The following is a 143,567-nucleotide window of genomic DNA, read 5'->3' as shown; positions in this document are numbered from 1 at the left end:
GAGGTCGGCACAAGATACAGGTCACAAAGAGCTTGCTGATAAAATAAGATGTAAAGAAACCAGCCAAACCCCACAAAAACCAAGATGGTGGCCAGGCGTAGTGGCTCATGCCTGTAATCCTAGCACTTTGGGAGGCTGAAGCAGGTGGACTGCTTGAGCCCAGGAGTTTGAGACCAGCCTGGGCAACATAGCAAAACCCCATCTCTACAAGAAATTTATATATAACATATATAACATGTTATATATAACATATATAACATGTTATATATAACATATATAACATGTTATATATAACATATATAACATGTTATATATATAACATATATAACATGTTATATATAACATATATAACATGTTATATATAACATATATAACATGTTATATATAACATATATAACATGTTATATATAACATATATAACATGTTATATATAACATGTTATATATAACATATATAACATGTTATATATAACATATATATAACATGTTATATATAACATATATAACATGTTATATATAACATATATATAACATGTTATATATAACATATATATAACATGTTATATATAACATATATTTTATATATATATGTATATTATATATGTTTGAGACCAGCCAGGCTGGTCTCAAACTCCTGACATCATGATCTGCCTGCCTCAGCCTCCCAAAGTGTTGGGATTACAGGAGTGAGCCACCACGCCAGGCCTATTGTCGTTTTTTGGAGACAGAGTCTTGCTCTGTTGCCCAGACTGGAGTGCAGTAGCACGATCTTGGCTCACTGCAACCTCTGACTCCTGGGTTCAAGTGATTCTCCTGCTTCAGCCTCCCCAGTACCCACCATGACACCCATCTAATTTTTGTATTTTTTGTAAGGATGGCATTTCACCCTGTTGGCCAGGCTGGTCTCGAACTGCTGACCTCAACTAATCCGCCTGACTCAGTCTCCCAAAGTGCTAGAATTACAGGCGTAAGCCACCATGCCCGGCCTAAAGAACATTTATTGATCACACTACTGGTTAAGTGGTGCAAAAGAAACACACAACTTTTTATCTACACAGTTCTATAATTTGTATGAAAATCAGGGACCTTGGACATACATCATGTTTAATAAGGAATCAAAGCAATTGCTAACAAATTCAGAGCATTCCTCTGGACTCCTTCAACCGGTTCTAACAGTTGCTCTCCAAGGTAGAGATGGCAAAATGTTGTGATTACCAAGGAGCCACCTTTGAGAAAGATTAAGAGGGCAGTGTGGCCAGATAGGCCATCAGCAATACATTTCATCAGAATAAGGGAAGAGAATGCATCTGTTTAACCATATTCCCAAAAAAGTAGAGACTGGAAAGAAAAACAGAGAGAAAGCCAATAGTGGTAGCAGCTCTTTCAGGGGGAACAAAAAGAGAAGATGAAGTGTGACCAAGTGTACAAAGCTGGAAGGATGCAAGAAAAATTGCCATCGAGTAGTTGCTTCAGCTCTTTTTTTTTTTTTTTTTTTTTTTTTTTTTACATATTTCAACTGTTTTATTTGCTTTCTGGGGTGTCAAATGTGAGCGCTCTCAGGGTCCAGCCCCAAGCAGTGTCCAGCAGATTCTTCTCCGCCCAAGGGTCCTGGACATGGAGGTTTCAGACAAAAGGCACTGGCTGGAGCTCTGGAAGTCAGGCAGAAGCCACCCTGAAGCTGGGGGTCTCAAGTCTGCCTTTGGGGAGAGAAAATACATTCACTTTGGCAGGATTGGTTTTTCACTTTTGGATGAGGTCAGGGTCTGAGTCCTCCCAGCTCTCCTTGTCTTGCAATGTGTTCTGCAGATCCTGGTGGCATTTCTGCAACTCCTGGAACCTGGAGACATATGGATCAGAGTGCTCATCCAAGGCAGGAACCCCAGAAGGTTCTCCCCGGGCAAAGGCAGGGCGCTCCACCCTCCAGGGTACCTCTGACAACATCAGTAATATCAGCAGCCTCTGAGAGCAACACCATGGCACAGGTCCTGGCCTGCGCGTGATGGTCCTGGTGCTGGTTGCTATCTAGTTGCTTCAACTTTAATGTGAATATATCCACTGTCTCTATAGAAGGACCAGTAACCTAAAACTAAAGGAGAAACTAAATAAAAAGAATAATACAAGTTTACCAAAGACTAAATCACAAAGTGGATTTCCTTTTTTCCTAAATTAGCACTAGTGAGAAATGGCCGGGCGCAGTGGCTCACGCCTGGAATCCCAGCACTTTGGGAGGCCGAGGCGGGCGGATAACGAGGTCAGGAGATCGAGACCATCCTGGCCAACACGGTGAAACCCTGTCTCTACTAAAAATACAAAAAATTAGCCGGGCGTGGTGGCAGGCGCCTGTAGTCCCAGCTACTCGGGAGGCTGAGGCAGGAGAATGGCATGAAACTGGGAGGCGGAGCTTGCAGTGAGCCAGGATCGCAGTGAGCCACTGCACTCCAGCCTGGGCGACAGAGCAAGACTCCGTCTCAACAACAACAACAAAAAAGCAATAGTGAGAAACTTCCAGTGTTCCAAAAGTACTAATTTAAACCATTTCTTTAATCCTTTGAAAGGCTTCTTTTTCACTAGTTGCTGCCGTTATCTCCCAGAAACATTAGTGACAACCCATGTGACTTTAATATAATTTCTCAAGGTCTGCATGGGAATTTTCAGTGTATTGTGTTCAAGAAACTCACCTGCTCCAACGCAATATTTGTAGCAAACTATAGAAATGATCCCTGAGGCCAGGTGTGGTGGCTCACATCTGTAATCCCAGCAGTTTGGGAGGCTGAGGTGGGCAGATCACTTGAGGTCAGGAGTTCAAGACCAGCCTGGCCAACATGGTAAAACCCCATCTCTACTAAAAATACAAAAATGAGCTGGGCATGGTGGTGGGCACCTGTAATCTCAGCTACTCAGGAGGCTGAGGCCTGAGAATCACTTGAACCTGGGAGGCGGAGGTGGTTGCAGTGAGCCAAGGTTGTGCCACTGCACTCCAGCCTGGGCGATAGAGCAAGACTCAGTCTCGAAAACAAAGAAGAAATGATCCCTGAAAGTATAGTCTTCAAACCAATATTTGTATTTTTGTACACAGAAAAAAAGTTTTGAAGCTTGGGGGTGGGCTAAAGAAAAGTGAAAATAGACAATACACTTTTTTTTTTTTTTCTGAGACAGGGTCTTGCTCTGTCACCCAGGTTGAAGTGCAGCGGTGTGATCATAGCTCACTGCAGCCTCAACTTCCTGGGCTCAAGCAATCTGTTCACCTCCGATTTCTGAGTAGCTGGGACTACAGGCACACACCACCACACCCAGCTAATTTTTGTAGTTTTTGTACAGACAGGGTCTCATTATGTTATCCAAGCTGTAATACTTTTTTTTTTTTTTTGAGCTTGCTCTGTCACCCAGGCTGGAGTACACTGGCGCGATCTCGGCTCACTGCAACCTCCACCTCCCTGGTTCAAGCAATTCCCCTGCCTCAGCCTCCGGAGTAGCTGGGATTACAGGTGCACGCCACCATGCCCGGCTAATTTTTTTTGTATTTTTTTTTTTTTTTTGAAACGGAGTTTTGCTCTCGTTGCCTCGTTGCCTAGGCTAGTGGCGCAATCTCGGCTCACTGCAACCTCCACCTTCCGGTTTCAAGAGATTCTCCTGCCTCAGCCTCCCAAGTAGCTGGGATTACAGGTGCCCACCACCACGCCCAGCTAATTTTTTTGTATTTTTAGTAGAGACGGGGTTTCACCATGTTGGTCAGGCTGGTCTCGAACTGCTGACCTCGTGATCCGCCCGTCTCGGCCTCCCAAAGTGCTGGGATTACAGGTGTGAGCCACCGCACCTGGCCCTTTTTTTTGTATTTTTAATACAGACAGGGTTTCACCATGTTGGCCAGACTAGTCTTGAACTCCTGACCTCAGGCAATCTACCCGCCTTGGCCTCCTAAAGTGCTAGGATTACAGGCATGAGCCACCACACCCGGCCTGTAATAAATTTTTAAAGGGCTCTTTGGCAAATGTTTGGTAGATGAACAAACGGCTAGCAGTGAAGAATTGGGAGGGATATCAGGGACAGAGCAAGTGGCTGATTACCCTTTGAGCACACTCTTTTTTTTTTTTTTTTTTTTTTTTTTTGAGACAGGGTCTTACATTGTCACCCAGGATGGAGTGCAGTGGCACAATCTCGGCTCACTGTAGTCTTGATCTCCCAAGTTCAGGTGATCCCCTGCCTCAGCCTGCCCCCTAGTAGCTGGGACTACTGGTGTGAGCCACCACACCCGGTTAATTTTTGTAATTTTTTCTTTCTTTTTTTGAGACAGAGTCTTGCTCTGTCCCCCAGGCTGGAGTGCAATGGCATGATCTCAGCTCACTGCAACCTCTGCCCCCCAGGTTCAAGGGATTCTCGTGCCTCAGCCTCCCAAGTAGCTGGGTCTACAGTCATGTGCCACCACACCCAGATCATTTTTGTATTTTTAGTAGAGACGGGGTTTTGTCATGTTGGCCAGGCTGGTCTCGAACTTCTGGCCTCAAATGATCTGCCCGCCTCGGCCTCCCAAAGTGCTGGGATTACCCTACCAGCCAAATTTTTATACTTTTTGTAGAGATGAGATTTCACTATGTTCCCCAGGCTGGTCTTGAACTCCAGAGCTCAAGCATCCCAAAGTGCTAGGGTTACAGGTGTGAATCACTGAGCCTGGCCTGAGCACATTCTTTATTGAACAAGTGGCCACTTATATAGTATTTTTGCCAAAAATATTTACCTTTAATTATAAAGAAATAATCAGATCATTTTGTAGTTCATAAGCATGATGATTGGGCATTCACATGGATGTGTGAAATGTGCCATCCACAAACATTGTTATGATGTTGGCACATTACCTGTCTGACATGAAAAAGAGGAAAAAGGGCTGGGCGCAGTGGCTCACGCCTGTAATCCCAGCACTTTGGGAGGCTGAGGCGGGCAGATCACGAGGTCAGGAGTTCGAGACCAGCCTGGCCAAGATGGTGAAACCCCGTCTCTACCAAAAATACAAAAATTAGCCAGGTGTGGTAGCAGGCGCCTGTAATCCCAGCTGCTTGGGAGGTTGAGGCAGGAGAATCGCTTGAACCCGGGAGGCGGAGGTTGCAGTGAGCTCAGGCAGTGCCATTGCACTCCAGCCTGGGCAACAGAGTGAGACTCTGTCTCAAAAAAACAAAAACAAAAAACAAGGTAATAGTGTTTTTAAAACAATGTAAATATTATAAGCAGTAATCAGACAAAACTAATTCAAAGCTGTAGTTGAACTCTTTGCTTTCAAAGTTGAAAAGGAAATGAAAGCAATTTTTCGCAAGTAAATCAGTAAAATAAATACTATGGAAATGAGGAAAACATGCACTAATCAGTTCAATTCTGTAATGATATGTGACCAAATGGCATCTATGCAAGTGACAAATCACAAAATAAACCAACTAAAGAATAATCTTCAAATATACTTTTGGTTCTTAGCTGCAAAGATGCTGGTCTGCATTCATGTGCATTGCTAATTTGAGAAAGAGGGCCTGGGCCGGGCGCAGTGGCTCACACCTGTAATCCCAGCGCTTTGGGAGCCCAGGGCTGGCATATCACCTGAGGTTGGGACTTTGAGACCAGCCTGACCAACGTGGAGAAACCCCGTCTCTACTACAAATACAAAAACAATTATCCAGGCATGGTGGCGCATGCCTGTAATCCCAGCTACTTGTGAGGCTGAGGCAGGAGAGTGGCTTGAACCTGGGAGGCAGAGGTTGCGGTAAGCCAAGATTGCACCATTGCACCCCAACCTGGGCAACAAGAGCGAAACTCTGTCTCAAAAAAAAAAAAAAAAAAAAAAAAGAGGGCCAGTCACAGTGGCTCACGCCTGTAAACCCACCACTTTGGGAGGTTGAGGCAGACCACTCGAGGCCACGAGTTTGAGACCAGCTTGACCAACGTGGCAAAATCCTGTCTCTACTAAAAATGCAAAAATTCGCCGGACGTGGTGGCACATGCCTGTAATCCCAGCTACTTGGGAGGCTGAGGCACGAGAATCACTTGAACCCAGGAGGCAGAGGTTGCAGTGAGCCAATAGCACGCCACTGTACTCCAGCCTGGGCAACTCACTGGGACTCTGTCTCAAAAATAAATAAATAAAATAAAGTGCACAATCCAGTGGTTTTGAGTATATTCACACCACTATCTAATTCCAGCACATTCTTTCACCCCCAAAGAAAACCCTCTACTCATTAGCAGTCATGCCCTAAACCCTATTCCTTTAGCCTCTGGTGATCACTAATCTACTTTGTACATATTTTATATAAAATAAATCACACAATTTGTGGCCTGGTATGACTGGCTTCTTTCACTTAGCATAGTGTTTTCAGTTCCATGCATGTTATAGCAGGTATCAGTATTTCACTCGTTTTTATTGCTGAATAATATTCCATTTTGTGGCTATGTCACATTTTGTTTATCCATCAGCTGATGGACACTAGAATTGTTTCCACTTTTTGGCTATTATGAATTCAATGCTATGGAGAGCTGAGCGACCAAGGCTGAGAGCGAGATGCCAGTGGTTGTGGGTCCCTAGGGACAGTCTCAGCCAGGCTGCTTTGACTGCATGGAGATGGGCTTTGATAATGGGTTGAACAGTGGCCATGGTGGCCACGGTGCTCCTCAGCACCCTCTGTCTCAGGATTGGGATGCAGGATCAGGAGGTGATGGGCGGCATTGGGAAAACCATGATGCAGAGTAGAGGCACCTTTGATACATTCGTGACGATGGGGATGGGCTAACGATGCTAACCATGGTTGCCCACGACATCTACATCTTCCCATCGACCCCAGTCTATGTACTGTAATAAAACAAAGTCTTTGAGTTAAAAAATGGACACACAAACAAACAATACTGATGCCATGAACGTTCATGTACAAGTTTTTGTGTGAACATTAATTTATACAGAAATTTTCATTAGTGTACTAATCAAGGTATTAATACAGAAGTAGTTGAATGTGGTCAGCATCATGCAGTGGATTTTTGTTGGTTTTGACTGCCCAACAGTCTTTCTCTTTCCTCTTAGTAACAGGATGCATATTCTCTTATGTGTAACCACATAAGGAAGCTGACTCCACTCTTACATCCAGGGTTAACTTGGCTTAAGCCCGGCACACGGTTGTCCCCATAGACATTGACTAGATCAGTGATGAACAGGTGACCTTAATTCAGGCCAGTGAGATATAAAAAGACCTTTGCTGGGGCTTCTGGAAAGGATACTTTCTTGTTATTCTGAAGGAGTTTCCTTGAGAGATATTATCTTCCTATTTGAGGTGAAGAAAACACAGATAGCCCTTCTAGAAGCTGCTGTAACCATACTGACGTCACAAAAGAACAAATTTAGGCACCGGGCGTGGTGGCTCACGCCTGTAATCCCAGCACTTTGGGAGGCCGAGACAGGTGGATCACCTGAAGTCAAGAGTTTGAAACCAGCCTGGCCAACATGGTGAAACCTTGTCTCTACTAAAAATACAGAAATTAGCTGGGTGCGGTGGTGGGCGCCTGTAATCCCAGCTACTCAGGAGGCTGAGGCAGAAGAATTGCTTGAACACCGAAGGCGGATGTTGCAGTGAGCTGAGATTGCGCCATTGCACTCCAGCCTGGGCGACAGCGGGAGACTCTGTCTCCAAAACACACACACACACACACACACACACACACACACACATACACACACACAAATTTAGGGATATCAAATATTTCAGAAGGAGAAATTGAAAGAAACCAGGTCTTTGGTAACATCATTGAGCCTTAACACTGAGGACAAAGCTTTGCCTGAATTTTCAGCTGATGACTAAATTCCCTTAATTGTTTAAGATATTTCGAGGCCGGGCGCAGTGGCTCACGCCTGTAATCCCAGCACTTTGGGAGGCCGAGGCGGGTGGATCACGAGGTCAGGAGATCGAGACCATCCTGGCTAACACGGTGAAACCCCGTCTCTACTAAAAATACAAAAAATCAGCCGGGCAAGGTGGTGGGCGCCTGTAGTCCCAGCTACTCCGGAGGCTGAGGCAGGAGAATGGCGTGAACCCCGGGGGGCGGAGCCTGCAGAGAGCCGAGATCGCGCCACTGCACTCCAACCTGGGCGACAGAGAAACTGTGTCTCAAAAAAAAAAAAAAAAAAAAAGAGAGATTTCGAGATGATTTTTCTGTTGCTTGCTATAAAAATATTACACCACAATATTAACGAAAACTAATTTTTTTTTCTTTGAGACAGACTCTCATTCTGTTACACAGGCTAGAGTACAGTGGCGTGATCATGGCTCACTGCAGCCTCAACCTCCCGGGCTCAAGCAGTCCTCCCACCTCAGCCTCCCCAGTAGGTGGGACTACAGGTGCACGCCACTACGCTTAGCTAATTTTTTAATTAAATTTTTTTTCTTTTGTAGAGACAAGGTTGCCCAAGCTGGTCTCAAACTCCTCCCAGAGTGCTGGGATTTCAGGTGTGAGCCATCATGCCTGATCAGAAACCATTATTTTTATAGCACTTTATAATGTAACTCTGAGCTATGTGAATTCAGTGGTAGATACGTTGAATTCTGCCTCTGGGAGTCATGAAAGGATTCATTCCGGGCACGGTGGCTCACGCCTGTAATCCTAGCACTTTGGGAGGCCGAGGTAGGCAAGTCACCTAAGGTCAGCCTGGCCAACATGGTGAAACTCTGTCTCTACTAAAAATACAAAAAAACTAGCCAAGCATGGTGGTGGGTGTCTATAATCCTAGCTACTCAGGAGGCTGAAGCAAGAGAATCGCGTGAACCTGGGAGGCCGGGGTTGCAGTGAGCCGAGATGGCGCCACGGCACTCCAGCCTGGGCGACAGCAAGACTCTGTCTCAAAAAAAAAAAAAAAAAAAAATTCATGTAAAAAGTGACATTTGAATTGCAACTTGCCACTTAGAAAGTATTTACTAAGTATAGGCCAGGCACGGTGGCTCACGCCTGTAATCCCAGCACTTTGGGAGGCCGAGATGGGCAGATCACGAGGTCAGGAGTTCAAGACCAGCCTGACCAACATGGTAAAACCCTGCCTCTACTAAAAATACAAAAATTAGCCGGGCATAGTGGTGCGCACCTGTAATCCCAGCTACACAGGAGGCTGAGGCAGGAGAATCACTTGATCCTGGGAGGCAGAGGTTGCAGTGAGCCAAGATCGCACCACTGCACTACAGCCTGAGCAACACAGCCAGACTCCATCTCAGAAAAAAAAAAAGGTATTTACTAAGTACAATAAGCTAAACAAAATTAAGCAGATTTCTTTCACTGTAGACCTTCTGAGGGCCTTTATTATACTAATATGAATTATGACTATATCCAAGAGAGGGATATAATATGCAGTATTTACTAAATTTACTTCACCCTGAACACCTAGCATTATTTCAAGGAATATGGTTGGCTCAGGAAACACTGGTAGTAGAATGTTAACAGATGGCTAGAAGAGAAGAACAAGATCATACTGGCCAATTTATTAAGAAGTTTTTATGGCGGGGGGTGCGGTGGCTCACGCTTGTAATCATAGCACTTTGGGAGGCCAAAGCAGGTGGATCACGAGGTCAGGAATTCAAGACTAACCTGGCCAACACAGTGAAACCCCATCTCTACTAAAAATACAAAAACTAGCTGGGTGTGGAGGCAGGTGCCTGTAATCCCAGCTACTTGGGAGGCTGAGGCAGGAGAATCGCTTGAGCCCAAGAGGCGGAGATTGCAGTGAGCTGAGATCACACCATCGCACTCCAGCCTGGGGGACAAGAGGAAGAGTTCGTCTAAAAAGAAAATAATAATAATAATAAATGTTATTTGTATGGAAGAAAATATAGAAAGTTAGAAGGGAAGGCCGGGCCCGGTGGCTCATGCCTGTAATCCCAGCACTTTGTGATGCCGAGGCGGGCAGATCACCTGAGGTCAGGAGTTCAAGACCAGCAGGGCCAACATGGTGAAATCCCGTCTCTATTAAATATACAAAACTTAGCCGGGAGTGGTGGCACATACCTGTAGTCCCAGCTACTCAAAAAGCTGAGGCAGGAGAATCGCTTGAGCCCGGTGACGGAAGTTGCAGTGAGCCGAGATCGCACCACTGCACTCCAGCCTGGGTAACAGAGCAAGACCCTGTCTAAAAAAAATAAATAAATAAAATAAAGAAAGAAAGAAAAAAAAGAGAGAGAAAAGAAAATTAAAAGGGATGAAAATGTGAGAAGAAAAAAAAAGGGAATTTGTAGGGATGGAGAGGGAGATGGGAAAGTGTGAAGTAGCCATAAAGCTAACTAATGTGTTTGATGACTTGTTCAGAATCTGAGAGTGCCAAGTCTAGTAGAGTAAAAGACATTAGGAAATTGCCTCTAAATTATATCATTGTCAGTTCTTTCTCAAAACATACCTGTTAATTTAATTTAATTTAATTTAATTATTTATTTATTGTTGAGATGGAGTCTTGCTCTGTCGCCCAGGCAGGAGTGCAATGGTGCAATCTCGGCTCACCGCAACCTCTGACTCCTGGGTTCAAGCAATTCTCCTGCCTCAGCCTCCCCAGTAGCTGGGATTACAGGCAGCTGCCACCATGCCTGACTAATTTTTGTATTTTTAGTAGGGACGAGGTTTCACCATGTTGGCCAGGCTGGTCTCGAACTCCTGACCTCAGGTCATCCACCTGCCTCAGCCTCCCAAAGTGCTGGAATTACAGGAGTGAGCCACCGCGTCAAGCCTACACACCTGTTTATTTATTCTTAGAAGGAAGAGGAAACATTTTTTATGAGTATTAAGGTCCAGTGAATGACAAACCAGTGAATTAAGTTATTTTTTGAGCTTGAATTTCATAGAATCATGGAACATAAGATCTGAAGAAACTTGGAAATTGTCTCATAAAACTAATCTAGTGTTCTTCCCTCTCATTCATTCATTTATTAATTCACCAAGTATTTGTTGAGTGTGCCTGGCAAAATCTCAGGTCACATAGGTGAAAAAATAATTCCGATCCTGAAGGATAAAATAACCGCTATGAAAAGCTTTATGCAAGTTTCAAAGGGCATACAGATGAAGAGTTGTCTGGTTTTTTGTTGTTGTTGTTGTTGTTGTTTTGCAATGATGTCTCGCTCTGTTACCTAGACTGGAGTGCAGTGGCACATTCTTGGCTTACTGCAACCTCCGCCTCCTGGGTTCAAGCGATTCTCCTGCCTCAGCCTCCCCAGTAGCTGGGATTATAGGCACTTGCCACCATGCCCAGCTAATTTTTGCATTTTTAATAGAGACGAGGTTTCACCACGTTGCTCAGGCTGGTCTTGAACTCCTGACCTCAAGTGTTCCGCCTGCTTCAGTCTCCCAAAGTGCTGGGATTACAGGTGTGAGCCACTGTGCCCAGCCTATTTGTTTTTGAGATAAAGTTGCAATACTTGAGCTAAGTCTTCAAAAAGGAACAGGCGTTTACCCGGTGAACAGGATGGGAAAAAATTCTGGCTGAGGGGATAGCATATGAAAAAGCACTGGAATATGATATAGGAGGGTATATTTAGAGAAGAGAATGTAATTTGGTATATTAGAGATGCCAGTCATTTCTCCTATACTTGCATCCCCTTCTTAGCAACCTGCCCTTCCCAAAGTCAATACATAGTGGATACCCTATATATTGAATGGCTCTGTAGTCCTGGCCACAAAATCAGGAATGGGCCCTTGACTAGAGCTAATGAGATTTTTATCATTCAGGAATAAAGTAAACTGTATAGACTTTCATTGTTGTTTATGGCATACAATGTAATTTCAGCCAGGCCTCCTACTGAATACAGCTAATCAGCTGGATGAAAAATAAAATGCATCCTCTAAAAGTATATCATAACTAACGAAATAGTGAGGAATTAACTGGGCCAAGATTTTGGATTGGTAAGGAATTTGAAGTGAGGAGCTAGCACTCGATGCTTTGTCTGAGGCATTTGCTGATGCAGAACAAGTAATTAGAAAGCTAAGATGTATGTTTGGCAGCTTTAAGAGCCTATGGGGACAAAAGTTGGAGTCCAGGACTAATAAAGGGTGGCAGCCCTTCTATATCACCCTCGGATTTGGCCTAGGACTTTAAAACCCTGCATTGTAGGTATAAGGGAGTACAAGTAAAGTAACTCTCATGTAGACTGCAGACTGACTTCAAATCATCTAAGTGGCCCAGAAAAATCTCAAGGCCTGAACTTACATTAAGTTGCCCCTAATTGCTAGTGGCAAGAGTAAAACCAAATCCACTTTGGAGAAAAAATAACATCATCCCAGGCCTCAATTGTTTCTGTAATTTTCTTTCTTTCCCTTCCTTCCTATTTCTCCTTCCTTCCTTCCTTCCTTCTTTTTTGTTTGTTTTTGAGACACAGTCATTCAGGCTGGAGCACAGTGGCACGATCTCAGCTCACTGCAACCTTCGCCTCCTGGGTTCAAATGATTCTCCTGCCTCAGCCTCCTGAGTAGCTGGGATTACAGGTGTGTGCACCACGCCCGACTAGTTTTTGTATTTTTAGTAGAGTCAAGGTTTCACTATGTTGGCCAGGCTGGTCTCAAACTCCTGGCCTCAAGTGATCCGCCCGCCTTGGCTTCCCAAAGTGCTGAGATTACAGGCACAAGCCACCGCACCCAGCCTATAATTTTCTTTCAAATACAATGTTCAGTACAAGAATAACCAGGTTTCTAGGAACAAGAATCAAAATAGCTTAAACAAAAAGACAACCAGGCACACAAGGAGACAAAATACCAGAAATAAGGAGGACAAATAACAGATAATAGAAACAGACCCACAGGGATTCTATATTCTGCAATGACTAGATATGGACTATAAACAACTCTGTGTACTATGTTTAAGGAGATCAAAGCCAAACTTGAAAGATTTGGCAGAGAACTGGAATTATAAAAACTGAAATTAAAAAGGAATATATTGGCTGAGCGCAGTGGCTCATGCCTGTAATCCCAGCACTTGGGGAAGCCAAGGCAGGTGGATCATCTGAGGTCAGGAGTTCAAGACCAGCTTGGCCAACATGGTGAAACCCCATCTCTACTAAAAATACAAAAAATTAGCCGGGTGTGGTGGCAGGTGCCTGTAATCCCAGCTACTTGTGAGGCTGAGGCAGGAGAATCACTTGAACCTGGGAGGCAGAGGTTGCAGTGAGCCGAGATCACGCCATTGCACTCCAGCCTGGGCAACAAGAGTGAAACTCCTTCTCTAAAAATAAAAATAAATATAAATATATTAATAGTAGATTTATAAGTGAACAAAATAGAAACTCTAGCTTGAGACAGTAGTGAGCACTGAAATACGTAAAGATCAAAGAGAATCAGCCTACTGATATTGTTGGTCCATCTACAGATTCAGGAAGAAATACAAAAAGAAACAGATTAAAATGCATGTGACTCCAGGGAAAGAAAGATGGAGAGAGAGTAGGTACTTGACTGTTTTCCGGTTCAGCCTCTTCCCACTACAAAGGATGCCACAAGAAGCTGGGCACAGTGGCTCACACCTGTAATCTTAGCACTTTGGGAGTCTGAGGCAGGAGGAATTGCTTGAGGCCAGAAGATCGAGACCAGCCTGGGCAACAGAGCAAGACCCTGTCTCTAAAAAAAAGTGGGCTACAATGCCACTGCCCTCCAGCTTAAGCAACAGAGTGAGACCCTGTCTCAGAAAATAAAAAAAAAGGATGCCACAATAAATATATTTGTATGCATATTCTTACGTATTGATGTTTAATTTTTTTTGCCTCCCCTCCCTCCCTTGGTGTTTTTACATCTATAGAAAAGATTCCCAAAAGTGAAATTGCTGCATTAAAATTATGTGTCACATTTTTAAAGATATTACCACAGTACTTTCCAGAAGGAGATAGCAATTTTTATTTCCCCCAGCAATGTGTGAGAATTCTCATCTCCCCACATTTTTTCTAGTACTGAATGATTTGATAACCCAAATAGTTTAAAATGGCATCTTTAAAAATCTATTCTGCATAAAGACAGATGTGACCAGTGGAATAGAATAGAGAGCCCAGGAATAAACTCTCAAGTATATGATTAAATGATTTTCAACAAGGGTATCAAGATCATTTAATGGGGTTGGGCTCAGTGGCTCATGCCTATAATCCCAGCACTTTGGGAAGCTGAGCCTAGGAGTTCAAGATCAAACATGATGAGACCTCATCTCTACAAATAATACAAAAATTAACTGGGCATGGTGGCACATATCTGTGGTCTCAGCTATTCAAGAGGTTGAGATGGGAGGATCTCTTGAGCCTGGGAGGTCCAGGCTGCAGTGAGCCATAATCGTGCCACTGCACTCTAGCCTGGGCAACAGAGGGAGACCCTTGTCTCAAAAAAAAAAAAATCATTTAATAGGGGAAAGAACAGTCTTTTTAACAAATGGTATTGGGAAAATTGGATATCCATATGCAAAAGACTCTTACTTTACATTGAATACAAAATGAACTCAAAATGGGTCAAAGATCTAATATCATAGTTAAAATTAGAAAATTCTCAGAAGAAAACATAGGAGAAAAGCTTCACGACATTGGATTTGGCAATGATTCTTGAATATGACACCAAAAGCATAGGCAACAAAAGAAAAAAATAGATAAATTGAGGATTGGGGCATGGGGCTCATGCCTGTAATCTCAGCGCTTTGGGAGGCCAAGGCAGAAGTATCACTTGAGGACAGGAGTTTGAGACCACTTGGACAAGTTAGCCAGATCCCATCTCTGAGTGTGCCTGCAGTTCTAGCTACTCGAGAGGCTGAGGAGGGAGGATCGCTTGTATGCAGGAGTTCGAGGTTACAGTTAGCTATGATTGCACCACTGACCACTCCAGCCTGGGCAACAGAACGAGACCCTGTATATAAACAAATTTTTAAAAAAGGAAAAGAAAAAAATAAATAAATTGAACTATATCAAAATTTAAAACTTGTGTGCATCAAAGAACACTGTCAACAAAGTAAAAAGGCCACACACAGAATGGGAGAAAATATTTGAATATCATATATATGATAAAAGATTGATATCCAGAACACATGATGAACTCCTAGAACTCACTGACTGAAAAACAAACCCAACTAAAAAAATGGACAGGCCAGGCATGGTGGCTCACGCCTGTAATCCTAGCACTTTGGGAGGCCGAGGCGGGCAGATTGCCTGAGTTCAGGTGTTCGAGAACAGCCTGGGCAACATGGTGAAACCCCGTCTCTAATAAAATACAAAAAATTAGCTGGGTGTGGCGGCGTGCGCCTGTAGTCCCAGCTACTCAGGAGGCTGAGGCAGGAGAATTGCTTGAACCTGGGAGGCGGAGGTTGCGGTGAGCCAAGATTGTGCCACTGCACTCCAGCCTGGGCGACAGAGTGAGACTCTGTCTCAAAAAAAAAAAAAAAAAAAAAAGGACGAAGGATTTGAATAGATGTTTCTCCAAAGAAGCTATACAGATGGCCAATAATTTACATGAATGATGCTAAACATCAGTAAATGTTAGGGAAATACAGATCAAAACCACAATGAGATATCACTTCACATCCACTAGAATGATGCTAATCAAAAAAACAGGTAATAATAAGTATTGGTAAGGATATGGAGAAATTGGAACCTTCATACATTACTAATGGGAATGTAAGATGGTGCAGCATTCTAGAAAACAGCTTGGTGATTCCTCAAACATTAAACATACTAAGGTTGGTGCAAAAGTGATTGCAGTTTTTGCCATTGAAAGGAATGGCAAAAACTGCAATTATTTTTGCACCAACCTAATATAATTATCATATGATCCAGTACTTCCACTTTGGGGTATATTATATCCCAAAGAATTGACAGCAGGGCCCTGAACGGATATTTGTATAACAATTTCATAGCCATTTTTTTTTCTTTTTTCTTTTTTTTTTTTTGAGACAGAATCTCGCTCTGTTGCCAGGCTGGAGTGCAGTGACATGATCTCCGCTCACTGCAACCTCTGCTTCCCGGGTTCCAGCGATCCTCTTGCCTCAGCTTCCCGAGTAGATGGGACTACAGGCAGTCACCACCACAACCACACATGGCTAATTTTTGTATTTTTAGTAGAGATGGGGTTTCACCACATTGCCCGGGCTGGTCTAGAACTCCTGGCCTCAAGCGATCCATCCACCTCAGCCTCTCAAAGTGCTGGAATTATAGGCATGAACCACCACACCTGGCCCCAATTTCATAACAATATTATTCACAATAGCCAAAAGGTGGAAGCAACCCAAGTGTCCATCAACAGATGAATGGATAAACAACATATAGTATATACATACATATAAGGGAATATTATTCAGCCTTAAAAGGGAATGAATAAGGCCGGGCATGATGGCTTACACCTGTAATCCCAGCACTTTGGAAGGCCGAGGCAGGCAGATCACTTGAGGTCAGGAGTTTGAGACCAGCGTGACCAACATGGTGAAACCCCATCTCTTCTAAAAATACAAAAATTAGGCCAGGCACGGTGGCTCACACCTGTAATCCTAGCACTTTGGGAGGCCAAGGCATGTGGATCACTTGAGGTCAGGAGTTCGAGACCAGCCTGGCCAACATCTACTAAAAATACAAAAATTAGCTGGGCATGGTGGCACATGCCTGTAGCCTCAGCTATTTAGGAGGCTGAGGCAGGAGAATGGCTTGAACCTGGGAGATGGAGGTTGCAGTGAGCTGAGATTGTGCCATTGTACTCCAGCCTGGGCAACAGAGAAAGACTCCCTCTCAGGAAAAAAAAAAATTAGCCTGGTGTGGTGGCACATGCCTGTAATCCCAGCTATTCTGGAGGCTGAGGCCTGCGAATCGCTTGAACCTAGAGGGGGAGGCTGCAGTGAGCCAAGATTGCACCACTGCACTCCAGCCTGGGCAACAGAGTGAGACTCAATCTTAAAAATAAATAAATATGTGGTGGATCATGCCTGTAATCCCAGCACTTTGGGAGGCTAAGGTGGGTGGATCACCTGAGGTCATGAATTCGAGACTAGCCTGGCCAACATGGTGAAACCCCGTCTCTACTAAAAATACAAAAATTAGCCAGGTGTGGTGGCACACGTGCATGTGCACCCGTAGTCCCAGCTACTTGGGAGGCTGAGGCAGAAGAATTACTTGAACCTGGGAGACAGCAGTTGCGGTGAGCCAAGATCACACCATTGCACTCCAGCTTCGTGACAGAGCAAGACTCTATCTCAAAAATAAAAATAAAAATAAAAATAAATAAAAAAGGAATGAAAATTTGATACATGTTACAATATGATGAACCTTGAAAACATTATACTAAGTGAAATAAGCCAGATGCAAAAGGAAAAACACATGATTCCACTTATGTGAGGTACCTAGAATTGTCAGATTCACAGAGACAAAAGACAGAATAGTAGTTACCAGGGGCTGGGGGTAAGGGAATTAGTAGTTTTATTTTTTATTTTTTTCTGAGACAAGGTCTCACTCTGTTGCCCAGGCTGGACTGCAGTGACGTGATCACAGCTCACTGCAGCCTCAACCTCCTAGGTTCAGGTGATCCTCCCACCTCAGCCTCCCAGGTAGCTGGGACTATAAGCATGCACCACCATGCCCAATTAATTTTTTTTGTGTGTGTGTGTTTTTAGTAGAGATGAGATTTTGCCAAGTTTCCCAGGCTGATCTCAAACTCCTGGTTTCAAACAATCCTTCTGCCTCAACCTCTCAAAGTGCTGGGAATACAGGCATGAGCCACCACACCCAGCCAGAAGAATTATTGTTTAATGGGTATAGAGTTTAAGTTTTGGTGACAAAAATGTTCTGGAGATGGGTAATGGTGATGGTTGCCACTGAATTGTACAATCAAAAAGGGTTAAAACTGGCCAGGCGTGATGGCTCACGCCTGTAATCCCAGCACTTTGGGAGGCCGGGGCACGGGCTGGATCACTTGAGGTCAGGAGTTCGAGACCAGCCTGACCAATGTGGTGAAACCCCATCTCTACTAAAAATACAAAAAATTAGCCAGGCGTGGTGGCGCATGCCTGTAATCCCAGCTACTTGGGAGGCTGAGGCAGGAGAATCTCTTGAACCCAGGAGGCAGAGGTTGCAGTGAGCCAAGATCGAGCCATTGCATTCCAGCCTGGGCAACAAGAGTGAAACTCCATTTCAAAAAAAAAAAAAAATGGGGGCAGGGGGAAGCTGAGGCAGGGGAATCGCATTAACCTCGGAGGCAGAGGTTGCGGTGAGCCGAGATGGCGCCACTGCACTCCAGCCTGGCGACAGAGCGAGACTCCATCTCAAAAAAAAGGGGGGGAGGTTAAAATGATAAATTTAAAATGTTATGTTATAAATGTTTTTGGTTTTTGTTTTTGAGACAGAGTCTCGCTCTGTCGCCCAGGGGGCAGTGGAACGGCATGATCTCAGCTCACTGCAACCTCTGCCTCCCGGGTTCAAGCGATTCTCCCTGCCTCAGCCTCCCAAGTAGCTGGGATTACAGGCGCCTGTCACTACACCCAGCTAATTTTTGTATTTTTAGTAGAGATGGGGTTTTGCCATGTTGGTCAGGCTGGTCTCAAACTCCTGATCTCAGGTGATGCACCTACCTCGGCCTCCCAAAGTGTTGGGATTACAGGCGTGAGCCACCGTGCCCAGCCCTTTATTTTATTTTTGAGATGGAGTCTCGCTCTGTCACCCAGGCTGGAGTGCAGTGGCACGATCTCAGGTCACTTCCACCTCTGCCTCCTGGGTTCAAGTGATTCTCCCGCCTCAGCCTCCCCAGTAGCTGGGACTACAGGCATGCGCCACCACGCCCAGCTGATTTTTGTATTTGCAGTACAGACGGGGTTTCACCATGTTGGCCTGGCTGGTTTTGAACTCCTGATCTCAAGTGATCTGCCTGCCTCAGCCTCCCAAAGTGCTGGGATTACAGGCGTGAACCACCACATCCGACTTTTATTTTATTTTTGAGATAGGGTCTTGCTCTGTCTTTCAGGCTGGAGTGCAGTGGCATGATCTCAGCTCCCTGCAACCTCTGCCTCCTGGACTCAGGCCATCCTCCCACCTCAGCCTCCAAAGTAGCTGGGACGACAGGTGTCCACCATCATATCCAGCTAATTTTTAAGTTTTTTGTAGAGACAGGCTTTCCACCATGTTGCCCAGGCTGGTTTCGAACTCCTGCGCTGAAGCGATTTGCCCACCTTGGCCTCCCAAAGTGCTGAGATTACAGGTGTGAACTACCATGCCTAGCCAAAAGTATTTTGTATTTTCATGATTACTAGTGAAGTTGCGCATCTGATTTTTGACATTTTCTATTTCATCTTTTATAAATTGCTTGCTGTTATTCATTGTCCATTTTTCTCTGCTGGATTGTTTATCTTTTTGTTATTAATTTATAGGAGTTCCTTTTACATTCATAGTATTTGTCTTTTGTCTACAAATATTGCCTTTCATTTGATTTAGTTTACGTTGTCTTTTGATACGCACAAATTTCACAGAATGGCTGCCAGAGTCCTACTGCTGCTACCAGGTGAATTTAGTATGGTGGTAGGTGGAAGGAGTTTCCAGAAAACAGGATGCTGGACAGAAAACCTAATGGGTGCCTACTATATAAACTTTAGTAAAGATGTTACCTTTCTAGCGATGAACTGCAAGGAAATGTCAGAGACACCAGTTATGGGTGCTGTTAGCTATCTGAGTCATGGTGTTCTTGTCACCATTCACTCATTTATTCCTCCAATCATGTATTTATTTATTCAGCAAATATTTATTAAATATTTATTATTATGTAGGGCATAACATACTAAGCACTGTATTATAACTAGATAACTGAGACATGGGCTCTCCTTTTGACAGGTTCAGTGTCTATTTAGGGAGGTAGAAATATTAAATTATCAATAATAGCAAAAAGATGAGTACCACACTAGAAAGATAATGGTGCTTCAGGCTAGAAAGCTGTAGACATAACAAGTGAATCACCAGGCGCAGTGCCTCAGGCCTGTAATCCCAACATTTTGGGAGGCCGAGGAGGGCAGATCACTTGAGGCCAGAAGTTCGAGACCAGCCTGGCCAACATGGTGAAACCCCATCTCTACCAAAAAATGCAAAAATTAGCTGGGCGTGGTGGCGCATGCCTGTAATCCCAGCTACTTGGGAGGCTGAGGCAGGAGAATCACTTGAACCCAGGAGGGGGGTTGCAGTGAGCTGAGATCACACCACTGCACTCTAGCCTAGCCAACAGAGCGAGACTCCCATCCCCCCCCCCACCAAAAAAAAAAAGTGAATGGATTTAAGCTATATTTTTAAAGTAAAACTGAACAAACTTGCTGATGATTTGATATAGGTATCAAAGAAGCATTGAAGGTGATTCCTAGGATCTTGACTCAAGCAACTTTGAATATTCAGAAGAGCCTTTTACTGAGCTAGAGAAGACTGAGATTAAGATAGAGGTTCCAGGAAGAAAAATCAAAAGTTCTGTTTTAGATATATTAAGTAGTTTGAGATGCCTACTAGATATGTCAGTGATTCGTCATGTGTATTTAATATATGAGACTAGGAGCTCAAGGAAAAGAGGTAAGGCTGGATTATAAATTAGGTAGTCAGTGGAAGATAGATGGTATTTAAAGTATGGGGCTGGATGGAATCACCTAGGGCAAACTATGGATAGAGCAGAAAAGAGCGAAAGGTAGAGTGAATGTTTAGAAGTTAGTTCAAGGAAGAAGAGGATCCAACCAAGATGACTGAGAGTGGCCAAGGAGGCAAGAAGAACACCAGAAGAATGGTGCCCTAGAAGGTGAGAACGAAATTATTTTGGCTGGGCGCAGTGGCTCATGCCTGTAATCCCAGCACTTTGGGAGGCTGAGGAGGGAGGATTGCTTGAGCTCAGGAGTTAGAGACCAGCCTAGGCAACATGGCAAAACTCCATCTCTCCAAAAATTAAAAATAAAAAATAGCCGGGGATGATGGCCTGCACCTGTAGTCCCAGCTACTCGGGAGGCTGAGGTGGGAGGATCGGTTGAGCCCAGAGCCTGACGTTGCAGTGAATTGCACCACTGCCCTCCAGCCTGGGTGACAGAGTGAGACATTGTATCTAAAAAATACCAGAAAGAAAGAAATTATTTCAAGGGGAGAGTAGTCAACAGGGTTGAATACTGTTTTTGTTTTGTTATTTATTTATTTAGACACAGGGCCTCCCTCTGTTGCCCAGGTTGGAGTGCAGTGGCACTGTCACAGTTCACTGGAACCTCGACTTCTGAAGCTCAAGCAATCCTCCCACCTCAGCCTCCCAAGTAGCTGGGACTACAGGTGCACACCACTATGACCGGCTAATTGTTAAATTTTTTGTAGAGACCAGGGGGTTTCGCCATGTTGCCCATGCTGGTCTCCAGCTCCTGGACTCAAATGATCTGCCTGCCTTGGCCTCCCAAAGTGTTGGGATTATAGGCGTAAGCCACCATGCCCAGCCAAAAACAAGTTTTTGAATAGATTATATCACATGGTACAAAATTTTAAAGATACCAAAGGATATACAGTGAAAAGTCTCACTGACACACCTTTCCTTCAGCCACAGTGTTTTTCTCCCTGAATTCAATATTTCTAGGCTCTTATGAATCCTTCTGGAAATATTCTCTGTATATACAAGCAATTGTGTGTGTGTTCTTCTACCTTTCTTCTTTCTAAACAAATACACAAATGGCAACTCATTGTACACACTGTTTCTGTCCCTTGCTTTTCTACTTATCTATCTATCTTGGAGATTGTTCCATATATTTATATAGAAAGGTCTTTCACTTTCTTTTTTTTTTTTTTTGAAGTTTTTTTCTTTTTTTTTTTCTGCTTCGCTGATTCTCTGAATTGCTTTATTTATGGCTCCATTGTATTGTTACACCTTAATTTATTTATTCAATCCCTTAGTGACTCCTATTGATGAATATTTAGGTTGTTTCCAATCTTTTGCTATTACAAGTAAAGGTGCAATGAATAATTTTTTACATAGAGTATTTCATATGTGTGGCAATGTATTTGTAGGATAAAATTACTTAGAAGAACTGCTGAGTCAAAGGGTAAGTACATTTGCGACTTTGATAGATAAGGTGCCAAAATGCTTCTATGGGGCCGGGTGCGGTGGCTCATGCCTGTAATCCCAGCATTTTGGGAGGCCAAAGCGGGTGAGTCACCTGGGGTCGGGAGTTTGAGAAGAGCCTGGCCAAAATGGTGAAACCCTGTCTGCACCAAAAAATACAAAAATTAGTTGGGCATGGTGGCATGCACCTGTAGTGCCAGCTACTAGGGAGGCTGAGGTGGGCAGAATCTCTTAAACCTGAGTGATGGAGGTTGCAGTGAGCCAAGATCGTGTCACTGCACTTCAGCCTGGGTGACAGGGCAAGATTCCATCTCAAAAAAAAAAAAAAGCTTCTGTGGAATTTGTACCAATGTCTCTCCCACCAGCAATGATGATAAGGCCTGCTTCCCTATATAGTGTGTTATCAATTTTTTATCTTTTTTTTGAGATGAGTCTCGCACTCTCGCCCAGGCTGGAGTGCAGTGGCGCCATCTCTGCTCACTGCAAGCTCTGCCACCAGGGTTCACACCATTCTCCTGCCCTCAGCCTCCCGAGTAGCTGGGACTGCAGGCACCCGCCACCACGCCCGGCTAATTTTTTGTATTTTTAGTAGAGATGGGGTTTCACCGTGTTAGACAGGATGGTCTCAATCTCCTGACCTAGTGATCCGCCCATCTCGGCCTCCCAAAGTGCTGGGGTTACAGGCATGATCCACTGCGTATTTATTTATTTTTAAGATGGAGTCTCACTCTGTCGCCCAGGCTGGAGTGCAGTGGTGCAATCTTGGCTCACTGCAACCTCCGCCTCCTAGGTTCAAGCGATTCTCAGGCCTCAGTTTTTTATCTTTGCCAATCTGATAAGTGAAAAATGGTCTTTTGGTGTACTTATTTAATTTTAATTTCTTTTGAGTGAAGTTGAACATATTTCCAAAACTTTAAAAGCTATTTGTATTCCTTTTTCTTTGAATTGTCTCTTCCTACCCTTTGCTAATTTTTCTTTTCTTTTTCTTTTTCCTTTTTTTTTTTTTTTTTTGACAGAGTCTCACTCTGTTGCCAAGGCTGGAGTACAGTGGCATGATCTCGGTTCACTGCAACCTCTGCCTCCTGGGTTCAAGCAATTGTCCTGCCTCAGCCTCTCGAGTAGATGGGATTAATAGGTGTGCGCCACCACGCCCAGCTAATTTTTGTATTTTTAGTAGAGATGGGGTTCACCACGTTGGCCAGGCTGGTCTCGAACTCCTGGCCTCAAGTAATCCGCCCTCCTCGGCCTCCCGAAGTGCTAGGATTATAGGCATGAGCCACCGCGCCTGGCCCCTTTGCTCATTTTTCTAATGAATTGTTGGTCTTTTTCTTATTGATTTGTAGCTCTTTGGCCAGGGTGTAGTGCAGTGGTGTGATCTCAGCTCACTGCAACCTCTGCCTGCTGGGCTCAAGCAATCCTCCCACCTCAGCTTCCAGAGTAGCTGCGACTACAAGGGCGTGCCACTGTGCCCAGCTAATTTGTGTGTGTGTGTGTGTGTGTGTGTGTGTGTTTTGTAGAGACAGGGGGGTTTCACCATGTTGCCCAGGCTGGTCTCCAGCTCCTGGGCTCAAGCGATCCGCCCACCTCGGCCTCTCAAAGTGCTGGGATTGCAGGCGTGAGCCACTGAGCCCAGCCTATAGGAGCTCTTAATATATTAGGCACATTATCCCTCTGTCATGTGAGATGTGAGTGTCTTTTCATTTTGTTAATGGTGATTGTTTTTTCCTGCAGAAATTTTTTATTCTTGTATAGTTGAATTTATCCAAGTTTTGTGTCAAACTTTAAAAACCACCTCCACTCGAAAGTTGCTTTTCTTCCCTTAATTTCCCAGAAGAGTTTTTTAAGTATTGGGAAACAGAAACTAGAACATGCTTGTATATTTTCAATAGAAAGGAAGAAATTGATGAATCAGGAGAGATTTGGGAAATTTTCAGCTGCAAAGTCCATGACTAGGCTAGAGGGGATGGGAAACAGAGCCCAGATGGAATGATTGGCTTTGGAACAGCCTCACTTCTCCCCTTGTCACAGGAGGGAAGACAGGATATGGGTTCTGATGCAGGTAGGTTGGGGGATTTAGTGGTGAGAGGATGACAAAGTTCCTATCTGCTTGCCTATGTTTTCCCAATGACGTAAAAGGCAAATTCGTTAGCTGAGAGAGCAGAGCAGGAAAAAGCTGTTAAGGTTTGAGGAGAGATGGAGTTTAGAGGTTTAGAGGCCAGGTTGATTAGCAATTCTAACTTCATTTTCCCCCCTTGAAACAAAAGAAAATTTATTTAAAGTTTTTATCAGTATAATGATTTGATCTGATGGAATGACTCTGTTTCCCTTTGAAAACTTCTTTCTTCTTAAGGAATGGTTCATATGGTTATATTTTTCTTTTCTTTTTTTTTCGAGATGGAGTCTTGCTCTATCGCCCAGGTTGGAATGCAATGGCATGATCTCAGCTCACTGCAACCTCCGCCTCCCGGGTTCAAGTGATTCTTGTGCCTCAGCCTCCTGAGTAGCTGGGATTACAGGTGTGCCCCACAACACCTGGCTAATTTTTTGTTGTTGTTGTTTTGTTTTTGAGACGCAGTCTCATTCTGTTTCCCAGGCTAGAGTGCAGTGGCACGATTTCAGCTCACTAAAACCTCTGCCTCCTGGGTTCAAGCGATCGTCCTGCCTTAGCCTCCTGAGTAGCTGGGATTACAGGCTCGTGCCACCACACCCAGCTAATATTTGTATTTTTAGTAGAGACAGGGTTTCTCCATGTTGGTCAGACTGGTCTCAAACTCCCGATCTCAGGTGTTCTGCCTGCCTCAGCCTCCCAAAGTACTGGGATTACAGGTGTGAGCCACTGTGCCCAACCATCATATGGTTATATTTTTCTGACAGTATAAATGACTTGGCCTCAATGTGCTATACCTGGGCTCCTAGCAGGTTGAGCTTGTTTTCAAGAAGTGTTTGGGTTCATTCTTTTTTTTTTTTTTGAGATGGAGTCTCGCTCTGTTGCCCAGGCTGGAGTGTAATGGCATGATCTCGGCTCACTGCAACTTCTGACCCCCAGGGTTCAAGTGATTCTTGTGCCTCAGCCTCCCAAGTAGGTGAAATTAACAGCACCCACCACCATGCCCAGCAAATTTTTTTGTATTTTCAGTTGAGACAGGGTTTCACCATGTTGGCCAGGCTGGTTTCGAACTCCTGACCCAAAGTGATACACCCACCTTGGCCTCCCAAAGTGCTAGGATTACAGATGTGAGCCACCGCGCCTGGCCTGGGTTCACTCTTTGGATGACAATTGAAAGCTTCTCCATAAATAATTCATTTTCTTTTTTTCCTTTTTTTTTTTTTAATGGAGTCTCACTTTGTCACCCAGGCTGGAGTGCAGTGGCGCGATCTCAGCTCACTGCAACCTCCGCATCCCGGGTTCAAGCAATTCTCCTGCCTCAGCCTCCCGAGTAGCTGGGATTACAGGCGTGTGCCACCACGCCCAGCTAATTTTTGTATTTTTAATAGAGACAGGGTTTAGCCATGATGGCCAGGATGGTCTCAATCTCTTGACCTTGTGTTCCGCCCACCTCCACCTCCCAAAGTGCTGGGATTACAGTCGTGAGCCACGGTGCCCAGCCAAATAATTCATTTTCTACACTTACCACACAGATGCTAAAAGCTCAACAACTTGAGTTTGAGTTATTTGCCTTCTCTTTGTTCACTTCGCATTTATATTATATGTCCCTAAAGAGAGAATTTGATTGGATTCATTTGCCATTACTTGACATTGAGTGCTGCTTTTGAACAGCTATTTTTTGAAGTTCAAAAAATCCTATTGCCTCAATGGCAGTAGGTAGCTTGCATATAGTGGCCTTTGACTTATGTTTAAGCTACTGGTTAATCAGCTGTGATAGCTGGGTTTGTTTCATTCAAAACAGGTCATATGAGTCATCGCACTTGAGCAAGAACAGTATCTCACTTTACCTAGAAGGGGGCCATGTACATGGCAAGCCCAGTTGGCTGCATGGACTTCATTCAGCTGTTCTGGAAAAGTGTTCATATCCTTTGTCTCAGTAATTCTACATCTGGCAATCTAACCTAAGGAAGTAATCTTTAGGAGACAGTATAGTAGAGTGGTTAAGAACATACATGTTTGGACTGGGTACGTCCCCACCCCCCCCCCAAAAAAAAGAAAAAAAGAACATACATCCTTTGGAGTCAGACGTATTTAGAATCGAATCCCAAATGGAAATGTAAAATAAGTCACTTCTAGAGTTTTATTTCTCTGCTCCTCAAGTCATTGCTATGCAATTTTTTTTTTTTTTGAGACTCAAAGTGAGTCTCACTTTGTCCCCCAGGCTGGAGTGCAGTGGTGTGATCTCAGCTCACTGCAACCTCCGCCTCCCAGGTTCAAGTGATTCTCCTGCCTCAGCCTCCCGAGTAGCTGGGATTAGAGGCGTCCTCTACCACACCCACCTAATTTTTGTATTTTTAGTAGAGACAGGGCTTCACCATGTTGGCCAGGCTGGTCTTGAACTCCTTACCTCAGGTGATCCGCCCACCTCGGCCTCCCAAAATTCTGGGATTATAGGCGTGAGCCACCGCTCCCGGCCTGTTTTGTTTTTTAAATTTTTATTTATTTATTTATTTTTGAGACAGAGTCTCCTCTGTCGCCCCGGCCGAAGCTCAGTGGCACAATCTCATCTCACTGCAACGTCTACCTCCCAGGTTCAAGCGATTCTCCTGCATCAGTCTCCAGAGTAGCTGGGATTACAGGTGTGCACCACCATGCCAGACTAATTTTTTGTATTTTTAGGAGAGACAGAGTTTCGCCATGTTGCCCAGGCTGGTCTCAAACTCCTGAGCTCAGACAATCCACCCGCCTTGGCCTCCTAAAATGCTAGGATTACAGGCGTGTGCCACCACGCTGGACTTAAATATATTTTTAATGTTTTAATGTTTAATTTTTATGGATACGTAGTAAATGTACATATTTATGGGGTACATGAGATATTTTGATACAGGCAAACAATGTGTAATGATCACATCACAGTAAATGGGGTATCTATAACCTTAGGCACTCATCATTTATTTGTGTTATGAACATTCCAATTGTATTCCCTCAGTTATTCTTTTTGTTTGGGGTTTTTTTTTGAGATGGAGTTTTGCTCTTGTTGCCCAGGCTGGAATGCAATGGTGTGATCTCGCCTCTATGCAATCTCCACTTCCCGGGATCAAGCGATTCTCCTGCCTCAGCCCCCTGTGTAGCTGGGATTATAGGCACCCGCCACCACACCCGGCTAATTTTTGTAATTTTATTAGAGACAGGGTTTCACCATGTTGGCCAGGCTAGTCTCAAACTCCTGACCTCAGGTGATCCACCTGCCTCAGCCTCCCAAAGTGCTGGGATTAGAGGCGTGAGCCACCATGCCTGGCTTCCCTCAGTTATTCTAAAATGGACAACAAATTATTGCTGACTATAGTTATCCTGTTGTGCTGTCAAATACTAGATCTTATTCATTGTATCTGACTATATTTTTGTACATGTCTTGTTTTTTAAATGTTTCTTCCTTGGGAAATAATTCACATACCACAAAATTCACTCATTTAAAGTGTATGGTTTTATTTTTTGAGACAGAGTCTTGCCCTGTTGACCAGGCTGGAGTGCAGTGGCACAATCTCAACTCACTGCAACCTCCTCCTTCCAGGCTCAAGCCATCTTCCCACCTCAGCCTCCTGAGTAGCTGGGACGACAGGCACACACCACCACACCTGGCTAATTTTTTAATTTTTTGTCAAAACGAGGGTTTTGCCACATTGCCCAGGCTGGTTTCAAACCCCTGAGCTCAAGTGATCTGCCTGCCTCAGCCTCCCAAAGTGCTGGGATTACAGGTGTGACCCACCGCACCTGGCCTACAGTTTTCTTTTAAAGAGACAGGCTCTTACTCAGTTACCCAGGCTGGTCTTGAATTCCTGGCCCCAAGTGATTCTCTCACCTCAGCCTTCTGAGTAACTGGGATTACAGGTGAGAGCCACCACACCTGGCTAATGGGTACAATGTAATAATTTTAATATATTCACAGAGTTGTGCAACCGTCACCACATTTTAGAACATTTTAATCATCCCCAAAAGAAACACCCTGCCCATTAGTCACTCCCCATCCTGTAGAACCAAATTCACTTTGTCTCTATGGATCTATTCTGGATTTTTCATGTAATGGAATCTTACAATATGTGGTCTTTTGTGACTAGATCCTTTCATTTAGCATAATGTTTCCAGGTTCATCCATGTTATAGCATATACCAATATTTGATTTCTTTTCTGTTCTTTTTTTTTTTTTTCTTGAGACAGGGTCTCATTCTATCGCCCAGGCTGGATGGAGTGCAGTGGCACAATCATGGCTTACAGAAGCCTCCACCTCCCTGGGCTCAAGCAATTTTCCTACCTCAGCCTACCGAGTAGCTGAGACTACAGGCGCACAGCACCATGCCTGACTTATATATATATTATATATTATATATATATAATTAATATTATATATATATAAATATATTATATATATAAATATATTATATATATAATTAATATTATATATATATAAATATATTATATATATAATTATATATTATATATAATTATATATATATGTGTGTGTGTGTATATATATATATATATATTATTTCTGGTAGAGATGGGGTTTCACCATGTTGCCCAGGCTGCCCAGCTAATTTTTAAAATTTTTGTAGAAATGGGTTTTCACCACATTGCCCAGGCTGGTCTTGAGCTCCTGGGCTCAAGTAATTCTGTTGCCTCGGCCTCCCAAAGTTCTGGGATTGGAGGCATGAGACACATTGCCCAGGCTTGGTTCTGTTTTACTGCTGAATAATACTCTATTGAATGAATATACCACTTTCTTTTTCTTTTTCTTTTCTTTTTTTTTTTTTTTTTGAGATGGAGTCTCACTCTGTTGCTGAAGCTGCAGTGCAGTGGCGCGATCTCGACTCACTGCAACCTCCGTGATTCTCCTGCCTCAGTCTCCCAAGTAGCTGGGATTACAGGCGTGCAACACCATGCCCAGCTAATTTTTGTATTTTTAGTAGAGACTGGGTTTTGCCATGTTGACCAGGCTGGTCTTGAACTCCTGACCTCAGGTGATCCGCCCGCCTCGGCCTCCCAAAGTGCTGGGATTACAGGCATGAGCCACTATGTGTGGCCTACTTTCAATGATCTATTTGATAGTTGATGAACATTTAGATTGCTTATAAATAACACTGTTGTGAACATTTATGTACAACTTTTTGCATACACATTTTTCTGTGGATACATGTTTTTATTTTTGTAGAAATACCTCGAAGTGGAATTGCTGGGTCATAGTGTAACTCTGCTTTTAACTTTTCGGGGTATTGCCAAACTGTTTTCCAAAATGCCGCACCATGTTACATTACTACCAACAATGTATAAGGGTTCCAAATTCTCCACATCTTCATCAACACGTCTTTCTTGATTGTTGGTGGGGTTTCTTTGTTTTGTTTTTGTTTTTGAGACAGGCTGGAGTGCAGTGGTGTGATCACAGCTCCCTGTAGCCTAGAACTTCCTGGCTGAAATGATCCTCCCACCTGAGCCTCTTGAGTAGCTGGGACCACAGGTGTGCGCCACCACATCTGACTTTTTTAAAACTTGTTTTTGTAGAGATGGGGTCTCCCTATGTTGTCCAGGCTGGTCTCAAACTCCTGAGTTCAAGTGATCCTCCCGCTTCAGCCTCCCAAAGTACTGGGATTACAGTGCGAGCCACCATGCCCAGCCAACACTTTTTATTAAAGGTTCAACATCCCTAATCTGAAATTCCGAAATCCGAAATTATCCAAAATGTGAAACTTTTTGAGCACTGACATGACACCACAAGTGGAAAATTTCATACCTGACCTTATATGATGGGCCACTGTCAAAATGCAGGTACACAACATACAGCATCCCCAAGGGAAAAATAAAATTCGCTTCAGGCTATGTTTATAAGGTGTATATGAAACATAAGTGAATTTCATGTTTAAAAATTCCAAAACATTTCTGGTCCCAAGCATTTCCAATAGGAAATTTTCAACATGTTTCTGCTGTCTTTTTTTTTTTTTTTTTTTTTTTTTTTTTTGAGACAGGGTCTTACTCTATCATCCAGGCTGGAGTGCACTCTCACCACTCTTGGCCTGTAAAGCCTAAAGCCTAAAATATTTACTATCTGCTTTTTTTTTTTTTTTTAACTCACATGTATGTTTACACACACACATACATTTACACACACACAGTCTTTCTCTGTCGCCCAGGCTGGGGTGCAGTGGTGTGATCTTGGCTCACTATAACCTCTGCTTCCCAGGTTCAAGTGATTCTCCTGCCTCAGCCTCCCAAATAGCTGGCATTACAGGCACCTGCCACCATGCCTGGCTAATTTTTGTATTTTCAGTAGAGACACGGTTTCACTATGTTAGCCAGGCTGGTCTCGAACTCCTGACCTCAGATGATCCATCTGCCTCGCCTCCCAAAGTGCTGGGATTACAGGCGTGAGCCACCCTGCCTGGCCACTATCTTATTCTCTTTTTTTTGAGTAGTCTTGCTCTGTTGCCCAGGCTGGAGTGAGTGGTGCAATCTCGGCTCACTGTAACCTCTGTCTCCCGGGTTCAAGCAATTGTCCTGCCTCAGCCTCCCTAGTAGCTGGGATTACAGGTGCACACCACCATACTCAGCTAATTTTTGTATTTTTTGTAGAGACAGGGTTTTGCCAGGCTGGTCTCGAACTCCTGACCTCAGGTGATCTGCCTGCCTCAGCCTCCCAAAGTGCTGGGATTACATATCTGCTTCTTTATTTAAAAAATGTGCTGACCCCAGGTTTAGAGGAGTTAGAAATTGCTTCCTAAAGGGGTGATATTTAAGATGAGACATGGGGACACCATAGGAGCACTTCTGAAAAAGGTGCAGCATGAGAAAAGGTATGAAGAGATATGTTAGTAACATCCTAGAGAGGAATCATTTATTGAAGTAAAAACTGCACTGGGTTAACCCCACTCTCCATCACTGCAGCTTACAACTACAGGACCTGAAGCAACAAGACACTGACAGGAAAACACGAGACACAGCATCAAGATGGTAGCATAGCTCACGGCCCACATCTCCACTCCCCTCCTCCTCACACAAAGGCCCAAAGCAAATCTTTGCATGATCACTTATTACCGTTTGTAAACGTTTAGTTAACTGAGTTTTGACCACAACTGAGTTTTGGTTCCAACTTTGACGGGGCGGAGGGCCTGAAGAAAGGATGAGCTGGCCACGCGCAGTGGCTCATGCCTGTAATCCCAACACTTTTGGAGGCCGACGCAGGCGGATCACCTGAGTTTGGGAGTTTGAGACCAGCCTGACCAACATGGAGAAACCCCGTCTCTACTAAAAATACAAAATTAGCCAGGTGTGGTGGCACATGCCTATGATCCCAGCTACTCGGGAGGCTGAGACAGGAGAATCACTTGAACCAGGGAGGCAGAGGTTGCAGTAAGCCGAGATCGCTCCATTGCACTTCAGCCTGGACAACAAGAGCGAAACTCTGTCTCAAAAAAATATACATATTTTTAGTAGAGACGGGGTCTCACCATGTTGGCCAGGCTGGTTTCAAACTCCTGACCTCAAGTGATCCGCCTGCCTCGGCCTCCCAAAGTGCTAGGGTTATAGGTGTGAGCCACCACACCCGGCTGGACACTCAATTTTAAATGATGTTACATTTTAAAAATTGGGTACATCGGTTTTGGGGGTTTGCTTGAGACAGGGTCTCTCTGTCGCCCAGACAGGAGTGCAGCATCAAGATCTCAGCTCACTGCAACCTCTGACTCCTGGGCTCAAGCAATCCTCCCACTGGCTGACGCCACCACACCGGGCTAATTTTTTAAGTTCCTTTTTTTTTTGTAGAGACAGGGTCTCACTATATTGCCCAGGCGGTTCCTAAACTCCCTGGCTCAAGTGATCCTCCCACCTTCTCCCTTCAAAGTGCTAGGATTACAGGTATGAGCCACCACACCCCACCGGGTATGTTGGTTTTAGTTTTGTTGGTTTTATTTATTTATTTAATTTATTTGTATTATTATTATTTTTTGAGATGGAGTCTCGCTCTGTTGCCCAGGCTGGAGTGCAGTGGCTCGATTTTGGCTCACCACAACCTCCGCCTCCTGGGTTCAGGCCATTCTCCTGCCTCAGCCTCCTGAGTAGCTGGGACTACAGGCATGTGTCACCATGCCTGGGTAATTTTTGTGTTTTTAGTAGAGACGGGGTTTCTACATGTTGGTTGGGCTGGTCTCAAACTCCCGACCTCAGGTGATCTGCCCACCTTGGCCTCTTAAAGTGCTGGGATTACAGGCGTGAGCCACCACACCTGGCCTATGTTGTTATTAACTTAAAGCTGAAATAACTTAAAACTACAAATTGGGTCTTTTTTATATCAGAAAAACAAACAAAAACCCACTGTGTTTGGAAGGCTCCCGGTAATCTATAAGAAGATCTTTAAATCTTACCAGGTTTCTAAATTATTTTCTCTTCTTTCTTTCTTTTTCTTTCTTTCTTTCTTTCTTTCCTTCCTTCTTTTTTGTTGTTGTTGTTGTTGACAGATTCTCGTTCTTGTTGCCCAGGCTGCAGTGCCGTGGTGCAATCTTGGCTCACTGCAACCTCCGCCTCCTGGGTTCAAGTGATTCTCCTGCCTCAGCCTCCTGAGTAGCTGGGATTACAGGCGCCCGCCACCATGCCCAGCTAATTTTTGTATTTTTAGTAGAGAGGGGGTTTCACTATGTTGACAGGGCTGGTCTCGAATTCCTGACCTCAAGTGATCTGCCTGCCTCGGCCTCCCAAAGTGTTGGGATTACAGGTGTGAGCCACTGCGCCACACCTTTTCCTGGTTTTAAATGATCCTCTCACCTTGGTCTCCCAAAGTGCTGGGATTACAGGGTTGAGCCACCCTGTCCAGCTATTTAGATTTAGGATTGAAAGGACTAATGGTCTGAAATCAGAAATTAGGAGGACCTAAAAAGAATAGAACCAATGGAGAACTTTTTTTTGGGACAGAGTCACTCTGTTGCCAATGCTGGAGTGCAGTGGCACGATCTCAGCTCACTGCAACCTGCACCTCCCAAGCTCAAGTGATTCTTATGCATCAGCCTCCCAAGTAGCTGGGACTACAGGTGCACACCACCACACCCATTATGCCCAGCTTATTTTTGTATTTTTGTAGAGACGAGGTTTTGTCATGTTGCCCAGGCTGGTTTGGAACTCCTGGGCTCAAGGTAATCACCCTGCTTGGCCTCCCAAAGTGCTGGGATTACAGCCATGAGCCACCACACCCAGCCAATCAAAGGAGAAGGTTGGTAGAAAAAGTTGTATCTAGCTAAATTATATCAGCAAAAAAGTACTATGTTGGCCAGGCGCAGTGGCTCTCGCCTGTAATCCCAGCACTTTGGGAGGCCGAGGTGGCTGGATCGCTTGAGGCCAGGTGTTGGAGACCAGCCTGGGCAACATGGCAAAACCTCGTCTCTACAAAAAATAGAAAAAATTAGCCTGGTGTAGTGGTGCACAACTGTAGTCCCAGCTACTTGGGAGGCTGAGGCAGGAGGATCGCCTGTGTCCAGGAGGCGGAGATGGCAGCGAGTTGAGATTGTGCCATTGCACTCCAGCCTGGGTGACAGAAATAAAACCCTGTGTCAAAAAAGACAACAATGACAAAAAGAAAAGGACTATGTTAATATCTCAATTTTCTATAGAAGGTAATTTATCCAACAATCTAGGGTATCAGTAGGGGAATTGAGAATACTAGAGCAATTTTAAAAGACCATTGAACTGCTTGAAAAGCTAATACTATTCACTTCCTGGAAAGACTGTCAGATTCAAAGCCTGTTTGCTCTTACTTTACACACAATGCTAATAAATTCTGTTACCTAGTTTCCTAGGACACAGATTAGGAAGAGAATTGCTAAAGCCAGGCACCCAGGAAGTAGCAAGTGGTATTATCTAATATCTTAACAAAGGATGGGATAAAACAGAAAGAAAATTATTGGAAGGACATAAAAGAACTCAAAATCACACTAGCCTCGGATCATTTTGGGTAGGGCAAAAAGCATAGCATATTTTAATATTTCTCAGAGATGCATTACTTTGGAGTTTCATTCTGAATGCTAATAATGACCAAGAAAATAAGAAGAGTTTAAATTATATTTGCTATACATTTCAAGAAGGCAGGGATCTATTTTATTTAAAATAAATTTTCATTAAAGTCATATTTTAAAGCATTTTATACTGAAAGGGATTAGTTTTAATTATTTAGAAAATGAATTCAGGCTTTTCACATTATCCAAAGGTGTCAGATAAATGAAGCCTTACTAAATTATAATAGCAAAGTCAGAGTAAATACACACCTGTTTACATTGACATATCTTCTAAATGTGTCTTTAGATCTGGTTGGCTGCTTTGACCCCCAAGGAAGAGAGAATAAATAATGCATTTCCCTACAAGCTGATTAACAGTAAAAGTTTAACAAGATCCCATTGATATGCTCAGCCCCTCGGAAGACAAAATGAGTAGAAAATAGGAAAGGCATGTCATACTTTGTTCTGAGTTCTCAAGGACTAAGGAATGGTCATACAAACCAACCCACAATGTAATGTTTATACTGTTAAATAATACAAAACTATATAAATTAACAAAGATTATATATGAAAACAATTCTGTGGCTTATGCATTATATATATATATATATGACATTGCTTAGAAATTGTTTAGAACTACAGCACACATATATGGCATTGCTTAGAACTATAGCATACATATATGCTAGAGTTTAAGCGTTTAAAAGGCTGGGCGCAGTGGCTCACGCCTGAAATCCCAGCACTTTGGGAGGCCGAGGCGGGCGGATCACGAGGTCAGGAAATCGAGATCATCCTGGCTAACATGGTGAAACCCTGTCTCTACTAAAAATACAAAAAATTAGCTGGGTGTGGTGGTGGGTGCCTGTAGTCCCAGCTACTCGGGAGGCTGAGGCAGAAGAATGGCGTGAACCCAGGAAGGCAGAGCTTGCAGTGAGCCGAGATCGCGCCACTGCACTCCAGCCTGGGTGACAGAGCGAGACTCTGTCTCAAAAAAAAAAAAAAGTTTAAGAACTTAATAAGGTCATGAAATCCATTAATGGTATGGTTACCACTTTGGGATGCTTCTGAGGCTCTCAGGGAGTTATTGGAAGGTCAAAGTAAGATGAAGGCAGAAGATTCTGTGAGGCTATCAGCCAAGACCACCTGAGCCCATCTGCTTTTCTTCTGTTTTTTGTTTTGTTTTGTTTTTTGTTTTGTTTTGTATTTTTGAGACTGAGTCTCACTCTGTCGCCCAGGCTTGAGTGGAGTGGCACGATCTCGGCTCACTGAAACCTCCACCTCCCAGGTTCAAGTGATTCTCCTGCCTCAGCCTTCCCAGTAGCTGGGATTACAGGCGCCCGCCACCACCTCCAGTTAACATTTGTATTTTTAATTGAGACGGGGTTTCACCATTTCAACCAGGCTGGTCTCAAACTCCTGATCTCAAATGATCAGCCTGCCTCAGCCTCCCAAAGTGCTGGGATTACAGGTGTGAGCCACTACACCCAGTCCATCTGCTTTTCTTCTTTGCTGTCTAAGACAGCAAGGTGTTTCTTGCCTGTTTTACTTAGGGGTAACAGGACTCATCAAGACACACTGAGGGACTCAGCCAAGCACACCACAGGTCTTAGGGCTGCAGTCTACTGTTACATTTCCCTACCTAGAAGCTAAACCCCATGGGAGCTGGAACCTTGTCTGTCTTGTGTATAGCACAAGGCTAGCATGTGGTAGTATACAAACATTTCTTGAATAAATATCATAGAGTGGCAATGAGAGTCTGAGGTAGATAAGTGCCTGCAGCCTTAATTTGGAAAGATTTTCCCAGGAATAAGAGCTTGAAGTGGAGATATACGGTCTACTCAGGGAGTTCAGGGTAGTGCATGATAATCTGTAATGGAACTATGCACCCCAGAATGAACTTTGACAAGGTCCCAGATTCAGGCATGAACATTTAGGGAAAGTATTTTAATTACTATGCTAGTTTTTCTTTGGGACTGATAATTTAAGTGTGTTTCTTAAAAATTTGTGTTTGGGTAGCTTTATTTATTCAGGAAGAACATCTTTATTTTTTTGGAAAACAGAAAACCTTTTCCTTGTTTTGCCATTCAGCAGGGCAGAATGTTTAGACTGATTCTTTTTTATAGAAGTAACTTAAGCATACCCAAATGTCTAAGTATACAGTTGTACCCCTCAACGTGACAAGAGAAAACAATCCAGGTGGAAATGAACAGTGAGAGACGTGTAGGTTCCCTATTCTTTGAGGAGTAACATAGGGAAATGAAAGTGAACTGAAGAGAGGAAGCTGAAGAAACAGCCAAGATAATCAGGAAGAGAGATTTAAAATCACACTCCTCTTGAGCTCCATGTGCATTTGCGCTTGCTTCTTTCTCTGCCTCTTGGTTGTTTGAAGGTACCAGGCATGAGTTCCCACACAGCACACCCTCGACCTCTCCTGGTCACACTCTGTCATGAGTCACAACCTTGATTGTGAACACAGCAAAGAGCAGGGCTCTCAGGGAGGAAGACAGTGCCTGATCCAGTGTCCACTACTTCAAGAAATGGGCATAAGGTGGCAGCACTGGTAGCACCTGCAGGTGTCTTGGAGAGGAAGCTTGGCCAAGGGCCAGCTGCACTTGAGCTGCTAAGTCCCAGGGAGAAAATGGAAAGAAAGAACTCTGCTAAAGTCCTCCTTACTAGAGTAGTCAGTAACGGGAGGAGAAAGGCTTCTCGTAGGGGAACGGCGGTAGTCAGGAACTCCACTGGGAGGAGTGGGTGAGAGGGTCACATTGCTGTCTGGCACCCACACATCTGTTGGAAGAATGTTACCACTTATGAGAAAGGATTGAGACAGGTGAACAACATGGATGAAACTTGAAAACAGTATGCTAAATGAAAGAAACCAGTCACAAAAGACTGCATATTATATGACTCCATTTTTAAAAAATGTCCATGAATACACAAATCTGTAGAAATGGAAAGTAGATATTTTTCTTTCTTTTCTTTTTTTTTTTTTTTTTTTGAGATGGAATCTTACTCTGTTACCCACGCTGGAGTGCAGTCTTGCGATCTCTGCCCATTGCAACCTCTACCTCTTGGGTTCGTGCAATTCTCCTGCCTCAACGTCCCAAGTAATCGAGATTACAGGTGCCTGCCACTAGACCTGCCTAATTTTTGTATTTTCAGTAGAGATGGGGTTTCACCATGTTGGCCGGGCTAGTCTCAAACTCCTGACTTCAGGTGATCTGCCCACCTCGGCCTCCCAAAGTGCTGGGATTACAGGTGTAAGCCATCACCCCTGGCGTACAGAAAGTAGATTAATGGTTGCCTAGGGCTTGAAGCTGGGGAGAATGGGGAGAGGAGGCTAAAGGGTATGGAGTTTCTTTTCAGGATGATGATATGTTCTAAAATTGATTGTGGTGATGGTTGCATAACTCTGAATATGCTGAAACCATTGAATTGTACAATTTGATGGGTGAATTGTAATTATATTTCAAAGCTGTCATAAAAAATGACTGATGAACATTTATTTAAAAATCAGACAATAAAGGTTATAATGTGAGTGCATTCTTACCATCTTTCCCCTCCCTGGTCCTATGAATGTGGATGGCCACAATGGGAGTAAGAGGCATCCCTCTTCGTGGAACCACCCATCTTTTTTTTTTTTTTTTTTGAGACAGGGTCTCGCTTTTTTATTCTAGGCTTACTATAGCTTTTACCTCCTGGAATCAAGGGATCTCCCACCTTAGCCTCCTTAGTAACTGGGAGGGAACCACCCATCCTTGAGACAGTGCCTCTCAGCCGGGCGCCATGGCCCACGCCTGTAATCCCAGCACTTTGGGAGGCCGAGGTGGGCAGATCACGAGGTCAGGAGATTGAGACCATCCTGGCTAATACGGTGAAACCCCGTCTCTACTAAAAATACAAAAAATTAGTTGGGCGTGGTGGCGGGCACCTGTGATCCCAGCTACTTGGAAGGCTGAGGCAGGAGAATGGCGTGAACCCGGGAGGCAGAGGTTGCAGTGAACAGAGATCACACAATTGCACTCCAGCCTGGTGACAGAGTGAGACTCTGTCTCAAAAAAAAAAAAAAAAAAAAAAAAAAAGACCGTGCCTCTCAAACTATTTTATTTTAGAGACCAGGTCTCTATATAACTGTTGGCCAAAGTAGTCTTAAACTCCTGGCCTCAAGCAATCCTTCTGCCTTGACCCCCAAAAGCACTGGAATTACAAGCATGAGCCATCACACCTGGCCAGGCTTCAAACTTTAATTTGCAGAAAAATAACCTGGAATATTGTCAAAATGCAGATTCTGTTTCAGAAGGTCTGAAGTGGGGCCTGAGATTGTGCATTTCTAAGATGCTCCAAGGTGAGGTTTAAACTGCTAATCCTAGGATCACACTCAGAAATGAGAAGCTCTAAGAGACCCAAAGAAATTATATTCTTTGATTGGGATCAGTACACACACACACACACACACACACACACACACACACAGATGCTTCTACTAACAGTTAATATTAGTACCTTGAAAAAGTACATTTCTAACATTATTGGATTTATTGCACATTTTTATTGAAAACCTCAGAATTCAGAATTTATAAGAGAGCTGAGTTTGAATCCTGACTCCATCATTTACCAGTATTGTAACCTTAAATTACATAATCTATATGAGCCTCAGTTTCTTTGCTTATATAGGACATAATAATGCCTCTTATTGGATTTTTGTGAGTATTAGAGACCATATAGCACACACATAATAGTCACTTGTGAGATAGCTTCTATTATTATTATTATTATTATTTGAGACAGGGTCTTGCTCTGTCACTCAGGCTGGAGTGCAATGGTGCAATCATAGCTCACTGTAACCTCGAACTCCTGGGCTCAAGCAGTTCTGCCTCAGTCTCCCCAGTAGCTGGTTCTGCAGGCATGAACCACCATGCTGGGCAAATTTTTTTACTGTGGAGATTAAGTCTGGCTATGTTGCCCAGGCTGGTCTCAAACTCTTGGCCTCAAGCAATCCTCCTGCCTTGGCCTCCCAAATTGCTGGGATTATAGGCACGAGCCACCATGCCTGGCCCAAGATAGCATCTATCATTGTGGCAAAATTTGTGTGAGATGAAGGATCTACCACACTTTCGTTTTCATGTTTATATTACTCCATATTTTCTTTTAAATCTTCTAAATCTCCCAAATCTTCAAATTTTGGTTCTGTAAGAGATGCTTCCCTAAGATATTTTTTCTTCTTTCATTTGAAGACATCACTGTCGTTTAGACCTCTAGTAATATCTATATGGAATATAATTTTTTTTCTTTTGTTGAGATGGCGTCTTGCTCTGTTACCCAGGCTGGAGTGCAGTGGCAGGATCTGGGCTCACTGCAACCTCTGCCTTCCAGGTTCAAATGATTCTCCGGCCTGAGCCTCCCAAGTAGGTGGGATTACAGGGGCCCATGACCACGCCCGGCTAATTTTTGTATTTTTAGTAGAGATAGGGTTTCTTCATGTTAGCCAGGCTGGTCTTGAACTCCTGATCTAAGGTGATCTGCCCACCTCGGCCTCCCAAAGTGCTGGGATTGCAGGCATGAGCCATCACATCCAGCCTGTATCATTTGGAAGCGATGTATTATTTGGAACCAATCCAAATAAAAGACAACACACACCTATGTGTGGGTGCAGTGGCTCATGCCTGTAATCCCAACACATTGAGAGGGTGAGGCAAGCAGATCACTTGAGGTCAGGAGTTCAAGACCAGCTTGGGCAACATGGCAAAACCCTGTCTCTACAAAACATACAAAAATTAGTCAGGCATGGTGATGTGTGCCTGTAGTTCCAGCTGCTCCAGAGGCTGGGGTGGTAGGAGCACTTGAGCCCAGGATGTTGAGGCTACAGTGAGCCAATATCATGTCACTGCACTCCAGCTCGGGCAACAGAGTGAGACCCTGTCTCAAAAAAAAATAAAAATAAAAATAAAAAAAAGGGCCCAGCTGTAATCCCAGCACTTTGGGAGGCTAAGGCAGGTGGATCACCTGAGGTCAAGACGAGCCTGGCCAACATGGGGAAACCCCATCTCGACTCAAAATGCAAAATTTAGCCAGGCGTGGTGGTGCGCGTCTATAATCCCAGCTCCTCAGGAGGCAGTGGCAGGAGAATCACTTGAACCTGGGAGGCGGAGGTTGCAGTGAGCTGAGATCATGGCACTGCACTCCAGCCTGGGCAACAGAGCAAGAGTCTGTCTCTAAATAAATAAATAAATAAATAAATAAAGTGATTCAAAGTAAAAGCTTAGGCTGTGTGCAGTGGCTCATGCCTGTAACCCCAGCACTTTGGGAGGCCGAGGCAGGTGGATCACTTGAGATCAGGAGCTTGAGACCAGCCTGGCCAACATGGTGAAACCCCGTCTCTACTAAAAATACAAAAAAATTAGTTGGGCGCAGTGGCACCTGCCTGTAGTCCCAGCTACTCAGGAGGCTGAGGCAGGAGAATCACTTGAACTCGGGAGGCAGAGGTTGCAGTGAGCCAAGATTGTGCCATTGCACTCCAGCCTAGGCAACAGAGTGAAACCCCGTCTCAAAAAAAAAAAAAAAAAAAAAAAAAGTAAAAGTTTAGAATATTCAGTAAGGATCCAGTTGCAGTGGCTCACACCTCTAAGCAGGAGGATTGCTTGAGGTCAAGAGTTTGAGACCAGCCTGGGTAACATAGTGAGACCCCATCTCTACAAAAAAACAAACAGAAAAATTAGCCCAGTGTGGTGGTGTGCTCCTGTAGTCACAGCTACTTGGGAGGCTGAGGTGGGAGGATCACTTGAACCCAGGAGGTCGAAGCTGCAGTGAGCCATGATCACACCATTGCATTCCAGTCACTGCACTGCAGCCTAGGTGAAAAACCGGGACCCGTCTTAAAAAAAAAAAAAAAAAAAGGCCAGGCACGGTGGCTCACACCTGTAATCCCAGAACTTTGGGAGGCCGAGGCAGGCAGATCATGAGGTCAAGAGATTGAGACCATCTTGGCCAGCATGGAGAAACCCCGTCTCTACTAAAAATACAAAAAAAAAAAAAAAATTAGCTGGGCGTGGTGGCACTCGCCTGTAATCCCAGCTACTCGGGAGGCTGAGGCAGGAGAATCACTTGAACCCGGGAGGCGGAGGTTGCAATGAGCCAAGATCATGCCATTGCACTCCAGCCTGGACAACAGAGAGAGACTCTATCTCAAAAGCAAAACAAAACAAAACAAACAAACAAAAAACAAAACAAAAAAAGAAAGAAAGAAGGAAGGAAGGGAGGGAGGGAGGGAGGAAGGAAGGAAGGAAAGAAAGAAAAAGAAATTCAAAAAGGAATTTTGGTCTCTGATTTTTAAGTGTAAAGCTGAAATAATTCAACAAAATTTATTTTTATTTTTGTTACAAATTCTTTCATACTTAGTTACATCATTGTGGTTTGTGGCCTCTGTTGTTTTCCTTTTCCTTTACAGGTACACCAGGCAAGTTCTCCTAATGCCTGGCCCTCAGGGAAGCTTATAGAGTGAGGCAATTTGGAAAACCCTGTTTTGGAACTGAGTTGCTCCTCAATAGCTCCCCATGGAAGAAGGATTCCTAGTACTGTACATCACTGGCACACAACTTGGTCTGGAGTGAGGACTGTGGCTTCCTTCTTGAGGCACTCTGACCCAGGAGATTCACAGACTGGAGCACCAGGTGATCACCCAGGCACCTTGTCCTCCCATGTAATACTTGAGCTAGTCTCCTCTGAGTGTTATAAAGACAGACCCAAGAGGCTGCCCAATTTGTTTGCTTTCATTTTGTTTTTATATTCTTTCAACTTTTAGGCTGACCTTATCTCCCTGATTTTCCTCGTCTAGGGAAGAAAATGTGACATATACTGTCACAGGCAAGTTTCTAGCACACCATACCATGTTAGTGAAATGTGCTTCTTCCTTTTTTTTTTTTTTTGAGACAGAGTCCTGCTTTGTCACCGAGGCTGGAGTGCAATGGCCTGATCTCAGCTCACTGCAAACTCCACCTCCCAGGTTCAAGCTATTCTCCTGCCTCAGCCTCCTGAGTAGCTGGGACTACAGGTGTGCTCCACCATGCCTAGCTAATTTTTTAGTAGAGATGGGGTTTCACCATGTTAGCCAGGATGATCCACCCGCCTCAGCCTCCCAAAGTGCTGGGATTACAGGGGCGAGCCACCATGCCCAGCCTGCTTCTTCCTTTTTTCAATTTTTTTTTTTTTTTTTTGGAGACGAGTCTCACTCTGTTGCCCAGGCTGGAGTGCAGTGGCACAATCTCAGTTCACTGCAACCTCTGCCTCCTGGGCTCAAGTGATCCTCCTGCCTCAGCCTCCTGAGTAGCTGGGACTACAGGCACATGCCACCATGCCTGGCTAATTTTTGTATTTTTGATACAGACGGGTTTTTTCACCATGTTGCCCGGGCTGGTCTCGAACTCCTGGACTCAAGTGATCCTACACCGTCAGCCTCCCAAAGTGCTGGGATTACAGGTGTGAGCCACCATGCTGGACCTTGCTTTTTCCTTTTAAAATAATTTTTCAATATACTTTTATAAATTTGACCTCTTGCCAACAACTTTCTATTACTGTGTACCCAGCACTACCCATATGAATGCCTAAGCAGTATAGAACTTAAGAATTTGTTTTCTTCTCTTTTCTAAATTATTAGGAGTCTAATGCTGTCAACTGGTAAATGTTTCGAGTTTAAGGTAAACATCACATAGTTAACAAATACTTTTACAAATGCTATAACAGACAATTGGGTTTGGGGCCAGGCATGGTGGCTCACACTTCCAATCCCAGCACTTTGGGAGGCTCAGGCGGGCGGGTCGCTTGAGCCCAGGAGTTCGAGGCCAGCCAGGGCAACAGGGCAAAAACCTGTCTCCACCAAAAATACAAAAATTAGCTGGGCGTGGTGGTGTACACCTGTAGTCCCAGCTACTAGGAGGCTGAAGTGGGAGGATCGCTTGAGCCCAGGAGTTTGAGGCCAGCCAGGGCAACATGGCAAAAACCCATCTCCAGCAAAAATACAAAAGTTAGCCAGGTGTGGTGGTGTACACTTGTAGTCCCAGCTACTAGGAGGCTGAGGTGGGAGGGTTGCTGAGCCCAGGAGGTAGAGCCTTCAGTGAGCTGAGATCACGCCACTGCACTCCAGCCTAGGTGACAGAGTGAGACCCCATGTCAATTAAAAAAAAAAAAAGGAAAAAAAAAAAGAAATAAAAAGAAAATTGAGTTTGGAGATGTCATTTTTTAAAAACTTTTTTTTTTTTTTTTTGAGATAGAGTCCCTCTCTATCACCCAGGCTGGAGGGCAGTGGCGCAATCTTGGCTCACTGCAACTCCCACCTCCCGAGTTCAAGTGATTCTCCTGCCTCAGCCTCCCAAGTAGCTGGGACTACAGGCGCATGACACCACGCCCGGCTAATTTTTGTATTTTTGGGAGAGATGGGTTTTGCCGTGTTGGCCAGGCTGGTCTTGAACTCCTGACCTCACGTGATCCTCCCACCTCGGCCTCCCAAGTGCTGGGATTACAGGCATGAGCCACTGCGCCTGCCCTAAAATCTTTTTTTTTTTTTAAATAGAGAATTCTGTTGAACACATATTTTCAAACTTGAAAAATAAAACAAGGGGTCTACATAGTCAATGCAGCTTTGAATATTTAAAATTTCTTCAGGTAACTGTTCTGCTTTGTGTCGCTGCTAGGTGAGGCACTCAAAAAGGCTGAACTGAAGGAACGAACTAGCTGAAAGGGACAGCCACACTTTCATGGAGTGAGGAAGTGCTGGTTGCCGGTCTGGGACTTCCCAGGTCACTAATTTTGAAACCCACCAAACACTGATCTAAAGATCAAATTCTAGTCTTTCAGTAGCAAGGATTGAAAGATTGGAAGACTTTATTCTGTTTCCTCATTGGAAGACTTTATTCTGTTTCCTCACCTAGCACCAGGATTCTGTTGGGGAGTTCCAATGAAATGGACTCTAAGTGGGGCTTGCTCTTTCCTTTCTCATCTGTCCAATTAAGGAAATTATTTGATTGGGCGCATCTTAGCCATTCATTTTGGTGGACAGATGTTTCTCTTGCTACAAAGACCAAGGACCATTCTAAACCCAGACTTAGCTGAATCGGTAGAACAAATATCTTATGATTCCACATAGCTGCCTTAGGAGCACTGGATTTCAAAACCACGCAGGAATCCTTGGCATGAGCACTGTTATGTACAGGAGCCTGAGTTTGAGAGCATACGGTGTGGTATAAATTGTACATTGTGTACATTTTTGTGCTATTTAGTCCAAGTATAATCACCCAGTGTGAGAGCCTAAGTGACCCTGAGACAAAAAAAAAAAAAAAAAAAAAAAAAAGGAAAAAGTCCCAGCGCAGTGGCTCATGCCTGTGATTCCCAGAACTTTGGGAGGCCAAGGCAGGCGGATCATGAGGTCAGGAGTTTGAGAGCAGCCTGGCCAACATGGTGAAACCCCATCTCTACTAAAAATACAAAAATTAGCCGGGCATGGTGGAGGTTGCAGTGAGCCGAGATCGCGCCACTGCACTCCAGCCTGGGCGACGGAGCAAAACTCCCTCTCAAAAAAAAAAAAAAAGAAAAACAAAAAAGAGAAGAGCGAGAAGGAAAGGGAAGAGCAGAAGAAAAGGATAAGTTACTTTAATTATCTTATCCTCTACAAGAAAAAAATGACTAATGTGTGAACCTGAGTATCAGAGTAGTAATAATGTTGATATTAATACCTTTGATAATTATACCAGTGACCTCAAAGTACAAAAAAAAAAACTCATTATTTTCCTTGTACTCACCAAAACCTCTTTAAGGTCCCATAAAATAGGAGTTGCCATGTCTTCAGTTTTTCCTTGTTTTTCTTCTCTTTGTTCATGGGCTTTCTTGGAAAATGAGGGTTTTGTTTTGTTTTGTTTTGTTTTCAGACTGAGTCTTGCTGTGTCACCCTGGCTGGAGTGCAGTGGTGCGATCTTGCCTCACTGCAACCTCCTCCTCCCGGGTTCAAACAATTCTCATGCCTCAGCCTCCCAAATAGCTGGGATTACAGGTGCCTGCCACCAAGCCCAGCTAATTTTTGTATTTTTAGTAGAGATGGGTGTTCACCATGTTGGCCAGGCTAGTCTTGAACTCATGACATCAAGTGATCAGCCCGCCTCAGCCTCCCAAAGTGCTGGGATTACAGGTGTGAGCCACCGGGCTTGGCCTGTTTTTGTTTTAAAGATGACATCTCCATGTGTTGCCCAGGAGTGTGGTAGCTATTCACAGGCACAATTATAGCGAACTGTAGCCTTGGATTCCAGGCCCCAGGAAATACTCCCACCTCAGCCTCCCGAGTAGCCACTGTACCTGACAAAATGAGGGATCTTGATCTGAGTGCTAGGAACTTATAAACAAATATTGAATCCAACAGGCTTGTACTATTTTGGAGGTATGTTTTTCCTTTTAAGTAGATATCAGCTTATAATGTACTTTATGGGAGGTACAACAGTAGTGTATACTCAATGTTGTATATCATAGTACAGTAATTATAAGAGGATCTCCCATTTATAGTAAACTGAATGAAAGGATTGACATCCCAAACCAAAAAGTGGAAAATGGCAAACTGGTTTCAAAATATCACAGTGAAGAGATGGCTATTCTACTGGAGGGGACCCTCTGCTCTGATGCTTCTAAGCAGACATAGTCCTTATAACTGGATTTTGTGAGTCTATTTGAAATCCTGGTTATTACAGTTTATGAATGGATACAGCCATTTGGAAACCTGACTTAGAATGAAAGTCTAGACATTTGTCTCAAAAGTAGAGCTAGCTCTCAAACTATATGCTCCTTGCTTTGAATACTGAGTAGGGCATAAGCCTTTAACTTTCCTTTCCTCATCTCCTACTCCCACTCACTTCCAAGAAGAACACCTCTGTAGAGTTTTCATCTGTCTTTGTAGTACTCCATTCCTGTAAATTCCTTCTCCACGTTTTTGCTATTTCATTTAGTTTGGAAAATGGCAGTGTGGAATATGTTTGGTATAACCTTAATCCTGGCCAGCGTCTCTGATCCCTAAAAAAAAAAAAAGTATACATACATATATATATATATATATATATTTAGAGAGAGAGCGAGAGTGTGTGTTTTCTAGGGTTAAAAATACAGAAGTAAAAACCTTAAACAAAATAGAAAACAAACCTCCCTTATTATCCAGGTCCCCTGCATATTTTTAGTTGTTTAGAAAATGTTTCTCCTGGGTCGGGCACGGTGGCTCATGCCTGTAATCCCAGCACTTTGGGAGGCCAAGGCGGGTGGATTACCTGAGGTTGGGAGTTCGAGACCAGCCTGAACATGGAGAAACCCCCGTCTCTACTAAAAATACAAAAATTAGCCTGGCGGGGTGGCGCATGCCTGTAATCCCAGCTACTTGGGAGGCTGAGGCAGGAGAATTGCTTGAACGTGGGAAGTGGATGTTGTCGTGATCCAAGATCGGGCCATTGCACTCCAGCCTGGGCAACAAGAGTGAAACTCCATTTCAAAAAACAGAAAAAAAGAAAATGTTTCTCCTGTTGTTCCTGTTAAATATTTCTCATATTTTGGCATCACACACAAAAATATGATGCCAGAGGTTTGTGTGTATGTGTGTGCATGTGTGTGGTGGAGGTGAGGGGGAGACTTGGTCCTATAGCACGGTGTGCAATGGTGAAGAACCTACTAAATTAATTAATCTTCACATTAGCAGATAACTGAGAATATGAATCACTCACAGGCAGTCAAAAGGTGATGTCAGTGAACGGTTATGGCACAGCATGACTGCTCCTGTTTGACACTGCATTTAGTCCTAGCACTACTGCTATTGCAGGGCTCTCCTGTGAATTTTATTGTGGAATTTCAGAAATTTCTACTGCCAGTTGGGTGCAGTGGCTCATGCCTGTAATCCCAGCACTTTGGGAGGCCAAGGTGGGAGGATCATTTGAGCCCAGGAATTCAGACCAGCCTGGGCAATATGGCGAACCCTGTCTCTACGAAAAAATTTTTAAAAATTACCTGGATGTGGTGGCACATGCTTGTAGTCCCAGCTATTAGGGAGGCTGAAGCAGGAAAACCACCTGAGTCCAGGGAGGTCAAGGCTGCAGTAAGCCATGGTCACACCACTGAACTCCAGCCTGGGCAACAGAGTGAGACCCTGTCTCAAAAAATAAATAAAATAAAGTAAAATAAAATTCTACTGCCAAGTAGTAGCTAAATGTAATTCCCCCCCCCACCCCCCACCCAAGACAGAGTCTTGCCCTCGGGTGCAGTGGCACTATCTCAGCTCACTGCAACCTCTGCCTCCTGGGTTCAAGCAATTCTCCTGCCTCAGCCTCCCAAGCAGCTGGGATTACAGGCACCCGCCACCACGCCCAGCTAATTTTTCCATTTTTAGTAGACAGGGCTTCACCATGTTGACTGAGCTGGTCTCAAACTCCTGACCTCAGGTGATCTGCCCGCCTTGGCCTCCTGAAGTGCTGAGATTACAGGTGTAAGCCACAGTGCCCGGCGCTAAATGTAATTTCTATAGCATTAATAAGTATTCCAGGAGGTAGTTAAATCAAGGAACAAGGTACTTAATGAAGTTTTAAAATACAGCTTTGGAATGGTTATTATTAGCAATCATCATACTGTTAATTTCTAGTTGAAAGAATAACAGGCTCACAAAAATTTCTAAGCCTTAGGAGAAGACCGATTTTGGTGGAAAGTGGGTCAGAAGAGCATGTGCAACTCAAGGATTGCTGAGGATGAACAAGTGCATAGGGTAAAGTTGCTTCATCATGAAAGGTGAGTATTTAGGGTAGAGACTGCGGTCTTGGTCTACATTACTTGGTTAAGCTTATAAAATGGTTTCTGTCGACCCTCTCTACAATCAGTGACAAATTGTACTAATAATGATGGACTCCTAAAAACCCTCAGTAGCCAATCAGGTTGCAACCTCCTTCACCTTGAAGCTTTTTCCTAGAGAATATTTTCTTTCCGAAGGTTGTGTGGTACTTCCACTCTCCTTGATTCCACCTTGGAAACACTGGCTACTACTTCATAAAGAACTGGAAGGTAGGTGTGGTGGAGTCAACTAGAATCCCTCTTTTCTAAACCCTTTGGACTTCCAACTTTATCTGGGCTAAAGGGGCAAACACGTTAGCCACAAACTCGGGTTTTTGTTAGACAGAGTATCCATATTTTATTTATTTATTTATTTATTTATTTAATTTTTTGAGACGGAGTCTCGCTCTGTCACCCAGGCTCGAGTGCAGCAGCGTGATCTCAGCTCACTGCAAGCTCTGCCTCCCGGGTTCACGCCATTCTCCAGCCTCAGCCCCCTGAGTAGCTAGGACTACAGGCGGCCGCCACCACACCCAGCTAATTAGAGTATCCATATTTTTAAGTAGCTGTGAGTGATTAGGAGAAAAATACTTCAATGAGCTCTTGGGCTTTGTTCTGAAGTCGAAAGGGACTAGTAAAAATGTGTAATCTCCATCCTGGTTTTGGTGTTTGGGGCAAAAATAGTGCCTAATGTTGCACAACACTGTGTGCTCTTGAGTGTAGTTTGCGGATGAGTTATATTAATGAATACACATTGTGGTAGAGGTGTGTGTGTGTGTTTCCGTGCTTTTTTTTTTTTTTTTTTTTCTGGAGACAGAGTCTCATTCTGTTGCCCAGGCTGGAGTGCAGTGGCACAATCTTGGCTCACTGCAACCTCTGCCTCCTGAGTTCAAGCGATTTTCTCCTGCCTCAGCCTCCTGAGTAGCTGAGATTATAGGTGCCTGCCACCATGCGCAGCTAATTTTTGTGCTTTTAGTAGAGACGGTGTTTCACTATGTTGGCCAGGCTGGTCTCGAACTCCTGACCTCAAGTGATCTGCCAGCCTCGGCCTCCCGTGTTGTTTTTAAATGGCTTGTTGGATAGGCTTGATGAAGTGTGCTGGATTATTTCCTCCATTGTCTCCTGTTCTCTCCCTCCCACAGCAAGACTAGAAGAGCAACAACACACTTCTATACAGGTCTCTAGTAGTCTCTTTGGAGGGGTAGGCCAATAAGAACCAACCTGCTGGTCCCTACCCCCAACCCCTCTGGTGACTTCTGAATCCAGTTTCAATATTGTTAAATTTCAGGGAAGAAAGTGATAATGTGGAAAAGTGCCAAAACTCAGTCTGATTTTTCCTGGCAGCTTTCCCTTGGTGTCATTGGTAAGTTCCGCATTTCACTGGAGTGGAGTGCCACACTGCTACTATGACTATAGTAGTCACTCCCACGCCTGACTTTTTTGTTTGGTCCATTTTATCTTTAGGAATAGGCATTTTCTGTAGGGATAGATGGGTTTAAACCCTATTAAAGCTAGTCAGAATGTTTTTCATTAGGGGCCACTCAATTCCTGTCTTATACCTAATAGATTTCTTTGGATTTTCTTTGATTCTTATACAAAAACACCCAGTATCATCATGCTGGAGGATTCTCTTAAGGTGGTTGCTTTGCAGAGAACAGACAGCACATTTGCTTTTTTAGCCACCTATCCTATTTCATAGGACTGCATGCCTGCCTCCCTCCATTTTGTCTGTGCTTACACTGTTTTTTCCTTCTCTTTCCAACTCTTCTACAGAACTTGTGTTGGAACAAAAGACTCCATTCCAGATCCATTCCAGAGTTGCTGTGAGAAACTTCCCCACTGACTCTTTTTCCTAACTCAGTAAAATGGCAGTGTAAGAAAGCTTTATGCAGGCAAGGGCTGAAAGAAATCTCCACCTAGAATACAGTGTTTGATTTTTCCTTCTGATTTTCTTGTCAACTCTCAAAAACTTCCCTTATAATCATTTTATATGTGTGAAATTTCCCTAGGTTGGTTTTAAAGAACAAAACAAAACAAAAGCAGCCTACATTGGTTTAACATGGGAAATCCTAGATAACAGACTTTTCCTGTTCCTGGGCAATAGCCTTCTGTGCTAAGATCGGTGACCTTACCTTGGTAATATTGTTGGTGCTTAGCCTTCCAGATCTAAAAACAGCTTAGTGTAATAAGTACCAAGCACAAAATTGTTAAGTTTCTCTTTTGATTGACTATGAAGAGGCTATCAAGCTTTTTTTTGTTTTGTTTTGTTTTTTGTTTTTTGAGACGGAGTCTCCCTTTGTTGCCCAGGCTGGAGTGCAGTGGCGACATCTCAGCTCACTGCAACCTCCGCCTCCCCGGTTCAACCGATTCTCCTGCCTTAGCCTCCCGAGTGGCTGGGATTACAGGCGGGTGCCACCACGCCCAGCTAATTTTTTGTATTTTCAGTAGAAACGGGGTTTCACCGTGTTAGCAAGGATGGTCTCGATCTCCTGACCTCGTGATCTGCCTGCCTCGGCCTCCCAAAGTGCTGGGATTATAGGCGTGCGCCACCACGCGCGGCTCAAGCTTTAAGTAGGTTTTTCATACAGTATTTTTTGTATTAGTTGGTGAATACAAATCTTCAATGAGCTCAGCAGAAATAAGAAATCCAAATTTCCTGATCTGCCCAGTGGTTTTATGAAACCCCAGTCCCGTTTTTTTGTTTTTTGTTTTTTTAAAAAATATTAGTAGTAGCTTTACTCAGTCTTTTCCACAAAAATAAGCTCACTGGTCAGCAAGCTCACCAGTGAGACTGGTGAGTGAGGCTGTACTTAGAAGAATATGAAAGCCTTGGTATCTTTTTCCTCATATTAGACTGGCCCTGGGTGTTATTTTTTTTTTTTTTATTTTTTATTTTTTTTTTTTTGAGACGGAGTCTCGCTCTGTCGCCCAGGCTGGAGTGCAGTGGCGCGATCTCGGCTCACTGCAAGCTCCGCCTCCCGGGTTCACGCCATTCTCCTGCCTCAGCCTCCCGAGTAGCTGGGACTACAGGCGCCCGCTACCACGCCCGGCTAATTTTTTGTATTTTTAGTAGAGACGGGGTTTCACTGCGTTAGCCAGGATGGTCTCGATCTCCTGACCTCGTGATCCGCCCGCCTCGGCCTCCCAAAGTGCTGGGATTACAGGCGTGAGCCACCGCGCCCGGCCTGGGTGTTATTTTTGTTTGAAACCTGCCACAAGCCAGACCAGCCTGGACTTTTACTTATTTTATTTTTTATTTTAGTTTTGGTGGAGGTGGTGGTGAGGGTAATTTTTAATTTATATTGAGACAAAATAAGCTGGGTGACTTATGCCTGAGGCTCTTTTTTTCACAGCTACTTTGGGGAAAAAAAGTCTCATTCAGAAATTAACATTTCTCAAAATGTGTTCCTTATTCTGAAATATAAATGACCCCAAATTGCTTAAGAGTTTGAGATGAGTGGGGAAAAGATCTAGAAAAGCATTTATAGTGTGCCAACCAAGTTTGAGGCCTCCTGGTTTGCTCCTTTGGGATTCTAGGTCCTTGGCAGTCACAGTTTTACCGCGAAGAGCTGTTGAATGCCATTCCGAGTTCATTCCATTTTTCTCCGTGTGTGCATCCAGTTCGTATTTTACAGCTCCCGTATGGGAGCCGGTAACATAATGAATTGCCTTGACTCTCGCTTCAATCCACTTTCCTCGCTTAATATGCAGCCCAAAGTTTTGCAGCTTGCTGTCAGATGGTAGTGCTAGACTTTCACACCGATCCCAAAGCCTCCGCTGGGGCTGTTTCTTAACACGGAGTTACAAACTTTAAGAACAGACAGCTCCAGACGGAAATCCACGCCAGGCTTTGAACTCTGCTTCTGGCTTCCGTCAACTGACATAGTTGCCCTTTTGCTCAAACTCGCAGCTCCAGTTCGCACTCGAGAGAGCTCTGCTGGGTGTCTGCTGCTGTGCCGCGGCGGGAACGTGTGGGGGCAACAACCTGGCGCTCCAGCGATTCTCCACGCCTTAGTTAGGAATCTAAGCAAACCCTCGCTAGGGTCCCTGGGCTTAAGACGACTTCTCCCACAAGGATTGGGTGGAGGAAGGAGCCGAGCCCGATCTTCTGTTTGTTTGTTGAGTTTTGTATTTCAGACATTTAGGGGAAGCAAATTGCGAGAAAGGAAGGGCTGTCTTCCCTGCAAACGTTTCCCTCTCCTAGCAAACCCTCCAGGCCTCGGTTCCACATTTTGCAGTTGACTCTCTGGATTTTAATAGGTTGTTCCCTTGTCCTCGGGCCCAATCCATGCACGCTGTGCAGCCGGATAAAATGGGAGCACATCCTCTGCCATTTTCAGTCGGTTTGTCCTGGCAGCCCTGCCCCCTTCCTTGGCTGCTCTGCCGCTGGAGTTAATACGCCCAGAAACTCCGCCTGATCCTCCAGGCCTCAAATCCAGTCCGCGTTTGCTAAGTGCCGTGCGGTCGGGGACGGCGATAAGAACTCTCCTGTGAGGGAGAGCTAGCGAGACTTTAGTCCGGTTTCCATGTCAACGATTCAGTCCATATTTGCCATCAGGCTGTTGGCCGAGGTGCTTTCGCGAGGGTAGCGCTGTCCTAGTCCTAGTTCTCCAATCTGCGCCGGGATTCCTGAGCTGCCTGGGTGTGGGGTTAAAAGGCAGGGGCCGTGGGGGAAAAAACTCCACCGAAGGGAGGACCCACTGCCCCCAGCCGGGGTCTCGCTGCTCGGGCCAGCCACGTGCCCAGCTCCTCCCCTCCCCCGCTTTCCCGTTGCCACTGCCCCTAGGGAAAGCTGATGGGCCAGTTTCTAAAAAAGTTCCCTCAGCCCAACAGTTTCTGGGATTGTGGTGTGGGGCTCTAAAAGTAAAAGTGGAAGAGAACCCCAGTGAATTTAAAAAAAAAAAAAAAAAAAAAAGTAGATAAATTCCACATTATCTCCTCCAACCCAGGTGGATAGATTTTTGTGCACTTTACCTTATTGCTAGAGAAAAATGGTGACTGTTTTCAAAACAGCTTGCCCACGTGTAGGGAAGGAGATTTTTGGCGCTTTCCATATTTCACAGCCATTGAAGAAAGGGGATGAGGGCTTTCTTTGGAGAGAAATCCATTCTAGCTTCCAGATTTTCACTGGGCTCCAGGTTTCCCATTACACCCCAGCTCTGAGGAAAATGGCAGAGTAATTGCATGTAAAAAAATCCTCATTTGTGTGCAGGACTCAGGACTGTTTGCCAGCTCAGGGGCAGTTGATTAAATAGCCAAGCTCTATTTATGAGGCAGCCTATAATTTGGTTTCTAGGACCTAATGCACCGGGGAGAGTTGTTGCCCCTGAGGACTGTGAGTGAAAAGAGGGCACTGGCCCATACCAGTCAGTCGGATCTTCTTGGTAGGCTGGTTTGGTTCTTGGCTTGAGGCCGGGGGAGGGGAGAAGAATAAAACTGTGGGATTTTTTTTTTTTTTTAAATCTCATCACTCTTAGATTAACAGGAAGGTTTTGCCTTTCTGGTGTAGGATGCAGTAAGTTTTCTTGGGGAGAGAAATGAGTTCAGGCTTTGGAATTATTCATAGTGACCAGGGACATTGCCAGCACTCCCGGGTCCTGCATAAGCTAAGATAATGCTCCTGTGGCCATGAAGTCTCCCTTTACAAAATCTGAGGGGGAAAAGAGATCCTGGTGTCTAGGAACACTGGCCTGGGCCTTTCCCAAGGCAGCCTTGGGTCTGGTGAGGAGCTGGAATCTCCTCTGGCTTTTGTAGCCTGTCATATCAGAACATTCCAAGTCAGCCTGAGGAAGAAAAGGCTGCTGCTGGGATTTGGTGGAGCCTGTAGATCAGGAGAACACTGGAGCTTTCTGTGTATGTCGATCTTTTCAGATAAACCTGGCCTTCTACCCAACTCCAGCTCAATCGGGGTCTCTTAGAATGTAATGGTAAACTTTAAACAATCTTTACGCTACAGGATAGAAAACAAATCTGACAAGCATCCATTTTCTAAGTGACTTGTTGGACTGTGCCTTTTCTTCAAGGAGAAAATGGTTTCCATTTTCTGCATCTCTCTTCTGTAATGGTTTGAACACTCAGGTTCCTGCAGTCCCTGGAGCCTCTTCTGTGGGTTTTCAGTATTAGAAGGTACTGTCTTTGGAGACTGGGGCTACTGGTCATGGTAGGCTAAGTTTTCTTAAGAGGGAGTGAGAAACGGTGTTTAGGTTTTCCTGCTGGGTAACTGTTCTATGCTCCTAAAGCAACTTCAGTGGCCTCCATTTTAAGTTAGTGGTGAGATGATCAGTTTTGACTTCAAATCCATTTTGATATTCTGATCCCATTGTTGAATGTGCTCACAACTTGATTTTTTTTTTCTTTAAAGGCAAGTAGACCGAAGGCAGCTTTGGTGACTCCACTTCTTTTTAAAGTCGCCCTCCTCTGCCCTCTGACTTTAAGTGACAGGCAGTTCCCTCCCCTCTCTTTCAATTCTGTAAAATGGGGATAATCCGGACCTCATGCCCCCAGAGCCTTGTAAGGACCGGCTAATGAGGGCAGGCGAGTGGGAAACGAATCGTCTGAACAATGATCAGTCATTCCTTCGGGCTTGCAAAGAGGGTAAAAAAGGCTGCGTCTTTAGCGGGGTCCGTAGAAGGCTTTGAAGACGAAAAGTGCTGTAGAGGTGCTAAGCAGCAGCCAACGGACCGGGCCCGCTGCCAGGGGGTCAGGGTTGGGCCGAGGCGGCCGCGGTCTCAGGCTCTGGCCAATTTTGCAGCCGCGGGTAAAGTTCACGCTGCCCGCTCCCCTCGGTACGGCCGGGAGGGGACAGACCTGGATAGGGACGCCGGGAGGGAGGCGGCGCAGGCTCCAGAGATGCGCGGGCTCCGGGCCGGGTTTTCTCCGAAGCCTTCGGCGGCGGCGCTGCCTAGCGAAAGCGGCTGAGGGCCTGCCGCCGCCGCGGCTTGTTCTCTCCCCTCCTCCTTTGTGAAGGGAAGGGAGCGAGTCCGTTCCACGGCCTGCGCCCGCTCCGCTCTCCACTCCGGGTTTGCCAGGCGGCCGCGACGGCGCTGGGTAAAATGGCAGTGCTGAGCCTCGTGTCGGAGTGAGGGGGACTCGGAGGAGAGTGGGGCGCTCTAGCCGCTCAGTCCGGCCGACCGCTTGCTCGCCCGCCCGCTGCCGCGCAGCAGCCTCGACCCAAGCCGCAGCTGGCGAGGGGAGGCAGGGCGCCGGGCTCGGCCCGCGCTCTGACTCTGGCTCCCGGCGCCCCGGCTGCTGCCGCGCGCCCTCCAGCCCGCCCGTCCCGGGTCCCCCTCCCCCCGCTCCCTCCCTCCCCGCCCCCTCCCCCTCGCCTCCCTCCCTCCCTCCCTCCTCCTTTCTCCGGCAGCAGAAAGCGGAGAGTCACAGCGGGGCCAGGCCCTGGGGAGCGGAGCCTCCACCGCCCCCCTCATTCCCAGGCAAGGGCTTGGGGGGAATGAGCCGGGAGAGCCGGGTCCCGAGCCTACAGAGCCGGGAGCAGCTGAGCCGCCGGCGCCTCGGCCGCCGCCGCCTCCTCCTCCTCCGCCGCCGCCAGCCCGGAGCCTGAGCCGGCGGGGCGGGGGGGAGAGGAGCGAGCGCAGCGCAGCAGCGGAGCCCCGCGAGGCCCGCCCGGGCGGGTGGGGAGGGCAGCCCGGGGGACTCGGCCCCGGGGCGGGGTGGGAGGGGGGGAGAAGACGAAGACAGGGCCGGGTCTCTCCGCGGACGAGACAGCGGGGATCATGGCCGCGCAGGTCGCCCCCGCCGCCGCCAGCAGCCTGGGCAACCCGCCGCCGCCGCCGCCCTCGGAGCTGAAGAAAGCCGAGCAGCAGCAGCGGGAGGAGGCGGGGGGCGAGGCGGCGGCGGCGGCAGCGGCCGAGCGCGGGGAAATGAAGGCAGCCGCCGGGCAGGAAAGCGAGGGCCCCGCCGTGGGGCCGCCGCAGCCGCTGGGAAAGGAGCTGCAGGACGGGGCCGAGAGCAATGGGGGTGGCGGCGGCGGCGGAGCCGGCAGCGGCGGCGGGCCCGGCGCGGAGCCGGACCTGAAGAACTCGAACGGGAACGCGGGCCCTAGGCCCGCCCTGAACAATAACCTCACGGAGCCGCCCGGCGGCGGCGGTGGCGGCAGCAGCGATGGGGTGGGGGCGCCTCCTCACTCAGCCGCGGCCGCCTTGCCGCCCCCAGCCTACGGCTTCGGGCAACCCTACGGCCGGAGCCCGTCTGCCGTCGCCGCCGCCGCGGCCGCCGTCTTCCACCAACAACATGGCGGACAACAAAGCCCTGGCCTGGCAGCGCTGCAGAGCGGCGGCGGCGGGGGCCTGGAGCCCTACGCGGGGCCCCAGCAGAACTCTCACGACCACGGCTTCCCCAACCACCAGTACAACTCCTACTACCCCAACCGCAGCGCCTACCCCCCGCCCGCCCCGGCCTACGCGCTGAGCTCCCCGAGAGGTGGCACTCCGGGCTCCGGCGCGGCGGCGGCTGCCGGCTCCAAGCCGCCTCCCTCCTCCAGCGCCTCCGCCTCCTCGTCGTCTTCGTCCTTCGCTCAGCAGCGCTTCGGGGCCATGGGGGGAGGCGGCCCCTCCGCGGCCAGCGGGGGAACTCCCCAGCCCACCGCCACCCCCACCCTCAACCAACTGCTCACGTCGCCCAGCTCGGCCCGGGGCTACCAGGGCTACCCCGGGGGCGACTACAGTGGCGGGCCCCAGGACGGGGGCGCCGGCAAGGGCCCGGCGGACATGGCCTCGCAGTGTTGGGGGGCTGCGGCGGCGGCAGCTGCGGCGGCGGCCGCCTCGGGAGGGGCCCAACAAAGGAGCCACCACGCGCCCATGAGCCCCGGGAGCAGCGGCGGCGGGGGGCAGCCGCTCGCCCGGACCCCTCAGGTACACAGCTGAGTGGGGAGGGGGCTGGGGCGAGCGTGGTCCTGGGGGTGGGTGGCGGCTGCGGTGAGCGGGCCACAGCCTTGGGCTCCCCTCAGTCCCGGGCCCCCACTGCTGGGGAGCTGCCATTGTCTGGCTCTTCTCTCTTAAAATGGCTGCCTGTCTGCCTTCCTCTCCTTCCCTCCTTCAGCCTTTGTGTTGGGTTTTCCCAGAGGTGTCTGCTCCTCTTTTTCCTCTCCCCTGGTCCCTTCGAACTCCAGGGGTCTTGATGGGGGTGCGGGGCAGAGTGTGCGGGGAAGGGCCTGGCCGGGGGTGAGGGGGTGCTGGGGGCTCAGGTTAGGAGTGTAGGCAGTGGTAGGAGCCCAGGAGTTGAATGAACGTTTCTTTGCTCACCTGCCGCTCCTCTCCGTCCCCCGGCCTTCCTCTGGGCCGCCCCCCATCTGTGCTTTCAAAGAGGGCCCCTAGAGCTCGAGGGGACCTCGAGGGGAGGGCAGGGGACTGCTTGGGAGCTGCTAGAGGCCGGCTGCGGTTCACCTAGGGCAGCCCGGGCCATCTCCTGTCTTAGGCTCCGCCGGCCCAGTGGCCTGGGCTTCTCCCTGGAAGTGCTGGTAAACAGCTGAGTGATTGGAGTAGTAAGTGCAGATTGCTTTGGTTTGGGATTTGAATTATGGAGGTAAAATCCTTCTGTCAAAGCCAGGAGACAGTTGGTCTTAGGTTGACATCCTATCTGTGATCTGATTGGCTCCCCATCTCCTGCTCTTGGCCATTTATAATTGCCTCTGATGTAATGGTACAACAATCCTGATGAGCTCATAAACTTTTACACTCTGCTTTTCTGCCAGTGATAACCCAAACTATCGCTGCCACTATCTGCCTTTTATTCCAGAGCTGAAATTGGCTGTGACCTTGAGGAGGGAGGTTTAAGTAGCAATACTGTATCAGCAGGAGCAAAGCCTCAGACAGCCTGCCCTTGTTACATTGTGCCCAAACAAAAGAGGAGGCAATGGCATTTTGCTTGTACCTTGGATTTATTTTGCTTGTTATGTTTTATGCAGCCTGAAATGAATTCTGTGTTGTCAGAACAGTAGCTGAGTTTTTTCTCTACAATGGGTTTGCTGTTTGTTTTGGTTTTGTGACTTTCCTGATGGTATAAATGACTTCTTTGATGGCTCTGAAGATGCATTTATCTTGAGTAATTTTGACACTGGTTGCTTTGCAGAATTGAAATGATTTTACTGGGCTTTTTATTGAGTGGCAAATGTGGGATCTTTATGGGGGGGCAGAAAACAGTTTTTGTTATTTTTTTTTAGAACTGGGAGCTTTCTGAGGAATTTTATATTAGGTTCAAGCGTTCTGTTTTAAGGAAGACTGGCCTCATTCTTTGTTTACATGTTGAATCTTGTTAACACTTTCTTTTGTTAATTGAACTTTGGAATAGCAGCTTAATTTAAAGGGAAGCTGGTGTCTTTCATGATCTTGAGGGACTTTCTCCTAAAGGCTTGGTCTGGTGAAATTGTTTTTTCCTGGAATAACAAAAAGTCTAGTTTTCTGTTTTGTCATCAGTCATTTTAGAGCTTTGAAATAGAGACTGGCCAGTTTATTCGTTTGCATTTTAATGTATGTTCCACTTTTTTTCTTGTCTTCCAAGATACGAAGATACGACCTAGAATGACACTTAAGATTTGCTTAGAAATTGCAACTTCTGAGTACCTTGTTACACTATTCTATCTTGTTTTATTTTGTTGCTTTTCTTCCATCTTCATCATGCTCTGTCAGCAGTGCTTTTGGTCAGGGATATTGAGTATTCTGTGGAGTCATACATGTTTTCAAAGAGGGGGAAGCTCCATTCATCCCCTCCCAAACCCCTTGCGCTTTTGTGCTAGGAGGAAATTTTGTTCACTTACTAGCTGTATTCCCAGCCCATCCTAGAGCTACTTTACTACTACTCTTTTGAGCTGGGGATTTTGAAATTAGCTGTGTTAGATGGTGGGCCTGGAGCTCTGTGCCTTGATTCTACATCTTCCATGATGTTCTGCATCTGGACGAGAAATAGGGAAATGTTACATTGTTTTTCTAGTGTCTGGAGGAAAAGTTTTGTCTTAAAAGACAGCATCCTCTTGTCTCTGGGTCATCCTATAGTCTGAACCTCTTTCCCCTCATTCCCCTTGTTTTGTTTGGTTTTGGCTGAAAATTTTACTTTTCTTGAAAACTATTAGAATAAGTCATTTGGGGTAGTAAGTCAGGGTTCATTTAAAAGCAAAATTGATTTGAATTCTGCTGGTTTGGAAATATTTAGTCCAAGTTTTTAAAGAAAAAGCCAACTCTTTTGGTATAATGATTTTTGTTTTTCAGTCATTAAATTATGGAACACTTTCTGTGTAGATGATAGGAGAATAGATACAGTCCCTGTTTGGATGCCTGTCTGTGCTGTCTTTGGATGAATTTTCTGATCTCTTTTATTATCACTAGACCCACACAACATAGATTCCTAATTAATTTCAGCTCAGTTGTCTACTCCCCAGAGACCCAGGGAATGGGCTGGTGAGCATTCAGTTGTGTAAGAGACAGTGCAGCTTCCACTTCTGTGGACTGCTTCAGGTGTGTGGTAGTAGTCTAGGTGAGGGTTGTAGGTTCAGACTTTGTTCTGAATTTCTCTTTGCTACTTGATAAACCTCTTTTCAGACCATGATGCTCTACTCTTCAACATTCTTAAATTAAAAAGTCTTGCTCTGTCTCCATCTTTTCCTGGCACAGTCTTAGATTAAGAATATTTTGCAGAGACTTAATTAACACAGCTAAGGTGATAACGTTTTCATTTGACTCTACGCTTATGAAATAAAGTTTAGGTAAGTGTGTGTATTGTGGCTATGTCTTTTTCACAGGACCTGGGAAGATCTTAGACAAACTTTTACTTTATTCCTTTTCATAAGTAGTGTATCTCAAGTGTTGAATCCCGCTACTGATGAAATAGTTTTAGGTTGCTTACACACATGAAGTTGATTTAAGGCTTTTTATTGGGACGCTTTTTAGCAATAATACTTTGAGAGTAATACCAGTTTACCAAGGTAAAAAATAAAATACAATAAATAGTCCAGGAACAAGTTGGATTTTATTGTAGAAGTTTGGTTGTTAGTTTCTACTATGGAAACATCAAATGATATTTCTGACTCCTGGGAAACAGATACAGGAATCCTAGATTTATTATGGGAATGCCTACTGGCAGAAATTCTAGGCTGGCTGAAATACAGGACTCTTGGAGCTCTCTCAAGTAGGAGGGACCAGGAAAACCACACTGAGATGGCACTTTAGTTGTGGGGGTTTCATGTTTCTCTACTGTTCATGAGAGAGCTGGGGTGATGAGGATTGAGATGGTGGTGTGAGAACAGAGAAAGCAGCCAGGACCAGGTTTGGCTTCTTGTGTATTGGGCCCTGTGAGGACTTTTTAGGTTCCTTTCTTTGTGTGTGACATGAGTAACCATGACAAGCAGCACCTGCTGAAACAGGATGTCTTGGATTGCATTAAACATTAATATGTTGGATTGACTCCTGTAGGTGTAATGTCTACAGTAGACCTTTTGCAAAGAGGTTAGTGAACTTTTTTAGAATGAGGGAATAGGCTAACAAAGTAATAGGCAGGGCTTTTTCCTGTTCCCATCCCTCAAAAGGTTGTATTGATTGGCTTCAACTCTCAAAATTCTAGAAGCAACTGAAGCTTGTAAATATGGTAAAAATGTGGTATTCAAATATATTGGCACCGAGTAGTTCTTTTCTGCCAGTGAGCTGTAATACCTGGGGCTTGAATGGAGTCCTGATTCCTGTGGCTTTTATCTCTGGGTTTTTCCTTGTTTAGATTGGTCATTATCATTACTGACGCACACTTAAGTTATTACTGATGCATACTTGAGTTGTGTGTTGCGTTAGTGGTAAAGAGCACAGGACTCACAACAGGAGGAGGAAGGAGGGGGCTTAGGTTCCACATACAGCTCCAGATTAAGCTGTGTGACCCTGGGCAGGTCATTTGCTTTCTCTATTTTTCATTTTCTCCCTCATCAATAAAATGAAGTTGGTCTGCATGGCCTTCTCACTCTAAGATGCTACATATCTGTGCTTCCATAGCTGGCTTGTTATGAAGGCAGCTTTCTGTACATAAATCAGGGGTCTTGAGACCATCTTTCTTCCCCTGGGCTGAAGGAACTCAAAGCTATTTTCTCCTGGGATTCACAGGAACAAGCTCTGGACAGTTGGGTGCCATTGTGGTCTGTGGACTTTTACAGAAAAAGCTCTACCAGACTGTTGCCTTGAAACTGTTAATCTGTTTGTCATTAGTCATTCCACCTGGCTGGTGGTTTTAAAACACTAAATAGTCATTGGAAAGTTAGGTAGATTTCATTAAAGCAAGACTTGAAAAATAGTTGCTTCAGGATCCCCAGGAGGCTTTTGCACTTGGGGTCGGGGTGAGGAATGGATATTCATAAGTTCAGTGTTGATATTCTGCTGCTTTTGGGGAGGGGTAGGGAGAGAGAGGGAGCATTAAGCTCTCCAGACTCCTGGTGTTTGGGCAGGTCTAAGTCTGGTTTGGGCAGTTGGTTGTAATCTGAGTGCCTGGACTTGCCCTGTAAGTTTTGCTGAGAGAGAAGCAAATGTTCCTGAGACTGGAAGAGGAAAAGCTGCGTTTCAGGGTCAATTTCATAGGTGCATTTGTTGTTTCTCATAGCTATGGTTTAAAAAACTACATGGTGTGCTTTGCACGTGGTCCTGGAAATGCTATTCTTTCTCTTCTCCAGCACACCTGAATTTCCATTCTTTCTCTTCCTGGCTTAGTAGTTTAGAAGTGTAATTTAGGTATATTAGAGAAAGGAAGCTTCCCTTTATAAAGGAGGGAAAAGGGTAGAGGGAACAGTGTTTGATAATTCTGTGCTTGACACAGCATCTTCTATCGTCTCTGAAGGAACCAAATGTTTCAGAGCTTTGTGTAAATACTTGCTGAGCTGTCAATATGTACCCAGGAGGTTTCTGTAGTAAGATGTAAACTGTTCTATAGAATGTTTGACAGGCAAATTAATAAACAGTTTTCAAGCAAAGATAATGCTAGCCTCCTCATGTGGTGGAGTAAAATAACATTGGGGAAAAAGACTTGGGGATAGGAAAAGGGTAGTGCTGGGGGGCAGTGAGTGTGGAGATAAGAAGTGATCTAAAAAAAAATTGAAATGGAAAGATGCTGCCCTGGCAGTGAAACCTCTGTGGCCCTGGCTGCATGCTAAGTTCAGGGCATGTGGTATCCTGTTAAAGTCAATTGCAGTTTCATAGTGAAAATAGAAGTTTGGAAAGAAGATCCTGACTGTCAATAGTAAGGTAAGTATTACCCCAGACACTTGGCTTATGAGACTTTGAGGTTTAAAGGGTAGCTTGGTGAGATTATTTTTGGCTTGGGTTTGCATTTCTGGAATATTAGAAAGGAGAAAAAAGATACTGCAGCTTGAGTGTGATCTTTATCCTCAATTTTGCTGTTGTGCTTGGGATTATAAGTCCACTACCCAATGGCCTGGGTTTATTTATACAGTTTTTACTGGACTTCTGTGTATCACTTATGATAAAATTAATATGCCTTTACACTCTGTTCCTGGGTCAGTACAAAGTCCAAATATTTGGGGACTCACTACATCTTACTTGAAGGATTATGTGAGTAGATACAGTCTTTGTTTTTGAAATTGCCATTTTAGGATTAAAAACATATCTGGGTTCCTTCAGTGACACATTCTTTTTATGGAAGAAGAAGAAGAATCTATGAATATTTTAGCTGTCTGTCTGTGGTCCTCTTCTTTGGTAGCCTTGTGAGATGACCAGATTTGCCTTCTCAGAATGTCTTTTTTAACTAGATTCATTGATTCTGACACCAGTTTTCTTTATAAGAAGTGTTTTTTACACCAGAGTCCTGGAAGTGCCCTTTTGACTTAGCTGTTTATATAGTAGCAGGGAATATGAATGTAATTATGGTCCTGACTATGATTTTTAGGTTCAGCTAACTTACTACCAAAGGCTATCAGCTTGTTTTAATACAAAACACAAAAACTTGGATTGGCACTGACATAGGTTGCTTAATATTGCATGGTCCTTTCCCAGTATGTTGGTAGTGAGGGTATTAGGAACTTCAGACTTATTGCTGAGAGCATAGTTTCTAAGTCAGAGAGATCTGGAAATTCCAATGGGGATGGGAAATAGCCCTGTGTGATTACACCAGCTAGGTACTAGGAAGAGATTTAAAAGGTAGAAACAATATCTCCTTCAGAGGCATTTAGTTTTCTTAGGAAAGCATGCTTATGTGCACACATCTGGAAAACTTGAAAAGCAAGGTTTCATAAATGGATGTAGACCACACTAATTATGTGAGCTGAAGGAATTAGAGGAAAAGGTTCAATCAGTTTGGCAGGGTTAACCTGGGACAGCTTTTCAGAGGCTTTTCTTGTGTAGCTAAATGTTCAAGAAACTTAGAATACTAATTTGCCTTTTCATAATGCTATTCTTAAGTTCCATGGGCTTGATAGAATCCACATTGCACATCCATCTCCAGACCAGTAGCTGTCTCAGTGTTCCAATGACTTTGAGAATTTGGACTCTAACCATAAAACTCCCTGAAAGAGTGGTTCCAGGGTCTTAGTGGTTCTTGTGGTCAGGTAGAGCCTTTGGTACAGACTGTTAAGTTCTTGGCTAGTTCAGGGGCACTTTTCTAGTAAATTTGGATTTGGAAGGTCATGTCACCTTCAGAGTTGTGTGCCCTGGACAGCTCTGTAGTAATGGTGGTTCAACTTTGTTGGTGAGTCTGTCTTGGCAGAGTTAGTTGACCTTTCTTAAAACAAGAGCCACGAAGTAAGTATCTGTTGGGACTCTTAGGCTGCTATTTCTGAGGAGCTGGGAGCTGTGCTCAAGTCAAGTTGCTTGTGTTAAACCTTATATTGAGGTTGATGGGTTAGGTAAGCCTGCACATACGCAGTCTGCCCATTTATTCATAGAAATGGCCTTTAATACTGTTTTTGGCCGGGCGCGGTAGCTCACACCTATACTCCCAGCACTTTGGGAGGCCAAGGTGGGAGGATTGCCAAGCCCAGGACCAGCCTTGGGACCAGGCTATTAACATAGGGAGACCCCATCTTTACAAGACACAAAAATTGCTGGATGTGGTGGTACGTGCCTGTAGTCCCAGTTTACTTAGAAAGCTGAGGCAGGAGGATTGCTTGAGCCCAGGAGGTTGAGGCTGTTGTAAGCCATGATTACGCCAGTGTACTCCAGCCTGGGCAATGGAGCCAAGACCTTGTCTCAAAAAAAAAAAAAAAAAATTTTGTTTTTTATTAGGTTACTATGGCCAAGCAGCTAACAAATGCTGCTCACCAATGCTTAATCCTTGTGGAGCCTCTGGAATATAGTGATTTTGGTTTCTTTACCTGCTGGTCGATCTGTGGTTGGGCCTTGGCACTTCACCGGTCAAGGAACATCAGTGGATGCTTAACAGCTGAAGATGCATGGCGTGTCCAGTGCCAGGCCACTGTAATGCTTCTACCTGGAGAAGGATTGGTTACACTACTCCAGTACAGAAGTACTGCAGTCCTTTTTTTTTTTTTGAGATGGAGTCTCACTTTGTCACCCAGACTAGAGTACAGTGGTGCAATCTGGCTCACTGCAACCTCTGCCTCCCAGGTTCAAGCGATTCTCATGCCTCAGCCTCCTGAGTAGCTGGGATTATAGGCTTCCACCACCATGCCCGGCTAATTTTTGTGTTTTTAGTAGAGGTGGGGTTTCATCATGTTGGCCAGGCTGGTCTTGAACTCCCAACCTCGGGTGTGATCCACCCACCTTGGCCTTCCAAAGTGCTGGAATTACAGGTGTGAGCCACCACGCCCGGCCTTCCCCCCCCCCCCCCCCCATTACTTGAGTAATGGTCCATGACCTGCTGAAAGTACTGGAGTCTTGGATAAACATTCTGGTTTAGAAATACCTTTTCCACTTTTTTTGCCTTGCCATTTTGGCATTTTGCAAAAGTGGGTTTTCAGTTACTCAGAATTGGGCACCATAGTTAACCTCCTATGGATTACAGGTATTTAGGGGCTTGAACTCTGATCAATCCCAGGTTTTAGAGGAATCCAAGTTCGGGTGAATATTGACTTAGTAGCCTTGAGTATTCTTCCTGAAATTACCCCTCCTCTCCATTTAAATGGATGAAATTAGTTTTTTACTGAATGTGAAGGGACATCTGAATGAACTTCTATTTGTTTTTGTTAGTCACTTGTGCATAGCTGGAATATTATCTTGGGACAGGTTGAGTCTATTTCCCAGTGGCTTCTGCATTTTCTAAGGGTGGACTGGAATGGGAAGAAGTCTAATGCCAAGAATGCATTCCAACATGCTGCAGAGTAGGAAATTTGATCCCTAAAATGTTGACTTAGTGTTGGTCATGGTACATATTAGAAATCACCCAGTAATCCAGGACAGATTTTTGTCACCCTCCAGGAAGTTATGTTGATATAAATACTAAGGGGCTTTGGGTACTGAGCTAAGTGCTCTGCAGGCCCAAAGCGCTGCTTGAATTGCTACCCATATGAAGAGGAAATGTGCCATGTGCCTTTTTTTCTGTCTTTTGCATTTGGGCTTCCTTATGGCTTTGTTGCTTTTATGTTCCCAAGTCTGCAAAGTTAGATATTAGACTTCCTCCTCCCTTGGCACTGGCAGATTCATGATTTTCCATGGCTCATCACTAGCAGCCAAGATTTTTGTATGCTTTTCTCTCTTAAACTTGTTCGTTTTCAGCTTGCTTGTTTATAGGCATCTCTGTTAAAAGGAACCCTTCTTTTCCCCTTAAGATCTAGCACCAGGGGTGCTTGGGGGTTGGTGTGATATCAGTCAATTAAAAGCCCATTTGGTGTGTGCTTGGTGTTTTTATTTTGCTCATGTTTTCTTTAAGGTCACAACGTGCTTGCCGGGCATGAGTGCCTTTGGGCCCGGCTGTTTACTCTCAACTGCCGTGTACTTTGACTTTAAGAAAAGTGCAAATTCAGCCACGTGGTAGAGGGATTAAAGGCCACATAGTGTTGGATGCTTCCTTTTGGAAGAAACAGATATATCTTTGGGCTCTTCTTGCCCAGTGATTTCTCCTGTCTGGGGTAGACATTGTTGCTTTCTGTTGTCCTTAGAGAACAGGGCAGAAATGCTGGGAATTGGTTTATTACTGTGTCTCTTTGGCAAATATGTATGTCTTTTTCTCTTGCCCTTTGGACAACATTCTTTTCTGGTCCTAAGGTGTTGGAGTTCACAGGTTGATCTAGCGTTATGTGAAACTCTTGGTAATTTAGGTTTGGATAACCGGCTTTTAGTCTCCAGATTTCTAACATTGTGCTTGTTTAGGAATTTAGGCTTCTAAAGAGAACCATATTACAAAGCTTTTGGGGAACAATTCTGTAGGTAGTTTATCTGTTCTTGGGTCACAGATCCTCACCAGGATCCTGACTTTTTTTTTTTTTTTTTTTTTTAGATGGAGTCTTGCTCTGTCACCCAGGCTGGAGTGCAGTGCAGTGGGGCGATTTCAGCTCACTGCAGTCTCCGCCTCCTGGGTTCAAGGGGTTCTCCTGCCTCAGTCTCCTGAGTAGCTGGGACTACAGGCATGCGCCACCACGGCTGGCTAATTTTTTTTTTTTTTTTTGAGATGGAGTCTTGTTCTATCGCCCAGGCTGGAGTCCAGTGGTGTGATCTCGGCTCACTGCAACCTCCGTCTCCCAGGTTCAAGTGATTCTCCTGCCACAGCCTCCCGAGTAGCTGGGACTACAGGCGCCTTCCACCACGCCCTGCTAATTTTTGTATTTTTAGTAGAGATGGGGTTTCATCATGCTGGCCAGGCTGGTCTGAAACTCCTGAGCTCGTGATCTACCCGTCTCGGCCTCCCAAAGTGCTGGGATTACAGGCATAAGCCACCACGCCCGGCCTAATGTTTGTATTTTTAGTAGAGATGGGGTTTCACCATGTTGGCTAGGCTAGTCTCGAACTCCTGACCTCAGGTGATCCGCTGGCTTTGACCTCCCAAAGTGCTGGGATTACAGGCGTGAGCCACTGTGCCTGGCAAGGATCCTGACTTTCAAATGATGGCCACCATGCATTTGAGTACTTATTATTGCTAAGCATTATGCTTAGTCCTCTTGATGAATTTCCTAATTTAATCTTCAAAACTGTATAGGAGGTGGGTTCTATTATTAATCTTCCTCTTTTACAAATGAGGAAATAGAGTAAGATAAGAAATTTGCCCTAGGGAAAATAGCTGGTAAAAGGTAGAGTTGCGTTTGTCTGACAAGGTAGACAAGGTTTGTCTGACTCTTCAAAGGTATTACAATCTAAAATACTAATTTTGCTTCTCCAAAATAAATTACTCAGGCACCAAGATTGTTTAGGACATTATTTTTAAAATAGCCTGAAACTCTTAAATGGGGTGAAAGACTGAAAAGCCATTAGCTAACAATTTGACATCGTGCCTAGAGCTCTGTCCTGTCATTCCCTTCCATCCCTTCCATTTAGGGTTTTGTTGTTTTGGATTTCCGATGAATGGCCATGGCACTTGTTTATAGCTGCCTTGTGATTCCATTGGTGAGAACTGGCAGCATCTGGTCCTCTGGTCCCCAGTCCTCTCTTTCTCAAGAGGGATCTTTTGGGGTTGAGAGTGAGATTCAGCCTTTAAGATACAGTCCTTCACTTTTTTTTTTTTTTTTTTTTTGAGACGGAGTCTTGCACTGTCGCCCAGGCTGGATTGCAGTGGCGTGATCTCGGCTCACTGTAACCTCTGCCTCCTGGGTTCAAGTGATTCTTCTGCCTCAGCCTCCTGAGTAGCTGGGATTACAGGTGCCCGCCACCACGCCCAGGTAATTTTTTGTATTTTTAGTAGAGATGGGGTTTCACTGTGTTGGTCAGGCTGGTCCTGAACTCCTGACCTTGTGATCCACCCGCCTCGGCCTCCCAAAGTGCTGGGATTACAGGTGCGAGCCACCGCACCCAGCCAGAGTCTTTCACTTTGATCTGAGTGAAAGTGACTTGAATTATGAAAGTATATGCAGAGTGATATTACTTTTCCAGAAACTTGGAGCACTTGCTGAAGAGGCAGGGATTATTGTCTTTTTTTTTCTTTTGAGATGGAGTCTTTGCTCTGTCGCCCAGGCTGGAGTGCAGTGGCGCAATCTTGGCCCACTGCAAGCTCCGTCTCCTGGGTTCACGCCATTCTCCTGCCTCAGCCTCCCGAGTAGCTGGGACTACAGGTGCCCACCACCACGCCCGGCTAATTTTTTTGTATTTTTAGTAGAGATGGGGTTTCACCGTGTTAGCCAGGATGGTCTCGGTCTGCTGATCTCGTGATCTGCCCGCTTTGGCCTCCCAAAGTGCTGGGATTACAGGTGTGAGCCACCGTGCCCAGCGGATTATTGTCTTAATTTGCCACTTGGGGGAAATGAACACATAAAGTTGAGTGCCACATACAAAGTTTCATAGCAGAGTCATTTCTAAAACCTAGGTTTAAAGTTCTCTTAGGGCAGTATGACTTTAGGTAAGTCACTTCTCTGAATCTGTATTCTCAACTATATAATGAGGAAAAATATCTACCTTGAAGCTATGGTAAATATTAGATATGTGAAAGTACTATTCATTTATCAAATACAATTCTAACATGACTCCTGATTGGTCAATCCCACAACTATCTCTCCCACTCTCCAACCCTCCTTTTCAGAAGCAAGCCTCCAGGAGAGTTGATACCACTATTCCCACCTTCCTCCTGTGCATCCACCAATCTACCTCACATTCTCCTCCCCTGCACCCAGCACCCCTGGAATGCTACCACCCTGCTCCAGCCAGGAGGCCAGAAGGGTGATGTAGGAAGATTGCAGCACTACCATGGAAGTTCTCAACAGCACCCCCAACCCAGGACCCCAGGTTCCCACTGGCCCTGCTTCTCAATTCAGGAGAGATAGAATTGAGTGGTTAAAGCTAGTATTGGTCTTTACCGAATTCAAAATTTTCTCTAGTTTTTAGCTACATCTGAGTTACTGTAATGCTTTTTTTTTTAAACTAAAATTTGTTTAGAGACAGGGTCTTTCTGTGTTTCCCAGGCTGGAGTGCAGTGGCTATCCACAGGCACAATCATAGCCCACTCTCAAACTCCTGACCTCAAGCAATCTTCCTTCCTCAGCCTCCCAAGTAGCTGAGCTACAAGCACATGTCACTATGCCAGCTATCAGGGCTAGCTTGCTTACTTTTTTTTTTTTTTGGAGACAGAGTCTCACTCTGTCGGCCAGGCTGAAGTGCAGTGGCATGATCTAGCTCACTGCAACCTCCGCCTCCTGGGCTCAAGCAATTCTCCTGCCTCAGCCTCCCGAGTAGCTGGGATTACAGGCGTGTGCCACCACGCCTGGCTAATTTTTGTATTTTTAGTAGAGACGGAGTTTCACCACGTTGGCCAGGCTGGTCTGGAACTCCTGACCTCAGGTAATCCACCCACCTCGGCCTCCCAAAGTGCTGGGATGACAGACATGAGCCACCACACCCGGCCTATCAGTGCTTTAAAACACACAGGCCGGGTGCGGTGGCTCATGCCTGCCATCCCAGCACTTTGGGAGGCCAAGGCAGGTGGATCACAAGGTCAAGAGATCGAGACCATCCTGGCCAACATGGTGAAACCCCGTCTCTATTAAAAGTACAAAAATTAGCTAGGCGTGGTGGCGGATGCCTGTAGTCCCAGCTACTTGGGAGGTTGAGGCAGGAGAATCGCTTGAACCTGGGAGGCAGAGGTTGCAGTGAGCCGAGATCACACCATTGCACTCCAGCCTGGGCGACAGAGCGAGATGCCATCTCAAAAAATAAAATAATACACACACACACACACACACACACACACACACACACAGCACTTGTTGTTCCAGCTTGAGAAGTGGATTAGTGCAGTGGTTCTCAGTGTGGTCCCTAGCCACCAGCATCAGCATTACTAGGTCTTGTTAAGAAGCACAGACCCTTGGCCAGTCCTATCGAATCCAAAACTCTGGCAATATGTTCTAACAAGTCCTCTAGGCCATTCTGATGAACACTGAAGTTTGAGAACTACTAGATTTATACATTTACACTCAACTGGGCTGCAGAGTATATCCAAATTACCTGAGGGGCTGCTTCTAAATTATACCATAGATTGATGTTTTATGTCTATGTGCCCTCCTATGAAAAAAGTATTAATGAGTGGAGAAAAGGTTAAAATGCTTGAGGCTAGGGGAGTGTGTTAGTTTGCTTGGACTGCTGTCACAAAATACCATAGACGAGGTGGCTTAAACAACAAACATTTACTACTTGAAGTCCTGGAGGGGGAGAAGTCCAAGATCAAAATGCTGGCAGATCGGGTTCTTGGTGACAGTCATTTTCCTGGCATGTAGGCAACTGTCTTCTGTCTTCTTGCCGGTCTACCACCCCAATTAGTGCCCTCTTAGCCTCTTATGTCTCTTGCTCTTCTTTTTTTTTTTTTTTTTTTTTTTTTTGAGACAGAGTCTCGCTTTGTCACCCAGGCTGGAGTGCAGTGGTGCAATCTCAGCTCATTGCAACCTCCGCCTCCTGGGTTCAAGCAATTTTCCTGCCTCAGCCTCTCGTAGCTGGGATTACAGGTCCACGCCACCACGCCCGGCTAATTTTATTTATTTATTTATATATATTTTTTAGTAGAGACGAGATTTCACCATGTTGGCCATGCTAGTCTCAAACTCCTGACCTCAAGCCATTTGTCCACCTCAGCCTCCCAAAGTGTTGGGATTACAGATGTGAGCCAGCGCCCCCGGCTCTTGCTCTTATAAGGGCACTAAGCCCATCATGGGGGCACACCCTCGTGACTTAATCTAACCCTAATTACCTCCCAGAGGCCCCACCTCCTATTAATAATACCGTAACGTTGGAGGTTAGGGCTTCAACATTAATTTCAGGGTTTCATAAACATTCAGCCAGTAACAGGAGAAGAAAGAAAATACTTTTGAGATGGACCTTTACTGGTGCAGTGATAAGTTCTAGTCACAAAACACGTCTGCTTGTTTATAGGACTTGGGGGCTCCCTGCCTTCCATTTCTCTTTCTCTTAGTTCTTCGGCAATATGGCATGAAGATAATCTGGACCTGTGGTCCTGGGATTTTGATGAAGGTGGGAAAGGTATTTTAAGATCTTGACTGGCAGGGCATGGTGGCTCATGCCTGTAATCCAAGCACTTTGGGATGCTGAGCTGGGCGGATTGCTTGAGCCCAGGAGTTCGAGACCAGCCTGAGCAACATGGCAAAACCCTATCTCTACAAAAACAAAAAAATCAGCCAGGCATGGTGATGCGCGCCTGTAGTCTCAGCTACTTGGGGGCTGAGATGGGAGGATCACTTGAGCAAGGAAGGCTGAGGCTGCAGTGAGCCATGATGGCACCACTGCACTCCAGCCTAGGTGACACAGCAAGACCCTGTCTATATACAGAAAAAAAAATAGGATCTTGACTGTGGTGGTCTCCAAGTATGGCCAATACAGTACACTTTTCCAAGAAAGTGATTCTTGAAAATGCCACTTAAAGGTCAGTGTTGGAGCACTAATTAAATGCCATGATGTCCCTTTTGCCTGTGATGGCTGTCTGATCTGAGAACAGGGCGTTGGGTGATTTGATGTTCTCACAGTAAGCCTTTATTGACCTCTCTCTCTCACCCCCTACTTCTTAGTGGCCAGTCTGAGTTTTGCTGTGAATTCCTTTCCTTGTGTCTCTTCTTGTGAAGTTTTAGTAAATAAACCCTGTAAGTAGGCCGAGAGCAGTGGCTCACACTTGTAATCCCCGTGCTTTATGAGGCTGAGATGAGAAGATTGCTTGAGCCCAGGAGTTCGAGACCAGCCTTGGCAACATAGCAAGACCTTGTCTCTCTTAAAAAAATTTTTTTTTTTAATTAGCTGGGCCTGGTGGCGTGCACCTATTGTCCCAGTTACTTGAGAGGCTGAGGCAGGAGGATCACTTGAGCCCAGGAGTTTATTGGAGGCTGCAGTGAGACCTGATTGTGCTATTGGACTACATACAGCCTGGGCAACAGAGCAAGACCCTGTCTCAAATAAAAATAAACCCTCTAAGTAGATTCCTGAACAAGCCACCTCATCTCTGCAGTGAATGAGGACTCTCTGAGGGGTGGACATTTGAGCCAAGACCTGTCTCCGGTTGTATAACTTAATGAATAAGGATTGTGCTTGGCACAGATGTGGGAGTTACAGAAGTGGTCAGGTGATAAATATTAACAGTTTGAAGACCAAGTGAAGAACCAGTGTTCTAATTCATTTGGACTTTCTGAACACCTTATGTGGTTTCTCTGTCCTTCCCATTAAAAACAAGTATTCTGCTACCAGGCCTCTTTTTCCTCCTGCCTGAGAAGCGTAGCTGTGATCACTGGGACCTAGCTGCAATGAAGGCAGTAGTTTCCAGGAGGAGACTACAGTTTGATCTGTGATTTCATATTTGTATGTACAGATGAATACTTTAGTAAGGAATTTTATGTTTGTGTGTGCATGTGTGTTTTAAACTCTATCACTTTTAAGCTTTATTTTCTCTGTTCTTGGCTTTTTCTTTTTTCCTTTTTCATTTTCTCCTTTGATGTCTAACTCTGCATTAGTAGAATGCAGAGCACATGGAAACTCCAGTAACTTTACCACACCAGAGCTGGTAAAATGGAGATACAACATACACCAGTTTCAGACTAACATCATTTTGGTGAAGATTGATTTTTTTTTTTTTTTTTTTTTTTTTGGGCAGAGTCTTGCTTTGTTGTGCAGGCTGGAGTGCAATGGCGTGATCTTGGCTTTCTGCAACTTCCACTTCCTGAGTTCAAGCAATTCTCTTGCCTCAGCCTCCCGAGTAGCTGGGACTACAGGCGCCCACCACCACACCTGGCTATTTTTTTGTATTTTTAGTAGAGACAGGGTTTCACCATGTTGGTCAGGCTGGTCTTGAACTCCTGACCTCAAGTAATCTGCCTGCCTCGGCCTCCCAGAGTGCTGGGATTACAGGCGTGCGCCCAGCCGGTGAAGATTTTTAGTATCTGCTTTCCTTCCTTGGAAAAGCCTGGCTAACTAGAGGCAGGAAATGTCTATGTCTGATTAACTAATAAGTTCCTAAATGGTCTCTACCTCTTCTCATTTCCCACTTTATTGTCTTTGGTCTGGAGACAGATTCCTTCATCTGTTTTTTGGGGTTCTGTTGACCCAGTACAGATTTGTAACATTGTTTTTCTTTACAGTTTGTGATTTCAATCCTCTGCTTTCCCAATGCCACTTTGAATTGGCTTCTTTAAAACTCCAACATAAAACCTCAAGTGACCAATATGTGGTCTCATTATGGTATTTTGGGTTAAAATGAAATTAAGATAGCTGGGCTCACCCAGCCAAACACATTCACAAAAGGGAAATTTTGAGGCATCATAGACTGTGAAGTGGTTAGGGAAAAAGAGAGTTAAATGTTGGCTAGTTTAGAATGCCAAGTGTCCATCCCAACTTGGTTATACTGGCCAGAGATGGCAAAGAATAGAGACAATAAGGTTCTGAAAAGACAGCTGGTGACTGGTATGGCCCTGTATACTCCTGGGATAAATCATGAAGTGAGGGTCTCCTGTACATACTTGTATAGTTTGTATAGACAGTGGTGTAGATGAGGTTGGTATGTACCAGCATACTTTTGGAACTTTGAGAAGAACTGTAGAATTTGTAGTACTCTGGTTTTCCATCCAGGGAATTGCTGACCTTAAAACCTGAGGATTTGGATGCATCTATAATCTTTTTTGTTTGTTTGTTTTGTTTGTTTGTTTGTTTTTTTGAGACGGAATCTCGTTCGGTTGCCCAGGCTGGAGTGTAGTGGCGCAATCTCGGCTCACCGCAGTCTCCGCCTCCTGGGTTCAAGCGATTTTTCTGCCTCAGCCCAGCCTCCTGAGTAGCTGAGACTACAGGTGTGTCACCATGCCGGGCTAATTTTTGTATTTTTAGTAGAGATGGGGTTTCACTATGTCGGCCAGGCTGGTCTCGAACTCCTGACCTCATGATCCACCTGCCTCTGCCTCCCAAAGTGCTGGGATGACAGGCATGAGTCACCGCGCCGCATATATTATCTTAATAAGGTTGACTATTCCCTGGGCCGTTCTTTAACTTATTTAATTGTGCCTGCTATAGTTCAGAGTGGACTTAGGGGGACCTAGTGAAAGACTGGTATTTTGGGGAAGTAGTCCAAGGCAGCCCTAGGAATTAATGAAATAAACAGTGGCATTGCTGCTGCTTCTTGGTGTTTTTATCAACATACAGTACTTGATTGGATTGATGTACAAGCATGATAACAAACAGAATCCCAGACTGCATGTAACTTCAGTTCCTACAGCTCAGTGATCTGTCACAGATATCTTCTTTGGCGGGATATAGAACTATGTATTAGAGAAATTTAGCATCTTTTTTGTATAACTGAAAGACCAGCCCAAGTTTGCAGTTGTAGATAAAATAAAAAGAATGGGAGAAGTTAGAGAAAGAAAACGAGGCTTTGAAGTTTTGTGGCTAGGGGCAGTTTTTATCTTTATTTACTTTGTTTATTTGTTTGTTTGTTTTTAGCACTTATCTGCAAATCAGTTTAACATGGAAGAGGGAGGAGTATTTTAGAAACTAGATCAGAAGATGCATTTAGAACAAAAGTTGGAATGTGCACACCTGGGTAAAGCTCTGTAAGGTTACTCTTGCCCCTCCATGTATTCCTTAAGTGTACCATATCACTTAATGGTAGGTAATGATAAGTAGGGCAGAAAACATCAAAAGGACAGCAATATTCAGTTGGGCATGTGGTCCATCCATACCAAGGACCTTTTCCTAGTAGAAGCACCAGAGGATGGTCTGTGGGAGGAAGTACCTTTTTCTGATTTCAATCTATATCACCTCACATGGGGACAAAGTTTCTAATTTTTGAGCATATATAGGGATGCGGTATACCAGTGTGTCTTTGCGTACCATCAGGATTTCCTAGACTTTGATGATATTTTCCATTTCTCAGGAATTTTTAGGATAAGAACTTTTTAAAGTTCACTTAATTGCCCAGTCCTGTTGTTGAAATGTTGTTTAATTTAAAGCATAAAATATGCTGGGGAGAGTGGCACACGCCTATAATCTCAGCTACTGCAGAGGCTGAGGCAGGAAGATCACATGAGCCCTGGAGTTCCAGGCCAGCCTGGGCAATGTAGGGAGACCCGTCTTAAAAAAAAAACATAAAATAGTTGGGCCTTGGCAATGTAAGAAGTCATATGGCAGAATCTTTTTTGAAAAACCTGTGAGTATCAGGCTGGGCGCGGTGGCTCACGCCTGTAATCCCAGTACTTGGGGAGACTGAGGTGGGCGGATCATGAGGTCAGGAGTTTGAGACCAGCCTTATCAACATGGTGAAACCCCATCTCTACTAAAAATAACAAAAATTAGCCAGGAGTGGTGGTGCATGCCCGTAATCCCAGCTACTCAGGAGGCTGAGGCAGGAGAATCGCTTGAACCCGGGAGGCAGAGGTTGCAGTGAGCCAAGATCGCGCCACTGCACTCCAACCTGGGTAACAGTGAGATTCCGTCTCAAAAAAAAAAAAAAAAAAAAAAAAAGAAAAAAACCTGTGAGTATCTGCCACATGCTAGTTGCTTACATTAATGCAAAAACACTTACTGAGCTTCTACAGTGAATCAGATAGTATGTTATGAACATAGGATTCATAATTCCTGCCTCCATGGAGTACTTTCTAGTGGGGAAAAATATGTAAGCAGATAAGCACAAATAATTATAGTTACAGTTGTAATAAATGCATTGGAGAACAACGCAACTGTTTTTTAAAAGTTTTATTTATGCTTACCTTGTCTGATGGGTGGCTTTGTAGTCTTGAGCTCTTAGGATGGGTGCTGGTCAGTTCTGAGTCCCTTTCCCTCTAGGGTCAAGTTTTATAGGAAGTTATCCATTGAGGCATGCTGGGCTAGAGTTCATTGTTCCTCAGCAAGGCTCTTCTGTTTTGTTTTTGTTTTTGTTTTACAGGGAAATGGAGTCTTACTCTGTCACCCAGGGTGAGGTGCAGTGGTCTCAGCTCACTGCAGCCACTGCCTCCCAGGTTCAAACCACTCTCCTGCCTCAGCCTCCTGAGTAGCTGAGATTACAGGCATGCACCACCACACCCAACTAATTTTTGTATTTTTAGTAGAGACAGGGTTTTCCCATGTTGGCCAGGCTGGTCTTGAACTCCTGATCTCAGGTGATCTGCCTGCCTCGCCCTCCCAAAGTGCTGAGATTACAGGGAGAGCCAACTGTGCCTGGCCAGGAAGGCTCTTCTTTTTGTGGTGCTATATTGCAGGACATTGGCATCTTGCTCCCTGGGTAATAAATGCCAGTAGCACTATAGAGTTGCTGTGACAACCAAAAAAGGCACTTTCATACATTTATTTCCAAACACTTCTCAGTGGTTGGTATTGCCCCGGTTGAATACTACTGGCTGTACTGTCAGGATTCTTGGAAGGAGCTTTGAACAAAATCCTCTGGGAGAACAGACTGAAAGTAGGTGGTGCTTGAGACTTGGACTGGCCAACCCTTTTGGTGTCTGACTTGTGTGTTCATGTTTTTTAAGTAGGTATTTTGAAACTGCTCTCAACCCCATTTTGCCATTTCTCCTATTGAGGGTGAAGAGAGAAGTATTGTGTGTGTGCTTTATGAACTGGCACTGTAACAAGCATTTCACATACTTACCATTTGAACTGTTTTGTATCTTTGTTAAACAGTTTTTAATCCCTGTTTACAGATGGTTCTGGTGCTAAGAGATAAAGTGACTTGCTCAAAAAGTGGTGTGAAACTATACTTTTTTTTCTTTCTGAAAAAGTACAGCCTAAATTTATTTGATTGTCAGTTAACCTCTAGTTGATGACTTTGGACTTCTGGTCTTAAGTGTATGGGACAGACATTAATTGTTCTACAAATTTCCAAGCTCTACTGCCAGAAACTTAGCACTTGTGTAGGATGATGATAGCTGCCATTCTGGATGCTAGAGGATACAGCAGTGAATTAAACATACACAGGACATATAGATTGAACAAGATAAATAAGTGAATCATATATATAGTATGCTAGTGATAACATGCTTGGGAGAAAAAGTTAATCAGGAACCAAGTATAGGAGTGTGCAGGGTTAAAATCTTAGAGGAGTTCACCAGGGAAGGCCACACTGAAGTGATATTTGACATGAAAGTGAGCTATACTAATATCTGGGTGAAGAAAGTATTCCAGGTAGAAGGATCTATGAATACAAAGGCTCTGAGGCTAGAGGATGCCCAGCTGATTTGAGGAACAGTTTTTTTGTTTGTTTTTGTTGTTATTTATTTTTGTTGTTGTTGTTTCTGAGACGAAGTTTGCTCTGTTGCTCAGGCTGGAGTGCAAAGGTGCAATCTTGGCTCAACGCAACCTCCGCTTCCCAGGTTCAAGCAGTTCTCCTGCCTCAGCCTCCTGAGTAGCTGGGATTACAGGCATGCACCACCACGCCCGGCTAATTTTTGTATTTTTAGTAGAGACGTGGTTTCTCCATGTTGGCCAGGCTGGTCTCGAACTCCCGACCTCAGGTGATCCGCCTGCCTCCGCCTCCCAAAGTGCTGGGATTACAGGCGTGAGCCACCGCACCCAGCCGTTGTTTTGTTCTTTATTTACTTTATTCGACCCTGAAGTGTGGTACTACTACCTGTTCTGTTGATAAGGAAACTGAGAGACAAAAGTTGAAGGCACTGCAGGGGCAGAGCTCTTAAGCCACTGCCTAGAACTGGCCATGTACAGTAGTCCTCCCTTATCTGTGCGGCGATATCTTCCAAGACCCCCAGTGGGTGCCTGAAAGTACCAGACCCTATATGTACAAATGCCTCTTGGTATCCGTAGGGGGTTGGTTCCAGGACTTCCTGAGGATACTGAAATTTGTGGAATATATAAAATTGCATGGTATTTGCATATAAACCATAAATACGTACATTCTCCTGTATACGTTAAATCATCTCTAGATTACTTATAATACCTCATATAACGTAGATATTATGTAAGTAGTTGTTATGCTATATTGTTTAGGGAATAATGACAAGAAAAGTGTACACATTCAGTACAGGCACAACCATCGTAGGCCTACTAACTACATTTTTGATCTGAGGCTGGCTGAATCTGTGGATGCAGAACCCATGGATACAAAGGTTTGACTGTACTTTGTTTTTCCTATCATGCATACCTATGATAAAGTTTAATTTATTAGGCATAGTAAGAGATTAACAATAACTAATGATAAAATACAACAGTTATGTGATTGTGGTCTCTCTCTTTCAAAATATCTTATTGTATGTAATGTTTTCAGATTGTGGTTGACCGTGGGTAACTGAAACCTTGGAAAGCAAAATCAAGGATAATGGGGGGACTCCTGTAGATCCAAAGCATTTCAGTTCAGCATTAATGGGGACAGGAATTGCCAGGCCACTAGAGTTTCACTTTCTCTTCTACATTCCCCTTTCCTTTCCTGCTTTTGGGCATAGGGGAGCATTTGTTTGTTTTGTATACGTATCTCTTATCTCTGCCTACCTGAAATTTATATTCTAGTCAAGGATACAGATAGCAAACAAGATAAATAAGTAAAGCATTAGTATGTTACGATACTTGCCCAGGTGAACCAGAAAAATCTGAGACTGAGTATAGGAATTTGGGGAAGCTTGATTTTGGCTGAAAGTGCTGCTCATTTGGGAATCTGAGGTGCATTTCTAGCTTTTCTCTACTGGCCAGGCACTGCCCTCTTCAGACCATTGTTTGGCTAAGGAAAACGAATGTACATCTGAATTCTAGAGACACTCTGTGCTGGAGATGGATTTGCACTATAACAAGCATTTCACATACTTATCGTTTGAACTGTCTCATATTTTTGTTAAACAGTTTTTAATCCCTGTTTAAAGATGGTTCTGGTGCCAAGGGATGAAGTGACTTGCTTAAAGTGGTGTGAAACGCTATACTTTTTTTTTTTCTTTTTAAAAAGGTACAACTGAGGCTGGGCACAGTGGCTCACGCCTGTAATCCCAGCACTTTGGGAGGCCGAGGCGGGCAGATCACCTGAGGTCAGGAGTTGGAGACCAGCCTGACCAATGTGATGAAACCCCGTCTCTACTAAAAATACAAAAATTAGCCGGGCATGGTGACATGCGCCTGTAATCCCAGCTACTCGGGAGGCTGAGACAGGAGAATTGCTTGAACCCGGGAGGCAGAGGTTGCAATGAGCCGAGATCGTGCCATTGCACTCTAGCCTGGGCAACAAAAGTGAAAGTCCGTCTCAAAAAAAAAAAAAAAAAAGGTACAACTGGGCTGGGCGTGGTGGCTCACACCTGTAATCCCAGCACTTTGGGAGGCTGAGGCAGGTGGATCACGAGGTCAGGTGTTTGAGACCAGCCTGGCCAACATGGTGAAACCCCGTTGCTACTAAAAATACAAAAATTAGCCGGGCATGGTGGCATGCACCTGTAATCTCAGCTACTCAGGAGGTTGAGGTAGGAGAATTGCTTGAACCCGAGAGGCATAAGTTGCAGTGAGCCAAGGTCACGCACTGCACTCCAGCCTGGTGACAGAGCGAGGCTCTGTCTCAAAAAAAAAAAAAAAAAGGTACAACCTTCCAGATTGGCCAACATGATGAAATCCTGTCTTTACCAAAAATAAAAAAATTAGCAGGCCCTGGTGGCACAGGTCTGTAATCCCAACTGCTAGGGTGACTGTGGCAGGAGAATCACTTGAACCCGGGAGGTGGAGGTTGCAGTGAGCTGAGATGGCGTCATTGCACTCCAGCATGGGCGACAGAGCAAACAAGACTCCATCTCAAAAAAAAAAAAAAGTACAACCTTAATTTATTTGATTGTCAGTTAACCTTTGGGCATGTAGCCCAAATGCTCCCAGACTGGATACGAGACTCTCTTAAGATTAAAAATACAGATTCCTGGCTGGGCGCAGTGGCTCATGCCTATAATCCCAGCACTTTGGGAGGCTGAAGCTGGCAGATCACTTGAGCTTAGGAGTTGAAGAACAGCCTGGGAACATGGTGAAACCCCATCTCTACAAAAACTGGCTATGATGGCATGTGCTTATAGTCCCAGCTACTCAGGAGGCTGAGGTGGGAGGATCACCTGAGCCCAGGATAGGAGGTTGAGGCTGCAGTGGGACATGATTGCACCACTGCACTCCAGCCGGGGTGACAGATTGAGACACCCTGTCTCAAAAGAAAAAAAAAAAAAAAGATTCCTGGCCCGGCCCCCATCCCAGACCTGCTAATTAAGAATCTGGAGGGTAGAATTGGATTGAGTAGTTGAGGAGGTTGAGGTTCAACCTGGTCGGTTGTCTTGACCACTCCCTCAGGAAGTTGGTCTGAGAACTGGGATTGGACCCCAGATGTACTTACTGCCTCTCAGTTTACTGCTCTTTGCACCTGGTTGTACTGCTGCCTTTTGAGATAAAAAGTTGTAAAGAAGGGGACGTTTAATTTTATGAGATGACATTTTGGTTCTTGTTTCATAGTTTTCTTGGGGTCTTACTATTGTTTTGGTCACCCTGGTTTGTTTTTGTTTTTGTTTTTGTTTTGAGACCGAGTCTCACTCTGTCACCCAGGCTGGAGTGCAGTGGTGCGATCTCGGCTCACTGTGACCTCCACCTCCCAGGTTCAAGTGATTCTCCTGCCTCAGCCTCCCAAGTAGCTGGGACTACAGGCGCGTGCCATCACGCCCGGCTAATATTTGTATTTTCAGTAGAGACCGGGTTTCACCATATTGGCCAGGCTGGTCTCGAACTCATGATCCGCCCTCCTCGGCCTCCCAAAGTGCTGGGATTACAGGCGTGAGCCACCGCGCCTGGCCTAACCCTTGGTTTTAAGCAGTACCTGAAAGGATTTTTTCCAGAGAAGTTACTTGGTTTCCTTAGTGGCTTTTGTAATTTGTTTGAAATAGGGAGAAATTGGTTAAGTTTAGTCTTAGGAAAAAGTGATCTTCATCATTTTAGGAAGAGCATTTTCTCTGGAAATGATGATAGCCACCTGTTATGGAAAATGTGACTAATGAAAGTGCCCTGGATGAAGAGAGAAGGACTTATCATTTGTTGGGATTCATTAGTTTGATGCTGTAGCTGCTTTATTTGAAGGGCGCTTTCTGGTGCCAAAGAAGTGAAGAAGCATCAGTCACCTGGTTGTGGTTTTTCTGGCATGCCTCTTTTTGGTAGACAGCTGTGAGGTGGTTATTATGGTTGTTTCTCATAATCTGATTGAGTTTTGCTACATGATTCAATGACTCTTCCCCTTTTGGTCTCCTTCTTCTAACCTTAGTGAGTTTTCTCTTATCTTCTGGTCTGGAAGGATAGAGATGGTAGTCTACATATCTCTAAGCCCAGAAGAGAATGAGGCCTTTGTCTTGTTTTACATCACTTTCTAGATGTTCTTGGTTTGACGTCTGGTTGCAAGCACCTTCCTGGAGGTTTGATCAGGCTAGTGCTTCAGGGGATATCATTGGAATGGGCTAAGTCTGCAAAGGGGAATGTGTCTGATCTTCTAGAATGGTTTCTGTAAGCAGAATGGGGTGGATAGAACTTTTCACTGATTTTTGTGGTGGTTTTTTTTTGTTCGTTTTCAAGATAGAGCCTCGCTCTGTCACCCAGGCTGGAGTGCAGTGGTGTGATCTCTGCTCACTACAACCTCTGCCTCCCAGGTTCAAGCGATTCTCCTGCCTCAGCCTCCCGAGTAGCTGGGATTACAGGCACGTGCCACCATGCCAGGCTAATTTTTGTATTTTTAGTAGAGACGGGATTTCGCCATGTTGGCCAGCCTGGTCTCAAACTCCTGACCTCAGGCGATCTGCCCCCTTGGCCACCCAACGTGTTGGGATTACATGCGTGAGTCACTGCGTCTGCCAATTTTTATTCCGCTTGGAAATTTATGGAAGTTTGAAAGAATTTTTAAAAAACAAAACTTTTTTGGGGAGTGGTAGTTGCAAACTAGTTGTTGATGATTCCTCTCTCACCAAAGGCAGATGGTCAGTTTGTTTAGAACTTGAATGAACTAGAATGAAGGAATTGTGAAGTAGAAAACTGAGTTATGGTTCCTAGGTTATGAATGAAGAGAATCATAGGCTGAGTGGGTTTGATTCCCTGTGACAGGTGTTGGTATAATCTAATGAGATTTTTTTATTTTCCTGTCATCAGCTTGGCTTCAGGAAATCTTTAGTGTTGTCTCTGTTGAGGCCAAATAGGAGGTTAGAAATCTCTTATTGTCCTAGGTCATATAAAAAGTCATGTTTCCCCACTATTTAAAACAAGATGAAGGTAGTCTCCTTATTTTAGGAGGCGGGGTCTAGGAGTAAAACTAAGACAAACATGTTTCTGGACAATTTCTCCTCAATTGGGGGCTAGGGGTTCTTGACTAGTCTTCAAAGAAGGTCTGAAATACTAGGGGATACAGAAAAGACAGGATAAGGGGCGTTAGATACAGTTGTCTGGCTGGGGAGAGAAGGGACAATGAGAATGATTTATGCTGGTCATTTTATGTACCAGGGTACATAGGGTGATTTTTTTGGTGGAAGCCTAGTCTGTCCTAAGATATTACTCCTGAGATCTAAGTGAGCCACGTGCAGCTGGCAGGAAGCTGAAAGCTGTTGGTTGGGAGAGGCCTTAATTTTTACACTTGCCCCTGCCTGGAATGCCCTATCACAGGGGAGGGTCCCATACTGGAACTGGATCAACAGCTGCCGCCTGTCCCTGGAATCACAGGAAGCGGAGGACGGGGTGCCTTTGTATAGGGAGCTCTGAAGCCAGACAATAGTTTGTGCTGGCGGGGCCATGTGGCGAGTCATGTGACCTGGGGCTGTTTTCTGCTGGGGTCCTTACCCATCTGTTCTCTCGGCTCTTTCTGGGTTATCAGGCGCCAGTCCAAGTCCTCCCAGGCAGCCAGCTTCATGGCCAGAGATTACGAGCACTAACCTTCCTGGCAGGGGCGGTGTGGCTTCGAGTTTATGCAGATTAGCCATGTGTTTCTCACTTCAAGGCGTTCCACAGGAAAAGTCTTTTCCTGTGTTTGGCTCTCAGTGGGCGGTTCCCAGCTTACTGTACTGGGACTCAGCAAGCAGCAGGCATGCACCAGAGGGATCACAGTACACTGGCCCCCCTCTCCATTCCACCTCCAATGCTACGTCACCACAACACAACCACTCGCGCTCTCATACTGTTGGTGTCATTCATTCGGTGCCAAGATTGCTTTAAAAAATTCCCTTGGCCCCAGTTCAAACAGGAGTACAGCTGGGATGTGTTAGATTTTAGGCAGTCTGCCCTCAATTTGAGATGAGTTATAAATAGCAGTGCCGACTTCCTTAACTACCGCTCTCTGAGGTAAAATGCAGGTTAATTACTGTGGGAATCAATTAGGGGGGTTCTTTTGGTTAAAGAGCCAGGGATGCATTTTTTTTATTATTATTATTAAAAGTCATATAACAAATCTAGCCAGGAATAAATTGAAAGCACAAGGAGTAATAATACTTAAATGTCCAAAAGCCAAGGTTATAGCTCTAGGTTTACACTAGCCCCAACTAGTTAGCATTTAGGATGATAAAATGAGTAGTGGTCAAGACTTCTCCTCTCTGATGGACACCTTTTTGGCAGCTCCTGGCCCAACCCTCTCTGTTCTTATTCTTGCTGGCCCTTGGCACTGTTGAGTACTAAATTTAGCTCCTTAGGGTTGCTGCCTGGTCACTTCTTTCTATTTCCTTGGATTGGAACTGGAGCTTTCCTCAGTTGGACTTTTATTTAAATAAAATTATGAAGTTTCTCTTTCCTGGTGCCACTGCCACGTGGTGTGGTACATTTTTGTGAATGGTATATCTCTGTTTAGAAGTTTTGAGTTCTTGGCTCTGTCTTCTCTGCTCTCTCCTCGGTCATGGTCAGATGGAGAATTTGCAGCTATTTTAATCTGTGAGTTTCACAAAGTGGTTACTTTGGGTTATAAGACATTCAGCCCAGGTCTACCTTAAAAGTCTAGTCTGTTATTTCAGCAGTTTTTGGGGGTCATTTTGGTTTTCCTTGATGCAATAAGAAGTTGTAAGAGGTTCCAGTAGCCGACTAGTCTGGACGGTCTTGTAATTCTATTGGCTTGGAGCAGGGGAACTCCCTATGCAAGGGGTCTGTCTGCTAGCTGTTTGTTCTGAATATATTCAGAAGGACAAGCTGCTAGGCATCCTTGCCTTTGATGCCCCTAAACTGCATCTTTTGATACATTTCATTTGGCAGGCAGTTTATAACATGGCCAGTGATCTGGAAGGAGGTGGTAAGTGGTAGATGGAGATGAGGAGTTTTCTCATGGCTCTTTCCCCCTTTTTTATTTTTATTTTTTATGAATGCAGGAGAGTATATAGCAGGGGGCCCGACTTTGCTGATCAAGGGGCAGCATTTTCCTCTCAATTATGTGTCTCTGTGGCAGAGCCTTTGCTTTTGAAGTGTAATCACAGTAATCTACTCCTGTGGTTTCCCATTGAAAGGATTTCCTCTGTCTTTCCCAGAGTGGAATCTCTGGCTTTTTGCAGCTAGGGTTTGGAGTTTCCATCCCCTGCCTTGTGCCTGCAGACTGCTGATACTGGCTTTTGTATCTTGCATGTAGGGATTTTTCTGGTCTGAAATTGCTACTTTCCAATAAAACTGATTAGTGAAGATTTAAGGCCCCTTCTCTGTTACGAGAGATTGGGAGATGGCATTTCATCTGTAACTGCAAATCACAAATATTTCACGATGGTTTTAAATGTCATAAGTGTGAGTTATGTCCCTGCCCACCTCCCCTTCTGATTTGAGCAGATGTCTAACTTTTACATGAGATCAGAATAATCTGATTGTTTGAACTGAATATATATTTAGTTTGCCAAATAAGCTGCATATTCTGTTGATCATAAGCCTTTTGTGATGGGAGGGAGTCAAAAATCTGATGACCAGAAAAAGCATATTAATTTTATTTTTAGAATAAAAATTTCTTTGATGTACATTTATTTTTGGTCTACAAAGATTTCCTAAAGTTGAGGTGGGACATTCCTTGAACCCTTTATAGCCCTCATGTAAGTAGCTGTACTCAATTGGGAGCTCAGGCCTCCGTGTGAGAGAGGAAAAGGTGACTTGTCCTTAGCCTTTTGTTTTTAAGCAGTGTATATGAGGATGCCCCTGCAGTTCTGAAATTCTCTCTGGTATAAACTTTTTTTTTTTTTTTTGAGACAGAGTCCCACTCTGTTGCCCAGGCTGGAATGCGGTGGCACAATCTCCGCTCGCTGCAGCTTCTGCCTTCTGGGTTTAAGTGGTTCACCTGCCTCAGCCTGCTGAGTAGCTGGGATTAACAGGCGTGCGCCACCACGTCCGGCTAATTTTTGTATTTTAGTAGAGACGGGGTTTCACCATATTGGCCAGGCTGGTCTGGAACTCCTGACCTCAAGTGATTCACCTGCCTCAGTCTTCCAAAATGCTGGGATTTACAGGCATGAGTCACTGCGCCCAGCCTTGGGTTTGTTTTTTTTTGTTTGTTTGTTTTTTGAGACAGACTTGCTCTGCTGCCCAGGCTGGAGTGCAGTGGCTCGATCTCGGCTCGCTTCAGTCTTCGCCTCCCAGGTTCAAGTGATTCTCATACCTCAGCCTCCCGAGTAGCTGGGACTTACAGGCATGTGCCGCCACACCCAGCTAATTTTTGTGTTTTTAGTAGAGATGAGGTTTTGCTATGTTAGGCAGGCTTGTCTCCCAACTCCTGGCCTCAAGTGATCCACCTGCCTTGGCCTCCCAAAGTGCTGGGATTACAGGCGTGAGACACTGCGCCCAGCCAGGTTATTCTTAAAGTGTGCTTGTTCTCCCTTGAATATTCTCATCCTTCTTTCTCATCTTTCACTTCAGTCCAACTTTTTTTCTACCTTCAAAGTCATAACCCCTGTGTTAGGGTTAGATTTAGGCTATGACCCTGGCTTTATGGCTAGATAGTTTGATGTGGGCTTTGTCCCCATAGTGTCTCCTACCCTTTTTTGGAATAGGACAGCATTGCACATTGAACAGTCACTGAGCCCAAGCTCTGTACTTTGGTATTTGGGAGAGCTTTGAAGATAAAACACCTGATCTCTGGCTTCCCAGAAGTTAGTCTTGAGAAATGCAATCAGTTAGTTGGAATAGTTAGCTGCAACTAAGTGTTAAATCTTAGGATGCTAACTGGATTTACAATAGGGCATTTAGAAATGTTAGAGATCAAAGTGTACTGAAGATATGGGAAGTGGCTTCATTTTGAAAGGTCAAGTTTCTGTTACTAGAAGCCACTGTGGACAGGAGGGCAGGGCAGGATGCCATTGCATAGAGCTGGGCATGTACAGTATGTGGGGAATCTTGGAGTGAGACTGAAAAAATGTGGAAAACTGGTTCACATTGTAGAGGGCTTTAGAGCCAGGTAAAAGCACTGTTTCATCATTACTGATAATCGCTACCATTTATTGGACATTTAAATACCAGGCACTGTGTGAAGTGTGTTATGTGCATTTAAAGAACTGATGTGTTCAAGGTAGGATGGTGAGAGAGGTAGGATTTGGACCCAAGTCTATCAAATTACTACACTATGCTCTATGTAATAATACTGTGCAGGATTTAGTAGTTAGGAAGTTTGGAACTATTACTGACCAGGGAGTGGTGGAAGTGATTTGGGAACAGCATTGTCCTAGAACTGCTCTAACATAATAAGCCACTAGCCACATGTAGTTATGTGAATTTAAATTAATTAAATGTAAATAAAAATAAAAATTTAGTTCCTTTGTCATATTTCAAGTGTTGAATAGTTACCCATCACAGAAAATGTTATTGGCCAGTGCTTCTCTAGATCACTGGTTCTTAGCTAATAGTATACACCAGACTCATTCAAAGATCTTAAGGAGGTTGGAGAAGAGCACAAGCCCTTCCAGACCCAGTAAATTGGAATCTCTAGGGAGAGGCCTAGCCATTTGTGAAGCTTCACAGAAAATTCTAATCTGCAGCCCTGGTTAATAGCTACTGCTCTAGAAGCTCTATAGTAACCATGGTAATGACTGCCCCTCATGTTGTGGGGAGACCTAGACTGACAGAGATACCCAGAGCAGGCTGATCTCTTTGTTCAACAAAATAGTCTCTCCAGTTGGAGGCCACATGGACAGCAGCTGCAGTCTGTGATGAGATGAGGACCTCAGTGTGATATGTGGCATGATATGGCCATGTAAGCCCCCAAGCTCTTTACAGGAGAGAATGGTGATGTTTTGGCTCCATTGCCAGGTGTATTGGGGAGGACCATATGCTATTTATTAATTGTTGTTAAATTCGAACTTCGTAAGTAACCCTAAAATCTATGTAGCTCTAAAATTATGATAGGGAACATTATTGGAGCTTCTGATATGGATGAAAGACTTGGGCAAAAATTGTTTAGTTAGGATTGTTGGCAACAGTACTTTAATAATATTGACATGTAGTAGTGATTTGGGACACAGTTTTACTATGATTTTGTACAGTTTAGAAACATGGGGGAGGAGTATTCCCATCATCACTCACCAATTTAGCTGAGATTTCAGATATAGCCTAAGAAATAACTCTGCTTCTCTTTTTTCCCTTTGATATTAAGAAGAACAGCCTCTGTGGCTTATTGTCTTACCTGTTTTCTTTCATGAAAGCTCTACTTCCTCTACTATAAAACACTTAATAGCATTATTAAAAAATAAACACGTACAGAGAACGAATTGTTTGGATCTCCCCTTCCTTTATTTTGGAGGTTTTGTTGTTGTTTAAGGTCTTAACAGCTTAAATTATAGAATAGCTTATTAATTATTGAATAATAGAACTGGAAGGAACCCTAGGGATAACCTAGACCAGTCCTGGGAGGTGGGTTCTAGCAGTCTGTTTTAACAAGCCTTTCAAGTGATTCTGATGCATGCTAAAATCAATGAACCACTGAACTCCTTCATGTGACGGTTAATGATAGGCCTAGAGTATCAGTATCTATTTCACCCCCAATGTAAGAGCTAGTTTTTAAGTTTTGTATCAGACCCATGCCTACTCTCCATCTTGTGTGTGTCTTAAAGGTGCTTAGAGAAACTTCCCCCTCCCCGCACACCACCAATAGATATAGGTAGATATTTCTGGCAGGGGAAAGTGTGCTCTGGAGTGCCAGTAGGATAAAGGCATATCAAAAAGTGAATGAGCTGATTGAACCTGTTGCTCCACAAAGAGCTGGAAAGAAAGCTGTTGCATCGAATACTTGTGAATTGAATTTCGAGCTTTCATTATTGGTGCTAGCTGTACCTCTCTGTCTTCTTGCTCTTTTTTTTTTTTTTAACTTCCATGACAGCCTACCATTGAATCTTCTTGTCTCTCAAAGAGATAAAAGTTCTGTTCTTCTTATATCTTCAAACTCTTGAATATTAAAGGAAATGAGCTTTTCAGTTGAGATGCACAAGGCTCTTAATTCAGAGTTCCCATTCCCTCAGCTGTCACTTAGCTTCTTTGCTTATTTGGAAGAAAGCATAAATTTAACTGTGCCATAGTGCCAACAGGCTATAGATGTGTAAGGGGAGTTTCCACTATTGGAAGAATAGAAACATCTAGATGTTTGTGTATTTGAATTCCCCGTCATGGTATCGAAGCATCAATTTTGGTGTGTAACAAGGTGATGGCAGTGCATAGCAGCACCGTCCTCTACCAACTGAAGGGCCTTTGTTTATACCCGGCCTGTCCCTTGGATCTCAAGCAGTACCACAGTTACAAAGTAGTTTTTAGCTTACAAGGTGTTTTCACAAATAGGTGGTATTTTCATTTTTCAAATGACAAAATTAGGGTTCTGAGGCGGGTCAGTTGACTTAAAGGTTACTAGGTTGGTCTCATTGCTCTTTCAAAGTAACTGTATTTCTTTGTAGCATACAGACTAAAAAAACCTGTGTACTTGGGTTATATATTCAGTGGCCAGAGGCCATCAAAGCTCAGGTTAATGAAATGCTCTTTATTTTGTAGCCATCCAGTCCAATGGATCAGATGGGCAAGATGAGACCTCAGCCATATGGCGGGACTAATCCATACTCGCAGCAACAGGGACCTCCGTCAGGACCGCAGCAAGGACATGGGTACCCAGGGCAGCCATATGGGTCACAGACCCCGCAGCGGTACCCGATGACCATGCAGGGCCGGGCGCAGAGTGCCATGGGCGGCCTCCCTTATACACAGCAGGTAGATGGTGATTGTGATTACCTTGACCCTTGTTGCTGTCCAAAATCGGATCTGTGAGCTATAGAATCAGAATGTATCCTTGGCTTCCAAGCCTCTTGACAGGAATGTAGACCTGTTGGCTCAGTTAATTACAGAGTGCTACTAACAAAGCCAAAGCTATAGGCACCGTTCCATGTGTGCTCCAAGGAAAACTACTTACTCCCTGGTCACAGGTACATATCTCTTTTTCTCTTGACCTGACTGGCCAGCTTATACCTAGTGAGTGGTCATCTCTGAATGAGATGGGATGAAAGGCAGTGGCTGAACACGTAGGCACTGCTACTATTAGGAAAACCATTCATATCATGTGCCCTGGGGACGGAAGAGGCCCTTTATGCTTCTGAATACCTTTAACATATCTGCCTTCTGGTTCAAAATGATTGTGACTGGGAGTAGAAGAAAACGGGAAGATTAAACAGAAAAGATGTTAACAGCATTGATACAAATGTTAAGATTTCCCCTTATCCATCTCTTTTTGTCAAACCATTCACATCATTATCTCTTTATTGTCATTTTTGTATTGACAAAGTTTTCTATCATTTATCTTTGAGTGATACTCATACTGAAAATAGGGAGAGAATATAAAACAAATTTTACTTCTAAGACTTTAAAGCAAAGTACGCCTTTAATATAGAAAATTGTCTCTTTTTTCCAATAGAGGAGAGATGAGGTAATTTTATTTATTTTTTTTGCCTGCTTACTAAATATATCCCCAGTGCCTAAAATAGTGCCTGGTACAAGTAATTGAGTAGGCTGTCAAATATTTTTTTTGAATGAAAACTAAATGAAAGAGAGAACCAAAGTAGCTTAGTGATTTGCACACTGTCTGAATTACTAAACCTTAGGTTTTCAGTTGGTTGAGCCAGGCTGCTATTGACTATTCATTGTGGTTAGGGTACAGATTCCTAACACTTATAAAAACAGTCTAGGCCGTGATAAAAAGAGTTAGGCTCACTGGTAGAAACAGCTGCTCTTAAACTTATGTTGCCCAAATAGTAAATAGTGTAAATTTTCAGTGGATAAATGTAGTCCACTTGTAAACAAACCACCTAAAAACCCAGCTTGGCCGTCCTTCCTGGCTCAGTTTAGGAAGGGTGAGAGAAAAACCCTGGGCCTCCTAAGTATGAGGCCTTGCATGCTTGCTTTCTATACTCATCATCAGTGCATAGCTTCTCACAAAACACTTCATCTTTCCTCATGCAGGAGAGTCAGTGCTAAAAGTATATTTTCCTTTCCTACAGATTCCTCCTTATGGACAACAAGGCCCCAGCGGGTATGGTCAACAGGGCCAGACTCCATATTACAACCAGCAAAGTCCTCACCCTCAGCAGCAGCAGCCACCCTACTCCCAGCAACCACCGTCCCAGACCCCTCATGCCCAACCTTCGTATCAGCAGCAGCCACAGTCTCAACCACCACAGCTCCAGTCCTCTCAGCCTCCATACTCCCAGCAGCCATCCCAGCCTCCACATCAGCAGTCCCCGGCTCCATACCCCTCCCAGCAGTCCACGACACAGCAGCACCCCCAGAGCCAGCCCCCCTACTCACAGCCACAGGCTCAGTCTCCTTACCAGCAGCAGCAACCTCAGCAGCCAGCACCCTCGACGCTCTCCCAGCAGGCTGCGTATCCTCAGCCCCAGTCTCAGCAGTCCCAGCAAACTGCCTATTCCCAGCAGCGCTTCCCTCCACCGCAGGTAAGATATCCCTGCCTCCTGCCCTTCCCTGTGTGTGACTACAGACAGCTTGGGGGTTAGTGTCATGAGAACTTTGCTGTACAGAGTGGTTCTCTAACGTGCACTTAAAGACCAGTTAAACTCTGGGTAAACATGATAACTGGATTGATTGAACTAATAAAGGCGTAACCTCCTTAACTGCATAAAGACCTGTAGCTCTCCTTAATGATGAAGAAATAGGGCAATGGAAAGTTGCATAGATGGATAAGAAATTAAAGATAATGGGACTGGTTTTTTTATTTTATTTTATTTTGTAAATCAACATCAGAACTTCAGCATCCAAGTGAGTTGGTCTTTTTTCAAAACAGTCACTTTGAGAGGCAGTACTGTACATTCGCTCCAACTGCCATTCCATTCTGCTATCGCTCAAAATACTTGGATCCCTTCGTTTGGAATTGCCACCAGAGCTGATACCACATTCTTTAGAATACTCTCAGTGGTGGCAAATCTTATTTTTTGTGGGTGGATTTTGTTTGGGGAAATAGCAAAAATTCATTTGGAGTTACGTCTGGTGAACAAGAAGTAGGTAATAGAGCCTAAAATAGCATTTGGGGCTTTATTCTTGTAGAGCCCAAAGAAGAGAGATGACTGAGTGATGACAGGTCCACTAAAAAGTTTATGTATTGGTGGCACTGTTGGAATAAATATCTCATCCCAAGGTGATGTCTTTGAATGAAGCAGTACTCATTTTAATGCAGAGGTTCTAGCATGATTTTTTTGTGGTTTCATTGGTCTCATTCCTTGATAGATTTAACTTGAAGTTGGCCAGACATTAGCATTTAACCCCAAGAAACAGCCCTCTGTAGGCAGCAATAAATGGGTGACAATTCTGTCAGAAAGAGTCCACTGTTGACATTCTTAGGAGTCACGGCTTGGATTTTTCTGGCCTTCACATAATACTTTTCGCAACTGGGCTTTCTCTCACACTCATGAGAGACAGTCCCATAACCCTTTCACAGTGAAGTAAGCTTGCCTGGTTTATCAATACCAGGCCATCACAGCTTTTGTTTTTCTTGTTGTAGGAGCTATCTCAAGATTCATTTGGGTCTCAGGCATCCTCAGCCCCCTCAATGACCTCCAGTAAGGGAGGGCAAGAAGATATGAACCTGAGCCTTCAGTCAAGACCCTCCAGCTTGCCTGTGAGTATTTCTGCACCTTCTGAAAGGTGATAGGGGCAGAGAGGAAACCAATGCAAACTAGTTAGTTTCTGGTTGGAAGTTTAGCTAATTTTGACCTAAATGAATAAGTTATTTCTTGAATTCAAGGAACTTAAAGGCTGACTTGTAGATGTCTGTTCTGTCTCCCTGCCCAGGGAATAGGTTTGTGATCTGTTTAGTTTGTTTTTGTCTTTTTAAGTCTTGTGCTTTTAGACATGGACCCACATGAGGGGCAGAGAAGATGGAGATATCAGAAGCACTGTCTGCTCTCCATCAAAGTTGAGAAAAATATCAGTTTCTTGACTTTACTCTTACAGGCTTAATTTTTAGGTTTTTGGCTTAATGTTTAGCTACAAGGTAGGATCCTGGAGCAATTCAGCATGCATTGTCACACTGAGCGTGGCTGGAGCAAAAGCAGTTTTTCTGGTGGTGATTTTGTGTGAATACTTTTTTTTTTTTATTTTTGGTAGAGTACTTGATGCCCAGGTGCTTAGTTATGGAATCAGGTACTTATTTATGGGATGGACTGACCATATCCTGAGACAGGCAGTATAGTCTAGTGATTAAGAACTTGGGCTCTAGAGCCAGAGTTCCTGGCTCTAGCTTCTGCCACCAACTCTGTTTCATAGGGGTGGTGGTGAACATTAAATAGGTTACTAGAGAGTGCACACGAGCACTGCATATTGTAGGCACTCCATAAATGTCAGCCTTTGTAATCATCGCCTCAGAGGGCATTGGAACTGTGCTTTATACCTGAAAGGCAGTTAACACCATACTAGGTGGTTGTAGGAACCTTTACTGTTAGTCTTAGCTCTGTGGGCAAGTTACTCAGCCTCTGAAAGTTAATCTGCTGGGCACAGAAATAAAATAGGCTACTCTGAAATCTAGTCATCTAGTAAGATGGTGGGTAGCAAACCCACCATGACAAATCCTGCTTCAGTTAGGAAATGGAAATTCAGCCACATACCCAGATAAGAATCTTTTGGAATTTTGACTCTACTTGGATGTAAAGCCTGTGTCTTCATTTATTCTGACCTGAGAGAAATGGTTTCAGGATCTCTAAGAAATAGGCAGAAGGCGGGAACTCTCTTCATCATGAAGCCTCCCATGGATTCCCCTGAAGGTCTCTGAGACACCTCAATAGGGCAAGGTCTGCAGAGTCCCTTAGTACCTGGTGTTCAGGCTTCTGAGGCCAGAATGCAGATAGGACGTCTGAGATTGTTGACTTTCTCAACTGAGGAATTGGGGGAAGGAAGTGCCTTAATAAAGTGATCACTCTTTGTTCCCTTCTCATTAGTGTCTGTTGCAATCCTTTTCTGCATCCTGAACTTCATTGGAATGTGCTTTTTAACCTGATTCAGTCAGAATGTGTAACCACTCCCTCATCATCTGTGGTCTGTGGCTAAATCTGGGTGAGGTGCTATTGTGTCAAGAACCCAAATCGGTGGATTTCTGTCAGTGCTGTAAGTTGCTTCATTCCAAAAAGTTTTTGCTTGCTTCTGGTGACCTTTTGATAGATCTGTATTTGGCTTTTTTTTTTTTTTGGTCCTGAGAAGGCTTGTATCCAGAGATGCTACATGCCTTGTAAGGGTTGGGAATCTTAAGAACTTCTTATCTGACCCACTGAAGTGAAGGTGAAGGTGTTGGCAGCCTTTTAGGCCCAGGGGATGGTTGTCCTGGGAAGGCTATCACAAGGAACATTCCCACGTTTGGGCTTTTTCTAAAGATTCATCCAAATGGGTCATTTGCTCAGTGGTAGAAGCTCCATGTGGGAGGTAAGCTGGCTGGGTTATTGGCATCTTGTTTTTTGAATTGCTTTTTATCCCTTTGCTACTTGGGCAGGCATCAAAAAGTGGTTATTCTTTAAAATTTTGGTTTGATGCCAGATTTGCCTACGCAGGCTAGGAAGCAGCCCCATCTGAAGAAATGACAAGTTGGATTCCCTACAAGAGCCCTCTCCTTTCTTAACCAGTCGTGTTAAAGGATCCCTAGGTTTGCCAGTGCATCGCTTCACTAAACAAATGTTTATGAGGTACCTATTGGCACCAGAGCAGATTCCAGGCTGGCTGGAGAGCAGCCCCTCAGATTTCACATTGCTCTCCTTACTCATTCACGTTACCTTCCTGGCCCTAAAGGCATTATGATTGTGACCCTTGAATATTACAAAAATTAAATTTTGAGGAGTCTGTGCTCAGTTATTGATGCCAAGCCATTTGGGTGCTATTATCCTGATCATGTTATCCCTATATTTAAACCTCTCAATTATTTTTTTGTTAATCTTAGAATAAAATCCAGAATTTTTTTTTTTTTTTTTTTTGGGAGAGAGAGAGTTTCACACTCTTTTTGCCCAGGCTGGAGTGCAATGGCACGATCTTGGTTCACTGCAGCCTCCACCTCGTGGGTTCAAGTGATTCTTCTGCCTCAGTCTCCCGAGTAGCTGGGTTTACAGGTGCTCGCCACTACGCCCAACTAATTTATTTATTTATTTATTTATTTATTTATTTTTGGATACTGAGTCTCACTCTGTTGCCCAGGCTGGAGTGCAATGGCACGATCTCAGCTCACTGCAACCTCAGCCTCCCAGGTTGAAGTGATTCTCCTGCCTCAGCCTCCCAAGTAGCTGGGATTACAGGCGCCCTCTACCACGCCCATGTAATTTTTGTATTTTTAGTAGAGACGGGTTTCACCAGGTTGGCCAGGCTGGTCTCAAACTCCTGATCTCAGGTGATCCACCTGCCTTGGCCTCCCAAGGTGCTGGGATTATAGGCGTGAGCCACCTCACCCGGCCTAAAATCCAGAATCTTTAATGTTAGACATCAGAAACACAGATTGCTGTTCCCTCTCAGCTCCCATCCCCTGTGTCTTTCTCATTCAGTAGGTCTGGAGTGGGGCCCAAGAATGTGCATTTCTAACAAGTTCCTCTGTGATTCTGTTGCTGCTAGACCAGGGATGGCACTTTGAGAACCTCTACTTTATTCTTTTCTCTCTGCCTTGCTTTTGGCTTTCTTTCAGTTTCTCTAAGGCACCATATGCTATTTTTTGCTTTCAGACCTTTGCACACACCCTTCCCTTTGCCTCATACTTTTCCCCTCAACTCCTCCTGTTCATCTTTCAGACTATATCTTAAAGATTGTTCCTTCAGAAAACTACTACCTAATCAAGCTTCAAGACGCAGCTTAAATAACTTCTATGATGACTTCATTGACTAAAGGCCATTGTTATTTTACCTTTAAAAAAAAGGCCGGGCATGGTGGCTCACGCCTGTAATCCCAGCACTTTGGGAGGCCAAGGCGGGCAGATCACGAGGTCAGGAGATCGAGACCATCCTGGCAACCATGGTGAAACCCCGTCTCTACTAAAAATATAAAAAATTAGCCAGGCATAGCAGCGGGTACCTGTAGTCCCAGCTATTCGGGAGGCAGAGGCAAGAGAATCACTTTAGAACCTGGGAGGCGGAGGTTGCATTGAGCCGAGATCACACCACTGCACTCCAGCCTGGTCGACAGTGAACTCCATCTCAAAAAAAAAAGTATAGCTGGGCGCGGTGGCTCACATCTGTAATCCCAGCACTTTGGGAGGCCGAGGCTGGCGGATCACAAGGTCAGGAGTTCGAGACCAGCCTGGCCAATATGGTGAAACCCTGTCTCTACTAAAAAATACAAAAATTAGCTGGGCGTGGTGGCGGGCACCTGTAGTCCCAGCTACTCAGGAGGCTGAGGCAGGAGAATTGCTTGAACCCGGGAGGCGGAGATTGCAGTGAGCCAAGATTGTGCCACTGCATTCCAGCCTGAGTGACAGAGAGAGACTCTGTCTCAGAAAAAAAAAAAAAGACTGGGCACAGTGGCTCGGGAGGCCGAGGCGGGCAAAAATCGCCTGAGGTCTGGAGTTTGAGACCAGCCTGACCAACACGGAGAAACCCCGTCTCTACTAAAAATACAAAATTAGCCAGGCGCGGTGATGCATACCTGTAATCCCATCTACTCGGGAGGCTGAGGCAGGAGAATTGCTTCAATCCAGGAGGCAGAGGTTACAGTGAGCCAAGATCACGCCATTGCACTCCAGCCTGGGCAACAAGAGTGAAACTCTGTCTCAAAAAAAAAAAAAAAAAAAACCCTGCACAATATATAAGGCCTACAAAAACTATAAAGAATAGTTCAGTACCTGAGTACCCATCTGTAGAAATCAAGCCTTGCTAACACAGGTAAAGCTTTATATAGCTCTCTGGGATCACTTATCCCTCTTGGTAAGCACCATCCTGTATTTGACAGAGCATTTTGCCAATGCCCTCTACCTGTGCTTACTTTTTTTTGTTTGTTTGTTTTGAGATGGGGGTCTCTCTGTCACCCAGGCTGGAGTGTAGTGGTTTAGTCTCGGCTCACCGCAGTCTCCACCTCCCCAGGTTCAGGTGATCCTCCCACCTCAGCCTCCTGAGTAGCTGGGACTACAGGTGTGAGTCAACATGCCCAGCTAATTTTTGGATTTTTTAGTAGAGATGGGGTTTCACGATGTTGCCCAGGCTGGTCTTGAATTCCTGAGCTCAAGCAGTCTGCCCGCCTTGGCTTCCCAAAGTGGTGGGATTATAGGCATGCACCACCTTGCCTGGCCTGACTCTACTTACTTAAATGGTAAGCTCCTGGAAGGCAGGCACTGTGTTATTGACCTCTGTGCCCCCAGTACCTATCATGTGATGCCCAAGACCAGTGGTTCTCTACTGTGTCTGCATGTTAGAATTACCCGGGGGAGTGTATTATCTTTAAAAATTAATGCCCAGGCCCGAGCACGGTGCCTCACGCTTGTAATCCCGGCACTTTGGGAGGCTGAGGTGGGCGGATCACCTCAGGTCGAGAGTTTGAGACCAGCCTGACCAACATGAAGAAACACCATCTCTACTAAAAATACAAAATTAGCTGGGCATGGTGGCACACGCCTGTAATCCCAGCTACTAGGGAGGCTGAGGCAGGAGAATCGCTTGAACCTGGGAGGCAGAGGTTGCGGTGAGCCAAGATGGTGCCATTACACTCCAGCCTGGGCTACAAGATCGAAACTCCGTCTCAAAAAAAAAAAAAAAAGAAAAAATTAATGCCCAGAGTTCACAGAGTTCTGATTTGTTTGATGTGGGGTTTGGGCATTGGTGTGGTTAGCAGCTGTCCCAGGTGAATCCCGATTTGCAGGTAGAGATCTATTCCAGACTGTATGAGGTTCCTTTGCTATAGTAAACTCTTTTGTTTTTTTTTTGAGATGGAGTCTCACTCTGTCACCCAGGCTGGAGTGCAGTGGCACAATCGCAGTTCACAACAACTTCCGCCTCCCGGGTTCAAACGATTCTCCTGCCTCAGCCTCCCAGGTAGCTGGAATTACAGACGCCCGCTACCACACCCGGCTAATTTTTGTATTTTTAATAGAGACGAGGTTTCACTATGTTGACCAGACTGGTCTCGAACTCCTGACCTAGGTGATCCACCCGCCTTGGCCTCCCAAGGTGCTGGGATTACAGGCATGAGCCACGGTGCCCAGCCTATAGTAAATTCTTAGCACCCATACTTCTTGTTAGTACTTATCTCAAGTGTAATTTAAATTACTTATTTAATGCAAGTTCATTGAGGACTGACTTGCTGTCTTGCTTATTGCCATAGTGCCTGGCATCTGGTTGCTTATTGCCATAGTGCCTGGCATATAGTAGGCTCCAACTTACTGAATAGACGAACCTGAGCAGCGTCCATTATAGTGCTCATTCAGGAAGTACACATCTGACAGGAGCGGCTTGACTGTATTACCAGAGTCTTGCTCTGTCACCCAGGCTGGAGTGCAGTGGCACGATCTTGGCTTACTGCAGCCTCCGCCTCCCGGGTTCCAGCGATTCTCCTACCTCAGCCTCTTGAGTAGCTGGGATTACAGGTGTGCGCCACCACTCCCGGCTAGTTTTTGTATTTTTAGTAGTGACAGGGTTTCACCACGTTGGCCAGGCTGGTTTCGAACTCCTGACCTCAAGTGATCCACCTCAGCTTCCCAAAGTGCTGGGATTATAGGCGTCAGCCACTGCGCCCAGCTTCTGTAACTTTTCTTTTGTTTTTTTTGTTTTTTTTGTTTTTTTGTTTTTTGAGACGGAGTCTCTGTTGCCCAGGCTGGAGGGCTGGAGTGCTGGAGTACAGTGGTGCCATCTGGGCTCACTGCAAGCTCTGCCTCCCGGGTTCAAGCAATTCTCTGCCTCAGCCTCCCGAGTAGCTGGGATTACGGGCACCCACCACCACGCCTGGCTAATTTTTTTGTATTTTTAGTAGAGATGGGGTTTCACCATCTTGGCCAGGCTGGTCTTGAACTCCTGACCTTGTGATCCACCCACCTCGGCCTCCCAAAGTGCTGGGATTACAGGCATGAGCCACTGCGCCCGGCCCAGCTTCTATAACTTTTCTTACTGAGACACATTTGTAAATTTACATTTTGGTCTTGAAAGTATACCTAGGATAGAGTAATGGAAAATGGATACAGGATTGAAAGCCGTGATCTGAAGAGGTTAGCTAGTGCTTCACAAACTTCAGCGTGTGTTAAGAATCACCTGAATTACTGCCTCTACCTGAGAAATTCTGATTCAGTAGGTGTGGGCTGGGACCTAAGAATTTGCATTTCTAACAAGCTCTGAAGTGGTACAGATGCTGCCAGTTCAGAAGACCACAATTGGAATGAGACTGAAGTAGGTAGTAACCTTTTGAAAAGGGAAGGAAAAAAAATTGCTAGACTAGGAAGCTACAGCGGTAACTAGAATAATAGTGGTGATTTACACTGTAGTTTGACTCTTGATTATTTGGAAGGCACACTGTGGGTTAAGAATGGTAGAAAGAAAAGAGACTTGAAAGAAACTAGACTTCCTGTAGCTGTGGCCTCAGTGCAGTTTATTCCTGGGTAACGGAGCCCTTGCCCTGCCAGTACCACCCTGGGAGCTCCTCTGCTCTATGGTGCTCATCACTGGATCCCTTCCTTTAGTGGGGCCAAACTTAGTTGGTCACCAAATCTTAGTCTACCACAGAAATGGTTTTTGCTTTTGAATCTGGTTTCCCCTCTCTTTCTCCACTGCCTTTTGTTTTTTCGGGTCCCTGTTATCTCTCACCTGGTGTCTTGCCACAAACTTCTGACTGTTCTGTTTCTTTTCTTCCTCTTTTCCTTCCAAGTCTGTCCTCAGCATAATCACCAGAGTGATCATCTTAAAAAAAAACAAAAAACAAAAAACAAACCTGGCCAAGTTATGTTAATGCTTTAAAACCTGGCTACGTGTTGTCTGTAGATTTAAGTCCAAGTGTGACATACAAGTAAGTTTTTTTGGGATCTGGAGGATGAGGAGAGATGTAGGTAAGTTTCCTGTCCCTGGAGTAAAACCTGGCACACTTTTTGCTATGGGTGTTATGTAGAAGACAAACAGACATTTGACAAGGGTTGAACTTGTGTGACTTCTGAGGTCATTTGAACTCTTGGGTCCGTGATTCCGAATATGATACGATGATTCCTAAAGGATCCTCCTGTGTTTCATTAGTAAAATAGACATAAAACAGAAGACCATGTGCCTATATGTTATAATGAGTGCTGTCAGAGTTTGGTGAAGTCACTGATCCATTTATGTCTCAATAGTTGAAGGAAGAAGTCATGTTGAAGTTCAGTCAGTATGAGCTAGATGTGGATGTATTTAAGTGGTTACAAAGGCAAAGTCCAGCTTGAACAGAGGCCATGCAGGGATGGGGATGAGGTGCAGTATAGATACTTGGGGGCTGGTCAGCTTCCAGGGGTGGGAAGTAACAGGAAGGAAAGCTAGATCACAGGGATCCTGCTGAGCTTAAGCCATTTAGATCTGATCTTATGGGCTTGCAGATAGGTAACTGGGGCAATCGTGATAAAACTAATGTTTTACAAAAATGATCCATTAGTTTGTAGTATGCTTTGAAAACGGGAGAGTCTTAAAGCAGTGGAATAAGTTAAACCGTAGAACTACTTCTGGCAAGAGGTATGGAATTCTGGTCCTTCTGTCTCATTTGCATAGCCACCTGCTCCCACATGTGGAACATGCAGGAAAGAATACAGGACTGAGAATAAGTGGGTTCTGTGTGGTGGAATATTTAAAGATTTTGATTGACTGGTGGGCAGGGGGAGTCTCATTTTTGAGGAAAAGTTAAATTCCATATTTATTTTGTGGAATATAATATAGTAAGATTTCTGAAAACAAATGTCCAGTTTCTAGTTGGAGATAAGAAACTGAAACTTGGGTAAGACCTGAGTCTGGATACAAGTTTGCGAGTTATCTGTGTGGTAGTTAATAGTTAAACCATAGAATGAAACAGGCCTCCTAAACTGGAGTTTAGAGATAGAAGCCAGATGGAGCTCTGGACGATGCCGGAGGCCATCAGGTAGAAGCAGCCAACAGAGAGTTGGAGAGATCGGAGAAGGACCAGGATTGTGTAATATTTCTGGAAGCCAAGGGAGGAGGGACGAAGTCAAATTTATATTTCAAAGAAAATAGGTAGTTGGGTTTGTCATAAAGCATTTTATTGGGATCCTTTTTAGATAAGGAAAAGGCCTGATTTCTGAGGGCTTGAGAAAAGGAAATGAGCAAGGGAAAGGAAAAGAGCACTCTTAAAATGCACTGAGAAAAAGGAGAGTCTGGCTGAATCAGTCCAATTCCTCCGCTTCATCCCAAAGACCCGCATGTGTATAAGGCAGATGGAAGAGGGAAAAGTGAAGGTGCTGGCAGAATATTAGGAGGGTATAAACAGGCACATCTTTCTGGAGTTGTGAGAAAAAGGAATCAAAGGCATCCACTGGATTAATTTCTAAGGGACGCTATACCCTTGGCTGAAAAAAAGGTAATCTTAAAGACTGTTGTTGAAGATTGGATCATACTCATTTCCTCAGGTTAGGTAGGAGTGAATGTTATTGATATCAGGAGGGAGGTAGAGAACAGAATTAGGATTTGTAATGTCTATCAAATTATCCCTTGAGTTTCTGAGCCATTCTTTAGATTTCACTTAACATCTTAGCTATTACCCTTCATATTTTTACTTCTGTAATGCTCTCAGACGCTGAGATCTTGGAATTACATTGGTCTGGAAAGAGGAAATGCGAGGGAGCTATGCTGTCCCTGTAGAATCCAGATTTTAGAGGGCAGGATTAAGGCCAGGCAAGGAGCTACAGTCAACATCAGTTATTCTGAAAAGATAGGAATTGGAAGGTACAGAATACCCACTCCTGTTTTACATATGAAAAACCAAGGGTCAGAATCAAGATTTGAATCTAGCTCTGATATTTCAGGTGAAATATTTCCTCCAGCATCCCACCCAGTAGAGGAAAGACATGGACAATCTGATCCTCTCTTCATTTTTAGGCAAAAAACAACTCTTTGCCATTTAGCATTTGCTAGACTTGTCCTAAAAGGAATGTCAATGGATTTCCATTTTACTTCTGTTTTCCCAGACATCCCTGTGATGGAGGCACAGATGAGCTGTGGAAAGAGCGAGTGGTAGGAAGGATAGCCAAACCTATAGGACCTGCTTGGAGGAACTAGCCAACTAGGGAATCGCCTCAAACAGTGAACCGTTGACTAGAGTTTGGTTATTTGGTTCCTGTGTTGGATGAGAGCAAGCCCTGTTCTGTGTCTGTCTTCTTAGAACATACTGTCCTGGTCAGTGCTAACTTTAATCAGTTAGATGCTTGCTACTCAGTGTGGTCCATTGTCTAGAAGCACCAACATCACCTGGAAGCTTGCTAGAAATGTAGATTTTCAGGCCCCATCCTAGATTTATTGGATCTAACTGTTAATAAGATCTCTAAGTGATTCATATGTCTAATGGTTTAGAAGCACAGAGACCCTGAGAGCTGAGAGTAAAATTTTGAAATGAAATATCAAGCTGGTAGGCCAGGCACGGTGGCTCACACCTGTAATCCCAGCACTGTGGGAGGCTGAGGCGGGTGGATCGTGAGGTCAGGAGTTCGAGAGCAGCCTGACCAATATGGTGAAACCCCATCTCTACTAAAAATATAAAAATTTAGCTGGGCGTGGTGGCATGCACCTGTGATCCCAGCTACTCAGGAAGCTGAGGCAGGAGAATCCCTTGAACCCGAGAGGCGGAGGTTGCAGTGGGCTGAGGTCGCGCCACTGCACTCCAGCCTACGTGACAGAGCGAGACTCTGTCTCAAAAAAAGAAATATAAAAAATATCAAGCTGGGGCTTTGGAACGTCATAAATTTTACAGATTGTATCCAGTAATATTTAAGTAATCTCTGAGTGTGGGAGACCACCACCAGTTGTTTCGTGCGTGTTTTGGGGACCCTGGCTCCCAGTGCCTTACCCAGTTCAGAACCCATAGTGGAGCCATCCACAGCTCCCAGCATACCTCTGCAACTTCATCTCCAGCCACTCATTTGTACCTTAAGCTCCTCACAATTCCTGGTCCTCTTGATTAGGATGTATACCTGTTTCTCTCTCTTTCTGTCATGCTCAGCAAACTTCTACTTTGGCTTCAAAACCTAGCTGAAATACTCTCTCTGGGACTTCTTCCCCATTTTCATATTGGCATAGCCTTATGCTGGTACCTCTGCTTGAACTGTATCTGACATCTGTCATGTTGTGCCCAGAACAGGCAGATATTTGTAAACCTTTGTTGAATACCTCCTAGATTCTTGCTACCTAGTTGAGCTTTGGGAGCTGACGTTTTGTTGTTTAGGTTTATTGAGAGGAGTGACAAATCCTCTCAATAAATGCTTTAAAAATTAGAACATTTGGCTGGGCACGGTGGCTCACACCTACAGTCCCAGCACTTTGGGAGGCTGAGGTGGGTCATCATGAGGTCAAGAGTTCAAGACCAGCCTGGACAACGTGGCGAAACCCTGTCTCTACTAAAAATACAAAAATAGGCAGGTGTGGTGGCAGGGGCCTGTAGTCCCAGCTACTCGGGAGTCTGAGGCAAGAGAATCGCTTGAACCCGGGAGGCAGAGGATGCAGTACTCCATCTCAAAAAAAAAATTAGAACATTTGAAGGATTTTAATTTTACATAGTTTCTGTTCCCTTTTGTTCATTTCATGATAGAAGGAGAGAGGGCCCACAGTCCTTATCTAGGTTTTTGATGGTTGATTTTCAAAAAGATAACAGAAATGTCACTAGCGATTTTGGTAACCAGAGAAGCAGGGTCTTTCTGAGGTTGGTGACCTGTTTTCTTTATAGCTGACCATGTATCTGTGCCTGCTCTCCTTGAATTATAGCCCAGGTGCTCTCTCAGAGTCTCGAAAAGGAAATCCCCACCCCCTCTGTCATATCTGCCCAGACTGCTAAGAGCAGCATGTACCCTGTGCATGTAGCCATCCCTTCTCTAGAACGCTGGTTCTCTGGGCTGGACTGGCCAATCCGCTTCTCCATCTTAGTCACACTGTTCCAACCTTGATACTGCCTGCTGACTGCTTGAGCCTGTGCTGCTTGCAGCAGATTACTGTATGCTTGTTCCTGGGCCCATTTCCTGTTTCTATTCTAGTCGCTGGTGGCTCAGCTCTGCTTCCTGCCTGTGTGTCTCACACAGATTCCTCTTGCTGGAACCTTTTGTTTCCTTCGGAACAGCCTCAATCTTTGAAAAGCAACTGAGCCTTACCTCTAGTATGATGGCTCTTGAGTCACTTAGTCCTACAGAGGTCTGGCTGGAAGTACCTCTTCCCCATTAAGCACACCGTTTGAATTTTACCTTGTTTTTCAGTTTGTCGTCAGCCCTGCTGTAGGAAGTTAAGTTGGGCCAAACTTGTCCTCACTTATTAGTACACAGAGCTATCGGGACTGGTATGTCCTGATTCTTTTGTACCTGGAGCTTTTAAATGTATTTCCTACTACTCAAGAAGACACTTGGTATCCTCTCTGGCCCAAGCTTCCCTGAAGCCCAGGTGATACTTATTTTGAGTTGGGCAGGTTATGCCATCTTCAGCAGAATAACAGGCTGCAGAAAACATAGGGATGGAAAAGAAAGCGTGTGCTGACTCAACCCTCCATCCTGTGTGAGCAATTCAAACCCCCCACCCACCCCCTCAGAGCTTAGGGTGAGAGAAAGAAAGTACAGTGAGGTTGTAAAAAGGGAAGAAGTGAAGGAGGTTGTCCTGGACAAATGTATTTAAAGGCCTAAGGCTCCCCCCTCTTGCCCATTTCCTACAAAAAATACGCTTCGTGAATAAATCTTTTTTCTCTTCCTTTACAGCCACTCTTTTGGGATCATTTGATAATACTGAGTCAGAGGATTTCTGTACTGGACCCTAGGTCTAGCTGTGTTTAAAAGAGAGAGATTTAATATAGGGAATTTGGGCTTACAACTGGAAGGAGTGAGGGAGCTTGCTCTAGGCTTGGCCTCCAAGAAACCAGACCCAGATTTAACCTAGATTTGACCTACCAGGGGAACGTCTATCTCGGAGCTACTATTAGATTGATTGCTCTTGAATCATACCCCTAAACCTGTGATCCAGAATCAGTAAACTGGAATCAAGAAGCAGTAGCTGCTGCTGCCAGAACCAGCACCCAGTTAAGTGGAGGATGGAACCAAAATGCTCCTGCAGAAACAAGTAAAGGAGACAGAAATATGGTCTCTGCTTACTTTGATCTAATCTCATGAGTCAGCTTCTCATTAGCAGAAGCTGAATTGTATCCAAAACCAAGGGATTCTTGGAAATTTCGTTTTTAAGCTTTTTAACCTCTACAATTAGAGAAAGAATAGAATGGAGGCTGCATGAACTAGCCCAACAGAATATTTACAATACTGACACCCCATTCCCGTCTCCCCTCCCACCCCCAACTTTACATATGACGAACCTAAGGCCCAGAAAGGGCAAGAGACTTATCCAGGGTCATTCAGTAAATGAGAACATTGGATTCTCTGACTGCTAGTCCAGTGGTTCTACTGTTGCTTTTACTGTTAGGACCAACTCCTGTACAAGACCAGCAAAAAGATCCTTTAAGAAAAGGCCGCGGGCACGGTAGCTCACACCTGTAATCCCAGCACTTTGGGAGGTTGAGGCGGTGAGATCACCTGAGGTTGGGAGTTCGAGACCAGCCTGACCAACATTAAGAAACTCCGTCTCTACTAAAAATACAAAATTAGCCGGGCGTGGTGGCATGTGCTTGTAATCCCAGCTACTTGGGAGGCTGAGGCAGGAGAATCGCTTGAACCTGGGAGGCGGAGGTTGCGGTGAGTCAAGATTGTGCCACTGCACTCCAGTCTGGGCAACAAGAGCAAAACTCTGTCTCAAAAAAATAGAAAAGGAAAAATGCCATATTCAGAAAATGGACTTTGCCTTCCGTATTCTCTTTGGAGAAAGGGAAGGAGTTATGAACAGATATGAGGTTGAGATTTCTAGATTTCTAGGCAAAGTTAATGATACTACAGCTTCTGGATTTAGTTCTGTTCTCCAGAAGGATGTAAGAAGCATTTACTCTGAAAGGAAGAATTCTCAAAAACTGGAATGTCCTGATATTCCTTAGTCATCATGGATGAACTCAGTTGTTGTAGTGACAGTGGCTCACCTTCACCTATTCCCCCTTGCCTTTTCTTTTGCTGTTGGTGCTTTTCTGTCCAAAAAGATCAACCAAAATCCAGAAAACCAGCCCCCAGATGTTTGGTTGCTCAGCTGTTTCATGTCTGCCCTTGGGGGGACTTGGGTCTTTTGAACAGGAAATGAGCCAAGTCCACCCAGAAATACTATCTTTGTAGAAACCACTAGGGTCCTTTAAGCCAAGGTGAGAATCTGTTTCTTCAAACTTGGCCCAGAGGGGAGGACCTGTAGGTGTGGAGCTAATGTTAACATACCTGGCCAGGCGCAGTGGCTCACGCCTGTAATCCCAGCACTTTGGGAGGCCGAGGTAGGTGGATCACAAGGTGAGGAGATTAAGACCATCCTGGACAACATGGTGAAACCCTGTTTTAGTAAAATACAAAAAATTAGCTGGGTGTGGCCTGGGTGCGGTGGCTCACGCCTGTAATCCCAGCAGTTTGGGAGGCCAAGGCGGGCGAATCACCTGAGGTCAGGAGTTCAAGGCTGGCCAATATGGTAAAACCCTGTCTCTACTAAATAATATAAAAATAAGCTGGGCGTGGTGGCAGGCACCTGTAATACCAGCTACTTGGGAGGCTGAGGCTGAGGCAGGGAGAATTGCTTGAACCCGGGAGGCAGAGGTTGCAGTAAGCCAAGATCGCGCCACTGCACTCCAGCCTGGTGACAGAGCAAGACTCCGTCTCAAAAAAACAAAACAAAACAAAAAAAAACAACACCATACCTGATAAATCAAGTGTAGAATTAGCCCTATTGTTTTTTTCTTTGTGTCTACGACATACTAGAAAGCTGTGATGAAATCGATATGTATTCTGTTGCCATCCCTCTGGGGACCAGTGCTTGGTCTCTTAATCCCCCTACTCGATGGCCTGAAAGTGTTTCATCTTCCCTGCCTGTTATCAGCATAGAATTGGTTGGTATTGTGACATAATCTGATTGCCTTGAGGCAGAGCTTACCTCCAAGCTGCTAGCTTCCTTCCCATTTGACCTTTCCCAAAGAAGCTAAGAATCCATGCCTTGTTGAAGGTGGGAACTAGGGGTTGAAGGCTTAATCTTGAGAGTCAGCGAACCTGTCCCTTAAGGCCAGCTTTGATGTGGGAAGAATATTGAATATTGTTTACTGAGATGGAGATGGGTGAAAGTAATTTTTCCTGACATTTTGGGGAAGGTAAGAGAAACCAAATTTAGACTGAAAGGGATCAGTGGCCAGGTGTGGTGGCTTACACCTGTAATCCCAGCAGTATGGGAGGCTGAGGCAGTAGGATTGCTTGAGGCCAGGAGCTGGAGACCACCACCCTGGGCAACACAGCAAGATCCCCATCTCTACCAAAAAAAAAAAAAATAGTTGGCCATGGTGGTGCATGCCTGTAGTCCTGGCTACTTGGGAGGCTGAGGCAGGAGGATCGCTTGAGCCCAGGAGTTTGAGGCTGCATTGAGCTATGCTTGCACAACTGCACTCCAGCCTGGGTGACAGAGCAAGACCCTATCTGAAAAACAAACAAATAATATAGGTCAATGTTCAGAGGAACCATTATCAAGAATATTTGGATTTTTATCCCTCTTATTTTCTAGAACTTGATTATAGCTCCCCTGTGTTCAGAGTTGTTCTTTTCAAAGTCCTTTGAGGTTGTATTCTGGTTTAAGATTCTATCCATTTCTCACTCTCAGATCTGTTTGTTCCACCCTCTCCCCCTAAATATTTGGATTTTATATAGACCAGTAGGCTAAGGTAGGGAAGACCACTGACAAGTATAAATTTAAGAGTTTACAAAACCAAGGAGGCCATCCAGTCCCTAGTTCTAAGCCATGTGCAGCACAGTGCCAACTTTGCCTTCCCTGGCTGTCCTTGCTTGCTTTCTGGTTGCTGTAATTCTGAGGGGCAACCAGGCTTGCTGTAGAGAGGAGAGCCAGATGATGTGGAAGCCTAAGGCAACACCCCCTCCTTATTACACTTCTCATACCCAGAACTCTGCTTGCTTTCTGTGTTCCTTTCCTCTCACTCCCCTTTCCTGCCCTCTTTACTCAAGTTCTAAGACTATAGCTGATGATCTTCATAATAGAACAAACTCTGTTTGGTTGACCTTCCTAACAGGGAATGCTTGGCTTTGAGAAAGTAGGGGGTTCCTAACTTCTTTGCCTTCTCTAGCTTTACAGTGCTCTTATTTCCTGCTGGGATTAGAACAGCCCTATTCCATAAATATGCACTGCTCTTGGCTGCTGTAACTCAGGCCCAGCTCTGACCCAGATTCTTTTTTTTTTTTTTTTTTTTGTCAGATTTGAGTCTATTAACTAGTGACCCTCAAAACACTTAATACATTTTTGGCCAAAAAGTGGTTACTGACTGGATAAGACAGAAGCCTTTGGGGGGCAGGGTGACTGGTCAGGCAGGTAACATGGTATTATACAGGCCTGATGGGGACTGTGACAAACTGAAAAGCAGGGTTTCAACCAGTTAGCGGCCTATGGGAGTTCCAGAATCATCATCATCATCTTTTTTTTTTATTTTTATTTTTGGAAAACTCTCGGCCAGGCGCAGTGGCTCACGCCTGTAATCCCAGCACTTTGGGAGGCCGAGGCAGGCAGATCACGAGGTCAGGAGATGGAGACCATCCTGGCTAACACGGTGAAACCCCATCTCTACTAAAAAATACAAAAAATTAGCTGGGCGTGGTGGCGGGCACCTGTAGTCCCAGCTACTCGGGAGGCTGAGGCAGGAGAATGGTGTGAACCCGGGAGGCAGAGTTTGCAGTGAGCCAAGATCGCGCCACTGCACTCCAGCCTCGGTGACAGAGCGAGACTCCGTCTCAAATAATAATAATAATAATAATTCTCTGGGGTCTGTGGGTCTGTCCCTGCAGTGTCTTGTGGACTGCCCCGTGTAGCTTTGGCTCTCTCTTGGATTTACTCCCTTTGAGCTGGTGCCTAGAATTTCTCCGGGGGTAGGGGACAGCTGTGAGGAGCACCTTCTCATCTATCCTTTGCCAGTTCTCATTGTGTTTGGTGTTTGTTTTATTGGTTTGTTGGGGGGCGGCGGGGAGCGACAGGGGAAATGTTGAGCAGAAGCACTCGATGTGATTAAACCTCCGGCTGAGCATATCTGTAGGAGTAGAATATCGACCCCTGGAAAATCAATGACTGCTGCAGTGACCCAGCCTCTGTTTGCAGGGGCTACCACCACAGGAATGCAAGCAGCCCAGCAGTCTTTCTTCTCCCCACCTTTTTACCTCAGCAGTGCCCTCAGCCTCCACCCAGAGGGTCAGACCTGCCTCAAGAGATTTTGCAGAGGTGGGTTAGAACAGCACGTTCTCGTATTTTCACAATTAGATTGAAATTTCTCCAGTGACACAGAGCCCTGCCTCCGGCAGCCTCCTTTCCAGACATTCCTTTTCTGCACTGCTGCAGTTCTAGCAACAGCTCTTACCAAGTTGCCAAAACCCATTCGGGGTTGTACTTCTGAGTTTTAAACAGGAGAATCGATTCTCTTGATACCAGCACCCAAGAGCCCCTCCCTTGTGGAGGTCTAGAATTCAGGTACTGGGGTATAGGATGGGGGGAATAGAGATTAAGGGAAAGAAAGAGGACTAATAGAGATTGTGTCTAAAGAGGATGCTTTTGAGTAGATAATTCATTGAGCAACATTTATCAAGCATCTTGTCGTTTGTGTGTCTGGCATCTTTCTGGTCACTAATAGCCTGATCTTGCTCTGGTCCCACAGGCTAGTGGAGAAAAAGGGCGGATAGAACACAGTGCCATCAGTCCTGTAACACTGCTTCTAGAGGAGCCTCAGAGGAACTCTGTGCCCTGCCTATAGGGTGAGAGTAGGGAACTAGTCCTGTGACTTGGGTCAAAATAGATGGTTTAATAGAATGGCTAGCAGATCTCTGCTTGGAGCATGGAGGCTTCTGATTCCTCACTGCCTCCACAAAACTGTTTTCATCTTGGAAGTTCCCAAGGCTAAAAAACAATTTTAGCCTTTAGTTGTTGTACCTATAATGCCAATTCTACTCTGGTGGTTGGGAAACCAGCCAGCCTGATGTGTGTGAAAGGAGAGCTCAGTTGCCCTATTGTTGGAGCACCTCTGTGGCCAGAGGGTTGAAGCTTGCTTGGCTTTTAAAGCCTCTAGAAAGGAGCCTTCCCGTCTTGTAGCTTGGAGAGTGGGGCCCCTAAACAAAACCCAAACATCCTGCAGTTTGGAAGGGTGGCTGCAGTGCTGGGTGAGGAGGAAAGTGTGAGGGTTTGAAGTGGCCTAAGAGGAGGCCATCTAGAGGCCAGGAATATCTTGATTTTTTTTTTCTCTGTGAGCCACACCCTTGTGATTGATAAAAGGATTAGAACATATTCAGTTTGAATACCCAGCAGAGACCAGGCTCCTACCTTCATGGGACTTCTACCTTCATGGGACTTCTGCTTGTTTCCCTACATTCAAAGTCACCCTCCCCACAGCCCTCTGTCCTCTTACACATTAAGTACCCTACAGAAAACCCAGGGGTGAGAAAAAGTACTGTACCCTTTAATTTAGCATAGAAAAATTAGGTTGAAGTTGAAGGTTATCAGTGAAAGGGCTGATTTGAAATAAACGCTGAAAGTTATAGCAAGAGTAATTAGGAAAGAGGGGGGCCGGGCATGGTGGCTCACACCTGTAATCCCAGCACTTTGGGAGGCCGAGGCGGGTGGATCACTTGAGGTCAGGAGTTCGAGACCAACCTGATCAACATGGTGAAACCCCGTCTCTACTAAAAATACAAAAATTAGCCAGGCGTGGTGGCGAGGGTCTGTAATCCCAGCTACTCGGGAGGCTGAGGCAGGAGAATCACTAGAACCTGAGAGGCGGAGATTGCAGTGAGCTGAGATTGCACCATTGCACTCCAGCCTGGAGGACAGGGCAAAACTCCGTCTAAAAAAAAAAAGGACAGGGGAACACATAGCATCACAGATTTGTAGAGTTTGATTATCTAGTATAAGTCTTTCCTTCAATAAAGGAGTTAAGTGAGCCTCGTGAGGTTAGCCAGTTGAGTCAAGTAGCTAATCACGCAGCATGTCTGGTGATATAGGTTGTTGGCCTTACCTCTATTGGAGCATGGAACCCAGCCTTTGATCATGTCAAGCTTCTATTAATACCTTATGGAAAGAGTGTAAAGTAATAATGGATTTGAACCTCAGGTCTATTTAATAGCTGTCTGTCCTTGGGCAAGTCACTTCTGAACCCGCTTCTTTGTTAAAATGGGGGTAATACCTATATCAGAAGATGATTGTGAAAATTAAATGAGAGTCAACCACTCACCTTAGGGTTGAATATGTGATAGTCACACATTCATGTCAATTCTGCTTCCTTTCAAAAGGAAGATATAAAGGAACTTTATTAACTTTTTCTAACATCCTTTGTATTTGGAGATTTGGTCTCCAGAGCTTTCTTTATGAATTCTGATGTGTATATAGGGGGTTTCCTCTTGGAGATGGGCCCCTGAAAAGCATTCTGGAGACAAGAAGAGTCTTAACCCTTCTCTCCTGTGTCTTCCCCATCAGGTGGCCAAAAGGTTATCAGGAAGAATGAATCATTATCTTCAGAACAATAGCCTATGTAGAAAAAGAGAAGAGGGAGTTTGGTGGGGGATTTCATCCTATGCGATGGTTTCTAAGATACAAACCAAGTTTTTGGAAACTTGACGGGGGCAAGTAGGAAACACATTTTTCTAAACCTTTCCTGGAGTAGTTTCTGCTGTTCCAAACCATGGAGGTAGTCCATGTAGGTGATAGGGCTTGGTTCTACACTAAAAGGGTAGTGTCAACCTCTGCATCTTTTCTTCCCGTTCCTTAGTACCTGCTTAATTAACTTCTGACCTGGAATTACCACCGGGTGTGAAAGGCAGCCTATTCTGTGTGTTGATTCTTTCTTGGCATTTCAGTTAACATCAGCAAGCCTGCTCTCTATGCATAGGTGGCAGTTAATCTGTTGGATTGAGACCACTCCGTGGAATAATGTCACAGCAGTTCTGTAACTCTTGGAGTCCCTACCAGTCTGGGGTGGGTCAAATTTCTCTTTCTTACATTTATAGCAAAGACTAAGGAGAAAAAAAGAACTTATAACTGAAACTTTATTGTACAAGTGTTCAGTAGAGGTAGTCTCTTCTCCTCTGCTACCCTCAACAAGTTGTTGCTTAAGGAAGGTTTTATGAAAAGCCAAGTCTCCCAAAAACTTATTTGCCTTAAGTAATTAATTTTGTCTCAGTTTTTCTTCCTTAGAGTTTAAGGCTATTGCCTCCTCTCCTACCTTTTCCTTTTCTTCATGGGTTATGTTTCCCAGTCTCTTCTGTGTTCTTCAGGATTTCCTCCCATTCTTCAGCATGAGAGCAGCCTAGGGGCGGGGCGGGGATAAGGGACTGACAAATTACTAGTGTAGATTTGGTCATTATGGAATTTTTTATTCAAGTATTGTCATTTAAGTGGGGATGGCTGAGCTGCAAGGTTCCCAGTGCACACACTTACTACAGGCATGTGCGTAGGATTTACCTGGTTCTCATGATGGGTGGTTTACCTGCCAGTATCAGCACAACTCAGCAAAAGCTTTTCCCAACTAAATGGATAAAAGAACTCCATCTGGGATTCCCCAAGGATTTAGCCAGATTTATGGGAAAACCCTAAATCTGAGCATTGCCATGAGCCTATTCTTTATACTTAACCTGTTGCCATTTAACCTGCTCAGCAAAATGAACTGATGTCATCCTCATGTGGCTCTATTGGGAGATAATTTAAACTTCCCTCCTCTAACCCTGATCTGGTGTCTTCCTGCTTAAAAATATTCTTCAGTGGGCAGCCAAATCATCTTAGAACTTGCAGTTCTTCCTGTGAGAGTACCAGCACCCCCACCGTCCCTACCCCACAAAATAAGGTATGGACTGTGTGATTTCAGGCATGGTTTTGTTGTGGTGTGAAGAGAAGGTGTTAGCTGCTGAGTTCTGTTTGTTAGCAGAGCCTGACAAACTCATGCTGGCACTCACTAGGGCTGGGCAACCAATCACAGCTGGAACGGTTATCGTCATGGAGTCCCTATGGGCTTCCTCTATCAGGTCACATCCCAAAATAACATTGGGCAGTATTTCAACTGAAGAAATGAAGGCTTTCAGGGCTGTAGCCAGCCTGGAGTGTGAGATTCTGTGTGAAATAGTTGGATCTGCTCCAGCGCTTTTGATCTGCATGGTAGATGAGCAATAAAATGCACAAAACACATTGGAAACACGTGAGGAAATTCTCCTGGCCCTGCTGCTTCCTTGGAACTGGTAGGGCACTGAGTGGGCTGATCCTCACATCCCATCTCTCAGCAGGATTATACTTGGAGGAGAACAAACCCGGGAAAAGAAATCTTCCCGTTAAAGGGGCATTGCTACAGTTATTTCCGCAGTCCTTCCAGAAGATGCCTGTTAGGTGGGCTCTTTTGGGAGAATTGAGAACCTGAGAGTCCTGAGATGCCAAGGGCATCCCTCACCAGGGAGAATAGGGGCTTGGATTGCAGTGGCGCGATCTCGGCTCATTGCAAGCTCCGCCTCCTGGATTCATGCCATTCTCCTGCCTCAGCCTCCCGAGTAGCTGGGACTACAGGCACACGCCACCATGCCTGGCTAATTTTTTGTATTTTTTAGTAGAGATGGGGTTTCACTGTGTTAGTCAGGATGGTCTCAATCTCCTGACCTTGTGATCTGCCTGCCTCGGCCTCCCAAACTGCTGGGATTACAGGCATGAGCCACCACACCTGGCCCGATTGAACTTTTTATTAATGATAAATGTGTTGTAGAAAACTGAACTGTTAGGAACATTGAGGTCTGACTCAACAATCAGACATCTGGCTTTTTGTGGAACAAAAGACCTGAAAAACTGGCTTTTTGTAGAGTAGAAAGCAGAGGTGTGTCCTGTGTAATAAAAGGATGTGGAGCTGAGAGCAATATCTGTTCATGTAGATAGAGGGGCAGGACATCTTTTGGAGACTTCTGCCCTTACCACTCCCTCCCATTTCCCAATAAAAATATTTACTATGACTAGCCACTGGGACTGGTGGGTATGTCTTAGAACTTATATTGCTGGTATGTTGTTATATCTCTCATTCCAGAATATTGCTGCTGGTCGTTTGACCCTGACCATATGGTGCTAGGGGGGTTTCATGCATATGCCCCAGGGGTGTCACAGACTTAGATTTATCCAGCCCCCTCTGATTGTATATGTGAGAAAACTGAAGCCTGGCTTGTTGCCAGTTTGCCTAAGGTCGCAACTGATAAGTACCAAAAGCTGGGCCTTGGTTTCCTAACTCAGAGGCGTGACCTTTCTCCTCAGTTCATATAGTGTCACAACATAATGGAGAGAGAAAGCCAGCATGGCCTATGGGGTTCAGCAGTCCCGGGTTTAAAATCTGGCTTCCACCACTTGCCAGATGACCTAAGCATGTAATCCAATCTCTTTAGGCATCAGCTTCCTCATCTTCAAATTGGTAATGTGGCTGGGTACAGTGGCTCACGCCTGTGATTCCAGCACTTTGGGAGGCCAAGGTAGGAGGATTGCTTGAGCTCAGGAATTTGAGACCAGCCTGGGCAACATGGTGAAACCCCACCACTACAAAAATACAAAAAAAATTAACCAGGTGTCTGTAGTCGCAGCTACTCTGGAGGTTGAGGTGGGAGGATGGCTTGAACCCAGGAGACAGAGGTTGCAGTGAGCCAAGATTGTGCCGCTGCACTCCAGCCTGGGTAACAGCCAGACCCTGACTCAAAAAAAACCAAACCAAAACCAAAATGGTAATGGTAATAGTATCTATAACCAAGAATTGTAGAAAATTGGGTAACTTTGCTAAGTGTCTGGCATATAGTAGATGCTTAAATGGTAGCTGTAGTTAACCGTAAATGATTTACCCCTTTCTATGCTAACATTTTGGCTCTTAAAATTATTTGAAACCAACTATCTGATGCTGACCAGTTGCCATCTAATGAAAATGACAGTTTGAGAGGTTGGCCTCAAGCCAACCAAATCAGAGAGATAAGAAGATTAATGCTCTTCCTTCCCCAGTATTTTTCTATACCCAGGCATCCCAGCCAGGTGGGACTACTGTTGACAGTGGTTTATTTAGCACTTTTTCTCCAAGAAGCTCAGGGCACTTTACCAAAAGTGACAGCTCTCCTGAAGAAGGGGAAGCCACCTCTTTGCCAGCCACAGATGCCTCCAGAGTTCTGAGACCCCAGCCCCAAGAGCTACAAAGGTTTTCTTTAGGCTCCTAGGATCCCTCAGGTGGACCAGGGGCATTCTCCTTTTGGATCTATGGTGAGCCTGGTTTTTTAACTGAAAGTGTGGCTGAAAGGACCTCCTCAGTTCTTGCCCTGAGCTGATAGGAGTGGTTGGTGGGTTTTGGTTTTTTGGGTTTTTTTTTTGAGATGGAGTCTCGCTCTGTTGCCCAGGCTGGAGTGCAGTGGTGCGATCTCGGCTCACTGCAACCTCCGCCTCCCGGGTTCACGCCATTCTCCTGCCTCGGCCTCCCGAGTAACTGGGACTGCAGGCACCTGCCACCACACCTGGCTATTTTTTTGTGTTTTTAGTAGAGACGGGGTTTCACCATGTTGGCCAGAATGGTCTCGATCTCTTGACCTCGTGATCCACCCACCTCGGCCTCCCAAAGTGCTGGGATTACAGACGTGAGCCACCGCGCCTGGCCGGGTTTTGGCTTTTTGTTTTGTTTCTTGTTGTTTGTTTTTGTTTTTTTTTCTTAGCGCTTCAGTACATGTCCAAAGATACACACCAAGGCCAGGGGCAGTGGCTCATGCCTGTAATCCCAGAACATTAGGAGGCTGAGGAGGGCAGATCGCTTGAGCCCAGGAGTTCGAGACAAGCCTGGGCAACATGGCAAGGCCCCATCTCTACAAAAAAATTTAAAAATTAGCCGGGGGGCCAGGCGTGGTGGCTCATGCCTGTAATGCCGGCATTTTGGGAGGCCAAGGTGGGCGGATCACCTGAGGTCAGGAGTTCGAGACCAGCCTGGCCAACATGGTGAAACCCCGTCTCTACTAAAAATACAAAAATTAACTGGGTGTGGTGGTGCACGCCTGTAATCCCAGCTACTCAGGAGGCTGAGGCAGGAGAATTACTTGAACCCAGGAGGTGGAAGTTGCAGTGAGCCAAGATTATACTGCTGCCCTCCAGCCTGGGTGACAGACCCAGACCGAGACCCTGTCTCTTTAAAAAAAAAAAAAAAAAACAAAAAAAAAAAACCACAAAGATACACACCAAATTGAACAGCGGTTTCTCTATTGAGGGCAACAGAAAGACAGCCATGGGGCACTTTGGCTTCACCTATAATAGCTGAAATGTTTTTTTTTTTTCTTTCTTTTTTGAGACGGAGTCTCGCTCTGTCGCCCAGGCTGGAGTGCAGTGGCGCAATCTCAGCTCACTGCAAGCTGCGCCTTCCAGATTCACGCCATTCTCCTGCCTCAGCCTCCCGAGTAGCTGGGACCACGGGTGCCCATCACCACGTCTGGCTAATTTTTTGTATTTTTAGTAAAGACGGGGTTTCACCGTGTTAGCCAGTATGGTCTCGATTTCCTGACCTTGTGATCCGCCCGCCTCGGCCTCCCAAAGTGCTGGGATTACAGGTGTGAGCCACTGCGCCCGGCCCAATATCTGAAATGTTTTTATCATGAGAATGTTTATGTTTTACTTGTATAACAAGAGACAAAAATGATCAAAACAAAACATTTAATTTTTCTAATCCCAGCTACTCAGGAGGCTGAGGCAGGAGAATCACTTGAACCTGGGAGGTGGAGGTTGCAGTGAGCTGAGATCATGCCACTGCACTCCAGCCTACACGACAGACGGAGACCCTGTCTCTTAAAAAAAAAAAAATGCTGAGGCAAGCGGATCACGAGGTCAGGAGATCAAGACCATCCTGGCTAACATGGTGAAACCCCGTCTCTACTAAAAATACAAAAAAAAATTAGGCGGGCATGGTGGCGGGCGCCTGTAGTCCCAGCTACTCAGGGGGCTGAGGCAGAAGAATGACGTGAACCCAGGAGGCGGAAGTCACAGTGAGCCGCGATAGCGCCACTGCACTCCAGCCTGGGCAACAGAGTGAGACTCCGTCTCAAAAAAAAAAAAAAAAAAAAAGGAAATAAAAACGCACAAAGATACGCACCAAATAATTGAACAGTGGTTTCTCTGTTGAGGGCAACAGAAGGACAGCTGTGGGGAACTTTGGTGTCGGGGACTTTGGCTTCACCTGTAATATCTGAAATGTTTTTATCATGAGAATGTTCATGTTTTACTTGTATAACTAAAGACAAAAATAATCAAAACTTTTTTTTTTTTTCTTGAGATGGAGTCTCACTCTGTCACCCAGGCTGGAATGCAGTGGTGCTATCTTGGCACACTGTAACCTCCACCTCCCGGGTTCAAGGAATTCTCCCTGCCTCAGCCTCCTGAGTACCTGGGATTACAGGTGCCCACCACCACGCCCGGGTTTCGCCATGTTGGCCAGGCTGGTCTTGAACTCCTGACCTCGTAATCCGCCTACCTCGGCCTCCTAAAGTGCTGGGATTACGGACATGAGCTACCGCGCCTGGCCAACATATAATTTTTCAAAGCGATTTGAACTGAACCAAGTTCTCGTCTGATGGATGGATCCCTGATTCCTATTCTGTTCTGAAATACACTTCTTTTTCCTATAAGCAGGAAAGTTCTTATTACCAGAAGCTGGCAGTTTGATAAGGAATGGAGACTGTAGGAAGGAGTGGGTGAGGGAACCTTCTGGTCCCTAAAACAGAGCATTGAGCTGTGGAATTTGCTATATAGACTGTAGGGCCTAACGAGTGCTTCTTGAGACCCTTTCTACTTACAGTGGCTCTCCTTGTCATCTTGCTGCCTCTTTTAGTTTGTTCTTGGCTCAGAGGCTAGATGTCCATGGTATAACTTAGCCATCAAAACAGGGATGGGGCTGGGCACAGTGACTCATGCTTATCATATCAGGAGTTTGGGAGGCCAATGTGGGAGGATTGAGCCCAAGAGTTTGAGACCACCCTGGGCAACATGGCAGAATCCCAGACATGGTGGCGCCTGCCTGTACACACACATACAGAGCCAGATGTGGTGGTGCATGCCTGTAGTCCCAGCTACTCAGGAGGCTGAGGTAAGAGGATCACTTGAGTTGGGCAGGTTGAGGCTGTAGGGAGCTGGCATCATGCCAATGTACTGCAGCCTGGGGTAACAGAGTGAGACCCTGTCTCAAAAAAAAAAAAAAAAAAAAAAAAAAGAACCAAGGATGTAATCCCTCTATCTTGGGATTAACATGGGGCTCTTCATAGCTCCAAGTACTTTAGTCCTTCGAGAAAGGAAGATGTCCTTTGCTGTTACCTTGTGGTTGGCCTCTTGAAATCATTCTATGCTGGAACGAATTCTCATTGCATTTTTAAAGTATGCTATGGCATACCTGGCCTACTTCTTACCAACAAGAAAGCTAGCATTTTCTGACTTCTTAGCTAACATGGAAAGCTGGACACGGGCACAAATGCATACCTACCTACCTGCCTTCAGAGCAAACTTTGTCTCCAAGAGCTCAGCAGAAATGCTCCCAGCCTAATGAGGTACCCAAGTGGTTTGTGGAAGGTCCACCCAGCTTGGATACTTGAAGGAGAGCCTAAAAGCTGCCCTCTGACCTCCAGTGTTACTGTCAGATCTTAGGGTCAAAGTCACTTTCAGCCGATCTTTCCCGGGTGAGCTTGTTTGTGTGAGCAGGAATAGACTCAAATCAAACCAACTTGGATCTCCTCCTCCTTGAGATGTGTGGTGTTTTCGGTTTTGTTTTTGTTTGTTTGTTTGTTTTTGAGATGGTGTTTTGCTCCGTTACCTATGCTGGAGTGCAGTGGTACAATCTCGGCTCACTACAGCCTCCTCCTCCTGGGCTTAAGTGATTCTCCCACCTCAGCCTCCCAAGTAGCTGGGACTACAGCTGCACACCACCACACCTGGCTTATTTTGGGGGGTATTTTTAGTAGAGACAGGGTTTTTGCCACGTTGCCCAGGCTGGTCTCGAACTCCTGGGCTCAAGTGATCTACCCGCCTCGGCCTCCCAAAAGGCTGGGACTACAGGCATGAGCCACTGCGCGTGGCCCGGTGTGTTTCTTTAAGAGAACTCTTTATTTACCATTTAAGTATCAGGGTTTTCATCCTTTCTTCAATTACAGTTAGTTCCCAGCCTGAAGTAATGTTGCTAGAGAATGAACATGGGGCAGGGGATGGAGTTAGGGTACATTTTCTGGGGTGAATATTTTTCATATTGAGCTCCTGTTTGCTAATACTGGAGTTTGTTGACCTAGAGTGAACTCTTTATTGATTAACTCAAGACAAGCAAAGCCTACAAATAAATACCAAGTTCTCACTGAAAAACATAAAAGCTGGGAAAAAAACAGAATTTGTTCAATTGGCAAACATTTGTTGATTACTGTTATAGACCAGGTGTTAGGAGTGTAGTCCCAGACCTTCTTGGCAGTTAAGAAATTGTCTTTCTCATCCAATGTCTCTCTTTCTTACCTCCTACCCCTTATGTTGCAAAGTATGGTGACTTGGAGTGAGTCCTTGGCAAATGGAGGCTGTGATAATCTATAATAATAATCATCATTGTAATATATAATAGAAGGAGAGGGGATCTATAAATGTTTCCCAAACTTGTTAACATTCTCTTGTAGCTCCTGGTGCCATCCTGGCAGCATTTTGTAAAGTTTTGCTGTTAGAAAAGAACTAAAGCCTCACTGAAATAGTTGCTTTCTTATGACTGTAGAAGTTATGACTGGGAAAGAAGACGAAAGTGCTAGATCTGCTTCTGAGGGGATAGAATAGGAGTCAGCAAAACTCAGTCACACCATTGTTTGTATATTGTCTGACTACTATTGCACTATAGTGTCAGAGTTGAGTAGTTTTGAAGGAGGCTTTATGGCCCACAAAGGTCTAATATATATTCCACCTGGTCCTTAACAGAGTTTGCCATATGTAAGTTATAGTATGATGACTAGGGCCGGGCGCGGTGGCTCACGCCTATAATCCCAGCACTTTGGGAGGCCAAGGAGGGTGGATCACCTGAGGTCGGGAGTTCAAGACCAGCCTGACCAACATGGAGAAAACCCGTCTCTACTAAAAATACAAAAATTTAGCTGGGCGTGGTGGTGCTTGCCTGTAATCCCAGCCACTCGGGAGGCTGAGGCAGGAGAATTGCTTGAACCCAGGAGGTGGAGGTTGCGATGAGCCAAGACGTGCCGTTGCACTCCAGCCTGGGCAACGAGTGAAACTCTGTCTCAAAAAAAAAAATTTTTTTTTTTTTAATAAAAATAGTATCATGACTAAAGAACGTGTGTGATGTATTTGCTCTTGGTTATTTAAGGAAAATGCTAAGCAAGTAGTAGGATTATTGAAAGTAGAATCTTTCTGCCTAATATTACTAATCCATGTTCTTATATATATGTTCTAGGATCTATCTGGTTCAATAGATGACCTCCCCATGGGGACAGAAGGAGCTCTGAGTCCTGGAGTGAGCACATCAGGGATTTCCAGCAGCCAAGGAGAGCAGAGTAATCCAGCTCAGTCTCCTTTCTCTCCTCATACCTCCCCTCACCTGCCTGGCATCCGAGGCCCTTCCCCGTCCCCTGTTGGCTCTCCCGCCAGTGTTGCTCAGTCTCGCTCAGGACCACTCTCGCCTGCTGCAGTGCCAGGTACCCTCAAGTGCTGGGCTTTAGGGAGAGGGAAAGGTGACTGCCCCCAGTAATATTAAGGAGCCCTAGTCTTCCACTGGCAGAGAAAGCATCTCTGGCTCATGCCTGCATAGTTTCCCCTTAGCATTTGGAGAAGGAGATTGGAACCTGTTGGCTGGATCTCTTTGTGTGTGATACCGGGAGGTACTTGGCCTCTTCATGAGCCATTTCTAGCTCTGAATTAACTTCCTAGTTAGAATTCCCAGGCTTAGCCATGATATGCTTATGTTGTTCTTTGTCTGGAGCAGGCAACCAGATGCCACCTCGGCCACCCAGTGGCCAGTCGGACAGCATCATGCATCCTTCCATGAACCAATCAAGCATTGCCCAAGATCGAGGTGAGAGCCTGGGTGTTGGGGAGGGGCAGGGAGCTAGGGCAGACATTTGAGTGCCCTATGCAGTAGCTTTTGGAGAGCTGTTTGACCATGAAGCTTAGGACAATCCCTGCAGCAAATTGTTTTTATATTCTTTAAAAGTTGACGTAATAATTGTACTCATTTATGGGGTACATAATGATGTTTCAATAGATGTAACGTATAGTGATCAGATCAGGGTAATTAGCAGATATATAATCTCAAACACTTATTACTTCTTTGTGCTGAGACCCAGCAGCAAATTGTGAAGTTAGAGTGGGCTTGGCCATGTTAATGTCTCCATTTCACAGTACTTGTCTGTGTTTTGATGGTTGCCCCCTTACATTTTGCCTCATTTGGTCGGCAGTTGCTGAAGACTCAGCGTTCGGTCTTCACTCATTAAGTCATTCATTTTGGTTTTTGTCATTGTTCTTTGTCTTTTCAAACCTCCATTTAGTAGAAACAGTTGGCATGCCCTGGTTAATGGTTCATGTCACTCTGAAGGTGCCTAAAATGACACACCACTATATAGAAAATCAGATAGAGACTCCATGCAAGTGGCTGCTAAAGAAAATGTAGATGGTAAAGTCCCAGGATAAGGATGGAGAGCATTTGTTCGCATTGTATAAAGCTAATAACTATATGGATACTACCCACAAATAGGTTATATGCAGAGGAACCCCCAGATGCCCCAGTACAGTTCCCCCCAGCCCGGCTCAGCCTTATCTCCGCGTCAGCCTTCCGGAGGACAGATACACACAGGCATGGGCTCCTACCAGCAGAACTCCATGGGGAGCTATGGTCCCCAGGGGGGTCAGTATGGCCCACAAGGTCAGTATACTACCCAGTTAGGAGTAGATAGGGGTGAGAGGAGAAAACAGTTCCTTGTCTGATATGTTGCCATCTAGCTTGTAACCTTGTGAGAGAAGGGCTGTCCTTTGCCTTTAATCCACCCAGCCCAGGCCCTGAAGTAGGGCAAGGCAAGATTCCATTTGTCTCCACTTATTCTGTCACCATGAGAAAGTCTTTCAATTTCACTGAGCCTCTGTTTCATTTATAGAAATGGAGATTAGGTGTTTACTCCACCATTGAGCACAGACAATTTATACATGGTATATTTTGGTTATTATTTTTTTATTATTATTTTTAGTGAATAAGTCATAATGGAATAGATCTTTGCTCAAAATTGCAGCCCTAGGCTGATCAAAAGTTGAGAATCTTACACAGAGCATGGAAATAGAAAGGAAGTTATCTTCTTCTGGAAGTTGAAATGCCTGTGTGGCAGCAAAGCCAGCCTTGCTCTGACCTGCCTTTACATGCTTCTGGAATCCCCCCCTTTTTCTCATGGCAATAAAGGCTACCATGAAGTTGATCTCTTTCCTAACCAAAATATTGAATGACATTGTTTGGTGTTCTAGAGTTGAGAGATATTAGTGAGTTGCTAGTGAGTGACTAACCAAGTCTTCTCTTCCTCCCCTCCCAGGTGGCTACCCCAGGCAGCCAAACTATAATGCCTTGCCCAATGCCAACTACCCCAGTGCAGGCATGGCTGGAGGCATAAACCCCATGGGTGCCGGAGGTCAAATGCATGGACAGCCTGGCATCCCACCTTATGGCACACTCCCTCCAGGGAGGATGAGTCACGCCTCCATGGGCAACCGGCCTTATGGCCCTAACATGGCCAATATGCCACCTCAGGTTGGGTCAGGGATGTGTCCCCCACCAGGGGGCATGAACCGGAAAACCCAAGAAACTGCTGTCGCCATGCATGTTGCTGCCAACTCTATCCAAAACAGGTAAGGCCTGGGAAGCAGAGAGGGTGTCAGTGCAAGAAAATGTATTATAGACCCACTTAGATTATTGAGATGCTTCTGGACCTAAACCAGGGGGGAAAAATGGGTGTGTGTGTATGAAGTGTTAATTCTTACATACCTTAGATGGGTCTGAAATTTCACGTGACTAAACATCATATGTAAAGAGCTTTATAAAAGACAGGTTTTTGGCCGGGCGTGGCGGCTCACGCCTGTAATCCTAGCACTTTGGGAGGCCAAGGCGGGCAGATCATGAGGTCAGAAATCGAGACCAGCCTGACCAACATGGTGAAACCCCGTCTGTACTAAAAATACAAAAATTAGCTGGGCGTGGTGGCACACGCCTGTAATCCCGGCTATCGGGAGGCTGAGGCAGGAGAATCACTTGAACCCAGGAGGAGGAGGTTGCAGTGAGCCAAGATTGCGCCACCGCACTCCAGCCTGGGCGACAGAGCGAGACTGTCGGAAAAAAAAAAAGGGGGTTTTGTGGGGTGTTTTGTTTTGTTTTGGGGTCTTTTGAGACAGTACCCTGCTCTGTTCCCCAGGCTGAATTGCAGTGGCATGACCACAGTTCACTGCAGCCTCGACCTCCCAGGCTCAAGTGATCCTCCCACCTCAGCCTTCTGAGTAGTTGGGACTACAGGCACACACCACCACACCCAGCTAATTTTTTTTATTTTTTATATTTATTTATTTATTTATTTAGAGACAGTCTCACTCTGTTGCCCAAGCTGGAGTGTAATGGGGCACTTTCAGCTCACTGCCACCTCTGCTTTCCAGGTTCAACTAATTCTCCTGCCTCAGCCTCCCAAGTAGCTGGTGTTACAGGCACCCGCCACCATGCCCTGCTAGTTTTTATATTTTTAGACTGGGTTTCACCATGTTAGCCAGGCTGGTCTCAAAATCCTGATCTCAAGTGAGCTGCCTGCCTTGGCCTCCGAAAGTGCTGGGATTACAGGCATGATCCACCATGCCCAGCCTTTTTTTTTTTTTTTTTTTTTTAATAGAGATGGGGTCTCACTGTGTTGCCAGGGCTAAAGACTGCTTATTTTGATGTGCAAAATAAGTGTTCAGAGTAGGTGGTTTAACTTCTATCAGTCAACTTTTTGGTTTCCAAAAGGATTCTTAATGATACATATGTCTTGGATCTTTGGTGTTGGAAATAGCAAATGGTAAGCTTGTGGTTTGCCATTTCTCCTACTGTTTTATGTGGTCCTACGTGTTGACTCTGGTGCTAGAGTACAGAAGGCTCATGTGATTAGGTTTAACGACTTCTTTAGCCACTAAATCTTACTGAGTTGTTGATGAACCAAGGTAGAATAGGGCGATTGACTATAAAGAGGTGGATTTGGTAGAACTTCAGAATGATGGAAGTGCAAAGTTTGCATTAGGCCCCTCAAGAAATAAGGCAAAGCCACCTCTGGGTGCTATGCTGAGGGTTCCAGTCTGGTTGGGATTTAGCATGACAAAAAGTGGTACAGTTCAGCATTTCATCTATGCCTTTTGCCACAGACAGGGCCCTTAAATGGAAATACAACTTGACTTTGGAGGTGGCTTTGAGGAAGGCAGTACTTAAAGGACACAGCAGGGCTCTGCTTCAAAGAATTACACCCTTTGAAATTGAGCTATTGTGGCTGGGTGCGGTGGCTCACTCCTGTAATCCTAGCACTTTGGGAGGCTGAGGCAGGTGGATCACCTGAGGTCAGAAGTTTAAGACCAGCCTGCCCAGCATGGCAAAACCCCATCTCTACTAAAAATACAAAAAAATAGCCAGGCATGGTGGTGGGCGCCTGTAATCCCAGCTACTCACGAGGCTGAGGCAGAATGGCTTGAACCTGGGAGGCGGAGGTTGCAGTGAGCCGAGATCATGCCATTGCACTCCAGCCTGGGAGACGAGTGAAACTCCATCTCAAAAAAAAAATTGGCTGGGCACGGTGGCTCACCCCTGTAATCCCAGCATTTTGGGAGGCTGAGGCAGGCGGATAACGAGGTCAGGACATCAAGACCATCCTGGCTAATACGGTGAAACCCTGTCTCTACTAATAAAGTACAAAAAATTAGCCGGGCGTGGTGGCAGGTGCCTGTAGTCCCAGCTACTTGGGAGGCTGAGGCAGGAGAATGGCGTGAACCCGGGAGGCGGAGCTTGCAGTGAGCTGAGATCGCGCCACTGCTCTCCAGCCTGGGCAACAGAGCGAGACTCCATCTCAAAAAAAAAAAAAAGAAATTGAACTATTGTTTGCTATCTAGAGCTTGAAAACTCTCTTAGTATCTTTCGTTGGAGGTAGAAGATAAGAAAATCTGGGTGTTGGCCGGGCTCGGTGGCTCATGCCTGTAATTCCAGCACTTTGGGAAGCCGAGGCAGGTGGATCACCTGAGGTCAGGAGTTCGAGACCAGCCTGACCAACATGGAGAAAGCCCATCTCTACTAAAAATACAACATTAGCCGGGTGTGGTGGTACATGCCTGTAATCCCAGCTATTTGGGAGGCTGAGAAAGGAGAATTGCTTGAACCTGGGAGGCTGAGGTTGCAGTGAGCCGAGATTTCGCCATTGCACCCCAGCCTGGGCAACAAGAGTGAAACTCTGTCTCAAAAAAAAAAAAGAAAGAAAATCTGGGTGTTAGCTGGACATGGTGGTGCATGCCTCATAGTCTTGGGCACTCAGGAGGCTGAGGAAGGCAGATTGTTTGAGCTCAGGAGATTAAGGCTGCAGTAAGCTATGATCACACCACTGCATTCCAGCCAGGGTGCCAGAGCAATACCCTGTCTCAAGAAAATAAATTAAAGAAAAATAATATCTGGATGTTGCATAGTTCTAGTTTTGGGGACCCATAAATGTTTTCCTTTTAATCCTTACTAGATGATCACACAGCACTATTTGGCTCCAGTTCAAATCTAAAGCTCAGAGTCTAACCTTTGTCTCTCTCACTTTCCATCTTCTTCCTTAGGCCGCCAGGCTACCCCAATATGAATCAAGGGGGCATGATGGGAACTGGACCTCCTTATGGACAAGGGATTAATAGTATGGCTGGCATGATCAACCCTCAGGGACCCCCATATTCCATGGGTGGAACCATGGCCAACAATTCTGCAGGTAAGTGCTAGTCATTCTCACTAGGGATTTCTTCAAGAGTCACATCACAGCTAAACTTACTGGACTTGAGAATTTTTTTCTCTTTTACAGGGATGGCAGCCAGCCCAGAGATGATGGGCCTTGGGGATGTAAAGTTAACTCCAGCCCCCAAAATGAACAACAAGGCAGATGGGACACCCAAGACAGAATCCAAATCCAAGGTAGTGATTTTTGTCTTGACTCCTTTCAACTTTGTGTCCTATCTTTTTCAGTGATAGGAAGGAAAAAGAAAAGAGAGTGACAAGATCCCAGCCTTTTATGACACCGGCCTAGATAGTCTCTGAAAAAGCTGCTGTTGCCTCCTCTTATCATGAAGGGTCCCAGAATAATAGCTCAGTGAGTTGGGTCTGGGTTGGTCTAAGGGATCCTGGTAAATAACATAATATTCTCACAGCTGTTTGTTATGGGGGAAATGCCAGACCCTGCAGCATCAAACTCTCTGTACTGTTTGGCTGGTGCCCTCTGTGAAACCGTGCCTCCTATACTCAAGCATTGATAGATGGGGTATGCCATGGGCAACTAGTTGCTCTTCTCTTCCTGAACCTTACTCATAGCAGCAGGAATGGTACCCTGTGTTCTGTAAAGAAGGAGATAAGGCAGATGAGGCTTGAGTCCTTGGCTTCCCTTAGGTTGGTCCTGGGTGTGCTGTTAGGCTGTGCGGTAGTAAAGGGTCCTACTCAGCATTTGGGTCATTTGTAATATTTCTGTCCTTGGCCATACCTCACTTTCCCTATCTGTATACATAGGGAAAATAAAAATCATAGCTGTTAATTCCTGTGAGTCTTCACCTCTGGCTCCCAGCCCTTTTGACCACCTTCCTGTCTTGTATAGGATAATATCCAAAGCCCTTCAACCAGGTGGGAAACCCTTCCTTTGTTTAGAAGAGGCAAAGAGTTTCTTTTCATTTTAGTCCATCCCATTGCCTCAAGATCATGTTGTGAGTTTTTTGATTTCTCTAAAACATAGTACCTAAGTATGTTCAGGCTCCTGGGTAGTAGTGTGGGAGCAGTAGTGGCTTTGATGTCAGGTGGACAAGGATTTGATACTCAGCCTGCCACTTAAAAGCTGTGAGATCTTAGGCTTTGCCTCCTGGTGCCTGCTTCCTTATCTTTAAAAATGGGGATAATTTTATAATACCTAATATATAAAGGCATCTAGCACAGCACCCAGTACATAACATATATTTAGTGTTAGCTTCCTTCCTTTATAGGAAAAAAAAATTTGGTTCTCTTTTGGCCCTTCAACCTTATGAAGGTAGGGCAGGTGTTAGTGACCACCCCAGAGTAAGAAGCTTTAACACTGCTCCAGTCAAGAGACTTCTGAGACCCTTAGCACAGGCTTTGAATCTGACCCATTCCTATGAATTTTGACCTGAACCTTCCAGAAATCCAGTTCTTCTACTACAACCAATGAGAAGATCACCAAGTTGTATGAGCTGGGTGGTGAGCCTGAGAGGAAGATGTGGGTGGACCGTTATCTGGCCTTCACTGAGGAGAAGGCCATGGGCATGACAAATCTGCCTGCTGTGGGTAGGAAACCTCTGGACCTCTATCGCCTCTATGTGTCTGTGAAGGAGATTGGTGGATTGACTCAGGTGAGTGGGCGCCTGACACTTGACTGCCCCTGTGGTTTCCACAAACCCCTTTCTAGGTACTCACTGGCTTCACGTGGTACCATGCATCCCACAGGGACATCATCCTCTCCCGCTTTCTGAGTCAAATATTGATAGACCGGGGAGCACAAGTTTCCCAGAAGATAAGGCAGGAAGCAGAGACCTCCCTGGTAGTATGAGGTATTAGCAGTAAGTTTACCGTGTATCTACGGTCCCACTGAGGTGTAAAGCTAGGGAAAGTCTGTGGGCATTCTGATTCCATGGGAGGCAATTGGGCATAGTAGCAAAGACAGGATTTGGAGAGATGGACCTGGTTTTGAATCCCTTCTTGGCCACTTATAACATATATGACCTTAAGGTGTGTAACCACTCTGAACCTTAATTTCATTATTTGTAAAATACAAACAGTATGTAACAGTATATAACCCACTAGACTGTCAAAAGTTAGAAATAACTTTGGCTTTCAGCAAGGTTTCTGCCATATAAATCGGCCTGCAAGATGGTACAGAGGCAGCCAGAGTAGAAGTAGATCTTCCCATTCCTGGAAGCTTCCCAGTAGAGATAGGATTTCAGGAACTGCTTAGTAGAAATAGTTTATAATAAAGGAAGAAGTAGTAGGAAATTATGTGTTTAGTTATTCTGTATGGGAAACTTAAATGAAAACCTGAATTGGACACCACCCAGAGCTTGTGCCTACTCTGATACCTTACAATTTTGTAGACTCAGCCCAGGAAGCAAACAGGTGAGGCAGCACAGACAGACAGCAGACTGTGCCTTGCAGACTTCCCTCCTGTGTATGTTCTGTAGTCACCAGACCAGAAGCCTGCTGTTGGATCAGTTTGTGGCTGAGCTCGGGGAGGCGTGGCAGGGAGGGATTTATTCCAAACCTTCTAAATCAGAAGAGGAAAACAGCTGTCACCAGCAGAAAAGAAAGTGGTTGGAATGAAGCCAGCCAACAGTCAGTTATGAATTCCTTCTCCCTTCAGGCTTTATTCCCCTCCCCCACAAAGGAAAACAAAACAAAACAAGACACGTGCATACTGCCACATAACTGGCATGAGAAGCAAAGCCACGGAAGGCTTTTGAGGTGACTCCATGCATATTCCTGCCATTCTCCCTGATACTCAGATCTCATAGTCAAGCCTTCCCTGTCTATAGGGAAAAGGAGCATTGGGTTAGGTTTCGCTCACTTCTGATTGGGTGGGCTTCAGGGTTCACTGAACCTAGGATGAGGTACAGAGAGAATTCTAATGCCTGAGCCTGTCTTCCAGATTGGAAAAGGATGCAAACCTTTAAAATGCCGTGATTGTATCTGAACTTTTATAAAGGCAGTGATAATTCAGGGGCAAAAGAGTGCTATTTATAAGTTAGTTTGTGAAGGTTCCAAGAAAGCAAAGCTGAATCTTGAGCTTATCTAAAGGATTAGTAGGGTTTAGGTGGAAGAGTGGCCAATCCAGTAGACTGGCCTAGATGCCACGGAGATGGGAGAGAGTCTGGATATTTCCCACCAAGGCCATCTCCAACCATGAAGACTTAGCTCAGGTGTTACCCACTCTAAGAAGTATTCCTAGTCACCTCTGCCCCTCTAGGTTGTCCCTCTCTGTGCCTCTTTAAACTCTTCTTTCTAGTATCATGGGTACCATATCAGCAGACATTACAACCTATTGAACTTCCTTTGTGTATAGGGACTTGAAAACCCTTGTTCCCAGGCCTTGGGGGAACAGGCTTACCATATGGTAGATGAATAAGCCTAAGAATACATGAAGAAGGAGACCTGTCCAGCTAGAGCAGAAAGACTAATTGTAGGGAGCATCTGGGGAATGGGCTTGGTCAGTGTGCCCTGAAGCTGAGGGAAGGAGGCAGAACTGTAGGTTGGCTGCTCGGGAGGTACAAAAGTCATAATAAGGCCCTGGGCCAGGCACAGTGGCTCACACCTGTAATCCCAGCACTTTGGGAGGCCGAGACGGGCGGATCATCTGAGGTCAGGAGTTTGAGACCAGCCTGGCCAACATGGCCAAACCTTGTCTCTACTAAAAATATAAAAATCAGTGGGGTGTGGTGACAGGCACCTGTGGTCCCACTACTTGGGAGGCTAAGGCAGGAGAATCGCTTGAACACGGGAGGCGGAGGTTGCAGTGAGCCGAAATGGCGTCACTACACTCCAGCCTGGGTGACAGAGTGAGATTCTGTCTCTAAATAAATAAGACCCTGAACACCCGGACCATCAGGACAGTGACTGGTAAGGGAAAGGGACCTGTGGTTATTTGTCAATGAGATATGTAGGGGAGCAGTGGCACAAGAATGTCAAATTTGCAGGGAGCCACCACCCCAAGAAAAAAATATGAGATGTGTAAATCCCAAGTTTGACAAAGCAAGTCAAGCAGGGTGGTCATTGATATTATCATGAGTCTCCATTTTATAAAATGTTAGTTTTTATTAGTGCATCTAAAATAGGATTTAGGGCCAGGCGCGGTGGCTCACGCCTGTAATCCCAGCAGTTTGGGAGGCTGAGGCGGGTAGATGACTTGACGCCAGGAGTTTGAGACCAGCCTGATCAACATGGTGAAACCCCGTCTCTACTAAAAATACAAAAATTAGCCAGGCGTGGTGGTGCACACCTGTAATCCCAGCTACTCGGGAGGCTGAGATAAGAGAATCGCTTGAGCCTGGGAGGCAGAGGTTACAGCGAGCCAAGATCACGCCACTGCACTCCAGCCTAGGCGACAGAGCGAGATTTATTTTTTCTGTCTCAAAAATAAATAAATAAAATAGGATTTAGATATCCAGATGATTTGTACACCACTTTTTAGCAGTGTACTAAAAAACCGGACTCTGAATTCTGTTCCAGTAGTAATGTGAAATTTGCCCTGTTGTGAATAAGCACAGTCTGATAGTTGCAGTGGAACATCCTGAGGGTAAAATGAAGCCACCTGCAGATTTAACACTTCTTGTGGACTATCCACCAAGCAAGATTAACTTTTTCAATTACCTAAGAACTGTGGTTCTACAAAGATGAATACCTTACAGCCTGATGGGGCTTGGGGCTTATGGGCAGGAAAACCAGGCGGGAGATATACCCCGACTCCTTTGGTTTGGTTATACAGGTCAACAAGAACAAAAAATGGCGGGAACTTGCAACCAACCTCAATGTGGGCACATCAAGCAGTGCTGCCAGCTCCTTGAAAAAGCAGTATATCCAGTGTCTCTATGCCTTTGAATGCAAGATTGAACGGGGAGAAGACCCTCCCCCAGACATCTTTGCAGCTGCTGATTCCAAGAAGTCCCAGCCCAAGATCCAGCCTCCCTCTCCTGGTAAGGATGGGGTCAGCGGCCCCACCAAGGCTGAGAGGGCCTGTTGCCCTAGCCTCTTATTCAGGATATGAATAAGAGGCTTATCCAACAGGATATGCCAAGGATCTGTGCTCTGCCTTGCCCTACCACAGGGCTTAACAGGTTGGCTGACTAGAGAGTGGGCAGTGGAAACTCCCTTGGGAGGTACTCTGCGGCAGCTCTTAAGTTTTAATTTTTGTTGTGCGGCTGACAACTTGCCAAATGTTTGTAAACTGGTGAATGGGAGGGGCACAAGAGGAGTCGGGGGAACTTATAAATGGCAGCAAGGCAGGGCCATCTGGGAGCTTTGGCCTATTGATGTCAGCACCTTAGAATGCAGCTCAGACTAGAACCCTGAATTCCCCAGGGAGCTGAGATGGTAATGAATGGGAAGGAGGGAGTGGGGAAGGGTTATGAATGGAACTCCCTGATGGGAGTGGCTCTGCTCACCCTCCTTTCTGAGAGGAGGCTGAGGCCTAGGGTGAGCCTAGAGAGGGAAGAAGGCCAGGGTGCCTGGAAGGTGGGTGTAAACACATGTGCCCTGGTGTTGACCTCTGAGGGTGTAATGAGTGCCTGAGATGACTCATCAGCTGGGGAGGCCTCAGCAGTGGGATATCTACTGCTGGGAATGGTAACTATTGGAAACATTAATTACTAGTAGTTTTGTACTCATCAGCTTAGAAGAACATTTGAAGTTGAGGAGTGACACCATGCTGGATGCTTTAGAACAGGAGCTCCTAGACTCCTAAAATGCATCCCAGATTTGGGACCCCCTCCCCACCCAGGACTTGGGAGGCTCTGACTGGAGCTCATGCACCAGCATTACAGGGTTTAGTAGGTTAGACAAGGTCCTTTGGCGGAGTGAAGAGAAATAGCCAGGGAAGCTGGCAATGACTCAGGGAATCACCAGCATGGTGATGTCATGGCCACATCACTCCTCTTTTCTACATGTAAAACAAAAACAAAGAGCTACAAAACCCTCAGATTCCCGTCTTTATGACCTGGCCTTGTAGATCCTCTGCTAAGAAGGGTGATCAGGCTTTAAAGGCCTTAGGAAGAACTTTCCCAAAGAGATTCTGGGTCGTTCGTGTGTTTGTGTGAGAGTTAAACACTGTCATGCCAAGGAAACTACTCAACTTGTATCTCTGTCCACAGCGGGATCAGGATCTATGCAGGGGCCCCAGACTCCCCAGTCAACCAGCAGTTCCATGGCAGAAGGAGGAGACTTAAAGCCACCAACTCCAGCATCCACACCACACAGTCAGATCCCCCCATTGCCAGGCATGAGGTAAGGCCAAGAGCAGGGGCAGATGGTTGGGAGGATGGCTGAAGATAAGTGCATGGGAACTCCTTGCAGCCCAAGGTGGTCCTTGCCTCTGCCTTCCCAGCCATTGACTCCTGCGTGTCCTTTGTTATATTGGAGGAATTGGTTTATTTGTGGTTTACTTGGTTTTCCTCACTCTGGAGCAGGAGCAATTCAGTTGGGATCCAGGATGCCTTTAATGATGGAAGTGACTCCACATTCCAGAAGCGGAATTCCATGACTCCAAACCCTGGGTATCAGCCCAGTATGAATACCTCTGACATGATGGGGCGCATGTCCTATGAGCCAAATAAGGATCCTTATGGCAGCATGAGGAAAGGTGACTGATCTGATTGCTATTTGAACTTGTGCTCGTAAAGACAGGGCCAGTGAAATGGGGGGAAATCTTGAGAATGGCTCAGGGTTCTTGTGGAGCCATCCTCTGAGATAATGCATTTCCTGCCCTAACTACCCCTCTTCATCCTTACCTCCTTTCTTGTCTTCTCCTTGGCTTCACCTTGTCATCCCTTAATAAGTACATGCTTTTCGCTGATTGGGGCCTCTTTAGATCTCTGTTTTGAACTTGTCTGGAAAACAATGAGATCAAACCTGAACTCTGAAGAGGGCCTGGGTCTTTGGAGCAGGCAAAGGGTAGATTACCAGGCTTGCCAACTTACCAGTTTGTTCACCGCTTGCCTTTCTACGCTCAGCTCCAGGGAGTGATCCCTTCATGTCCTCAGGGCAGGGCCCCAACGGCGGGATGGGTGACCCCTACAGTCGTGCTGCCGGCCCTGGGCTAGGAAATGTGGCGATGGGACCACGACAGCACTATCCCTATGGAGGTCCTTATGACAGAGTGAGGTAAGCATGACCCCAGCTCCTGTCCACTCCCCCAGCACCCTGAAGCTATAGTGGGCTCAATCTGCCTCTCCAATTTTGTTTAGGACGGAGCCTGGAATAGGGCCTGAGGGAAACATGAGCACTGGGGCCCCACAGCCGAATCTCATGCCTTCCAACCCAGACTCGGGGATGTATTCTCCTAGCCGCTACCCCCCGCAGCAGCAGCAGCAGCAGCAGCAGCAGCAACGGTGAGTAAAGCCTGGTCTCGGTGCTGCTGTGGATCAGGCTTCGCCACTGCCCACCCTGATCCTGTGTTTCTTTGCCTCCTATAGACATGATTCCTATGGCAATCAGTTCTCCACCCAAGGCACCCCTTCTGGCAGCCCCTTCCCCAGCCAGCAGACTACAATGTATCAACAGCAACAGCAGGTGAGGAGGGTAGCTGGGAATGGACTGGCATGCAGGTTCGCCTTGAAAACTAGTTAGTAAACTAATCTAACGTGTTGAAGTCTAAGAAGCTCACTTTAGATATTTTGGCATTCTTCTCTCACCTGACTGGCCAGTCCTGCCTGAAGAGCCAAGTCCTCAATCTCTTCTCTATTTGGAGTTGGAAGGGGCTAGAAATAGACCTTATTTTGATTTTTAGGTTTTGTATATTTTTCTACTTAAGCAAGGGAAGGGAAGAAAGAGTGGTGGTTGCTTTTGGAAACAACTTCAAAAGACAATTTGTTAAGGTGATTCCCACGTTTTCTTGGAGTCTGTGTCCACCAAGCATCTGGTTGTAGCCATCTTGGCATCTGTGGGCTTTATGTCCCTGAGTGCAGAGTATTAACTTCCCCTCTGCTTGTCTCTGCCTTAGAATTACAAGCGGCCAATGGATGGCACATATGGCCCTCCTGCCAAGCGGCACGAAGGGGAGATGTACAGCGTGCCATACAGCACTGGGCAGGGGCAGCCTCAGCAGCAGCAGTTGCCCCCAGCCCAGCCCCAGCCTGCCAGCCAGCAACAAGCTGCCCAGCCTTCCCCTCAGCAAGATGTATACAACCAGTATGGCAATGCCTATCCTGCCACTGCCACAGCTGCTACTGAGCGCCGACCAGCAGGCGGCCCCCAGAACCAATTTCCATTCCAGTTTGGCCGAGACCGTGTCTCTGCACCCCCTGGCACCAATGCCCAGCAAAACATGCCACCACAAATGATGGGCGGCCCCATACAGGCATCAGCTGAGGTTGCTCAGCAAGGCACCATGTGGCAGGGGCGTAATGACATGACCTATAATTATGCCAACAGGCAGAGCACGGGCTCTGCCCCCCAGGGCCCCGCCTATCATGGCGTGAACCGAACAGATGAAATGCTGCACACAGATCAGAGGGCCAACCACGAAGGCTCGTGGCCTTCCCATGGCACACGCCAGCCCCCATATGGTCCCTCTGCCCCTGTGCCCCCCATGACAAGGCCCCCTCCATCTAACTACCAGCCCCCGCCAAGCATGCAGAATCACATTCCTCAGGTATCCAGCCCTGCTCCCCTGCCCCGGCCAATGGAGAACCGCACCTCTCCTAGCAAGTCTCCATTCCTGCACTCTGGGATGAAAATGCAGAAGGCAGGTCCCCCAGTACCTGCCTCACACATAGCACCTGCCCCTGTGCAGCCCCCCATGATTCGGCGGGATATCACCTTCCCACCTGGCTCTGTTGAAGCCACACAGCCTGTGTTGAAGCAGAGGAGGCGGCTCACAATGAAAGACATTGGTAAGGAGATCTTCCTCATTCACTTGCCTAATCTGCCCCTTTCCATCTTGTCCATCGTTCCCTCCACCTTACTATTCTGGATGAGGTTGAATCTGGTCCAGTGTTGACTAAAATAGAACCAAAGAACTTTGGAAAAGGAAGAAATAAGCTAACTAAAGATTCTCCTTCATTGCCATGCAATGAAGTCCTAGACAGACAGCTTAGAAGCCATGAGGGGCTGGTGTGTTTCATCTCCCAGACAGAAACTGCCTTCCACCTTGTGTTATCTTCAGAGTAGCTTCACTGATGGGGCAGCCCTAGGGGTGCCTCCAGCCAACCTGGGCTTGGTGGATAGACGACATGGAGGTTTATTTCAGGAACCCCGGAGGCATGGCGGGTAATGATGTCCCTCAAGTCTGGTCTCCTGGCAGAGAGCACATGGGCATTAGATACCATCAACATCCTGCTGTATGATGACAACAGCATCATGACCTTTAACCTCAGTCAGGTGAGTATCAGTGCCTGGGGAAGATTGAGAGGGTTTGGGATCTTCTTAGTGTAGACAATGGGAATGTCTCATCTTTAGCCACCTTGGTCTTTCTCTTTCTCTCGTGTAGATATCTTCCATGCCAGTACTTTGCTTCCTTTGCCTCTGGGCACGGGCCCAGGATTTTGACAGCAATAATAATTTGTTTACATGATAACCTTAATTTAACACAGGATTGACTTCAAAAGGAATTTGGGAGACACTTTGTGGTATTAGTAAGAATTCAGACTCAATCGATGCCAGTGGGGACACCACATTTTCTAGAAGAATCTGTGTTTTTTAGTTTTTTTAATAGAGACGAGGTCTCACTATGTTGCCGAGGTTCATGAACTCCTGAGTTCAAGTGATCCTCCCAAAGTGCTAGGATTACAGGCATGAGCCACCAGGCCCAGCCTGAATCTGGTCAAATTTTTATCAGTGAGCAGAGTATGTTTTTTCCATTTTTCCCTTTCTTCTCTGAACAGTAGGGGCCTTTGTTGATCCCAGTTTTCCTTAGATGTAGAGTGGATGGGGGATTTGATTGTTTAACAATATTCTTTTCTTTTTTTTTTTTTTTTTTTGACTGAGTCTCTCTCGCCCAGGCTGGAGTGCAGTGGCGCTATCACAGCTCACTGCGACTTCCGCCTCCTGGGTACACGCCATTCTCCTGCCTCAGCCTCCCAAGTAGCTGGGACTACAGGCGCCCGCCACCACGCTCGGCTAATTTTTTGTATTTTTAGTAGAGACGGGGTTTCACCGTGTTAGCCAGGATGGTCTCGATCTCCTGACCTCGTGATCCAGCCGCCTCAGCCTCCCAAAGTGCTGGGATTACAGGTGTGAGTGACCGCGCCCGGCCCTACAATATCCTTACAAAGCTGATTCTTCAGACCCACCCTCCATAGGATGTGCACACTAGTGGAGGTGCTGGAAAGAGTTTGTGCTGCATCATCCTACTCTTTTTCTTTTGATCATCTTTAGTACCTACCAACCTGTATATCAAGGAGCTGACTTATTAATAGTTACCATTTATCGTGCTCTTATTTTGTGCCAGGTCCTTAATATTTTGTTTCATGTCATCCTAGCAACAGCCCTCTCAGAGGTAGGAGGTATGGTCATTTAGGGATGAGTAAATAGGCTCAGAGTCTTATCCTTGTTGAGGTTCACATAGCTGTCAGTAGAATCTATCTGATTCCTAAGCCTGATTTTATTTCCATTGCATAATATTGCCTACCATGAGAAAGGAAAAATTTTGATAGAGCAATTTTCATATGCCAGGTATTTGACATCTCCCATTTACACCTCAGAACAACCCTGTAAAGTTTAGGAATTTTTATCATTTTATACAGCTACTTCCTGGAAAAGCCAGAATTTTTTTTTTAAGAGACTCTGGCACCTAGGCTGGAGTATAGTAGTGCCCTCATGGCTCACTGCAGCCTCAAACTCCTGGGCTCAAGCGATCCTCTTGCCTCAGTCTCCTGAGTAGCTGGGACTACAGGCAAATGCCACCATGTCCAGCTATTTATTTATTTTGAGACAGGGTCTCCATTACTGAAGCTAGAGTGCAGTGGTGCAATCACAGCTCACTGCAGTCTCAACTTCCGAGGCTCAGGTGATCCTCCCACCTCAGCTTCCCAAGTGGCTGGGACTACAGGTGCGTGCAAACATGCTCATGCTCAGCTAATTTTTTTTTTTTTTTGAGAGATGAGGCTTCACCATGTTGCCCAGGCTGATTTCAAACTCCTGGGCTCAAGTGATTGACCTACCTCAGCCTCTCAAAGTACTAGGATTACAGGTGTGAGCCACCGTTCCAGGCCCCGGATAACTTCTTTATTTTTTTGTAGAGGCAGGGTCTCACTGTGTTGCCCAGGCTGGTCTCAAACTCCTAGGCTCAAGTGATTCTCCCACTTCAACCTTCCAAAGTGTTGGGGTTACTGGCTAGGTGCAGTGGCTCACGCCTGTAATCCCAGCACTTCAGGAGGCCGAGGCAGGAGGATCATTTGAGGTCAGGAGTTTGAGGCCAGCTGGCCAACATGGTGAAACTCCATCTCTACTAAAACTATAAAAATTAGGCTGGGCGCAGTGGCTCACGCCAGTAATCCTAGCACTTTGGGAGGCCGAGGTGGGTGGATCACTTGAGGTTAGGAGTTCAAGACCATCCTGGCCAATATGGTGAAACTCCATCTCTACCAAAAATATAAAAATTAGCCGGGCCTGGTGGCACACACCTCTAATCCCAGCTACTTGGGAGGCAGAGGCAGAAGCATCACTTTGAACCCAGGAGTCAGAGGTTGCAGTGAGCTGAGATCGCGCCACTGCACTCCAGCCTGGGCAACAGAGCGGGACTCTGTCTCAAAAAAAAAAAAAAAAAAAAAAAATACACACACACACACACACACTCTCACACACTAGCCCGACGTGGTGGCAGGCACCTGTAATCCCAGCTACTTGGGAGGCTAAGGCAGGAGAAAAATCGCTTGAACCCAGGAGGCGGAGGCTGCAGCCAACTGAGATCACACCACTGTACTCCAGCCTGGATGACAGAGTGAGATTTCATCTCAAAAAAAAAAAAAGTGTTGGGATTACAGGTGTGAGCCACTGCTTCCAGCCCCTAGATCTAATTCGAAAGCCCTTATTTTTTTTCCATCTGCTCTACTGTTCAGCCAAAGATTGTGACTGGAGAGGAGTGTTTTCTTCTAGAGGTAAATAAATGGCCTATATATTATCCAAGGTGGAATTTGGGTCTCTGTAGCACCAGCTTGGACCAGTGTTTGGAGAGCTGAAGCCTCGTCCCACTCCTTATGCTGCAAGATCCATGGAGTTCCAGCCCCCTGGACTTGTGGGGAGCTTGGAGAAGAGAGCCATGAACATCTGCCCACATGGCATTCTCTTCTCTTAGCTTGAGTCACCATGCCTAAGCTTGGGTTCCACTTGGCAGTGAGATGGAGAGAGTGTCCTAAAAGAGATAATGGCAGTGACCACCAGGTTGAAAACTGGCCTGGTGAAGAAAAGCAGAAGATTGATTGGGAAAAGAGAAGGCTAAGAGATGATTGGCCCTGGTGGGTGAGGTGCAAAGCTGTTGGCTAGTGTTCCTGGAGATAGGCTTACGTGAAGGTAGGTTGGGCAGAAGAAAGAACTTTGTGTTGGGCATAGAAGAGATTAAGATGAACAGTTTGCTCTGTGGAGAACCTTTGGGAAAGGAGCAACTCTGCCTCTCCCAACTGATACAGAAGACTTGGGGAGGTCTCTCAAGTCAATAATTCTGTTCTTAGGCCACTTTTCTCCCTTAATTTATTTCCTGTTCTTTCTCTTTTTAGCTCCCAGGGTTGCTAGAGCTCCTTGTAGAATATTTCCGACGATGCCTGATTGAGATCTTTGGCATTTTAAAGGAGTATGAGGTGGGTGACCCAGGACAGAGAACGCTACTGGATCCTGGGAGGTTCAGCAAGGTGTCTAGTCCAGCTCCCATGGAGGGTGGGGAAGAAGAAGAAGAACTTCTAGGTCCTAAACTAGAAGAGGAAGAAGAAGAGGAAGTAGTTGAAAATGATGAGGAGATAGCCTTTTCAGGCAAGGACAAGCCAGCTTCAGAGAATAGTGAGGAGAAGCTGATCAGTAAGTTTGACAAGCTTCCAGTAAAGATCGTACAGAAGAATGACCCATTTGTGGTGGACTGCTCAGATAAGCTTGGGCGTGTGCAGGAGTTTGACAGTGGCCTGCTGCACTGGCGGATTGGTGGGGGGGACACCACTGAGCATATCCAGACCCACTTTGAGAGCAAGACAGAGCTGCTGCCTTCCCGGCCTCACGCACCCTGCCCACCAGCCCCTCGGAAGCATGTGACAACAGCAGAGGGTACACCAGGGACAACAGACCAGGAGGGGCCCCCACCTGATGGACCTCCAGAAAAACGGATCACAGCCACTATGGATGACATGTTGTCTACTCGGTCTAGCACCTTGACCGAGGATGGAGCTAAGAGTTCAGAGGCCATCAAGGAGAGCAGCAAGTTTCCATTTGGCATTAGCCCAGCACAGAGCCACCGGAACATCAAGATCCTAGAGGACGAACCCCACAGTAAGGATGAGACCCCACTGTGTACCCTTCTGGACTGGCAGGATTCTCTTGCCAAGCGCTGCGTCTGTGTCTCCAATACCATTCGAAGCCTGTCATTTGTGCCAGGCAATGACTTTGAGATGTCCAAACACCCAGGGCTGCTGCTCATCCTGGGCAAGCTGATCCTGCTGCACCACAAGCACCCAGAACGGAAGCAGGCACCACTAACTTATGAAAAGGAGGAGGAACAGGACCAAGGGGTGAGCTGCAACAAAGTGGAGTGGTGGTGGGACTGCTTGGAGATGCTCCGGGAAAACACCTTGGTTACACTCGCCAACATCTCGGGGCAGTTGGACCTATCTCCATACCCCGAGAGCATTTGCCTGCCTGTCCTGGACGGACTCCTACACTGGGCAGTTTGCCCTTCAGCTGAAGCCCAGGACCCCTTTTCCACCCTGGGCCCCAATGCCGTCCTTTCCCCGCAGAGACTGGTCTTGGAAACCCTCAGCAAACTCAGCATCCAGGACAACAATGTGGACCTGATTCTGGCCACACCCCCCTTCAGCCGCCTGGAGAAGTTGTATAGCACTATGGTGCGCTTCCTCAGTGACCGAAAGAACCCGGTGTGCCGGGAGATGGCTGTGGTACTGCTGGCCAACCTGGCTCAGGGGGACAGCCTGGCAGCTCGTGCCATTGCAGTGCAGAAGGGCAGTATCGGCAACCTCCTGGGCTTCCTAGAGGACAGCCTTGCCGCCACACAGTTCCAGCAGAGCCAGGCCAGCCTCCTCCACATGCAGAACCCACCCTTTGAGCCAACTAGTGTGGACATGATGCGGCGGGCTGCCCGCGCGCTGCTTGCCTTGGCCAAGGTGGACGAGAACCACTCAGAGTTTACTCTGTACGAATCACGGCTGTTGGACATCTCGGTATCACCGTTGATGAACTCATTGGTTTCACAAGTCATTTGTGATGTACTGTTTTTGATTGGCCAGTCATGACAGCCGTGGGACACCTCCCCCCCCGTGTGTGTGTGCGTGTGTGGAGAACTTAGAAACTGACTGTTGCCCTTTATTTATGCAAAACCACCTCAGAATCCAGTTTACCCTGTGCTGTCCAGCTTCTCCCTTGGGAAAAAGTCTCTCCTGTTTCTCTTTCCTCCTTCCACCTCCCCTCCCTCCATCACCTCACGCCTTTCTGTTCCTTGTCCTCACCTTACTCCCCTCAGGACCCTACCCCACCCTCTTTGAAAAGACAAAGCTCTGCCTACATAGAAGACTTTTTTTATTTTAACCAAAGTTACTGTTGTTTACAGTGAGTTTGGGGAAAAAAAATAAAATAAAAATGGCTTTCCCAGTCCTTGCATCAACGGGATGCCACATTTCATAACTGTTTTTAATGGTAAAAAAAAAAAAAAAAGAAAAATACAAAAAAAAATTCTGAAGGACAAAAAAGGTGACTGCTGAACTGTGTGTGGTTTATTGTTGTACATTCACAATCTTGCAGGAGCCAAGAAGTTCGCAGTTGTGAACAGACCCTGTTCACTGGAGAGGCCTGTGCAGTAGAGTGTAGACCCTTTCATGTACTGTACTGTACACCTGATACTGTAAACATACTGTAATAATAATGTCTCACATGGAAACAGAAAACGCTGGGTCAGCAGCAAGCTGTAGTTTTTAAAAATGTTTTTAGTTAAACGTTGAGGAGAAAAAAAAAAAAAGGCTTTTCCCCCAAAGTATCATGTGTGAACCTACAACACCCTGACCTCTTTCTCTCCTCCTTGATTGTATGAATAACCCTGAGATCACCTCTTAGAACTGGTTTTAACCTTTAGCTGCAGCGGCTACGCTGCCACGTGTGTATATATATGACGTTGTACATTGCACATACCCTTGGATCCCCACAGTTTGGTCCTCCTCCCAGCTACCCCTTTATAGTATGACGAGTTAACAAGTTGGTGACCTGCACAAAGCGAGACACAGCTATTTAATCTCTTGCCAGACATCGCCCCTCTTGGTGCGATGCTGTACAGGTCTCTGTAAAAAGTCCTTGCTGTCTCAGCAGCCAATCAACTTATAGTTTATTTTTTTCTGGGTTTTTGTTTTGTTTTGTTTTCTTTCTAATCGAGGTGTGAAAAAGTTCTAGGTTCAGTTGAAGTTCTGATGAAGAAACACAATTGAGATTTTTTCAGTGATAAAATCTGCATATTTGTATTTCAACAATGTAGCTAAAACTTGATGTAAATTCCTCCTTTTTTTCCTTTTTTGGCTTAATGAATATCATTTATTCAGTATGAAATCTTTATACTATATGTTCCACGTGTTAAGAATAAATGTACATTAAATCTTGGTAAGACTTTTGTGAAGCTTTTTATTGTTTTCAAACTAAAACTTGACCTTTTGTGGGGGGGCAGGGGGATAGTCCTGTTTTTGCAAACCTCCCTTAGTGTGAGATCTCCCCTAAATAGTGGCATCCTGGACCCTGTCATTTATTTACTATATTCCAAAGTAAGACAACCATTTATCTGGAGGCAACCTCCAACTTAATCACTTATAATATCTCTGGACTGGCTCTTTTCCCTGACTCCAGACTAGAGCATTCAGCCACCTTCTTGTCATCCCTGCTTGGAAGTTTACTTTGAACATGCCAAAGCTAAAATGTCCTGTCTTCCCCCACTAGAAACCTGCTTCTCCCATAGTTTTGGTTTTTTTGTTTGTGTTTTCCTTTTAGTAAATGGCAACTCCATTCTATCACTTGGCCAAAAAAATCCTTGACTTCTTTCACTTCCACATCCAATCTGTTAGCACTCTTCATAAAATAATCCTCAATCCCACACTACTGTAGTTCAAGATACTGTCATATCTTGGATTCTTGAAATACCTCCAAATTGGCCTCCCTGCTTCTGCTTTGCCTGGTTGAACCTATTCTCAACAGAGCAACCAAAAGGACCCCTATAAAAGGTAAGTCAGATCAAACGCCTTCAGTGCTTCTGAGTCAGTAAGTAAAAATCCAGACTCTTAAAAAGTGGCCTACAAGGCCCTGAGTTATCTAGCTTACCTCTACCTTTCCTGCACCATCTGTCTTGCCCGTTGCTCACCCCACTGTATAGAGATGTTTCCACCTAGGAGTCTTTGTACTTTATACTCTCTCACCAAATAACTGCATGGCTCAAGTCCTCGACTGCTTCAAGTCTTTGTCCGAATATATAAGTAAGGCTTTTCGTGGTCACCTTACTTAGAATAGCAATCTCTGCCCCCCACTACGTTTCCCTTGTCTGCCTTATTTTTCCTGTGGCACTTGTTACTGTCTGGCCTGTTGTGTGTTGTACTTACCTGTCACCTTCCACTGAAATGTAAACTGAGGGTGGTGGGAGGGGTGTTTTGTTCACTGCTGCATCCCGGTGCTAACACATAGACTGGCACATAGCATCTGCTTAAGTAGTAGTTGAATGATACTGTCGATGTTGGCTAGATGCAGTTGCTTTTATGAGGCTAATGTCACAATATATAGTTTCTCTGTTCACCCCCTTCCTTAGGGAAACAATAGAGAAGCCTCAAGTTCCTCAGGAGAAATCAGAAGCAGAAAGAGAAAAAAATGCTATCATTGTGGACACTTAGAAGTGAAATTTGAAACAAGAAACAACAGTTTTCTATTGTGTACCTACTTATATTCTGGACATAGCACATCACAATCCTACAACAATCCTGTGCCTGTGAAGTTAGTATGTGGCTCCCATTTTACATTTGAAGAAAGAGGCTAAGAAAAGTGAAAGGCTTTTTAAGTTCATACACCAAGCAAGTTCCACCTGACTCCAAGGATCATGCTTTTCTTAATATACCACACTACCTCCTTTCTGGATGAGAACCCAACCCAGGAGTAAGGGATCTAGCTGTGGAGCTCAGCAAGCAAGATTTGTTTTTATTGTCTTTAGCACGAGGTAAAATTGTCCTCAGAATTTCAATCAAGTGTTCATCAGACTAAGTGTGGCTGTTAATATTTGGGTCAGGAACAGGATTTGAATAATTAGTATTTCTCAATTGAGAGAGGAAAACCTTTGTCAACCAAGATGCCTTCCTAGGATTCTTCTAGAAAAAGGTAAATGGGAAGCTTTTCATATCTACAATTTTGGTAAGCAATATTGCTAATGGCTATCTTTGTTCTAGGCCTCGAGCTCCGTTTGCTAGTCTAGAAATTGCATATCTGGGCTGTGTGTGGAGCATTACCTAGGAGTTCGGTTTCCTGGGTTCCTTTCATCTGCTCTCCTGCAATGCAGGGAGAGCCTAGCCTGGTCTCCAGTTTCTGACTGGAGTTACCATGGCCAAGAGAACTGCTGGCCAGTGAGCTGTGAGTAATTTGCTTTTGAGAAGTAAATAGAACCTAGCCAGCAGAGAACCCAGGGGCGTGGCCAGTAGTTCTTTTCCCAGGCTCCTCCCTCCCCACCCCCAATATGACCTTAACCTTCTTTCATAGCTGGAGAGCAGCCAAGTCCAGCCTAAACAATACTCTCAACCTCATTGGCTCTTTTGCCTTGCAG

The 143,567-nt window shown here is 45.4% G+C and overlaps 1 protein-coding gene and 1 non-coding gene across 4 annotated transcripts; both read left to right on the top strand.

Annotated features, from left to right (window-relative positions):
• The first annotated feature begins 4,755 nt into the window (after nt 1-4,755).
• Nucleotides 4,756-4,859, top strand: LOC112207429 (small nucleolar RNA U13). Its single transcript, XR_002941871.1, has one exon. It is a non-coding gene; the product is annotated as a small nucleolar RNA U13 (small nucleolar RNA).
• Nucleotides 4,860-55,310: 50,451 nt separating this feature from the next.
• Nucleotides 55,311-141,386, top strand: ARID1A (AT-rich interaction domain 1A). 3 transcript variants are annotated; one of them, XM_016956953.4, is made up of 20 exons: nt 55,311-56,833; nt 88,901-89,113; nt 90,394-90,846; nt 91,908-92,024; nt 120,071-120,311; nt 120,599-120,688; nt 121,367-121,534; nt 122,187-122,499; nt 125,461-125,606; nt 125,697-125,806; nt 127,030-127,239; nt 130,362-130,569; nt 131,743-131,875; nt 132,055-132,230; nt 132,601-132,751; nt 132,835-132,978; nt 133,063-133,159; nt 133,590-134,481; nt 134,838-134,968; nt 138,301-141,386. In XM_016956953.4, the coding sequence occupies exons 1-20, from the start codon at nt 55,697-55,699 to the stop codon at nt 140,032-140,034; spliced, it is 6,864 nt and encodes a 2,287-aa protein (XP_016812442.2). In that variant the 5' UTR covers nt 55,311-55,696; the 3' UTR covers nt 140,035-141,386. The 3 variants fall into 3 exon arrangements, with proteins under 3 accessions (XP_016812442.2, XP_009449698.3, XP_063640156.1); XM_009451423.5 differs by having other exon boundaries at nt 55,640-56,833; nt 132,058-132,230; XM_063784086.1 differs by lacking the exon at nt 55,311-56,833 and adding an exon at nt 59,972-62,182 and having other exon boundaries at nt 132,058-132,230.
• Nucleotides 141,387-143,567: the final 2,181 nt, after the last annotated feature.

The sequence above is a fragment of the Pan troglodytes genome, chromosome 1 (assembly GCF_028858775.2).
Source record: "Pan troglodytes isolate AG18354 chromosome 1, NHGRI_mPanTro3-v2.0_pri, whole genome shotgun sequence".
NCBI lineage: Eukaryota > Metazoa > Chordata > Mammalia > Primates > Hominidae > Pan > Pan troglodytes.
This window is presented reverse-complemented; position numbering and strand designations above follow the sequence as displayed.

Excerpts from the sequence above, each read along its gene's own strand:
- ARID1A (XM_016956953.4), top strand. The coding sequence starts at position 55,697 with ATGGCCGCGCAGGTCGCCCCCGCCGCCGCCAGCAGCCTGGGCAACCCG. Across the intron at positions 122,500-125,460 it reads GCCAACTCTATCCAAAACAG|GCCGCCAGGCTACCCCAATA; the intron begins GTAAGGCCTGGG and ends CTTCTTCCTTAG. Across the intron at positions 134,482-134,837 it reads GCTCACAATGAAAGACATTG|GAACCCCGGAGGCATGGCGG; the intron begins GTAAGGAGATCT and ends GGTTTATTTCAG.